Here is a 114604-nt window from a genome sequence, read left to right on the forward strand (position 1 = left end):
CATTTTTTGTATTTTGACTAAAGTTAGTATATGATAATTTTTCAGACTTCTTGTAAGTGTTATAAATTGAGTTCTGGGCCAGATCTTGTTAAACATGTAATGATTGGTCATACTTAATGTATTCAATAACATATTGGGTACAGGTTGATTCTTTGCAGATGAACGTATTCAATAACCGATTGAAGGACATGTAAACTTGACCTTATTTATAAGCAATTACTTCTTGTTTCTTAGTTTAGGTTGCAGATACGAATATTGTGGAGCTTCATTGATTTGTTTTTGCTGAATTTATCTTAACTGTAATGTTTACGGATGTGCTTGTTTCCTGGCTCAAATGTCTGATTTTTTTTGTTCTTAAGCAGCTACAGAGGCGTTTAGAAAATTCAGTTTTATGTCTTTGTTTATTTGAACAAACGATACTAACTCATAATTCCAGTTGATATGGAAAGAACAAGTTATCAGTTCAATAATCTATTTAGATTATACTTTTAAGTATTTCCATGAGAATAGTCCCTGTAATCTTTTTATATGTAATTTGATGCATGAGCATGGACTAATTGTGGAGGGGAAGGTTTGATTAAACCTTAGTGCTACTGGATCATATGTTTGTTATCTGCAGGCAGGGCAAACCATACAAGTTGGTGATTTAATGAGAAGCTTCTGTCAAAACAGTTTATTTCCACAATTTGGGATTCACTAAATAATGCCGTTTACATATGGGGAAGATAGAAAATGCTGTTTAGACTTGGACAAAACATGGTGGTGTTAGGTTGCAGGTAATTCTTTATTCCAGTTGGATAAATTCTACCATTGTTATCCATTTTATAGCATAGCTAACTGAATACAATATGATTTTGTACTCAAACTCTTAAGGATATCATAATCTTGATATCCGAAGTTAATATAAAGTGATTGTAAGTTCTAAGTGCAATATTATTACATTATACATATATATATGTACATATTATATATCACCAATATTGAGTGAGATTCCTTAAATGTTTGACCAGATTCTTTGGATGTGATGACTGGCAGCTTTAATCATATTTCTGAAGAATAGACTGGTGCTCTAAATCCTCTGAAGATTCCAGCTTTACCCTGTAGTCATCAATGGGTAAACCTCTTCTTGTGCATGTAATGTTGACCACTAATCTGATCTGTCATTAGTTTTCTTCTGCCTTTGTATCTTAAGAGGAAGTGGGCTCCACAAACATACTGACCAGACAAAAGTACAATATGAAGTTGTATAACAAAGGGGGAAGATATGAAGAAGAGAAGAAGATAAAAGAAAAATGTATTAAACTCAACTGATCTGATTACATCATAATGCAGGTTCCTATTTGTAGAATCCGCGAAAAAATATACATTAATTGTGAAGTAATCCAAAGGTAAAGACTAACAGAAAAGACATATCAAAACAAGCATAACCACAAGATAACACATAAACATGTAAGTGGATGAGATTTTTGGCAACACATTCGTTCTTTGTTCTTAGAAAGTTTGTAGATTTCTGTTCTTCCATGAGAATAAAATGATTCCCAATTAGGTTGGTTTTGTTGAGTTCTGCCCCATGATGCATGGACACGGACACGGATACGGAGATACGATACGACACGACACGGGGATACGTCAAATTTCTAAAAATGAAGACACGATACGGCAAGGATACGGCAATTAAAAATAATATAAATAAATAAATATATCTAAATATTATAAAATAAGCATTCAAATATACTATTCAAGTTCAAATTTATTTCGATAAACTTCAAACATTTAAAAGATAATCCACTAAACAAATTAGTCTTCAAACTTGAAAAACTAAAAAGAACATCCAAACGACTTAAAAAATAAAAAGAAAGAGTCCCTCATTCTCGAGCTAGCTTTTTCATTTCTGCAAGAGCTTCATCAGTAACCTTATTGCAAGAGACACCTTATTGCAAGAGACGATCCCATTTCCAGACACTTTTAACAAATGAAACTTGACCCTAGAGTAGGATCCTCTGAAAATCTTTTGACAATAGTTGCATTGAAACACACTACCTCCTCTTCCATTTTCCACTCTTTCGAGCTTTTTGACATACTTCCATAGTGTACCATGATCATTTTCAACATTCTCAACTAGGTTGACATTAGCATTCGCATGATTATCAGGATGATTCATTTTCCTAAATTATCAACATGTAAATTGTAAGAATCAAATATATAAACAATAAGAGTCAATCCACTGTATAGACAGAGACTATTACATGAGAAATTTATATTAACTTAAGAGATTAAAAAATACATCATGAAATCCATAAAATATTATAATCTAAATATCATGAAAGCACAATAGTATATTATTTACAATATACAAAATACAAAATAATATTATATACAGAAAGCAAAAGTGGGCACGAGTATTTTGTATATAATATTATTTTGTATAACAGATAAGTGATTACTGATTGCACACCATCTGACCCCATTGATTGATCTTCGAAGATCAAAATAATATATTATACAGAAAGCAAAAGTGGTTTTGGCTTTTTCAATTTTGCATAACAGATACATTGAATTAGTCAATGGCTTAAAGCAGAAATGGGGCTTTTAGCTTCGAATAAAAACAGAGCAGCATGTTTCTTTCAATTTCAGAGGGGTTCTGCAATCAGATTGAGCTTCAAAATTAACAAAGTGAAAACAAAGTCGAAGGGCTCTCACCAGGAGTTGCAGACGGAGACGATGGAGACGATGGAGCAGTTGCAGACGGAGACGATAGAGACGACGGACGGACGGAGCAATTGCAGATGAGTCTGATTTCTGAGGTCCGAAATCGTTTTGGTTTTTAGTTAAACAATCGTTTCAGTTATCTAATTCGAATCAATCACGATTCTGTGCGGATCTATTGGATTTTTTTTCTGATTATCCTCTGATTTTGCTTGAAACGTATCCGAAAAATATGATACGCGTATCTCGACAATATGATACGCGTATCTTGGTAATAAAGAACGTATCCCTTCGTTCCGATACGTATCGGGCGCGTATCTACACGTATTTTGTACGTATCCGTATCCCTGCGTGTCAGATACGGGATACGTTGAGTTTTCCCCGTGTCCATGCATCGTATGAACTCTTCAGTCACTTTAATTGATAAATGACTGGCTTCGTAGGTTTTTATTTTTGTTACTTCAAATGAATGCATCAGTAATTGCCTAAAAATGTCATTGTTGCTAGAAGCATTCGTTGGGCTTTCTTAGGATTTGAAGCTATTGACCTCTTAATTCACTTAGGTTGATAATGTCATTTGGGGTTTTTAGTTATGCTATTTTATATACATGCATCATTGTTCGCTTAAAACGTTTTGGTTTTTGCCACTTTGCTTGCACTCATATTGCTTTTGAGGTCCTTAGTTGTCAGCGTAAGAGACAGAGTCATAGAGTTATTATTTTAACCAATTCTTCTTTTATGAACTTTTCCCTAAAGAAATATGGCAAAAAATTTGTTTAATGTTTTTTTCAATGTTTATATACATTTTGGTAATTTCATCTATAGTACAGGAGTAACAGTCGGGGTTCATGGTGAATCATAGCCATTGATTTATCCACAACTTGTTAATTTTCCATGACACACCTGTACCTTGTGTCTAGGACTATAAATGAAGCCAAGTGCTCAAACATAATGAAGAAATGATGGTTTGAGTTGTCTGTCTGACTGTCCTTGGATTAGCATTGTAGCATACTTTACAGCATAAGAAAATTGAGTTTCCTCTTCGCTGTTTATCTGCTTTGAAATGGTTTATCTTAGAACACAAGTATCATTGTTATGATTTACCATGGAAAATGCGTCTTGAAAGTTTTTTTGCATGCGTTCATTTCACGACTTGCTTTGCACACTAAACCATTAAAGTAAGCTATTTTAATATTTGATACTTTTATAAGATCATCTTGGAAGGAACTTCACAATTTACACATATCATGGGAAGGTTAAATGGACGGTAACGTTCTCAGAAGCCTGCCAATTTAATTGACTGGGAAGTGATTCTAATTCTCTACACATCCCTTTCTCCTCTGCACACCTCTCTATATCTCTGTTCCTTGACGGCAGAAATAAGAGAGGGGTTCAGGTGGAGAAAAGAGGTGTGGGGGATCACTTCCTTTAACTGTTAATCATTATATATTTTCATTTTTTCTCTAATTGATAATCCTTCTCTTTGGATGCTTCAAGAAACAATGTGAAATCTGTGTTTTTTGTTCTTACAAAATGCTAGGGCTCCTTGAGTTAACTGTACCTTTTGCTGACTGGACTCGCTCTACACTTTTGCAGCCTTCTGATTGGCATCAACCTGTGCTTTTGAGATGCGAAAGATGGGAAGAGAGGGATGTAAATAGCATCGGTATTGCAGTAGTTGGTTTCAGGTGGTTTTTGTCAAGTCTCAAAAGGGGAAGCAACCTTAGCATTGTGGACATGGGATGGCACTGCATTTACTTTTGGAGATCCATCCTGGGTTTTGGATACCAGAAGCAGACGCAGTTGGCGACCAGAGTAACTTGAAGCTCAAGGAAAAAGCTTCAAATGGAGAGTGCAGATTGCTTTCTGAGGCTACCATTCGAAGAAAAGATAAGCCTGATTGATCAGCCTCATTTTTAACTGGTAACGTGATTCATCTCATAGCTTTGAAAGTGTTGAAACGATCAGGTCGTCTAGTTTTCAGTTGATTTCAAAGACTGATAGATAATGTGTTGACTTGGCTCTGAATAGGTGTTTAAGAGGAGGAGGTTTTCATGATAGCCTGTTCCGAGGTGATTGTTTCGGATTTATGTGGGCTGCAACTTTGAGCACACTAAAACAGTGATGAAGTGCCCCATCTTAACATGTCACTAGCCTTCGTGCACGTGCGTGCACAAGGTATTTTTGAATCACGGCGTGCTACATGCGATTTATACGTTTTAAATGCATTTATATGCTTGAATTGACAAGGAAAGTCAAATATTTGAAGTAAATAAATAATCTTAGATCATGCTAAAAAAAAAAGGGAACTTTAACGAAAGCACCCGGTACTGTTCACTTTAACGAAAAATCACATTTTTACACTAAAAAGTCAATCCTGGTACTATTCACTTTACCCTTTATTTTGTCCTTATCATTAAGGGGGGTGTATTCAATTAGGATTTTGAGGGATTTTAATTCTTTTAATGAATCTAGGGGTATTCAATCAGGAATTTAAGTGATTCTCTGAAATTCAATGTGTATTCAATCAGGATTTTAAGATAGTTTATGAAAATCCTTAGAAATCCGGGTGTATTCAATTAGAATTTTAAAGAAGTTTATAACATTCCAGGTGTATTCAATTAGAATTTGATTTTAAAGAATTTGAGAAAGTTGAGGAATTAGAGGGAATTGAAGAGATTTCGTAGTGTATTTTGAGCATCCACAAATCTCACCTCTCCCCAAGAGATTTCGAGGGATTTGAATCAAAATTTTACATGGAATCTCTACAAATCAATTAAACTCCATAAAAATCCATTAAAATCTTTCAAATTCTCAATTGAATACACCCTCCTAAAACTCAAAGTTTTCAAGCTTTTTTCATTAGTTTTCCTAAAAAAAAACCTCCTCACAAACCAAACAAAACAACTAAATAAACATAACAAAATTGGGCTTTCAATTTATATCTACATTCTATTGAATTTATATTAAGAATAGAGAAAATAATGTTTAATAAACAACTTATTGAATCATATTATTGCTAGCTCATTGTGAGGCTAAGCCAATTACCCTCTCCTTTAGTGTAAATATTGTTTGTTAAAAAAAAAATCATTTGATAACTAATTTAATCATATTATTATACACGTGCAAAAGACTTTTTTTATAACCGGCATTACACGCTTCTTAAGATGTTTTGAACGTGTTTAAAAATAGAGAAAATAATATTTAATGAACAACTGATTGAATTACATTATTGCTAGTCTATTGTGAGGTTAGAATTAAAAAAAAAATTGTACAAAAGAGAATTAATTATTAAAAAATACTGTTAAAATGATGAAAATACCCTTGCATTATTTGGTGCATTATTTTGGTTGTTTTGGAAATTTTTTGTTTTGGGTGTATGTTTGTCCAAAATTTTTCGATGAAGCTTGTGACCCCAAAAGCGCTTGTTGGCTTCATATATAAAGATTTATCAACACCCAATAATCATCCTTTAGTTGTAACTACCTTTCTTGTATTGCATAAGGGGACAATTTGACTAGGAGCTCGTGTACAAGCGTTTGTTGCACCAGATTATCTCAGACTAGATTATCTTAAGGGATTAAGCTGGATTGGTTTGGCATGGACTAAGTAGTACTAGAATTGAGAAGCGTTTGGTACAGTGCTGGACTAGTTAGGAGTAAATTTTTATTTTATTTTTTATTTTTAATTATGCAAACTTTCACTTTCTTGTCTAAAAACCTAAAATGCACTCTATAAATAAAAATTGTAATGAAAAATCCTTTCTTTTTTCAGAATTTATAAATGTGAAAGACAAAAAAAAAATTGAAAAAAAAAAGAAAAGATATTGTTATTTGTAAAACCTAGACAAACCACCTTGCTCACGTCTACTTTCCTCACCGCCACTCCAACTGCACAAGCCCAATCCAGACAATTTCTCTCTCTCTCTCTCTCTCTCTCTCTCTCTCTCTCTCCAGATCGCGCCCAACTAAGTTGGATTTTCTTCTAAAATTTCTGTTTTCTTTCATTACTACAATTCAATTTCTTCAATTTGTATGAACATATGCACCTTTCCCGCCTTTGAACAACAACTCGAAAAACCCAACCCAGAAATCAATCCGCGACTCGAAAAGCAAAGACCAAACCCAGGTAAGAAGGACAAAAGGGAGAAACAGAGAGAGAGAGAGAGAGAGAGAGGGGACACTATTTCACAAGGAAAAGTTTACCAAAAGTGCGGTGAAGGGAAGAAGGATGGTAATCCTAGCTAATACCGTGTTGCAGCTTCAGATTAGATATCGACCCTTAGTGAGGCGGTTAGTCGGAATGAGTCCGACTTAGTCTCATTAATAGCAATTCTTGCTCATGCTAAACACCGGACAATAATACCACTTAAGCTAGTCCAGTCCAATGAAACCTAACAACAGCAAACAAACACATCCTAAAATCCTTATCGAGAAACCCCTCTAGTCAAATGATTCATAGTTGTCCATTGACGAAACCCCAAAATAAGTTTCCAAGTTTTGCAACCGTGCCAAATCAAAGTTTTAAGTAGGGGTGAAATTTTTTGCCAAATTGCCAAACCATGCCATACCGATTGTGCCAAATTTTTTGTGTCAATCAGTACGGTATTGTACCGTACTGAAATTTTATGGTACAATTTTGGTAATAAATATCATTACCACGATATTACCGTACCGTACTGAAAATATAATATAATATATAATTATGTTAACACATTTATAATATTCCATTGCTTGCTTGATTTGTATAATGAGTATAGGAGGGGTTCTTCTACTACCCTTGGGGCTCTATTGGAAGATGTGGAACTAAATGAAGATTTCATAATTCAAGCTTACGGAGGTGATGAGAACAAAATTGAAATGATGAAGGAGCTTATACAAGAAATGAGGGATCAACGCCTTTTGGAGATATCCAATGAAGTTGATAAGTACTACGCCGCTTCTTATATTAGCATTATTGTTTGTGGCTTTGATCTCTTAAGTTGTTGGAAGTCAAACACAAAAGAGTTCCCAATTCTTTCACAAATAGTCAATGATATCTTTGTAATGCCCTTTACCGTTGCTAGTGAAAATGCATTTAGCCTAAGGATGAGGGTTGTGGACCCTTTTAGGGTATCCTGTACCCCTAAAATGGTAGAGGCACTAGTGTGTACTAGTGATTAGCTTAGGGCGGATGAAGTAAATTTCTATAAGGAACCAACGAAAGATATGCTTTAATTTTACAAGGAAATGGAAGAAGTGAAAACAAGTAAGATATGTTTAATTTTTTTAGTAAATTTGTTATTAAATGGTTTTCAACTTTAATTCTTCTTGCTACTAATATGTTTTCTTTGTTTGTAATGTAGGCTTGACACAAACTCAATCTTCTACAAGTTCAATGCCTCCTTAAAAAACTTCGACATTTCAAACTTGAAATATTGATCAATGGATTTTACTTTTTGAAGTTTAGTTCCAATTTTCATTTGGTTTGAAACTTTAACTTCTATTTGGATTGTAAGCTTAATTTTTCATCATGAATCTTGATGCATCATTTGAATTATTGTGTGTGTGAATTGTGAATGATGAATAATAGATGAATTTATGCTACAATGTATGAAATAAAGGTACCCAAAAAATAAATGCCCTTGAATTGGGTTAAAAAAACAAAAATAGATTTTGTCCCAAAACAAAGTGGCAATTACTTTTGTCATACCATGCCAACCGAACTATTTAGCAATACCAAATTTCGGTATACCAAAAGTTTGGTACGGTAATGATAATAGATTTTGTCAAACCGAAAGTTTGGTACGGTAATTGGTACAAGGATTTCGGTACGGTAACCGTACCGAACCCACCCCTAGTTTTAAGTGGTGTCACAAGGAATTTGTAGCTGAAAGGGTTAAAGACATTTACTTATGCATTTGAGGTATTAAATTCTATTTCCTCCTTTGCAATTATGTGTTGTGTCTCATCAATGGAAAATAAACAAGTTAATCAACATTTAAATAATAATTCAATATCAACAACCACGTCATATGAGTTACAAAATATGGTTTAAATAGATATTTTCAGTATGGTTACACTATCGATATTGGTTTTGATACCAATACCAATACCATACTACATATCTTTAGTTCTATACAAGTGTGATATATTAATGTTTGATACAAAATTAATACAGTAGAATAACAAAAAATTTCACCCTACTGATGAAGAAATTATAGTCTAGTATCGTATTACCACATGGCATTGCCAAATGGTGGTACTCACTAATCAGATACTGCCATGTGAAGGAGTGAGATGGAAACTAAAATGAACAATTAATGTTTTATTAAAAATTTCATTAATTGTCCCTAAATAAAAAACAATTCTTTCACTTTGTCCCCTTCCTTCATCCTTCTCCCTCTGGAGAAATTATATCCCTCCATTACTTCCCTTCTCTGCCACTTCCTCTATCTGCCATATATTCAACTTATTTACCCTTGGCTTAAATATTTACTTTGTTCAAACAAAATCAAAATCTTAAAATAAAAATAATTCCAATTTCGCAGCCATGGTTGCCGACTGTTGGAAATCAGTGGACAAGCTGGTGGAGGAGCGTAGCCTTTGCAGGAAATCAGTAGATGGGATGGGCTTGTCATCCGAATAGACCACATTGGCTTGCTGTCTAAGTGTAGCCTTAGCAAGTCTAGCGAAGGTCTCGGCCATAGCAAGCGAGACGACGATGCAAGCCTCATGAAGGTTAGTGCATCAGAGAGAGGAGAGAGGGGATGGGAAAGAAGGTGAGTCTGAGGTTTAAATTTGAGTAAATTACAAAAAACTATCTCAACTATAAGTCAGAACCACAATCTCATACCTCATACCTCATGTTTTAAACATTACAATGTCATGCCTCAATTTATGATTTCCTCACAATATCAGATATCTGTTAAATTTTTTGTCAAGTTGATTGTTAAACAATGACATATCAAGAATGAGGCCTACTCAACCATTAAAATTAATTTTAAAAAAAACTCTCTCCTCATTTTCTCTCCAGAACGTCGTTCGTCTCCCTTCGTCCTCCCTCACTCCCTCCTTTGTTCCCCTTCTTCCTCGTCCTTCTTAAACACAACCAAATTTCCTTCATCTGAACATGAAACAACACCATGCAACATTCAAGACTTTAAAATTTGCAAACTTCATTAAAAATTCAGAGCACATTACATGCAAATCCAGATCTGCCTTCATTACCATTTCAATATGGCATTAAGGCTTATCAATGACCATTATTCAGAGGGTTATGGGGATTGGCATTAACATATTAATAATGGGTTGATGAATGACCATTATTTAAGAAGAATATGAAGGGAGGTTGGCTACGGCAGCAGCTTATATAATCTCCATTTGATTGTTTTCCAAATGTGGCTCGCTCTTTCATAATTTTAGACTATTCTTTTTCTATTTAGTTTATGGCGAACTAATCTCCCTAGCTAAGGCTAAGGGGGAAACCTATATTACGATTATGTAGTTTTATTATTTCGATTCTATTTCAGAGTTTCAATGTCAATTTTACATTGTGGATTTTCAATGCAATTTCTTATTTATTCTATTTTCGGATTGATGAATGTTGGTTATGATTCATAAGTTTAATCATGTTTTTCTTATAGTTTTGTTTCACATTCATGCTTTTAATGAATTGAATAAATTACTAGACTGGTACAATTTCGACGGAGTAATTTCTTAATATTTTGTTGCCGTAGGTACAAATTATATGTGGGATTATTTCTATAAGAAATTGAATGGGCGTTTTTTTTTTTAATATCTACAATGAAAATCACCTCTCAAGAGGTTTTATATGAGGAAAACTTAATTGCTATATTTTCCGGTTGAGATCACTTGTTGTTGGTATCTCAGTTGAGTTAAAAAATGAATCGAAATAGCGAAATTGCATAGTTGTATGCGGGTGGAACCCTGATGCTTTAGTATTTTTAATTGTTGAACTTTTCTTCTATAAGTTACATCTCATTCGATATTGTTCTTTGTTTCAGTCTTGATAATTCTGCATTCTTGTTCAACGCTCTTTGAGAAATACGATACTCAGACTTTGAATTTATACTGCGACGCGACACCTACACTTGGGTTTAGCAAGCACAACTCTGAGTTGCAAAGAGGTCATCAACGAAAAACCTTCCATGCACGCTAGGAGGAGGCCGATCTCCCTAATTTTTTCACCTTCCCACCTTCCAAAATGGCGCTGTGCAACCCCAGCCATTCCTCGAGGTTCGTCAAATTACGGAGCTCTGCATCCCCATTGAGGGAGTTTTCGACTGGCAAAACTACCCGATCAGCTATCTAGAGCTTGACGGCCTGGAAGGCGACTTCGAGTTGGTCACAGAGGATGGCCTCGCATCTCAAGATGGCCGGCGGCAGCTTCAGATTTGTCAAAGGGAGGGGGTGGGATGATGAGGAGATCGATATATTGGAAGATGGGATGACGAGGTCCGTACGAGAGATATTGGGTTTCGTTGGAGAAGGGAAGGACGCTCGTCGAAGAAGAGAGAGGTTGAGGTGGGGTAGCTGGAGACAAGAAAGACTAGGTTGGTGGTTTCATCGGAGAAGAAAGGGATGAGTTATGGTTTATAAAAAATTAAATTAAATTATTTATATTTATTAATATTTTAATCTAATTGGGTAAGAGAGTGGGCACCTCACCTGCTAAGTTCGCATTGTAATGAATTCATAAGTTAATGAATGATATTGTAATATTTAAAACATAAAGTATGAGATTGTGATGCAATTTACCTTTTGAAATTTATTTTTTATGTTAAAATAAGTTTTTAAGTTCAATTGGATAATAATTGTACATGTGTTTAATTCTGAGTGGAAGTGTTATATGTTGACGTGGTAATACTGTACTATCCAATAATTTCATCTGGTGGTGGAGGTAAGAAACATCAAACTGTAGCTAAGAGATAGAAAGGGAAATGGCACGTGTACATTCATGACCGGCACGGGGATTCCTCAACCACACCTGCTGTAATCTTACGTGGCAACTCATCTCCATGCATAGCACCGTCGCACTCCACGTGCCACTCCCTTCCCCGAAACCACCACCGCCCTCCACTCATAACCACCGCCAACTATTAAACCACTCATTTCTTTGACCTCCCTCCCATTTGGTTTTCAAACAGAGTTTGACAATTTAGAGAAAAACAAGGACCGCTAAGCAATTTCAATATTCACCATCGTCAGTCGTCGCCATGGCCTCATGGGAAGTCTTTGACCTAGTTTCTCACCACCTTGACCCCAAAACCCTAGCCATATCCTCTTGTGTCTGCAAGTCATGGTTCGTTTCCATGTCCTCCGACCACCTTTGGTGGCCCATTTGCACTTCCCATTTCCCTACTCTTTCTACCCTTAAACTCACTAACCCTACCGTCTCCTACAGCCGCCTCTATGTCATCGGTCGATCTGCCGCCAAACGCCGCCAGAAAACCCCCTCGAAACCTCGCCTCTCCCTTGATAGCCTCATCTTCACGATCAACATCTTCAACCCCAACTTATCAAGCAATGTCCTGTCTCTGGAAAAATCTGGAAGCGAACTCGTTATGGATCCCAGCGGGATTTTTAAGTTCCATATTGATGTTAGTGACTACAATGGATTTGAAGCGTGGGAGGATCGGGGAGCAGTGAGAGTGACATGGAATGTCGTGTTGGAAGGGTGGAGGGGTGTTTTTGAGATGATGGACTGTGAAGGGAAAGGGATGGAGGGGTGGTTTTCTGAGGAGCTTCCTTCGCCGGCGGGGTGCTGCTCGAGCGTGGTTACTAGCGGAATTGTGGCGGATTTGAAGTTGGGGTTTTGTGATGGGAGGAGGGTGAAGAAAGTGAGTGTTGGGATGTTGAGTGTTGGAAATTGGAGATATGTGAGTATTGATGATGCTCTAAGATACTTGCAACACTTTCTTCTACCTTGTGTTGTATGAATCAATCTTAATCAACTAGCAAATTGATCTGCTCATGTATGTTTATATGCTCTGTTTTGTGTTGTTTTATTTTTATTTTATTTTTATGAATTTTAGTTACATGATTAGTTTTATTAACGCAAAGGAACGGGTAATTTCTTTATTATTTTTGGAATTAATTAGTGGAATGTGAGTAGAAAATTATAATCTGATGTTTCATGGAATTGTTCGTTAGGCACCGTATAATGTCATTAGTGGATTGTGTGTACTTATGGATTACTAAGTGCATTGATCTTAATTACGTGGAATGCTTCTTTTTTTGTTTTTTTTATTACGTTGATATTACGATGGGGAGATTAATTTGTTGATATATCAAGTTATCAACATTGTACAAAAGGATTTCATTAGGCTCTATATGTTAATAAAGAGTAGGATATGAAGCTAGCTAGGATACGTGGGTGGGACATGAGGGTAGGGGTTGAAAGTAGAATGCGTTTATGACTTGGAATATAAAACATGCGGATGTGGTTTAAGTGAGTCGAATGCGTTAAAAATGCAGAGTATATGAACATTAACGGGAAATTTTATGGAAGAATCATAAGTATTATGTCATTCTAGGAAACTAGATGGGTTGTTCATGAGGGAAAGGATCATCATTTAGGTTCTAAGTTTCGGTATTCAGCTATGAAGCATGGATATGGATACGGATACGCCGATATGACACGACACGGCGATACGGAAAATCTCTGAAAATTAAGATACGATACGCTATGGATGCAACAAATAAAAATGCATATAGCAACAAAACTATACATTTTAAAACATAATTCATCATTCAAATTCAAGTACATTGAGTTGTTAGAGAAGAAAAGTTCGAAATCTAAACCTCTTTATACAGTAGAAGAAGGGAGAGTCGTGTTCATGGTTTTAATCAGAAGGAAGCTCTTTGTATTCATCACATTTCAATTATAGATGTCTCCTATTAATTTTCTCCTCCTCATTACCTTTTTTTGAAAGTGTAAATGTATCCTAAAAGCCGGATACGTGTATTTTAAATGTAGGATACATGTATCTATCATGTCAAATTCATACCCATCAATCAGGATACGTATAGGACGAGTATTCGAGAATATTGGGCAAGTATCGTATTCGATACTAGATCGGATACGGGATACGGAACCAAACAGAAGTATCCATGCATCATAGGTATTCAGACACAATTTTATATTGAGAAACGGTGTGGTATTATCACGGATAAGATTCTGACAAAAATGTAGATATTAAGAGCTCGAGGATAGAGTTATAGTAATCAAGATTTTAATAGGATCATAACTCATCAATGAGATTAGTGTTTATGCGCTTGAAGTTGGGGAGAATTTGTTCAAGATGTCTTTCAGACGGAGATGCTACTCATAAGAGGAGATTTAAATGGACATGGCTCAAGGAGACATGCAACTATAAAGATTTTTATGGGGGCCATAAATTTGAGGAGAGACGAGAGGAAGAAGAAGCTGTTTTGAATTATGATCTCTTTCCAGCTAATATCTTCTTTAAGAAGAGTGAAGAGTATGTGATCACTTGGAAGAATGTATTGGCTTCCTTTTTACATGTTTCTTTCTCTTTTTAAAGAAGGTATTAGCTAAAATGAGTATGTCGTCCTTAAATTCAAAATGGCTTTCTTCTCCTCAAATCTAGGGCTATATAATCCTCTCTACTTGCATGCCTCTTTGCACGCATGGCTATATTCTCTATGAGTAGCTTTTCCTTCTCAAAAATTCTTTTGAACTAATTTTTCAAGATTTTTCTAAAATTTCTTCTTGAGACCTTACACAACTGAACTGGAGATGCTTTCACGCTAGTTTTATTGAGGAGTTCTTGTTCTATTATGATCTAGTTATTTGTGACCCTCTTAATAACTACAACATGTTTTGTTAAATTCTTATCCACAATGATGCCAGTAGTGTTTTCTCGATCTATTCATGTCTAAATATGCAAGCTTAAAACCTAATTTTTGAAATCCTGTCTTAAGACTAAACCACTTACATGGAGGTACGTAATATTTATCCTTCTTCTCATCATAATTTTCATTACTTCCATAGATTTTTCATTTAAGATTCCTTTATTCCACGCTCATAAACATATTGTACTATGTTGAGCATTACACTCATATTATAAACGTTTTCATTAAGATTTTAAAAATGAATAAGATGCTAAGGGCATACAAAATTGTATGACATATAGTGGTATTGAGTTAATGAGTCATACAATGAAGATATTAGCATACTTCAAGGTAAGATACACACATCCTGACAATCATTCCATGTTCATGCCAGAACGCTCGATTATGGAGGCCATCTATATTACGAAGATCGATAGAACGGTATCGAGATATGCAAAAGATTTGCACAATCTTTACAGATTTGAAAAGAAAATGTAGGATATAGTTCAAAAGTGACTACTTGGAGGATTCTAGAGAAAAAAAAGTACAAATAGCATATATCTAAATGGTAAAGGATATGCATGATGGAGGGAGAACTTTAGCAAGAACTCATGAAGGACAAATTGAATGCTTTCCATAACCGTAAGGTTTAATTCTTATGTTTTTGCATTTGTAATGGATGAGTTAACGAGGTATGTTTAAGATGATATAATACCACAATGTAAGTGACCAAATAAAAAATAGAAAAATTAAAAACCACATGCCATTGACTAAGTAATTAATTGACACAATTTAAAAAATAATACCACAAAAAATTTGGAATATGTGCAAATTTGTTTCTTGTAAAAAGAATTCAAAACAAAACCATATATATAAATATTTTAGCATATTATCACAACAACATAAGTGATATGGTGGTTAAGGAGTCAAATGGGAGGGGTTCGAATCCCTCTATGCTCAAAATTGAGACTTTTCAGAAAATTTCAAGTATTTTTGGATTTCATATCGCGATATTTTGACGAAAACTCATTCGATACCCATTAAAATATCAATAACTCAAAAAAAACGTCGCCGATATTTTCGATATTTTGGTCCTTGTTCCACGCTCATAAACATATTGTACTATGTTGAGCATTACACTCGTATTATAAACGTTTTCATTAAGATTTTAAAAATGAATAAGATGCTAAGGGCATACAAAATTGTATGACATATAGTGGTATTAAGTTAATGAGTCATACAATGAAGATATTAGCATACTTCAAGGTAAGATACACACGTCCTAACAATCATTCCATGTTCATGCCAGAACGCACGATTAAGGAGGCCATCTATATTACGAAGATCGATAGAACGGTATCGAGATATGCAAAAGATTTGCACAATCTTTACAGATTTGAAAAGAAAATGTAGGATATAGTTCAAAAGTGACTACTTGGAGGATTCTAGAGAAAAAAAAGAGTACAAATAGCATATATCTAAACGGTAAAGGATATGCATGATGGAGGGAGAACTTTAGCAAGAACTCATGAAGGACAAATTGAATGCTTTCCATAACCGTAAGGTTTAATTCTTATGTTTTTGCATTTGTAATGGATGAGTTGATGAGGTATGTTTAAGATGATACTCTTGGTTTATAAATTTCGCATATGATATAGTGTTGATAGATCAAATGTAGGAGGGTCTTTGACTAAATGAAGGAGGGTTTAAATGAGATAGGGTTAAAGATTGGAGATCAGGAGGAGGAGGGGTCAGTGGATGAAATTGAGGGAAGTTTGAAGAAAGTGAATTGGAAATGGGGGATGAGTTTGGTTTTGATTCAGATGAGTTTGAAGCCAAGTTGTTGGGGAAGAAAGAAAATGATTTGGATTTGGATGGTTTTACTCCGGCAGGGGTTGGGTACGGTAACATCAAAGAGGAGAGTATAGAGAGGATGCAGAATAGAATGCCAAGAGAGGCTCACAAAGAGAAAGAAGAGGTTACAATGTGTGCCCGATGTCATTCACTAAGAAACTATGGGCAGGTGAAGAACCAAGCAGCTGAAAACTTGATGCCTGATTTTGATATAGGTTGATTAAACCTGCTACGAGTGCCAATCCTGATGTGGCTATGGTGGTTGATTGCATTGATTTTGATGGATCGTTCCCTAAACGGGCTGCAAAGTCATTGTTTGCAACATTAAAAGGAACTGAAAATGATCCCAAGCTTAGGAAAGACTGCCAAAGCTTGTTCTTGTGGCCACAAAGGTTGATATCCTCCGGTCACAAGTTTCACCTGCTAGATTGGATAGATGGGTCCGCCATCGTGCTAAGGCTGGAGGGGGACCCAAACTAAGTAGGGTGTATATGGTTGGTTCTCGTAAGGATTTGAACGTCAGGAATTTGTTGTCCTTCCTCAAAGAATTGGCTGGTCCGCGAGGGAATGTATGGGTTATCAGGGCTCAAAATGCGGGCCAGTCCACTCTCATAAATGCACTTGCAAAGAAAGAAGGAGCAAAGGTCACAAAGCTCACGGAAGCTCCAGTTCCTGGGACAACATTAGGAATATGGAAAGTTGGAGGGATTGATAGGAGCATATTTATGCGCCTTAGTTAGCTAGTTCTTATGCATTTTCGTTATGTTTTCTTAGTTTAAGTAGTCTTTTAAGCTAGTTTTATGTGTTTTCAAGTTTTAAGGGCAAAATATACAAAATGATGCATTTTGGAGCCTTTTGGAGCAAAATGGAGCTTGTAATGGATGTCACATACTTGGAGCCAAGGGAATGGACGAAAATGAAGATTTGAAGATTTGAGGAGTCCTAGTTGAAGAAGGATTCCTAGTCACAGTAGGAGTCCTAATTGAAGAAGGATTCCTAGTTGAAGATGGATTCCTAGAAGAATGAAGATTCCTACTCAAACAAGGTTTCCTACTTGAAGTAGGAAAGTTAAACCTAATTGGCCTTGAGTTTCAGCAACAAATAAGTTTTCCAAGTCAAAGAAGGAAAAGGAATCCAAAAAGAAGAATGACTGATCAAGACAAGCTTTCCTATTCCTAATGTGCAAAGGTTTCAGTTACAAAGAGGAGTCCTAAACATTGTAGGACACCTTAATCCTTGTTCTAGAAAGATGTCAAACCAATTTCAGCAAGGAACCTTCCCATGCCGTGCATATCCTTATCTAGAACCTGTTTTCTTGCCTTGCAAGGCTTTCTAGAAGCCTTATCTTACCCTATCCAAACCTGCCGCACCCCCTAGGCCTTTTTCCTTGTGGATTATGATTTCTAAGCCTTTTTCCCTGTGGATTTGGGTTATCCAAGTCCATATCTGATTACCCTAGGGTTTTAGGTGCCTATATATACTCATATCTCAGCCCTAGCCGAACCACCACCCATCATAATACATAAATCACGCCAGAAATCATCCCCACTCTCTGCCGCAGCCTTCCATCACCATTCTCCCTAATTTCTGCCAAAAACAAACCCTTGCCGCCCCTATCATCCACCCTAACCACTCTCATACCATTCCATATCCATTCCCCCATACAAATACCACCCACAACCTGTCCATAATCTCTGTGCTGCAGCAAGGAGGAAGGAGGAATTTCGTGGATGCACCTGTTGCCCAAGTTGGAGTGTCTAGGTGTTCTCTTTCTTTGGATTTCAATGTTTAAACTTATTTATCTTTGCTTTGTGCGTATGAGGAACTAAACCCCCCTTGGCTAGGGGGGATTCGAAACCATGTTTATGCTTGCTATATGATTTGATTACTTCTAATTGCGTTTCATAAGTTGTGGATTCAATTTGCTTATCTATTTGAATTAAACTGATTTGTGTGTGTTGGTTGAGAGTGCACGCTTAATTTTCATGCATAAATCTAATGCTAGGATATAAGGGATTTTCACCTAATCATTATGAACTTATATTCGCAAGTAGTAAAGGTTGTTGATCACAATCATGTTAAGTAAATTCTTGGCATAAGTATCATGCGCTTTCATAGTTACGAGTGCCTCATCAATACTTATGATTTCCATTGAACGTAATGATCTTTGATTGTATCTCTATTATGCGCTTTCATGTAGGGAACTTTTGAGGAATAATTTGGTTGCGATGCGCTTTTTCCATCCAATTCATTGACTTAAGGGAAATCTGAAAGTTAATTTAAGCGTATCTAATTCACTTGGGGTGTTGGGAATTCATGGTTTATTGAGAAGCAATTGGAAATCGTTTTGTATGCAAGTGTGACATGTGTGGAGAAGAACCCCTTAGCTAGCTTTCCATCCATTCACTTTAGCCAAATTCGTTTTAAAATCTGTTCAAGTTACAAAGTTTCTGTTTTGTTTTTAATTTCGTCAAAACCAAATCCCCCTTTATTTTGTTGAGTCATCTTAGTTAGAAATCAATTTAGTTTGTGTTTTTAAGTGTCTTGAGTCAAGTTATAACCTATTTTCGTCCAAATTTGTGTTTGTGTTCAAAACTGCCCAGATTGTGTTTTTAAGGCAGTTTTGAGTGTTTCTAGGCTGTTTTGAGTCTTTTGGTTTGTTTTAGTGTTTTAGAGTTTAGTTTTGCATTCTTTGAGTCTAGTTTAGTGTTTTAAACTTTGTTTTTACGTTTTGAGTCAATTTTCAAGTGATTGAGCAATCCCTCCTAATCCCCGGCCTAGAACGATCCCTACTTACATACTTTGCTACAATTGATAAAAAGAGGGTTTAATTTGTGTGCTTATATATTTCGCATCAGGGATCTTGTCAGCTAAGGCAGTGTTGTTTGACACTCCAGGACTTCTGCATCCATATTTGGTGTCCATGAGACTTGACCTTATTTGTAAGCACTCACTTATTCGGGTTTCTTATTTTAAGTTGCAGATATGAATGGTTTTTGGAGCCTCGTTTGATTTATGTTTGCTCAAATTATCTTAAAATTTAAGTTGGTAGAACATGCTTATTTCTTGGCTCAAATTCCACACAGATGCTTTTTAACAATGCCGTAGATGTCAGGTTCTATCGTTTACTTGTACAAAAGATTCTAGCTTATAATTTCTGTTGGAGGTTATGAGTTCAATAATCTGTTGAGTTTAAAGTGTTTTAACGACAAGAAAGTCCTTGTAATCCATCCATACATGTGTAATTTTTCAATGCATGAGAATGGACTAATGATCAAATCCAAGTGCTGCTGAATCCTGTGTTTGAAATCTGCAGGCAGGGCAAACCATACATGTTGGTGGTTTAGCAAGACTAGATCTTGTTCAAGCTTCTGTTGAAACAATTTATTTGACAGTTTGGGCTTCGCCAAATATTTCTTTACATATGGAGATGATAGAAAATGCTGATGAGACATGGAGGAAATATGGTGGTATTAGGTTGCAGGTAATTCTTTATCCCAGTTGGTTACATTTTTGTCATTATTTTGCATTTTATCGCATAGTTCAATTCGATTTGATTCTGGATACAAATTCTTAATGATATCATAGTCTTGATATCTGCAAGTGTTATCAAATGATTCTTAATGAAATTTTATTTTATGTATGCATTTTGCATATGAACAATATTAAGTGGGATTCATCCTTTAAATTTTGGTCAGCAGTTATAGGACGGAACTAGTCTTTGTGTTCTTGCAAAATGCAGCGGCTCCTTACCTTTTACTGACTGGACTCCGCCTTACACTTTTGCAGCCTCCAATTGGCGCCGATCGTGCTGCTGAGATGAGAAAACGGGAAGAGAGGGAAATCAAGGTGTCTGGAGCAAGCTGGGATGTGAATAGCATCGATATTGCAGTAGCTGGTTTAGGTTGGTTTTCGTTAGGTCTCAAAGGGGAAGCAACCTTGGCATTGTGGACATATGCTTGAGAGAACCCGGATTTTGGCTACCGAAAGCAATATCTGAGGCAATTGGTAACTAGAGTGAAGTTAAAGCTCACAGGAAATAGCTTCAAATGGAGTGCAGATTCCGTGTCCGAGGTCTCCATTTGAAGAGAAGGGAAGCGTGATGTTCTACCTCATTTTCGACCGGCAACATGTTTCACCTCCTTCTCCTTGCTCCGCAAGTCAGCTTGACTTTTCAGAGGGTTTTACGACAGTTTGCTCTGCAAGTCAGCTTGGCTTTTCACAGGGTTTTACAACAGCCCGTTGAGACTAGCATTGCGTTACGTGTGTAGCTTGCAGAATCAAATTCCAACTGAACTGCCCGTGGTGGATCACAGAAAGATTCGGCTACAGAGCTTAATCTTAGAGCGAGATTGTTAAAAATTGTGTTTCGATACACCAGAGGAACTAGAAAACTCTCTCCTTTTTACTTGTTTTGTTGAAATTTTACACTTTTTTTTACAACTTTCTTACCCCCAAGGGTATTTTTAGTAAACCGAACAAAAGCTGCATTAGAATACAGAAATTACAGAAACTACAAATTACTCGGTTTTGCCATCGGCTAAACTACACAAGAGAAGCTAGCTGCTTTCAAGGTTCAACGAGGCTGCTGGATGAAACGGGGGCTGCATTTCGGGCTCACATGCTTTGCTGGCTTCTCAGCATACCTCCTTGGCTCCACAGGGGACTTCGGACGTCTGTCCTCCAGTGACTTCAAATTCTTCAAGACCGCAGCGCCCTTCTCAAACCCTGCTGTTGTTCCAACACAAAATTTGAGTCCAACAATCGAACAGCATATTCAGAAACTGCATAAAAGTTGTTCATCCCAGTTTCCAACAATCTACAATCTTTCAGAGTATCTGTTCTTACCATCTTTACCTTCAGTCTGAGACATCTGAAGGAACTCTTCAAACTGAGCTTCTAGACCGGAGAATTCATCACCAACATCGAGATCAAAGGTCTCCGGAAGCAAATCAGCGACATTGTCAACTTCATTCTGGGTATCATCATAGAATCCATCCTCACCCTGCTGACTGAGCCAGTAGTCGTGGTACCATGTGGAGGTTGTGACCAGTTGCCACCATTCAGGGGAGAAATCCTCCACCTGCCGGAGAGCCGCAGGGATAAAGAGAGGGGCGTTGGGATTCAATCTTGATCCTCCGGAAACCAGGGCCATCTTTGGCTAAGCGCAAGTCAACTACATCGGAAAAACAGTCAATCAGTTACGAAATCTTCTCGTTTTCAGGTTCCACACACGTACATCAGAAAAGAACAAATGCAATAATCCATGGAAGACGTTTTATACGACGCAATTTCATCCAAATCTATGATTTTCAATTGATCAATGAACTCGCAAACTTTCACATTTCAAAGTTCACATGACCAGAATTTAGGATCAACGAAAACAGTAAAACCTAGTCGATTTGAATGAAGACAATTTGGCGGATTTGAAAAAGATTGTGAATTAAAAAGGAAAATATATTCTTTAGAAATAAATACGAAGCTTTTCTTAAAAATAAAAACCAAAAACAAAATCAAAGCCATCAAAACAGCAGATTAAACACATAAATAAATAAATCAGATTTTCTAAATTTTCTCAACAACCAAACAGAACCAGATCTACCAATCAGAAATTAAAAACAAACCAAACCCTCACAGCCAAATCATTCGCTCAATTTTACCTAATCACCTGAACCTTCTAATCTTAAATTTTTTTTCGGACACCAGAACCTGAATTCAAAGAATCAAGATTGCAATTTGGTTCTTTTTCCTCCATTTTCTCCAAGAAGATGTTTACAATATCTTTTTTCTTTACAAATAATCAGATCCATTAATGAACGAAAATAAATTCAATAAATAGAACAAAAATCGAAAGATTTTCAATACCTCTTCGAGGCTTCGAGCGAACGAGAAAATATCTGGGTGCGAAATATCAGCTAACGGGATCGACCAGAGAGCGAGAAATACGTGTGAGTGCGAGATGGAGGAAGGGGGTTTATATAGTGAAGGAAATACGAGCCTAGCTGCTTTGGAGTTACGAACCTGAGGTTCGACCTCATGTTTGCGCTGTACGGACTCCTGGATATTGCGCAGTTATCAGCCGTTGATTTCCTTATCGGTGTCACGCGGTAATAAGCTGTAGTTCATTGACTTTGACTAGTTTGAGATAACACCAATTAAAACCGTGCTACGTTTTCCACACGGGATAATGCAAATATCGCTTTTAAGAGCAACTTCAACGTTGCAAAGATTCTCTAGAACAACTCATTAACAGTAATTGTTTTTAATGAATTGCATTTTACATCTTCATCCTAAATTGAGTAGTCATGGCAATAGGTAATAAAATATTAGTATTTTTTATTTTATAAAATAATACAAAATTATTTTATTTGTAATTTCAGATAAGATTTTTAATCGTTCTCATTGTGACTTTGATTGGTTTGAGAAAACACCAATTAAAACCGTGCCACGTTTCCCACACGGGATAATGCAAATATCGCTTTTAAGAGCAACTTCAACATTGTAAACCCTGGAGCAACTCATTATTGAATAGCATTTAATGAACAGTAATTTCTTTTAATGAACTGCATTTTACATATCCACCACTAAACTGAATAATCATGACAATTGGTAATAAAATATTAGTATTTTTTATTTTATAAATAATACAAAATAATTTTATTTGTAATTTCGAATAAGATTTGTAATCGTTCTCGTTACGCCATGTGTCATTATCCGAAAAGATAATTTTTGGTGATAGATTTCTATAAGATATTTATCAAATGCCGTCTTGCCATGTGTCATTACCTTCTCAGAATCAATGATAATAGATTTCCGATAAGATTTTTAACCAATCACGTCACACCACGTGTCACAGTCTGTTTACAATCTTTAAAGATAGATTTGGATCAGATTTTTAATGAATAACGGTATGTCACGTGGCATTATCTACAACCCTTTTTCCTCCATATAACCCACCATTCATCATAAGAAATCACATACCAAAATCAAAATCTCTATCATTATTCATAGTTTCTGCTTCATTTTTACAATGTCTTCTTCAAGGATATTGTGGGAAATCGATAAGCAAGAGAAAAAAAATTTAAGCAAGGGGAAGAAATGTTCAATCTTCAGGTGGGCGAAAATGAGATGGATGAGGATGAGGATGAGGAGCGTAGAAGAAGAGATGGTGAAACAAGAAGCCAAAAAGCCTTACATTCCCATCGAGTCATCCAAGTTGTGGCTATTGGGCTGGAGGTTTGAGGTTGTTGTTGGGGCTATTGGGTTGCAAAAGTCTCCTGTCCATCGGGCTCTAGTGAACGCTAGAGCTACTCTAATGTGCCCTTTTACTTACTTTTATTGATGAATTTTTTTTTATTTTTAACAAACAATAATATTTACATTAAAGAAAAATGGTGGGTTTAGTCTCATAATGAGCTAACAATAATGTGATTCAAATTCGCATTTGATCATAATCGAACATAAGACCTTTTACTTATAAGTGATGAGGAATACCACTAGACTATAGGAGGGGGAGTTTGACTAACTACAAATTTTTTTAATGTGGTTCAAAGTTTTTTTTACTTATTTTTTAAAGTACAACGATATATTTTATACTAATGGAAAGGGAAGTTCAACTAAGTTATACAATAGGCAACCTATTTTGATATCAAATATGCTATCCACGATATTCAAACCTAAAACTGAGTCTATTCTCCATATTCCCAAGAACTATAAAAAGGCTAAATGTACTTGAGAGCTTCTTATTAGAGCGCGTTGTCATGTGAGAAACTCTTTTGACTTGAACATTCAAGCTTAATGTTTATGATATATTGTTGTACTATAAAAAAATTTCACACCAATTTTTTTCTGTTACTCAATTTTTTCTATTATTCTCTTTGAATTGAATAAGTTATACTAGTTGCAGAGAAAAATATAATTTAGCGAATTGAACAAATCATACTAATATTAACAAACAACGAATGTAGTTCTAGATCATAATGGGCTAATAGTTTTATTATGGTGTCAGGGTAAGTTATTCCTTAGAAATGTCACGAGTCTAATTTACTGGGTTCGAACTTGCTTTCTTAAGTTGGACTTTCAAAAAGTTGCAACTAGTTCAAACTTAAGGATATTGAAGAATTTGGCCTTCAAAAAGTTGCGTTAGCTCTACTGAATGAATTATGACCGAGCTATTTAAATGTTTTGTTAGCTCCGACATGATGAATTGACCATTTTTTATGTGAGAATTGGTTTATCATGTGACTGTATGGGGCCATTCATGAATAGGCGTGATAGAGAATAAACTTCATATCCGAGAGATATAATATAAGATGCAACTTATTAATTGGAAGTTAACTTTTAATATTACCGAGATCATAAAACTCAATACATAATAATAAGTAATTAAGTTGAGACAGTATCAAATTTTCTTCTTAAGCAATTCAACTTGAACTATTCAACTTGAACTTTCAAATTAAGCACAACTGTTTTTATTTAATTTGAACAATAACTTATCCATCCAATTTAATGAAACCACAATGTTTACAATATAACATAATATATATATATATATATATATATATATATATATATATATATATATAAAGCCAACAGCCCAGTGAAGAGTGTTTTTTGGTGTCACAAGCTTCACCAAAAATAATTGAACAGAAATGCCCCTCATACAAAAAACTTCAAAAGCAAACCAAAATAATGCACCAAATAACGCAGGAGGTATTTTCGTCATATAAATATTATTTTTTTTAATAATTAATTATTTTTGTACAGTTTTTTGGTACATTTTTTTTAATTTTTTAATTTTTTTTATAATTAGTACCTTATAATAGGCTAACAATAATGTGATACAATCAGTTGTTTATTAAATATTATTTTCTCTATTTTTAAACACGTTCAAAACATCTTAAGAAGCACGTAGTGCTAGTTATAAAAAGGATCTTTCGCACGTGCATAATAATGTGATTCAATTAGTTGTCAAATTATTGTTTTTCTTTTTTTGAACAAATGATATTATCTACACTAAGGGGAATGAGGTGGGCTTAGCCTCATAATGGACTAGCAATATTGTGATTCAATCAGTTGTTTATTAATTATTATTTTCTCTATTTTCAAACACGTTTAAAACATCTTAAGAGGCTCGTAGTGCAGGTTATAAAAAAAGGTCTTTTACACATGCATAATAATGTGATTCAATTAGTTGTCAAATGATTTTTTTTTTCGAACAAACAATATTATTTACATTAAGAGAAAGGAGATGAGTTTAGACTCACAATGAGCTAGCAATAATAAGATTCATATAGTTGTTTATTAAATATTATTTTTTCTATTTTTAAACATTTTCAAAACATCTTAAGATGCGCGTAGTGGTAATTATAAAAAAGATCTTTCGCACGCGCATAATAATATGATTCGATTAGTTGTCAAATGGTTGTTTTTTTTTCTTTTCGAACAAACGATATTATCTATACTAAGAAGAAGGGGTGGGCTTAACCTCACATTGGATTCGCAATAATGTGATTCAATCAGTTGTTTATTAAATATTATTTTCTCTATTTTTAGACATGTCTAAAACATCTTAAGAGTAGCGTACCGCCAGTGATAAAAAAAAAGTCTTTCACACGCGCATAATAATGTGATTCAATCAGTTATATTATTTTCTCTATTTTTAAACACGTAAGAGGCACGTAGTGCTAATTATAAAAAAGACCTTTTGCACATGATCGTTTTTTGGTTTTTTTTTTTAACAAATGATGTTTTCTACACTACCGGGGGGGGGGGGGTAGGCTTAGCCGCGCGCACATAATAATGTGATTCAATTAGTTGTCACATAATCTTTTTTTTTTTGAACAAACGATGTTCTAGCAATAATGTAATTCAATCAGTTATTTATTAAATATTATTTTCTCTATTCTTAATTTAAATTTAATATAATGTATATGGAAATTAAAAAACCGACTTTATTACGTGGATTTAGCTGCTTTGATTGGTTATGAGATATTTCTTCTAGCATGGTCGAATATTATTTATTTACTTCAAATATTTGACTTTTTTTTTTTCATAAAAAATTTATTGAAACAATTCACACATATAAATACATTTAAAATATGTAAATTAAGTATAGTACACCTCTGATTCAAAAAATGTCTTTTACGTGTGCACGAAAGCTAGAACTGTATAAAATGAAAAGGTATACCTTCTACATGCTTTAGCATGTTCAAAAAATGGATCATTTGCACACTTGGTGCAAGGACAATTATTATTTGAAAGTAAAAGAATAATAAATCACATTTGAATAAAATATATGCCTTGGAATTATATTATTATTAGGGATGGATGTGATGTGATCCCTTTTTTTTATCTTCCTGGCCTGCCGAGGTGATAGTGCGTGCGTGGCAATGGCATAAGACCTTTATCGATAACGACAAAAGAGGTACTTTCTATTTCTCGAGGGTCCATCCTGATGGTTTGCACTATTCAATCACAGTCGTTCCTTCCAACTAAGGCCCACGTCTCATCAGGGCCCATGAGCCATCCGAGATGCATGTAGGATATTTGAACGGTCATGATTGTACACCCTCCAGTCATCACCCAAAGTTCTGGAAACTTGTATTTGTGTCGTAATACACATTAGGATTCGTTAATGACTTTAATTAATACTTCGGAAGGTCGGAAGGTCGGAAGGTCGGGGTGGGACCCCTCCATGTGAGCCTGGTTTAGACTTTCCAACCCAAACACTTACGGAACCATAACAAGTACCTTAGTGGTAAAGACGGAGATTACGATTTTTTAATAAAAAAAATAAGAGATTTTAAGTTTGATGTTCCGAATTAGTAAGTCTGCTTAACTATCGTTATAGACAGGATAAAATTTTTCATAACTTATCCGGACCCATAAGGAATGAAAAGAAATGGATAACTGGTGGAAAGCATCCCTGCATAAAAAAAGAAAAAAAAAGATGTATGCTTATTTAATCAAACGGCTAATATTCAATTGTTTGGAAGAATTGGTGACGTATCTATTCGAGGTGGACCCCGCCGGGGGTTTTGATTTCTCCGCTCCGCATCATGCGCGTATTGGCACATGGGCGGTTGGCCGGCGGTCGGTTGGGTAAAATACTGGATATGATCGGATGAGAGGGATGTGACACATATCCTGCCAAGTGTGGTTCCTGCCAGGCAAAAGGGCATACGTCACAATCATACCCTCCCAATTACGAGAAAATGACTACTAGTTTATACTTGGGAAATTTGAAAAAATAATTAAAATTTATCTTTTATATAAAATTATAGTTGCTTCTTTAAATTTATGATAATTACAATAAAAATTGACATAAAAGTACCGATATACCTTTATGAACTGAAATTATTTATTACTTTTAATTGTTAAAAAAAAGCAATTGATTGAGATCTTGAGGAACGTAGCCTCTTGAATACTACCCTACTCTCAAACCCTTCCATTTCTTACACTCTTATTCTATATATCGTGTGTGTGTGTATATATATATTGAGTAGATATACATATTCAAATGTAGGAAGTCTTTAAGGGAAGAGACCCTTATTTTTTTTTAAAAAAAGGATATCCTATTGACCATTAGATTTGATTTTAATGAAATCCTGTGGTTGAGATTCTGTGGGCTGTAATTTAATCTCAACCATATAATTTCATTAAACCCAAATCTCATGGTTAAGAAGGTGTCCCCATTTTTTTTTGAAAAATGGGGAACCCTTCCTTTAAATGGGCCTGTTCAAATGTAATCAAAGAAGGCGAAAACTGTACGGAAACTAGTAAACTAAAAAGCCTAAAAATTAATCAAGAACTGAACATCTGAAGCAAAATTTGAATCTAAAAACAGAGGAGCAAAAACCCTTTTAAGTTGAAATCTATGTGAGGTTTCTATGCTGAGACTGTACAGTAGTCGAGGTACAGGAATACACCTTGGTTTCGGCAAAGCTGCTGTCTTTGGTCTTGAATCTTGAACCCTACTGTAGCATATATTTCCTGTGATTAGTTTTCTAATGGTGGTTTGCAATCTCTTACATTGTATTGCTTTTGAACCTTTACCTTTTCAGGTGGACGAGATTAATAATTTCGATCGGTTCAACAGTACTTTGGGTCTTATTTGTATCCTCTGTTGAAAGAAACTCGAGCACAGGTGCATTCAAGTGAGACTATTTACAAAGCACCATTTGATGAAATAATTGCTTTTAAGAGTATGGGAAAAATCTATATGATGTCAAGATTGTTACAAGAGAAACAAGTTCAGTGATCAGCGAAAGTTTGGCCGATAGTATTTTCATGGCTCGCGGTCAAAGTAATTAAGAAATATGAAAAATCAAATGGAAATACTGAACAATGGAATATATAAAGTTTTGTAATTAGTTTAGTTAATAAAGGGTATTGTAGTATTTTTATGTCAAGTTTTGGTTAGAATTATAAAAAGTTTTAATTGTTGGTTAAAATTCTATTTAGACTTCAAAATTTGGCTAATTTTCCAAATTTCCCCTTATACTTAGATGGACACTATGTGCGTAATTTTAAAAATAAAAAATTTGAAGTGTTGTGAGATGTGTATAACGACGAATTCGGATCTTCGTCGGATTCTTTTTGTGATGATTTTGAGAATTCGTGAATCGTGTTCATTTATCATATATTGTGCGGTCAGAAATTATTTTAAATATTTTTATTTAAAATTAAATACAAACAGTACTTGATAAAAACTGATCGCATAATGTATGATGAACGGACACGATTCACGGATCCCTAGAATTCTCATCAAAAGATCTTGTTGGTATAACGACTAAAAGTGGCATTGTCTTGAAATACTTTGTTTTTTAATCCATTGTTTGTTAGAAATAATAATACTTAACTACGTGTTAAAGAAATTGACGATATGAGCTGATTTTGTGAAAGATTGAATTGAAGTAAATTAGAAAATGGTTAAACCCTAGGAATTAAGGGGTGTATTCAATTGGGAATTTGAGAGATTTAAATTGATTTATAAATCCATGGATTTTTATGAAGTTTAATTGATTTGTAGAGATTCCATGTAAAATTTTGATTCAATTCCCTTGAAATCTCATGGGGGTGAGATTTGTAGATGCTTAAAATACACTACGAAATCTCTCCAATTTCCTTTAATTCCTCAACTTTTTCAAATTCTTTAAAATCAATTTCTAATTGAATACACTTGAAATGTTATAAACTTATTTAAAATCCTGATTGAATACATATTGAATTTCAAGAGAATCACTTAAAATCCTAATTGAATATACCTTCGATTCATTAAAAGAATTAAATTCTCTCAAAATTCCAATTGAATACATCCCCTAAAGAGAAAGGAGGAAGGGTGAAAAGAGCAGAAATCATCTCAAAATCAAAATTACGCAAGTCCTGTAGCTCTTTGAGAGTGGCTCCACTTGAATAAACATGAACATTTAAAGGAGAAAGTGAAGTGAAAAAACCGCCTGAAGAAAAGAGAAGTGAAACTGGCATATAAAGGGAGAGAAGAATGACAAATAAAAATGGCATAAAGGGAGACAAGAAATGTAATCAGATTACAAATATTATGAAAAAAAACTCGGCAAATAAAGCACTTCTTGCTTCCCTCCTCTCGTTGCTTTTTTTTTTTTCTTTTTAAAGAAATTTAATATTATTAGATTCTCTCAAACTATTACAATAATTTAGGAAAAAGATAGTTTCGATCCTGGATAAATAGATGGAAATCCAATATCTTATCTACTAAGATATTGGACCACATGCTCCTCCTTGCTTCTTCATCTTTCTAATTTTGGCTTCTGCCAAGAGAGACACCATCATTTTCTAGTGGATCTTCAACTTAATTTGGTTCAAAATCAGGTTCATTTGACCCCTCGTAACTCAAACCAAATTCTCCATCTCATCCGTTCATTTCAATCTAATTGTTCTTTGTGCAAAAGAGAAAATTCGATCCTCCATGTACAATTTTACTTGGGTATGGACATGCTTGGGCCTGGGACAGCTAATAGGATTTTTACCATCTACAAAAGTAAAGATAAAAACACTTAAAAATACTTGCAAGAGGACAATGTTGTCGTAATATAGCAGCTCAAGTAAGGTTGTTTTCCATATGGATTGAATGATTTGTATTTAAAACCAACTCTTAATTAATTATTTAAAACATAGTTTGAAAAATATTGATTTTAAAATTTAAAATAATAAAAACGAATTTTGTTGATGCACAAAACCGGAGATCTTGGAACAACGTAAATCCGACCGTGAATCTGCATGAAATGTAAATGACACAAGATGTATCGTGGTTCACCCCAAGGTTTGGGCTACGTCCACACTGAATGTATTATATTTCTCTGAGAAGTGAGGGAAAGAGAGAGCTGTGAGAGTGAGAGCGTTGAGAGGGTGAGAGAAGCTTGGGAATGGCCTCCATGTTGACCCTCCCCCTAATTGTGAGGATGAGGAGTCCTTTTATAGAATAAGGACTCCTCACTTATTACATATTTGCCCCTTCCCTTATTGCATAATTACATTTGAGTCCCCCGAGTATTTATACGAGGTTTAAATACGGAGGCCCTAAATATGGTATAAACAGTAGTCCCCCAAGTCTTCAGTCAAGAGAGTCTTTTGGCTGGAGACTTGAAATTCAGTCCATGTGTGGGCCGAAGTAACTAGATGCTGTCTTGAACTGATGCTCGGTATGAGGCAGTGCTCAATTTGAAATGACGCTCAACTAAAAGTAGCACACGCTGCGAGGCTGCTCGGCTCGTGGCTTATGTTGCCTTGGTTGGCTCGGCTTGTGGCGTTTGAAGGTGAGGGGGTCCCTTTTATAGAATAAGGGCTCGCTCCTCAATGCATGAATGATGGGCTAGAGTTGATGCTCTCTAATGATGGTGAGGGAGTCCCTTTTATAGAATAAGGGCTCGCTCCTCAATACATAAGTGATGGGCTAGAGTTTCCCAAGTATTTTTTATGAGGCCCAGTTGAGGCCTAATATATGGTACATAATGTAGTCCCCCAAGTCTTCGGTCAATAGAGTCTGTTGGCTGGAGACTTCAAATTGAATTCATGTATGGGCCGAAGTGGCGGTTGTTCGGAGACGGTATTTGTATACCCTGCACTGAAGCTTTGTAGGTGAAGCTTTGCAAGTGAAGCTTTGAAGCTAGAGTTCTGTAAATGAAGCTTTCGAAGTTGGAGCTTTTGTAAATGAAGCTTTGGAAGCTGATTGACATAAGTGATGCTCATGAATGTTTATGTTTCATTGACATGAGTGATGCTCATGAATGTTTATGTTGATTGACATGAGTGATGCTCATGAATGTTTATGTATGATTGTCATGAGTGATGCTCATGAATGTTTATGTATGAATGACATGAGTAATGCTCATGTATAATTTGAAGTACTAGGCGTACTTTTGATCACCTGGTTGGTGGCATGAAGGAGAGTACGGGTTGTACATTTCATCACCTGGTTGGTAGCATGAATGGCTAGTTGCCAAATTAGAGTACGGGTTGTACATCTCATCACCTGGTTGGTGGCATGAATGGCTAGTTGCCAAAATTAGAGTACGTGTTGTACATCTCATCACCTGGTTGGTGGCATGAATGGCTAGTTGCCAAAATTAAAGTACGTGTTGTACATCTCATCACCTGGTTGGTGGCAAGAATGGCTAGTTGTCAAATTAGAGTACGGGTTGTACATTTCATCACCTGGTTGGTGGCATGAATGGCTAGTTGCCAAAATTAGAGTACGGGTTGTACATTTCATCACCTGGTTGGTGGTAATAGCGGCGGGTTGCCGAATAATTGTGGAGTACTGGGCGTACTTTTGATGGCCTGATTGAAGCTTTTTTGGGCTTATGGGTCTTCGCCCTCCACAACCTGCCAGCCCATTTATTTTGGGCTTTGTCGTTTTTTTTTTTAATTTTTTTTTTACCCTCTGATGGGGGTTTATACAGATATTTCCGAAAGATACAAAAAAAAAAATTACATCATTCAAAAATAAATAAAGCAGTCGTTGGTGCGTTGCTTTTGCTTTTGTTTTCTGCTTTGCTTTCTCTTTGAAGTGACAACTGCTTGGACACTGATATCCCTGTTGTAATAATTGCAGTGGAGATAATATATATAACAGGTGAGTGCATGGTTGGAGTTCGTGGAAGACCCGTTGGTGGTGCCCGTGCCACTGCTAGTGGATGATTGCCTTTGCCTGTTTTTTTATGATGGTGTCTCTTTCTTTTTCTCTTTTTGCTTTTGCTTTTTCCTTTTATTATTCTGTTGCTGCTCCACTAACTCCCTGTCTGATCGAGAAAAAAGCCGCCGGTTGATTTCAGGATTTGCCGTTGCAAACTACGGCCGAGGTAGTTGAGGGTGAGGACGGTAATCAGGCTTGAATTGCTGGTGGCATATCTCACAAACTGTGTCTCCTTTTTCATTACACCACATTTGTACACATCTTCTGTAGGCATACCTTAAGCTGCCACAACAAGAGCACGACGTCTCCATGTTTGAATCCTGATCTTCATCCTGGCATATCCTGCATTCTGCTAGCTTTCCACGAGGGGAAGAGACATCTTTAAAATCAATTTTTTGAAAAGAGACATCGATTTTTCCATCTTCGAGCGCTGAGCTTCTTGGCGGTCGTCTCAGGCACGGCCTTTCTCTTTGTTATGTTCTTCTCGAACTTCTCCACCTTCACTTGCATAATAATTTTCAGCAAATGTGCTTTTGTAAACGTACAGAGGCAAATCCATAGCGGGTTGACTCAGTGATCGGGTAGAACTCAGTGGTCGACTCAGCTCTTCTCTCCATCCAAGCCCAGATACTCCAGAGCTCTCGTCCCACTGTCAACAGTATGATAGCGAAACCAGGGAGAGACTTGATGAAGTCGAAGCTCTCGACGGTGGGGAGGGGCTCGAGCCAGAGGTGACCACTGTGACCAGAGAACCCGACCTGGAACGAGAGCCCGTTCGCGATTTCCTGAGCTTTCTGCTTGGCCAGTAGGTCTTCCAGTATATTCCTCCCTTTTATGAGTAATAGATTTAATCCTCTTTTGCTCCTGAACTGAAGTCGTCTTAGGAAATGTCTCAGTTTCGATAGGAAACTGTGATTTGTTTCCTTCCGCTTCTTTGGCCATAGGTTCCAGCTGGACTGGTCCTGGATTTGGCGGTGGAGATTTATTAGCAACAGGCAGGGGAGGTCTAAGAATTTTGACTCTCTACTTCTTAACTATCACCCACTTATCTTGCAGATCAGGATCATCATCGGAGTTTGAAGACTCAATTAGACCATCAGTGGAGGTATTATTCTTATGTTGGGCAACCCCAAGCTGCGTTTTCCTTTTCTTTGCCATCATCAGAGAACGAGTAGGAAGCTGGAGGAGGAGGAGGCATGATGGGTCGGTGGATCTCAGAATCTCAGATTAAACGGGTTTGGGTCGGGTGCGCAAACCGGGAGTTGGCGAGTTTTTTTTTTATTTTTTATTTTTTTGGTGGAGGCTGGGCAGTGCTCAGAGCAGAGAGAGAGACAGAGACGTTGGTTGTCAGGGTTTTCTCCTTCTTCCTTTTTCTGAACTGTGGACTCAGACGATTCATCTGTATTATCTGAATGAGCAAGTATTCCCACCGAAACAGCACCAAACCATTTCACATTCTGCAACTCATCAACTCGTCGGATAAGTAACTGTCGGGAACGTGAACCGGGTCATGGAGCGGGTCAAAGCTTGGAGAGTCCGGGTTCGGTGACGAGGAGTGGTAGTGCGCCACCGAGTCATTGTGCCCGACTCGGGTCAGGCCAGGCCAAGGATCAGTGAGCGAAGGGGCGAGCTGAACGCTGCATCACACTTGTGCGGTCTGCTCCTCCATCTTAAAAATCTCTCTCCCTAACCTCGTGTGGGGACTGACGGCGTCGCCGGGGCGTTTCAAAGCCAGGCCAAGGCATAGGCAGATTGAGATCCACCCATTAGTTGTTGTAAGTACGACACTCGTCGGTTTCAGGGTTGTCCTTACATAATGTCTCCAAGGGGTTGGAACTTTCCTCGTTGGCACGTTTGTGGCTGGCGGCAGCGCTCAGCGCCTCCACCTTGTCCCACGTCACTACGCACTCCCCGTTTGCCGGGTCGTCTGAGCACTTCTCTTCGGCGATCTTGATGTTTTCCGCCACTTTTTCCGACAGTTTATCCGGTGCTGCTCTTACTGGCCTTACCAAGGTCATGCGGCGGCCAATGGAAGAGTAGTTTCTCTAGGTGGGGATGTTGAGTGACTGAAATGTCATCAGTGCCTCTGTTGATTTTGACAACACCGCCCTTGGGGTGGAGAAGCTCACTTCGGCGAGTGTAGTGGTGGTTGCCATTTCTCCTTCTCTTCTTCTTTCTGGTTTCGAAGTGGTGAGGTGATAACAAGTATGAGGTTTAATTGGTGTTTTGTGTGGGTGGGTTTCCGAGAGACTGGCCTTGGAGGAAGGCAGATTTGATGGGAATCAGAGAGCCGCTGCTTGTGAGCGACTTTTTCATAAATTCACCAAGTACAACACCAATAAATAAAACCCGGAGAGAGAGATGGAGGGTTTTCTGGAAAAAAATCCAAAAGTGAGGTTTTGGGCTCTTGGGTTGTGCAGATTCATGAAGGAGGTGAAAAATTGAAAGAGAACCGACACAGCTTTTCGTGTCGATTCCCACAGACGGCGCCAAATGTTGATGCACAAAACCGGAGATCTTGGAACAACGTAAATCCGACCGTGAATCTGCATGAAATGTAAATGACACAAGATGTATCGTGGTTCACCCCAAGGTTTGGGCTACGTCCACACTGAATGTATTATATTTCTCTGAGAAGTGAGGGAAAGAGAGAGCTGTGAGAGTGAGAGCGTTGAGAGGGTGAGAGAAGCTTGGGAATGGCCTCCATGTTGACCCTCCCCCTAATTGTGAGGATGAGGAGTCCTTTTATAGAATAAGGACTCCTCACTTATTACATATTTGCCCCTTCCCTTATTGCATAATTACATTTGAGTCCCCCGAGTATTTATACGAGGTTTAAATACGGAGGCCCTAAATATGGTATAAACAAATTTAAATAAAAAACAATTAAATAAATCAACTAGAAACCAATTTAAAGAAAATCAATTTGTAAAAGCCCTAGGGTTCAGCCGTCATCTAAACAATCGTACGTAGTTCTTCCAATTACTTATGAATTATCCATGCATACTTTGCAGGTTAGGTTTTCCTAATATGTATTCTACTTAGAACCTCCAACATAGAACGTATATCTAAAATACAACCCGTCCGGACGTTCGGATCAAATATGAACATGCAAGACTCATTAAGTTTTATGAAAACCCTTTGAAAAAACATGCAACCCTTAAAATGTGGTGTTCTTCCTAAGTGAAATTACAATTATTAATCATAAGAAGCCAGAGCCAATTTCAGGACGTTCCGACCAAAATTGCATCAAATTACCTTTCTAAATGTCCTAATGGTCGCGAATCACTAAGACAATTAGATAGTTTAAAACAGATTAATAATTCAAAACATGCATGCATAATATCATAAGTAAATTGAAAAGAAACTACATATTCTTGGTAAGGCTCGTGGCCTCGCCCTAGCAAAAGAAATTAGTTACGAACAATCATAAAACAAAATATTATTCAGAACATGGAAAGAAAACACCTTGAAAATAAACTTCAATCGTCAAAAGCTCTCTAAGCATTGCATGTGTTCTCCCCTCCTCATTCTTAAAAGCCTAATGGCTAAATATCTTTATTTATACTACTACAAAATAAAACCCTAAAAGGTCTTAGAATAAAACTAGGAAACATAATAAAATAATAAAACAGAAAATAAAAGGTTTCCTATTGGAACTAAAATTCAGACTTATCAGAAAATCAATCTTTTGACCAACCAAATCAACTCCGATTTGGTCCCAAAGGTCTATTTTGAAAGGTTATGTCATCCCCTACAAATCCTCAGAAGGAATCTTTCTCAAAATATGCTATCTTGACCTTCAAAATACCCAAAATATCCATAAACGTCAATCTGGAAAAGCTACGCTCTAGACCTTTATTTCATTACCACTGTCAAACGGCTAGTAGAAAAATATGAAACTTTGATACAATCATCTTGAAAGATTCACTAACATCCTTTAATTGAAATCACTCCAAAATTTGTTTGTTTGATTACTTTTCGCTCAAGATGTAGAAATGGCATGATTTAGTACAAACATCATAAAAAATAAAGAGCTCACAAAAGGGTTATAAACAAAATGTTTAAGTTGTAGAATGCAAATACAACAGTCTAAAAGTTGTTTATTTACATACAAACAAAAAAAATATTACAGACATGTTATTTGTACCATACTTGACCAATCCCGAAACTACTGAGCACTAGTCAACGTTATACCCTCAATGACCCATAAGAGTTTCCCTCCAACCAGGAGGCCAATCACAGCGTGACACGTGTCGACATCAGAAACCAATCATAGCGTGACATGTGTCAACATCAGAATCCAATCACAACACGACACGTGTCAATGTCAAAATGAAACTAGAAACTCTCTTCTATAAATAGAGATCATTATCTCACAATATTTCCTAATGTCATTTGTATTAAATCATTCACTAGTACTCACTAAAGGAGAGCTTGAACCTATGTACTTGTGTAAACCCTTCACAATTAATGAGAACTCCTCTACTCCGTGGACGTAGCCAATTTGGGTGAACCACGTACATCTTGTGTTTGCTTCCATGTCTCTATCCATTTACTTACTTATCCACACTAGTGACCAGAGCAATCTAGCAAAGGTCACAAACTTAATACTTTCTGTTGTACCAAAGTCCTCACTGATTTTGTGCATCAACATTTGGCGCCGTCTGTGGGAATGACACTTATTCTCAATCTCTTCAGCTTTGTTAAGCTGGTTTCCACCATTCGTACACTCTCTTTTGATCAGACATCCATCTCCAACATGGGGAGCGAAGGAAGTCACAACACATAGAATGACACCTCTCTTGCACCTAGTGCGAAGCAACGAAAGAAGGAAGGAAAGAGGGTTGCTCTTCAAGCTAAAGTCGATGAGCTAGAATCTCAAAACAACAAGATAGCAATGAAGAATGAGGTCCTCCAGGAGCAGTATGAGAAGCTCTTTGAGATGCTCCACGAAACTAAGCATACTCAAACATGCGAACTCGTTACCACTGTGGACATCAACCATCATCTGGATGCCTCCCAACAAGGAGGGTCACCTTCCTTCGACATGGGTATCCCTGATGAGGAGCGAGCTAATCATCAAAACATTGATCAACATAAGACTTCTCTCTACCCAGCTGCTTCGACCCGAAGCAGGAGAAGTGAAGGAAGACACCTCATTGCAGAAAGGTTGGAAGGATCGAAAGCCGTTTATCATGACTGTCGAGACTTCCTAAAGCAACGTCGAGAGAATCCCTTCCACATAAGCTCGAAGATCAATAACCCAAGGGTTTCTGAAAGACTCGGTCCCCTCCCACGTCCCAAGCCAGCTACCAATTTGGGGAAGGGGCAACAAGTCATAAAGAAACACGAAGGTATAGGGGACTCAGAGATGTTTCGATAGACATACCTTGAAAGTCAGTACGGTGAGTCCAGGGAAAAATCACATGCTCTTGATCAAACCTTCCTACTTCTAAGAGGAGATGAAGATTTACGAAAGAAAGCTCCAGTGGTACATGACTCCACTCAGGACCCTCTTGTCTTACAGCTTCTTAAGGAAGTAAACAAGTTGAAGGCCGAACGACAAGCTGAGATACCTGATTGGAACCAACCTAGGCCTGTCCCTCTTACAAGGAGGATCCTCGACACCCCTCTCCAAGCAAAGACAAAACAGAAGCTTGGCTTGCAACTCTATACTGAAAAGGAGGACCCGATTGAACACTTTAACCTCTTTGAGTCCACCATGGCATACCGGATGCACACCGACGAAGAGCGATGTCTTCTCTTCCCCTCGACCATCTCTGGCGAAGCTCTAAATTGGTATTGCCATCTTCCACCTGAGACGATAGACTCATTTGAGGAATTGAAGAAACTGTTTGTTTCTCAACACATTTTCCAGACCGATCGCTTGCATTCTGTAAATGACTTGTACACTATTCGCCAGAAGCCGGACGAGTCATTACGAGAGTATGCTGGTCGCTTCAGCCATGAGTATTCTCGCTGCGCTAAGGTAGATGATAAGACCGCCCTCAAGGCCTTTATGGCAGGTCTACATGATTGTTTCTTCAAGTACATGATCAATGCCAACACTTGGAAGACTTACTTTGAGGTGATGGCACATACTTACAATAATGCCTCTGCTGAGGCAAGGACATATCAAGGGAAACCCCCCCACAACCACCTCTTATCAGCAAGTAGGGAATGGAAGCCAGATCTAACCAAATGAGAAGACCTCGACCTTCAAAACAGCAGCAGTGCCTTCCCCTGCCTTACTTAATACTTTGCCAAGTTAACAGACATATCAATCTCAGGGCAAAAGGAAAGATTTCCATCATCACAGTCTCATTTTAGTAAAAGGAGTAAGGGACACTACCGCGATAACCAAGGGTATCACCACGATAATCCCCGACCCCAGACAGTCAACATAGTGGGTCAAGCACGTGTCAGGACAACCACTATCCCAAGGTATGAGGCATACACACCTTTAAACACCACATGCGTGGCCATTTACCCCAGCATAGCACACCTGATACCGAAGCCAAAGCCGAGGCACCTGAATTACAAGTCCACGAAGAACACGGGCACGTTTTGCTGCTACCACGAGTATAACGGCCATGACGTCGAGAAGTGTATCACCTTTCATGATCATATTGAAGCTTTGGCACGTGAAGGAAAAATTGATCAATTCCTCCTTCACCCTCCAAGGGGTAACCGCAATCAACACTAGGTGAATGTGATATATTCCATAAGTGGTGGCACACCCATATCTAAATCTTCCAACAGGGCCATGAAAAATAGTGAACGAGCTTTAAGGTCTGGCCACCCAGTGTTTCACGTGGAAGACATCAGGGAAGGCAAACATCAAAAGCCTAACTAGGATCCAATATGTTTTTACCCTGAGGAAGAAAGAGGTATCATCTACCCTCACAACGACCCATTGATCGTGGAAGCTCACATAGCCAACTTTGAAATACGACGAATCCTGGTAGACACGGGGGCTTCGGTCAATATCATGTTTGCCGAAGCTTTCAGGGCACTTAATGTAGCTGAACACTTGCTCGATCGCTCGATTTCCCCTCTGATAAGCTTTTCCGATGATATCGTGCAACCTTTGGGGAACATACACTTACCTTTCACCATTGGTACAAGCCCTTACACAGCTAACATTACCATTAACTTCTTGGTGGTTGATTGCCCAATGACATACAATGTCATCTTGGGATACACGTGCATCAATGATCTCAAGGCCATGGTATCCACACATATGTTCTTGATGAAATTTCCAACCCCATATGGCAATGGTTACATCAGAGGAGATCAACTCAGTGCACGATCATGTTACAACACTTCAGTCAAGCAACAGCACCTGCCTGTGCCCAAGGAAACCCTTTCTATACATGACCAAGTCATAAAGACCAACCTAGACAAAGCCAACTTGGATCTTCACGGTGGCAACAGTCAAGCCGACGATCCTCGAAATGACTCTTTCACCCAGCAACCACAACCCGCTGAAGAGTTGGAGAAGGTCTCTATCTCAAAAAATTATCCAGATCGCATGTTGAAGATTGGCACCACCTTGTCACCACTCATTCGGTTGGCATTGATCTCTTTATTACAAGAGAACACTGAGGTCTTCGCCTGGTCATACGAGGACATGCCAGATATCTCTCCCGATATCATCTGTCATCGCTTAAGTATTGACCCCAAGACCAAGCCAGTAAGACAAAAGCGAATATCCTATGACGCTGAATGGTACGAGGCAATGAAGGCAGAAGTTGAAAAACTCAAAGGCATAGGCTTCGCCCGCGAAGTCAATTACCCAACGTGGGTAGCAAATGTTGTCCTTATTAAGAAGAATCCGACCAAAGAAAGTCTCTTGCTCCAAAAGGTCTTCTGGAGAATGTGTGTCGATTACACCGACCTAAACAAAGGATGCTCGAAGGATAGGTTTCCTCTTCCTCTCATAGACAAACTTATAGACTCTACAGCAAGGTGTGAACTCCTGAGCTTCATGGATGCTTACTCAGGATACAACCAAATCCTCATGAACCCTCCAGACCAAGAACACACAGCCTTCACTACTGATAGGGGACTATATTGCTATAAAGTCATGTCCTTCGGCCTAAAGAATGCAGGAGCGACTTATCAGAAACTGGTCAATTCAATGTTCATCGAACAGATTGGGAAGAGCATGAAAGTTTACATTGATGATATGTTAGTCAAGAGCAAACATGCTGACCAACACATCACCAACTTATCTGAAACTTTCACCATTCTGAAGAGGTATCGAATGAGGTTGAACCCCAATAAATGTGCCTTCGGTGTAGGCTCTGGCAAATTCTTAGGCTTCATGGTAAGCCAAAGAGGCAGTGAGGTTAATCCCGAGAAGATCAAAGCAATCCTCGACATGAAGGAACCGGTAACTTCAAAAGACATCCAAAGCCTTATTGGCAAGGTGGCAGCCTTAACTAAGTTCATCTCTAAGGCCACAGACATATGTGCTCATTTCTTCAAAGCACTTAAGGGAAGTAAGAAGTACATTACATGGACTGATGAATGTGTTGAGGCATTCAAGAACCTCAAAGACTACATGAGTAAAGCCCCTCTGCTCTCCAAACCTGAGGTTGGTGACACTCTTATTATCTATCTGTCGGTATCGACTTCAGCAGTAAGTTCCGTTCTCATTCGAAAGGATGGTAATGTCGAACGGCCTGTCTACTACGGTAGTAAGGCCTTACAAGATGCGGTGACACGATACTCCAACATTGAGAAATTGGCTTTAGCATTGGTCATGTCTGCTCAAAAACTTCGCCCTTACTTCCAAGCACACTCCATCATCGTGCTTACCAATCATCATCTTCGACAAATACTCCAAAGTCCTGACACTTCCGGGCGAATGATCAAATGTGCGATAGCATTGGGTGAGTTTGACATCTCCTACCAACCAAAGCCAGCTGAGAAGGGCCAAGCAGTGGCAGACTTCATCACCGACTTCACATATCCTGTTGACATTGTTTCTATGCCTAAAGAAGTGGTTTCATTACCCTCGGAAGCTCAGAAAACAGAACCAACAGCCTTAACATGGAGCCTATATGTTGATGGCTCGTCCAACTAACACGGTTGTGGAGTAGGACTAGTCCTTACGACCCTGACAAAGTGGCAATGGAGTATGCTCTTCATTTCAAATTCAAGGCGTCGAACAATGAGGCCGAATATGAAGCCCTCCTAGTAGACTTACGTTTGGCCAAACACCTTGGGGTTAAACGAATTGATATCTTCAGTGACTCCCAATTGGTGGTTAACCAGGTCACCAACAACTTTGACGCTAAGGATAGCTTCATGGCAGCATATCTGGCACAAACACAATTGCTGCTCAAGCATTTCCACTACCAAATCACCCAAATTCCTCGAACAGCAAACAGTCATGTAGATGCTTTGGCTCGCCTCGCCTCAGCGGTGGAAGACAAGATTGAGAGAAAAATTCAGGTCGAATTGTTGGCAGCACCAAGCACCATGGCTGCGGAAGTTGTGCAACTTACAACAGGGGGATAGTTGGATTACCTCGATTTATAGATTCCTTACTTATGGCACCCTTCCAAATGACAAAGTCCAAGCTAAGCAAATTCGATACAAGGCTACCCATTACTTGATCATTAATGACCAAATCTACAAGCGGGGTTTTAACCTACCATACCTAAGATGCCTTACGCCCGCAGAGGCGGAAACTGTCATTCGGTAAATACATGAAGGAGTCTGTGAAGATCATGCTGGATCTCGATCCCTAGCACACAAGACTTTTTGCCAAGGATACTACTGGCCAACACTTCACCAAGATGCCATCAGAATATTCCGCTCATGTGATAAATGTCAACGCTACGCAACTATTCCTCACTCCCCTCCCGAGCCGCTCACTCCTATGATCAGCCCTTAGCCCTTCGCCCAATGGGGACTTGATTTGACTGGCCCAATGCCTGCAGGGAAGGGCAAAGTTCGCTATGCAATCGTTGCAGTTGACTACTTCACAAAGTGGGCCGAAGTAGAACCATTGGCAACCATTACTGAGGTAAAAATAGAAGACTTCGTATGGAAGAACATTCTTTGCAGATTCGGCATTCCCAATGCGATAGTCACTGACAACAGGCGACAGTTCGACAATAATAAGTTCAGTATGTTCTGCTTTAAGTTCAACATCAACTTATGTTTTGCCTCCCCTACTTATCCCAGTCTAATGGACAAGTTGAAGCTATCAACAAAATAATCAAGTGAACTTTGAAAACCAGCTTAGACAAGGCTAAACGTTATTGGCCATAATTTATACCCCAAGTTCTTTGGTCATACCGCACGTCGTATCGGACATCAACAGGAGAAACCCCATTCTCACTTACCTTTGGTACAGAGGAAGTTATCCTAGTTGAGCTTGAGCAAGCAACGTTCCGAGTTTAGAACTACGTGCAAAGCGAAAATGACAAACAATTTACCCTCAACTTAGATCTAGTCAAGGAACACAGAAACCAGGTTCATTTAAGGAATGTCGCCTACAAGCAGCGCATCTCCAACTACTATGACTCAAGGGTCAAACCTCGTTCTTTCAAAGTGGGGGACTGAGTATTGAAAAAAAGATTACTTTGCGACAGAGTCCCGAGTAAAGGAACACTTAGTCCAAACTGGGATGGACCGTTTGAAGTTGTTGGCATCAATCGCCCTAGCTCCTACACGCTTATAAGCTCTGATGGCAAGACGCTTGGCCATCCATGGAACGCTGATCACTTGAAGTACTATTACAAGTAAACTCACATTGTACAAGTGTAGCTTCAGCCGTTCGGCATCCTATGTAACGAAGACTATTTGGCATGAATTCAATAAAGAGGTGATTTAGACAACTCGGTCCTAATCCTCTTACATTCCTAGCAATGAAACACTCGGGTTCAAAGCTTCAACATGAATGTTTCCAACATGAAACAAAGTCTAATTATATGTCAACAAGACTATACAAATAAATGAACAGCTTCACAGTATATTTGTTCAATCATACATTCCAACACATTCATACATAAGCCAACTGTGCTTTGAAAGGGTTCAACATACTTTGTGTCATTCAACACTTGCTACAATGTACCTAGACACCTTGCTCTTGTTCTCACTAACTAGGTGATGAAATGTGAAGAAGGAACTCATCTTCATGCCACCAACCAGGTGATGAAATGTACAACCCGTACTCTCATTCATGCCACCAACCAGGTGATGAAATGTACAACCCGTACTCTAATATCATTTGGCAACTTGCCAATCATGCCACCAACTAGGTGAAGAAGGAACTCATCTTCATGCTACCAACCAGGTGATGAAATGTACAACCCGTACTCTCCTTCATGCCACCAACTAGGTGATGAAATGTACAACTCGTACTCTAATATCATTTGGTAACTTGCCACTCATGCTACCAACTAGGTGAAGAAGGAACTCATCTTCATGCCACCAACCAGGTGATGAAATGTATAACCCGTACTCTCTTTCATGCCACCAACCAGGTGATGAAATGTACAACCCCTACTCTAATATCATTTGGCAACTTGCCACTCATGCCACCAACCAGGTGAAGAAGGAACTCATCTTCATGCCACCAACCAAGTGATGAAATGTACAACCCGTACTCTCCTTCATGCCACCAACCAGGTGATGAAATGTACAACCCGTACTCTAATATCATTTGGCAACTTGCCATTCATGCCACCAACCAGGGGAAGAAGGAACTCATCTTCGTGCCACCAACCAGATGATGAAGGAACTTACATTCGTACCACGAACCAAGTGATGAAAGCAACTCACCATTCATTCCACCTACTAGAAGACGAGTGGTACAACTTGTACATATGAACTTCTAGCATTCATAAATAATAAAAAACCCTCAAGCTTGACAACTCAACTAGGGGAGCACTTATGCCCAACAAGAGTTATAATCACCAACAAAGTCTTATTGCAAGCCAACAACAACTTTAGTGCATGGCATACGAAGATCAAACTATTCAGCCCTCTTGCATCTGCTTCAAACATTTCCCCTCTGTAACAATGCAAACACTACAACTCATAGAAAGCTGCACACACTCTTAATCAAGACAGTGTGAAGCAAAACCAATTTATAGTGCCAAGAAGAGCTTCATCAAAGGAGTTCAACCACAATTCTCAAAAGCTTCACACATTCTTGATCAAGACAGTCTGAAGCAAAACCAATTTATGGTGCCAACAAGAGCTTCATCAATGGAGGGCAACCACAATTCTCAAAAGCTTCACACACTCTTAATTAAGACAGTGTGAAGCAAAACCAATTTATGGTGCCAACAAAAGCTTCATCAAAGGAGTTCAACCATAATTCTCAAAAGTTTCACACACTCTTGATTAAGACAGTGTGAAGCAAAATCAATTTATGGTGACAACAAGAGCTTCATCAATGGAGGGCAACCACAATTCTCAAAAGCTTCACACACTATTGATTAAGACAGTGTGAAGCAAAACCAATTTATGGTGCCAACAAAAGCTTCATCAAAGGAGTTCAACCACAATTCTCAAAAGCTTTACACATTCTTGATCAAGACAGTGTGAACCAATACCAATTTATGGTGTCAACAAAAGCTTCATAAATGGAGGGCAACTACAATTCTCAAACTTTCGAAGCAAATTCAAGACTGTTCAAAGAAAATTCAATTTATATGGTTCATCCAAACCTTCGACTACTACAAAGTGTGGCTTGCATCACAATCTCTTGCTCAATAGTGTAGAAGCAAAATTTGTATATGTTGTCTCTCCCACATTTTCAAATTTCTAGTTTCCCAAAAAAAAAAAGAAAAAAAAAGGGAAATTCAACAAAGTTTCATCAATGGAGGACAAGTACAAATTCTTACAAGTTTCACACTATCTTGATCAAGATAGTGTGAAGCAAAATCAATTCATGGTACCCAACAAAAGCTTCACCAACAAAAGCTTTAACTTCAAAGCTTCACAAACAAAAGCTTCATCAATGGAGGACAACTACAAATTCTCAAAAGCTTCACACTATCTTGATCAAGATAGTGTGAAGCAAAATCAATTCATGGTACCCAACAAAAGCTTTAACTCCAAAGCTTCACCTACAAAAGCTTCACCCACAAAAGCTTCACCCACAAAAGCTTCAAAGCTTTAACTCCAAAGTTTCACCTACAAAAGCTTCAACATGAAAGCTTCACCCACAAAAGCTTCAACACAAAAGCTTCAACACAAAAGCTTTACCCACAAAAGCTTCACCCATAAAACCTTCACCTACAAAAGCTTGACCCACAAAAGCTTGACCCACAAAAGCTTGACCTACAAAAGCTTCACCCATAAAAGCTTCACCCACAAAAGCTTGACCCACAAAAGCTTGACCTACAAAAGCTTGACCCACAAAAGCTTGACCCACAAAAGCTTTACCTACAAAGCTTCAACACAAAAGCTTCACCTACAAAGCTTCAACACAAAAGCTTCACCTACAAAAGCTTCACACTATCTTGATCAAGATAGTGTGAAGCAAAATCAATTCATGGTGCCCAACAAAGCTTCAACCTTAAAGCTTCACCTACAAAGTTTCAACACCAAAGCTTCACCTACAAAGCTTAAAATATATATATATATATATATATATATATATATATTATTTTCGGAAATTCGAAAATTCGAAAATTCGAAAATTAAAAAAAAAATTCAAAAATTCAAAATTTTGAAAAAAAAAAATTGCTTAGGCCTCCTCCTCTTTGAGCCTAACAACTTTCATAACAAATATATATGAAGGAGGAGTTCTGGGCTACCACTTAGAAAGGAAATGCCTCATTAGTCAACTCCCTCGACCGGAGACTTAGGGGACACCTACCATATGCTACTGCACCTTGATACTCAGAAGTCTCATGACCACACAGTGACTTGGATTTTTCCAGTCTCCAACCGAGAAGTTTTCCTCACTCGGGAAATTAAGGGAGCACTACCTCAACATACATGCTTCACTCTTAAAGGTTCAACATACAAGCTTCAACAAAAGAAAAATTCAAAGAACTTAGTGAAGAAGGCCTTGGTGTATTTAACACAATACGTTGAAATGAAGCAAAGTTTGTTTATTGATATCTCCGATAAGTTACAAATATGTACATATACATGAATCAAAATAAACAAACAAGAGGGAGCCTTCATAAAGGTTGCTCATGAGGAGTCTCAGCAGTCGGCAGAGCCCCAGAAAGAGTAGGCACCGGAGGGTGATCATTATGAGCCTCAGTACTGGGCAGAACCCCAGAAAGAGGAGGCACCGAAGGTTGATCATTCGGAGCTTCATTACGCGGTACAGCCCTAGAAGATGAAGGCAATAAATGCCATTGGAACAAACTTATAAACCTCTGATGATGAAGCAAAATCTGACCATCAGATTCCTGCAGCTGGTCAAGCTTCCTCTTCATGTTTGTAGCATAGTCATGTGCGAGCCTGTGCAAATGTTTATTCTTATGCTTGAGCCCTATGATCTCCTGTTTGAGACTTATCACTTTAGCCGCTAATGATTCAACTTGGCGGGTTCGAGCAAATAGGCGTTGAGCCATATTAGACACTGAACCTGCACACTGAACACTGAGAGCTAGAGAATCCTTAACAGCTAACTCATCAGACCGTTTGGAAAGTAGTCTGTTATCTTTGGGAGTGAGAAGGTTTCTAGCCACCACCGCAGCGGTCATATCATTCTTCATCACAGAGTCCTTCACTGTAGATGACTAGTAGGGGATAAGAAGGATGGGCGTCATATGTTGTCTTGAGAAGGCATGGCTACCTCTTCACCAAAGTTCAAGTCAAAACCACGGTTAGATGGGCCATACATTCTCAGAAATGATGAAGGAGAAATGAGGTGCAATAACTCTCTGAAGTAAAGGGAAAATTCCTACAAGCAATAACTCTCTGAATGTACTTCTTGCACATAATTGGTGCCCTTATAAAGGAAAGGGCAACATGGTTGTTGGTTCAAAAATCAAAGAGACACCACTCTCCGGATTCCGAAGAATCACCACTTTCCACACGCAACATCAGCTCATTGGGTACCACAGATAACTTTGCCAAAGATCTCTGAAGAAGTTTAGACACATATATTTTGAAGGTCTAGCTACCCTATTATTACCCACACAAAGGTAAAGGAACAACACCATTGCTTGATAACTAGAAAGTCACAATGTGTGTCAACCCCCGTGCTCCGTGGTAAGGCAGATTGGCAAAAATGCCCAACCTTTACTCACATTTGAGAAAACATTCCCAACAAGATTGCTTGCTCAAAAATCGAAGAGGTACCGCCCTCTGAATCTCGAGAGCCAGACTCCCAACATGATTACTTTCTCAAAAATCGAAGAGACACTGCTCTCCGAATCTCAAGAGTCAGACTCCCAACAGGATTGCTTTCTTAAAAATCGAAGAGGCACCGCTATTCGAATCTCGAGAGCCAGACTCCCAACAGGATTACGTGCTCAAAAATCGAAGAGGCACTGCCCTTCGAATCTCGAGAGCTAGACTCCCAACATGATTACTTTCTCAAAAATCGAAGAGACATTGCTCTCCGAATCTTGAGAGCCAGACTCCCAACAAGATTGCTTTCTCAAAAATCAAAGAGGCACAGTTCTCTGAATCTCAAGAGCCAGATCCCCGACAGGATTGCTTGTTCGAAAACAGAAGAGGCACCGCTCTCCGAACTTCGAGAGCTAGATTTCCTTGGATAAAGCCTATCTGTAATCTTCACACGCAACATCAGCTTTCCAGATACCACAGACCATTTTTTCAAAGTGCTCTGACAAAGTTAAAACACGTGAAGCTTGCAGCTCTCACTACATTGCAATGACCAAGAAGGGTAAATGAATAACACTACTACTTGTTGTTAGGGAGACTTCTATATATGTCGACCTCTATCCTCCATAGCCAGGCAAACATGCAAATAAAAAAAATGCTCAACTTTTCTTCACATCCGAGAGGGCACTATCAGCAAAGTCTCTCGAAATACTCAACTTCTTTTCCTCCCGATAATACCTCTGCAAACAAGCCACACCAAAGCAAGAGTATCTCATATCATCAGGGTTAAAAGCAAGAGTATCCCATATGATGCTTTTTCCCTGTCTTTTCCTTTGGCCTTGTTCTTACCTGCAAGATAAAGAGAAAGAAAGTAATTAGTCAGCACTTGGAATCAAACTTCCAGTCAGGAACTGACTGCTTGGAACCCCTTGCCTGATTACTTACTTGGCATTGCTCTCGAGTACTCATCTTCAACATCTTATGCTTCCAGAGAAGATACCACATCTGCCTGAGGAACATATAGGGTAAGTGAGAACGATACAAGGAAGCATATGGAGACAAGCGTAACAAAACACGTGCTGATACATCCACTACTTTGTCAAAAGCAAAAGTATCCCATATCATCAGGGTCGAACGTACTCTAGATTTGATGGACTTGTTTTGACCCTTAAATTCTTGAGTCGGCCTTATACTCTAGAGGAAACTAGAAAACCCTTTAGCCCAGTTCAAGAATAAGCCTGTGGAAAGTTACTTCTTCAAAAGCAAAAGTATCTCATATCATCTATTCTCCATTTGCTTCTCCTTATCCTTGGTGCTATTTACAACACAAGGAGAATGAGAACAATTAACCGGAAGCCAAAGTCGAACCTCTGATCCAGGTTGCTTGCTTGGAATTCTGGTTGCTTACCTTGTCTGTTACCTCTTTTGGCAAATCTCCTAGCTCGGCGACTTGGGGGACTCCTACTATAGGGTTTGTATCGCACTTGACCAAGCCCGAAACTACAAGTAAGCTTCAAGTAAAATTGATACATTACCTTGTGCATCTTCATCGGTTAAAGATACCACCCCTGGATGAAGGAAAAGTACTTCCAGAGAAGATGCCACATCTACATATGAGACAGATAAGGCAAGTGAAAATGATACCACACTTCGGTACTTAGAAGTTTCGTGATTACTCAATAGCTTGGATCTTGCAAGTCCCCAACCGAGGAGCTTCCCTCACTCGGGAACTCAGGGGAGCACTGTTTGTACCATACTTGACCAATCCCGAAACTACTGAGCACCGGTCAACGTTACACCGTCAATGACCCAGAAGAGTTTCCCTCCAACCAGGAGGCCAATCACAGCGCGACATGTGTCGACATCAGAAGCTAATCATAGCGCGACACGTGTCAACATCAGAAGCCAATCACAACACGACATGTGTCAATGTCAAAATGAAACTAGAAACTCTCTTCTATAAATAGAGATCATTCTCTCACAATATTTCCTAATGTCATTTGTACTAAATCATTCACTAGTACTCACGAAAGGAGAGCTTGAACCTATGTATTTGTGTAAACCCTTCACAATTAATGAGAACTTATCTACTCCGTGGACGTAGCCAATCTGGGTGAACCACGTACATCTTGTGTTTGCTTCCCTGTCCCTATCCATTTACTAACTTATCCACACTAGTGACCAGAGCAATCTAGCGAAGGTCACAAACTTAACACTTTCTGTTGTACCAAAGTCCTCACTGATTTTGTACATCAACACATGTGTTGGATTTTAGCACTTGGAAGCACCCTTCAAGTGCATCCAGCATTCAGATACAAGAAATTGGTAAATGCTAGTCTATGTACAGGCAAAGGATATTATGAAGTTCAGATTAGAAAGATATTTACATGGCAAACAAATAGGATAAATATTGTTTCATACACATTAACAAAAAAGCATCAGCATTTTTTAACGTTGGGATCAACTTTTGCTACTGTACTGTCCATTTTTGAAAAACCAACCTAGAGAAATGAAAGAAATTAAAATGGTCAGATGGCTATTAAATATACGTTGTGTAACATCCCACATCGCTCAGGGGAGTGGATCATGTAAGCCTTATATGTATATTCCTATCTCTACCTAGCAAAAGACCTTTTAGGAGCTCACTAACTTCGGGTTCCATCGGAAGACCGAAGTTAAGCGAGTTCGCCCGAGAGCAATCCCATGATGGGTGACCCACTTGGAAGTTCTTGTGTGAGTTTCCAAAAACAAAACTGTGAGGGCGTGGTCGGGGCCCAAAGCGGACAATATCGTGCTACGGTGGAGTCGAGCCCGGGATGTGGTGGGGGCCTGGGCCGGGATGTGACACGTTGGAATAAGTTTTGCCAAAAAAAAAACCAACATTAAAATATAGTGACCTAGGTTCTTTTTGGAGGAGTGGCGTCCAACTTTCTAGTTGGGGATGACTTCTTCTTAAGCAATTTGATCGGTACTTCATCCAATTCTCTTGGATTTGTGTTTGAAATTTCCTAGACTTCACTATTTTAAATAGGTTTTCAACGTTAAATAGTATGAATATATGGAAATTTGAAATTGATAGTTGTAAAAGCAATTACGGCATAAACCTTTGTTCTCCGACAGTGAAAAAAGCTCTCCTAATCGATTCCCTCTTCTGTTTATATGATTGCTCGGTGGTTTTTGCCGTTGAAGTAGAAGATGAAACAATGGTGGAGGACACTATGATTTCTCTTGACAAAGGCTGCGGAGTCATTGCTTACATAGTCATATCCTCAGTCACATTATGAATGAGCACATCGTTTGAATTAAAAGTATTCCTCCTATTGCCAAATTGCAGGTGAAAAATCTTCTTTTGTCCAATAAGCCTGAGAAACTCGTTTGGTAGTTGTCATTGCTCCACCAGTCGCTAATTCATTACCAGGTCTTTGCAGGGCATGCCAAAAAGTTTCTCGCCACATTTATTGAATTATTAAAGCATTCATTTCATTTGTTTCATCTTCGAGAATGAAATTAACTTTGTACCTACATTTAAAAACTCAACCTGATGAGATTTTTGAGAATCACAGATTACCAGAAATTCATTACGTAAAAAAGTAGAATGAAAATAGATTACACACATGTAGTAATATAACAATCGTATATAACCACATATAAGAAAAAAGAGAGAAAAAGGAAAAAAACAGGAAAAAAAAAAAAGGCCATTGTTCAAATGGTTGGCAATCCAGAATTATAAATTTTGTAAAGTGTGATTATATAAAGCATCAAACTAAATTTGTATATTCCGTACTGGATGTCAATAATCTTCTCTGTATTTATTTGTGCCAATTGGTTAACGACAACAAACTACACGACAACAAGAAAGAGCAAATTTTTTGTTAGCTTCAGTTTAAATATTTAATGTAACATTACCAATGCATTGGAATCTGGTTGGGATGCTTTTGGCAAATGAGTTGGCCAATGGTTAGATTATTGTGCATCTGTTTTACACAGTTTGGGCAAGCACTGTACCACCAATCAAAGCGTATGTGAAAACGCTTAATAGATGCTTTGCACAGAAATGTGTCATCTTGTAATATGTTTTTTTAACACATTTGTAACAGTCAGAACAACTGCATAATTAGTTATGTTGAAAATGTTAAACTTGAATCATGAAATTTTGATACCTTGTGCAACTCCGGATCCAAAAATACCAATTCATCAGTCGTAACCCTTCTAGCAGTTTGCAAAATTGCAGCTTCATTTGCTTCTTTTGAAAGGGGGGAGCACTTTCAAAGGTTCTTTGCAATCAGAAAACCTGTAGGCATCAAAACATTTAATGAGTTTAACAATTTGAAAGAAAAAAAAAACAAACCATTCTTTACAAAAATAACCAACAGAGCGTTTATTTATTTATTTTTTTTAACAATGAGAAATACACTCACATTGACTTATACGCATTCACTTCGGGGATGTCTAGATCAATAAAAAAAGGACGAACTCGTACTATTCAAAACGATCTTATTTGCACATTGGAATGGTAGTGTAGAAAACAAAGAGAAAATATTAATAAAGGTAGCTAATTACATTTTGTGAAAAAAACTACACAATATAGATAATTGATAATACGCAAATACTCAACTGTTTAAAAAGTTTTCACAAAATGGTGGCACAATGAACTTTATGATGTGGTGCATTTCAAACCAACTAACTCATTCCTAACACAATATTCATTGTTTTGTAACCGTTAATGAAAAACCAATCCTGATATCTACTTAACAGACATGGTTCAATAAAAAAGAAAAGAAAGTAAGAAAGCGATTAGCACCAGTCAGTAATGATTGATATATTAAGATACTTGTAAATTAATTGATAAAGAAGAAGGCAAACATATAATGACAAATCTGACCAAAGACAAATAATAAAATTACAGAACGATATAACATTCAAAGAATTTAAATGAAACAACATTTGCACAAATGAAAATAAACAATGCAAAATAAGTTTTTAAGAAAACAAAATACCCAAGTAGAGCTTCATTTCCAGACTTGTGAAAACAACAACAATTGGCAAAGAAAAAGTGTCCGTTGACAAAGAAGAAAACTCTTCTCCAACGTCTGCCCACAACGTGACCATTAGTTGTTCTTTCTTGTTGACAAAGGGAACAACAAATAAATTCATCACTTAACAAATATTGAAAACAAGTGCAGACAACATCCATAGGAAACAAAAAATAACCTTATATTTTCGATATGAACATCACTCTTGTATGTAATCCTCTGATTAATCTGTTTAGGTTTGAGAGGTTGTATAGTGCTAATACGACCAATGCCATTCTATTATTTAAAACATAAATAGAGGCAAATCGTTAAAAGACCATTTTAGAAAACAAATATAAACACACTTTAACCCATACACATGCACATACATATTAATAGTACCTGTGAGAATGTCAACCGTGTTCAAGCGAGGGTACAATGTGTTATAATCCTGCAGAAAAAATCAATGGCGAAGGATATGTGGGAATACAGTCACTAATTTTCGGAATATTGTTTTCGAGCTGAACAAAACCTGGTTTCATGTAGCACTACCATGTATTGTCCCCTAATTCTTATAGTTTGAAAATCAGTTATTTCATAGCATCCACTGACTTCAAATTTGGAAGCCACAACCTTAAAATCAACATTTGATGTACAACCTTTCATCACATGTTGCTTCACATTGTATCAATCAAATTGTTACCATAACGAAACACAATGAATTAGAACAATTAAATTATTTCAGGCAAGACGGAAAGAAAAATCCAAGGCTGTACAAAAATTTGAGAGAAAAAACACCACTCGTTAAACATAAGCGCAGAAGCTGAAGAACTGTGAAAAAAAACAAAGAGAGAAAACAGACGGTCAACGCACACATTTCGCTAACCATAAGTGTAACAATCCGTCCCGATTTTATCGGAACGAAAGGGGTATTTTCGTGAAATTGCACCTTGGGCTAGATATTTTTCTTTTATAATTGTTTTTGGGTCTTAATGGGTGAGCCAAGGGGCACACCCTTGAATTTTGTCCCCCGGGCCCAATTGCTCTTTCTCCCTCACCACTCCCATCTCTTTCTTTCTTTCTTTCTTTCTTTTTCTGTCTCAACTCTCCCTCTCGACTCTAGGTGCTTTCTTCTCATCGGCTACCAACGCCTACACACATACTTACAAACCTACAATGTTAACAACAAAACACCCTCATCACCACCTTTTGACTACGACGACCACCTAGGGGCTAGACAACCATCTCTTCCTCTCTCATTCTCTGTACAGTAGTCCAATCACTGTGCTTGTGACCTCTGGCATGTTTCTTGAATCTCTGACCATGGTAAGCACCCTAGACCTCTTTAGTTGTTGTTATATGTTAGATTGGGTTGTTTTTGAGAAACTTGGAATATTTAAACTCAGCAAATGCTTCTGGGGAAGCATTTCCAATTTTTCGGTGAAGACTTGAGGTTTGCAGGCGTTTTCCGGCCAACTCTCGACCTTCAATGGTACGAATCTTTTCCTTGCTTCATGGGATTCAATTTGGTATATTGGTTTGCATGTTTCGAGGTTGAACGGAGCATGGAAGCTCCAGCTTTCTCCTTCCTTTGAAATCTAGCCAACCCGACCCATCAATTAGACTGGCCCAACTCATTGGGCCATGAACCCAGCCCAATTGTTCAAGCCCAAACCCAGGGCTTTCAGCCCTATCTAAACCTAAACCCATATTTGTAAAACCCTAACCTGGGCCTTGGGCCATGGAACACTGATGCAAATGGGCAAACCCATTTCCTTTGAAACCTAACCCAAAATCCTTTGAAACTAGGCCTTTGGGCCTAGGACCCTTTGGTGCAAACCTACTAGCCCAACCCTGATGGAATATTCTCTGAAATATTCCGTTAGGGAATATTCCTAGAATATTCTTAGTGTTGACTTTTTTGTTGACTTTTACAAAATTTACCGGGACCCTTCTTAAGGTAATTCGACGTCCTGAATCCATTTTTGACGTTCATTTTCCCAAATTAAACCGTTATATTAGAGTTTTATTAATTAGACCCTTTATGTGCTTAAGGGCATTTATTGTGGCATTTTCGTCTTTGTTAGTTGGTGTGGCTCTTCGGCTGCGAAGTATCTGTGAGTGAACCCTTTCTAAATGCATGTTTTAATAGTAGAAATGCATACATGAAAAGGATGATTTAATGATTACATTTTATGAAACATTTTATGAGATATTATGCTTACTGAGAATATTTTGGAATACCATATTTTATCAAACTTATGTTCTTTGTTGTATATATGATGGATGACTATATACTGCTTATGAACATGTTTTTACACTTCTTTATGGTATATATGATGGATGACTATATGTCATGAAGATGCTTTGAGATATATATATATACCTATGTTTGGAAAGACTATGTTCAATGATTTTGTGCGTATTTAGTGGTCATTGTGCTGCCTACGGGCGAGGGATATGGTTGTTGGCTGCGGGTTGGGAGAAATAATCTCTAGCTTCGGGCGCAGAGACATAGTAGCTGACATTGGGCCAGGAGATATAATTATTGGATACTACTATTTAGCACCCTATATAAGAGATATGTTTCATGAGAAGTTTTATGGCATGCTAGAGTTTTTGGAGAACCTATTATTTATTATGCTATGAGTTTTCTTTTAAACTTTGGGGGTTAGTATGTTAATAACTGTTTCAGTATTATATATATCAACTTGGTCCACTCATGTTTATTTTGCGCCCCTTCAAGACTTAGAATCAAGACGTACAATCCCGGAGTCAAGGCATTTCCACAGTTGCATCTTCAAGTCCTCTCGGTGTAGGGACCCACTCATTTGTTCATTCAATTTTATATTATTTCTTTTTAGTGTTCTAGATTAGTTGTATGCTCTGAACACGTTCCTCATTTGCATATTATTTATATTTAAATTTATAAATCTTATTTATTTCTTGTTCTCATACATTCTAATATGGCTTCGTCACATTCGGGTGTCAGCCAACACGTGCCTACCCTGGTGTTTGGGAGATTATCAAGGTTGGGCGTGTCAATTTGGTATCAGAGCGTGCTTTGTCCAAAGCATACTTAGGATCTATTATTAATGTAGTAGTTTGTCTGTCATGACATCATTTGGATGTCACGACTTCCGTATTTGTTGCCTCTCGGCACGGTAGTGCGACCCTCATTCTGCGTGAATAGTCACATCTTATTGAAGAATAAGAAATTCGCGTCGGGATTGTGCCTTATCAATGATGAATTAGTTTGTTAAATGGCTTTCAACGTCAGATCGATACTCTGCAACATGCATCTTCTAGGAATTGCGAGCAATTGGTTGTACATTGAAGCGACATGATTTCAAAATCTCAGTAAGAAGAAGTTTGGTTAAAACCAGTTGAAGATCCAAGATGGCAATGTCATTCTACGACATGTGTTCCCTAGGAATTGCAGATGGAGTCAGATCTACATAGGAATGTTAGGAAACGGAAAGTTAGTTAAGACCAACTGGAGACTTAAGACGATGATGTTACTTTACGACATGCGATCACTAAGAATGGTGGGCAAAGTCACATTTATACGGAAATTATTCAAAACTTTCTAAATACGTGTTAGAGAAAGCGAGTAAGCGCTAGTTGTTAAGAAATTTTGTAAGTGGTAATTGGTCGGATCAAATCAACATTCTCAGAGTCGTTCCCGCTGTGGAAGTTTATATGGATCCTTAGAACAATCCCCAACGATTGTTCTATCGATTACCTTTTTGCTTACTCCAACAACGAAGTCAAGTTCCCTAACCATTGACTGTCAGCTTCATACCAAATCCTTCGAGCGTTGACTTCGTTTAGATTTTATACTTTTCTTGGGAGACTCTTTAGTAGCAGACATTATTCTCATCAATTTCCAAAAAGGGGTTGTGACCATTGGAAGTTGAAATTGCTCACAGAAGTTGTGAAATACGAATTATCCTTAGACTTGTTTTGACCCTCAAATTCTTGAGTGTTCTTTTAGCCTTTTTGACATGGTTTCTCTCTTAATCCGTAAGGATGTCACGAAGGGTCGACTCGGCTGAAATGTGCGCTCAGTTAGTATCGATTCAGACAGGAACGTTAGGAGCATAACCTTTTCACAAGCTTACCAATTATTCGCAAAGAGTTCCACGTGGATGTGGGGTTTGAGCTGTCTTTTAGTAAGAGTATGATAAAGGTTATAGTGCAGGTGGTTAGCGGATTACATCATCAATCACTATCTCCATATAGAAATGAATAGTCACCTCTTATTATTTTGCTACAATTCATAAAAATCATATTGTACTATGGTAGATCTTTTCCAACGATATGATGCCTATGAATTGTAGCAAGATGATGAGATGTGTTCGCCTCAAAGCATCTTTCCATTACTTCACTCTAGGACCTTATTGTTCGTGAGTATGTGGATGTCGAAACATTTTTAGTAGATTTGATTGGTGTGCTCTGGAACAGTACAACACAGCGGTTGAGGCGAGAATCGTACGATCTTTGTACACTCTCACGTTGCGGGGCAAAATGATATTCGGAAGATCGAATTTATGAGATGGAAAATTGTGCACCCACTACTACAATATTAGCTTTAGGTGTCAGACGATCTTGGCGGTTAATAAGTCATTCAAACGGATAAAAGATATCCGACACATAATTTATTTACTGTCGGATTAAAGTTACTTTCTGTCGGAAATATCCGACAGAAATTTCTGGCCGATTTTTCCTGGCGGATTTAACCCTTAGTATTTTTGAATTCTTTTTTTTTATAATATTTTTAACATATTCTGGCGGTTTTTAAGTTAATGGTGGCGATTATAACCGACAGAAATTGACGATTTTATTATTTTATTTTCTGGCGGTTATTATTTTATTATTCTGACGGTTATAACCGACAGAAATTGACTATTATATTATTTAAAATGTTATATTGATTAAAAATAAATAAATAAATAAACAAATGGTTTAAATATTTTTTTTTCACTCACGGTCCCGTTACCTAGTCTCTGAATGTTTTTTTTTTTTTAGATTTTTTACACATGCTATCTTGGAGTATATACAAACATATTTGACTGTTTGATCATTGAAACTAGTTTTGTAGAATGCATATCCTATCAAATTGATAGATTTAACAAACACTTAAGAGTTAATGTTATACTTCCATTAAATATAAAAAATTATCCACTAGTGTAAATATTTTAAATTGAAGATCGAATTTGTTCAATCCATTCTTATAGGGTCGAGGAGTGTAGCTGTAAAAAATCATCAAAATTGGAGCTAAAATAATCGTTAAATTGTGATTTTTCGTTTATAACCGTCGAAAACTTTTGTTTTGTTACCTAATCTCTGAATGTTTGTTTTTTGTGATTTTTTAGGTATGCAATCTCGGAGTATATACAAACATATTTGACTGTTGGATCGTTGAAACTAGTTTCATAGAATGCATATCCTATCAAATTGATAGATTTAACAAACACTTAAGAGTTAATGTTATACTTCCATTAAGTATAAAAAATTATCCACTAGTGTAAATATTTTAAATTGAAGATCGAATTTGTTCAATACATTCTTATAGGGTCGAGGAGTGTAGCTGTAAAAAATCATCAAAATCGAAGGTAAAATAATCGTTAAATTGTGATTTTTCGTTTATAACCGTCGAAAACTTTTGTTCTGTTACCTAATCTCCGAGTGTTTGTTTTTTGTGATTTTTTAGGTATGCGATCTCGGAGTATATACAAACATATTTGATTGTTGGATCGTTGAAACTAGTTTCATAGAATGCATATCCTATCAAATTGATAGATTTAACAAACACTTAAGAGTTAATGTTATACTTCCATTAAATATAAAATATAATTTATCCACTAGTGTAAATATTTTAAATTGAAGATCGAATTCATTCATTGTATTCTTATAGGATCGAGGAGTGTAGCTGCAAAAAAATCATCAAAATCGGAGCTAAAATAGCCGTTAAATTGTGATTTTTCGTTTATAACCATAAAAAACTTTTGTTCCGTTACCTAATCTCTGAATGTTTGTTTTTTACGATTTTTTACGTATGTGATCTTGGAGTGTGTACAAACAAGTTTGACGGTTGGATCGTTGAAAAACGTTTCATAGAATGTGTATCACATCAAAACGGTAGATTAAACCAACATTTAGAGTTAATATTATACTTCTATTATGTATAAAATAAGATTTTGTGGTATCAACTAGTGTAAATATTTTAAATTGAAGATCAAATTCGTTCATTGCATTCTTATAGGGTCGAGGAGTGTAGCTGTAAAAAAAATCATCAAAACTGGAGCTAAAATAACCGTTAAATTGTGATTTTTCGTTTATAACCGTTGAAAACTTTTGTTTTGTTACCTAATCTCTGAACGTTTGTTTTTTGTGATTTTTTACGTAAGTGATCTCGGAGTGTGTACAAACAAGTTTGACGGTTAGATCATTGAAAAAAGTTTCGTACAATGTGTATCACATCAAAACGGTAGATTAAATAAACACTTAAGAGTTAATGTTATACTTCCATTAAGTATAAAATAAGATTTATACACTAGTGTGAATATTTTAAATTGAAGATCGAATTCATTCATTGCATTCTTATCAACAATTAAATTTTAATCTATGGTTTATGGGATTATAGTGTTAAATTTTGGAGTTGACATCTTCACAAAAGTTGTAGATCTTATCATTACGAGCATATATATATATACATATATATATATATATATATTTTATATTTTTCACTTCTACATTAATTAAAAAATTATTAAAAAACTTAATACAATAATAGCAATAGGATTTAATCTAAGTGACCGTGTGTTTTGGAGGGCTGCCAAAATTTTGGCATGGCGCCTTTTATTTTCAGCTTTTCATTTCCAAAATTTTGACATGGCGCCCAAAAACTTGACTCTCTTCAAAGAAAGCGCCATTTCGACTCTCTCCTCTGCAAACCCGAGCCCAATTCCACCTTTTCGACTCTCAGTGCATAAATATGAGAACCAAACCCTAGCCGCCTTCATCACTTCCACAAATCCTAGGCCAGTGCGAATTGCAGAGCCCAGGTCCTCTTTTTTTCAGTCATGCAAGGATAGAGCAGATCATGCATCTCTGATTCCGGAATCTCCACCACCATGGTAAATCTCCGATACCCAACCCACTCTCCCGTCTCTGAATCGAATCATTCGCTGTTAGTTTCTGTCTCTAAAATCTCACTACCTTTTATGGCTTTTTCAGGCTGACATTGAGAATAAGCGGCGGCTGAAGTCTCAAAGAAGAGAACATTCAATAAGTTCAGCTTCACGGGCGTCGGTTTGCTCTTCTCGACATGTCCACTGATGAGTTCATCAAGCTCTTCCTTGCCATAGCTCACAGAAGGTAATAAACACATGTCTCGATTCAATTTCTTGGATTGATTTTTGTTGGATTTGTGAATTGGGTTTGAATTGGATTGGATTGTGTGTTGTCTAAAGATTGGATCTAAGCATGTGTGCTGTGGTGGGTGTGTTGGTGCTGTCGTGACTAAAAGAAGTAGAAAAGAAGGAAAAACATAATGAAATTTGGCTTTTGTTGCAAGGATCTAAGCATGTGTGCTGTGGTGAGTTTGTTTTGGCGTATTAAATTTTTCATCCATTATGATTATCTTATTTGTCTATTGGTAGCATCCTTGTATATCATGGTGATTTTGACTGGGGTAGATGTCTCATTGTAATGATATTCTGCTTTGGATCAATGTTTAGGTGGGATGCAGTTTCAGCTGGCGTTATGCATTCTGGGGAGAGGCATTTGTGATGAAATTATGCAGTGTTTGCAGCTTACCATTTATCCCTTGAAACTTCCTTCCTTGCTGATGAGGGTGCAACTCTGCCCAAGACGACTATGAGACGCATCAGTATATTTTTTTTTATTAATATATTTTCTGTCGGTTTTATCCGACAAGAATGATTTTATTTATTCCTTATTATTATAATTTTTGTCGGTTATAACCGACAGAACTTATGTCGGTTTTAGTCTTTTCTGTCGGTTTTATCCGACACAGAATACTCTAATTTATTGTTTATTAATATATTCTCTGTCGGTTATATCCGACACATTTTCTGTCGGTTTAGAGTATTTTCTGTCGGAAAATTCATTTCCTGACGCAGGCAATTCTGTCGCTTATTATATCCGTCACTGCACCCATTTTCTGTCGGATTTTGCTTAATTTCCGACAGTGTTATACATTTCATGTCGGTTTTTAAACCGACACTGATGAGGACTTTTGTAGTAGTGACCCTTGGGAAATTACTGCATGCTTATCGAGACAACAAATGTGTGGTCGATATCACAAGCGGCCGACTGTTGTATCGATAAGTTATTCGTTGGATTTGTTAAGCAAGTGGGCAGGAAGACTCGTCGGACAGCTGTTACGGTTTTGTGATTGTTGGGGCTCGACCCAAATATAATTTTTCTTGTAGTACGTGACGTTACGTATGTTTGGGCGAGACCCATTTTCATTTTCAGTTTTGGTTTTCAGTACACGTATTTTAACTTACCTTATTATAGTTATATATATTTGTTTTCTAAAGTTACAAATGTTTGGTTGAGTCTTTTCCACTTTCAGTGTTAACTTCTGTTAGTACCATATTATATTAGGCCTCGTTACTTGGGCTTCTAGACATTGAGCTCATGATCTATGTAAAAGGGGAGAAGCCCTTAGTCTATAAAAAGGACTTCTCACCCTCATAATCCTCAGGCCTCACATCCCCAAACAGAGGCTCTCATATTCAGAGCATCCATCTCTCAACTCTCTTCCTTTGTGAACCCAACAGAGGGCAATACCCTTACAAACACAACAACACTTTGCAATCCATACATACAGTTACAAAGAAATACAATCAACATCAGTGTGGACGTAGCCCAAACATTGGGGTGAACCATGATACATCTTGTGTTCTTTACTTTCTTGCAGATTCACGGTCAGATTTACGTTGTTCCAAGACCTCTCCGGTTTTGTGCATCAACAACTTCAATACGAACTTTTCGACACATATATATTTTGACGCTATCGTATTTTACGTACATATTTTTCACCTTACCTCAATATGTGTTTTCGACTTTATATGCATACAAAGTATGTTTTCTACTTTTACACAGATGGGGAAAGAAGGTATGAGCCTGGAGGCACGAAAGATGGAATCATTGCAACCCGATTGCAATGGTGTGGCATTTTCCCTTTTGTGCAACCGCTCTGACTTGATTTCTTCGTTACGTAAATATATATTTTTCTTCTTCCTATTTTCGAGTTTTTCAGTGTAGCAAGTTATTTCAAATTTTGGGATGAAATTTTATTTAGTAGGGTAAATTGTAACAACCAGTCTCGATTTTATCAGAACGAATGGGGTATTTTCATGAAATTGCACATTGGGCTAGATAATTTTCTTTTAAAATTATTTTTGGGACTTAATGGGTGTGCCAAGGGGCCCACCCTTAACTTTTGTCCCTCGGGCCCAATTGCTCTCTCTCCCTCACCTCTCCCATTTCTCTCTCTTTCTTTCTATCTCAGCTCTCCCTCTCGACTCTCGGTGCTTTTTCCACCCCAGCGATCAATGCCCACACATACTTACACACCTACAACGTTAACAACAACACACCCTCATCACCACATTTTGACTACGACGACCAAGTAAGGCTAGATAACCATCTCTTCCTCTCTTATTCTCGGCACAGTAGCACGATCAATGTGTTTGTGACCTCTGGCGTGTTTCTTGAATCTCCGATCGTGGTAAGCACTTTATACCTTTTTAGTTGTTGTTATAGGTTAGATTGGGTCATTTTTTAGAAACTTGGAACATTTGAACGCAAAAAATGCTTCGGGGGGAAGCATTTCCATTTTTCCGACGAAGACCGGAGGTTTGCAGGCATTTTTCGACCAACTCCGACCACCTCTCGACCTTCAATGGTACAAATTTCTTCCTTGCTTCACGGGCTTCAATTTGGTATATTGGTTTGCATGTTTTGGTCATGTTTCGAGGTTGAACATAGCATGAAAGCTCCAACTTTCTCCTTTCTTTGAAATTCGGCCAACCTGACCCATCAATTAGACTTGCCCAACTCATTAGGCCATGAACCCAGCCCAGCTGTTAAAGCCCAAACCTAAGGCTTTCGGCCCTATCTAAACCCAAACCCATATTTGTAAAACCCTAACCCAGGCCTTGGGCCATGGAACACCAGGCTAAATGGGCAAACCCAATTCCTTTGAAACACAACCCTAAATCCTATAAAACCAGGCCTTTGGGCCTATGACCCTTCGACCCAAACCCACCAGCCCAACCTTGATGGAATATTCTCTAGAATATTTCTTCAGGGAATACTCTCTAGAATATTCTTGGAATATTCTTAGTGTTGACTTTTACGAAATTTACCCGAGACCCTTCTTAGGGTAATTCGACGTCCTGAATTTTTTTTTTAACATCTTTTTCCCCAAATTCAACCGTTATATTAGAGTTTTATTAATTGGACCCTTTATGTGCTTAGGGGCATTTATTGTGGCATTTCTACCTTTGTTAGTTTGTGTGGCTCTTCGGCGGCAAAGTATCTATGAGTGGACCCCTTCTAAAATGCATGTTTTAATAGTAAAAATACATACATGAAAAGCATGATTTAATGATTACGTTTTATGAGATATTATGCTTATTGAGAATATTTTAGAATACCATATTTTATCAAACTTATGTTCTTTGTAGTATATATGATGGATGACTATATACTTCTTATGAACATGTTTTTACACTTCTTTATAGTATATATGATGGATGACTATATGCTATGAAGATGCTTTGAGATATAAGTACCTATGTTTGGAAAGACTATGTTCAATGATTTTGTGCATATCTAGTGGTTACCGTGCCGCCTATGGGTGAGGGATATGGTTGTTGGCTGCGGGTTAGGAGAAATAATCTTTGGCTTTGGGCCGAGAGACATAGAGCTGGCATTGGGCTGGGAGAAATAATCTCTGGCTTCAGGCGTAGAGACATTGTTATTGGATACCACTATTTAGCACCCTATATACGAGATATGTTTCATGAGAAGTTTTATGGCATGCTAGGGTTTTCGGAAAACCTACTATTTATTATGCTATGAGTTTTCATTTAAACTTTGGGGGTTAGTATGTTAATAACTGTTTCAATATTATATATATATATATATATATATATATATATATATATATATATGTTTGTTTTGCGCCCCTTCAGGACTTAGAATCAAGGCATACAATCTCGACGTTAAGGCACTCCTGCAGTTGCATCTTCGAGTCCTCTTGGTGTAGGACTCATTCCTTTATTCATTCAATTATATATATTTTAGTGTTCTAGATTAGTTATATGCTCCGAACTCGTTCCTCATTTGCATATTATTTATATTTAAATTTATAAGTCTTATTTATTTCTTGTTCTCATGCATTCTAATATGGCTTCGTCAACTTCGGATGTAGGCTAGTACGTGCCTACCATAGTATTTGGGAGAATATCAAGGTCGGGTGTGTCAATAAGACAACTAATTTTAATCATGTGACATGTTAAAAACTATCCCAACATGAACATTATTTGTTGAGTTAATTGTCATTGTCTGTACTTTTGATTAAACTAATCAAACAATTATTTCTCACTGCTTCATCAACCAATATACAATGCAGTTACTTCAAAACAATTCCTAGAATAGTCGATTTCCAAATTCTGCATATCCGAACTTTGATTTTGTCTACCTTCGTGTATGGTCTTAACTAATCAACATGAGTTGGTCGGATGTTCTCCATTTATCCTATGAAGAAGAAATTGTAACACATTAGAAATTCCCATAAAACCACATAAAGAAAAAATAATAAAAGTTATAAACGATGTGCAATTTACTTATCCATGTTGTGAAAAAAAGAGACAAAGAGTTGAGCAACCATCATTATCTACCAAAATTACAAAAAAGAAGGTATGAACCCAAAATTGATTAAAAAAATGGAAAACTAACCAAAAGCCCATGAAAAGTTTCCTTTTAATCATCAGGACAAATTTTTTTGGTAATACCCAAATTGGGCATAAGAAAGGTGATAAAACAAAACATGCAGCAACCCTTGAAAACTTTTGGACAACAATTGAATGCAAAATGATAAAGTAAGGGCACGAGCTTCAGAATATAAACCATTCATGAGGATTCACATGGCCTTTATTAAAGCAAAAGAAAGAAACGACAAGATCTTGTCAGAATCAGAAACAGTGTCTACAGATTCAGAAACAGTGCCAAAAGGGAAGATAAGGCATACCATTCAATTGTAAAGAATTTTGTATGTTAGCATCCTTATTCAGTGTATATAAGGAGAAATTCCTTTCATTGTAAAGAACACGGAAACAACACAGCAGAGAAACACCATACTCACACTAACCTTCAATCCTTATACACTCAAGCATCCAATACCTTCCTAGCATCCTTTGTAAATATTTCTTTGTAAACACTTCTCTTTGTAAACATTCTATATATCAATAAAAGTTCAAGTGTACATATTCAAGCAACCTCCAAGTCTTAAGTAAGTTTTTTTTTCTTTCTTTAGTGTGTTTGTTTCATTAGACTTTTAGTCCAAAACAGGGAAACACTATTGTAGTTATATTATTAACTTGCTAAACTGACGATCATATTTTGTTCGAGCACTTTGTTATAGTTGAATGCTTGCCATATAAATAACTGGACATTAACCAGGGTACCTCTGAGTTCAGTCGTTAAGGCCTTATACTTATACTGTGAGTGGTCTTTATGCTGAAACATGTTGAGTTCCATGTGCAAGATTCTATGTCTAGTTGATGGTCATCCGATTATTTAACCGGGCCTTGCTGTGCGAATTTGGTATCAGAGCCAAGTTTAGCATTTTAATAGTATAATTATAATAGTAAAGTACCTTGAGGACGGAAATCATTGATACAACTGATATCATATTTGTTTATTGTGTATGAACAACAAATATTATTGTCCTTGTAGATCTTGCCAACTGCAACCACCAAGTATTTATTGTCCCAGACACCCAACTATAACTAGCATAAGGAGAAGATTAGCAAATATATCCAAAAGAATTATCAGTACTTTGAAGAAGCAAAAGTTTTATCTTGGTTATCTTGAACATCCTTCATTTATTCGTAAATATAATAAGTTATAACACAGAAGTGTAGAATAAAGTTTTAGAAGCAAAAAGAGTAACAGATCAAGTTTGAGAGACCTTGAGAGAAGAAAAAGAGTTTCTAAGAAACCAGTTAGTAGTAACTTTAGAGAAAGGTAGACTATAGTTTATGATAGATTATCTTAATTTATAAATTAGAGAAATGTAGACCAAAATAGTTTAGTTTGTTATTTTCCATTGAGAAAGCATAATCATATTTTGCATAGTGAAGAAAATCCACAAGCCAATAGTATTGTAGATCTTATTATTAGTCAAACAGAAAATATAAAATTAGAAAATAATAAGCATAATCATTTGTTAAACCACTTGTTAGAGCATTTTCAGAAAAATTACATAAAAATAATTAGACAAAATTTAGATTATATTACATCTCAGTTAGAAAATAATAATAAAAATATTCAAATGTTTCCTAGCAAAAGAGAGATAAAAGAGCTTGTTGATCTCATAGGTAGTAAGCCAAAGTAAGTAGAACTTAGATCATTAGAAATAGTTGAGCAGCTAAAATTAGAAGTTCAAAAAATTCAATTAGTACAAAAGGAGTTGAGTGAACAAGTAGATAAGTTGCATAATAAAATAGATAAATTATTAGTTTAATGACCAATTCTAGAACTAGCAAAAAATATATCCAAGCTTTGAAAGAAATTAGTAAGTTAGATAAAGAACTAGTAGGTTTAACAGATTTTTCAACACAAGTATCCAGTAGCAATATTCCCATTAGGCAAAATAATTTGATTATTCAATTAGTTTTAAGTTTGGCTGAAAAATTAGATCAAGTTGAAGAACAAATAGCATAAATAAACCAAGTTTTACATAACGCATCTTCATCACTTCCACCATCTTTGCTAGATAAATTAGAAAATTTAACTTTAAGTACAAATAATAATATTAGAAGACCTAAGCTAAATCCTTTTGATAATAGAAAATGGAACTCTTTAGGAAAAAAGGAAAAGAAGTAGTTAGAGCTGAAGATATTTATCCAAATGAAGAAAAAGCACAAGAATTTATTCGAAGAGGTTTTGAGAGAGCACAGAAAAATAAATATAATTTGTATCAATTAGGTTTATTTGAAAACAGAAGTAGAATTGTAAGTAGCATCAGTCAACATGAAGTTAGCTATATCGATAAAGAAGTTACACTTAATTTAATTAGTAAGGAAGCAGTTATGCATTTGAGAAAATTACAGTTTAGTCAGATTCATATAGGAACAATATTAATTGGAATAGCAGGATTAACCAGAGAACAAATAGGCACAAAAGCATTAGTATACATATATGATGATAGATGGGATAATCACCAACAAGCAGCAATAGCAACAATTGAAGTAGACTTAAGTTCAAACTTAGCAGTCATAGGTTGCATTCCAAATTATGTTATGACAATTAATGAATTTAGTAAATATATTAAAGTGAGCATAAGAACAAAAAATTATAATATGAAGGGAGAGTATAAAAATTTGTGTATTAGCTTAATGTATATAGGTAAAGTGTCTGATAGATATAATCATAAGTTTAATTTATAGTTTCAAAATTTTGTTCAAACATTTGGTAGTAAACATGTAAATATGATAGAAGCAAAACCCGTAGATAATAGCTTTTTAGAAGGAACTCAATGGACATTACCTAATTTACAAGTAGTAACAAATAGACAACAAGATAAAGTACAAATTTATGAAACTAGTACAGGTCAAGCAACAATTAGGTTTAGTAATTATAAGCAACTAGAAAAAATAGAAGAGGATGAGAGTGAGATCGAAAATAAGAGTATACATATGACTTTTGATAATTTAGATATTAATTTAGTTGAACAAAATTTTGATCATATTGTAGATAAGCTTATAAAAGATATTGATTATTTAGATGAAGAACAATATTTGGAAAAATATAAGACATATGATTTAGGACTACATAAAACTTCAGACAAAGAGATGAAAAAATTAATCGTAGAAATAGGAGTAGAACATATTTTAGGATCAAAAGAATATAATAATTTATTAGAATTGAAAGCAGAATGTAATCCAGTAGAAGAAAGTAGTACATCAGGAGTAGAAAATCCAGGACACGCAAGTAGAATTAATCAACATTTTTTAGAACAACAAATGAACAATATAATGAAAAATTAAAAGTAGATTACATAGAAGAAAGTATGATAAAACCACCTAGAAAAAATAAGATTCCATATTTGAGAGGGTTAGAATAAATTAATATAGCTGGTAATATATTAAATTTAGATAATGTAGATCCTCAAGATTGGGAAATAACGATTGAGAGATGGGAAAAAGGATGCCTACATGCAACATTAATGTTAAATTTTAGTAATTCACAAAATATGTTAGATTACTTTGAGTATACTTTAGATGGTTTAGTTTTTGATTACTTCCAATCATGGAAAGTCCGAAATCCAGAACACCATCAGGTAGCTAAAACACATTTTAATATTGATGGTTTTGTTACTTCGATTAAACAAGAGTTTTTAGATCATAATAAGTTAGATGGCAGAAGCGAACAAGAACAAAAAAGAGCAATTACAAATTTAGAACAATTACAAATTTGTGATTTACAGTATATAGCTGAGTATACCACAGATTTCTTTAAATATTTAGGAAGAACATGTAGAATTAGTGATATTAATTTATTTGATACTTATATGACAAAAATAAAAGGACCAATAGGTGAAAAGATGGAATGGATGGCAAAATCCAAAGAAGAATGATATTGCAATAGGACCTAAAATTCAACATGTATATGATATACTTAGACAAGAGTGTAGTCAAATAAAAGCTAGGAGACAAATTAGGAAACAATTTTACATGAGTTGTAAAAATATAGATTTACCACAACAGTATGGTTGCCATAAGAAAAATAAGCATAAGAAAAATATACAAAAAGAAATATAAGTCATATAAACCCTACAAACAGCATAAGAATTTCAGTATAAGACATTCAAGAACATATAGGAAGAGAAAATATATTCCAAAACAATTTAGAAAAAGAAGTGGCAAACCTTGGATTAGAAAATATAAAACGCCAAAATATAAGAGTAATTGTAAATGTTATTCATGTAGAGAAACTGGACATATTAGACCTAAATGTCCAAAATTAAGTAAACAGTCGAAAGAAAAAGTACATTTGATGGAGTTGTTTAAGTTAGAAGAAGATGAGGATATTCAGTCAATATACAGTTAAGATGATTTAAGTGATAATGAGAGTATTTATAGTATAAAGAGTATTAACATGATAGATTCAGACTCAGAAGATTTAAGTAGCACAAATAGTGATCTAGAAGAGTATATGTGTGCATTCATAGAAGAACAGCATGAAGAAGAATATAAATACATTAATTTAGGTTGGCCAGAAAAATATCATAAGTATAGTAAATTAGTTGCAAATAAATACTATAATACATATTCAATATTATGTAAAAAGTATTATAGTAATAGGTTACTAGAAGTTAATTTAGCAGAATCACAAGAAAGTATTGAAATATTAGGAAATATTGTTCATAGTATAGAAAAACCAAAAAATAGTTCTTCAATTACCATAAATTGTGAAATAGAATTAGCAAAAGAACATAAAATACAAACAACAGCTATGATGGATACAGGGAGTACAAAGAGTGGCATAAGAGAAAAGTTAGTACCAGAAAAATATAGACAAAAATTAGCAAAACCAGTTAAAATAATACAATTTGATGAGAGACCAGTTTACTTAACACATTGTATAAATAATGAGTTTATCAAAGTAGAAAAACAACAGTTTAATTTACCATTAACATTTGTTTCACCAGTAGGATCATATCCATTCATTTTAGGTTTAAACTTTTTGAAAAGTTTACAAGGTTTTTTATTTATGAACCCTAACATAACATTTTTCAAAAGAGGCATTACAATAACTGCTCAAAATAATACTGTAGAAACATACAAAAGCATAAGTATAGAAGAGTATAGTGGCCAAGATAGTTTTCATTTAGAAAACTCAAAAGAAAATGATGAGCATAATAACGTAGAAGAGTTTGATGAAGACATATTTGAACATGAATACCCGATTTTAGAATAAGGAAACCATATATAAATATTACAATTAAGTAAACCAAGGAGTTTAGAAGAATTATTACAATTAGCAGAACAAACTAGAAATATAGGAGAAGACCCACAGTTACATTGAGTAAAAATAAAATACTAACAAAATTAGATATAATTAACCCAGATTTAAGCATTAAGACGGCTGATATGCTTTGTAGTTTAATAGATAAACAAGAGTTTGAGCAGCAAATAAAAGAGGTGTTAAATTTAAAAGTAATTAGACCCTTTAAGTCTAGACATAGATCATCAGCATTTATTGTGAGAAAACATTCAGAATTAAAGAGAGGTAAGGCTAGAATAGTTTATAATTACAAGAGATTAAATGATAATACATATGAAGATAGTTATAAGTTACAAAATAAGGAGGAGCTTATAAATAAAATTCAAGAGAGTAAATATTTTAGCAAATTTAAAGAAATTATTATTTTTTTCTTGAGTAAGAAGCACAAAGGCTAAATTAAATAGGGTAAATGGTCTATTTCCTTAAAGAATATGATAAAGAGTGTAACATCCCACCCCCGAAATTATTTATTTTCGGCAATAATTATCGGTGATAGGCCCAAAATTTAAACTCTCGTTGATTTAGCTGCCAATATTCACGACTCTTTAATTAAGTTCCTTAATTCCACACGTTCTATAACCTTAATTCTCTTACCAAAGCATAACAATTATATTTATCAATTTACTACCTTTACTGCACTTAAATAAATTTACGATCTAAGAATAATTCTCAACTAAAATAAAATTCTCGATTATTTAAAACTGCATCTAACATCGTTAGATTGCCTACGTACCCTTGAGCGGGATCAAGCCTCTCGTAGTTCACATACACTTCCTAATTCATTAACTTTAACATTTTAGTGACCAACAATCACAAATTCAGTCCAAACATTTTCATCACACCATATGAATATAAAATATGGATTTAGAACATCAAAATTAGCATGAAAAAGGCAGAGTCGGCCCACTGGCCAGGTGCCACCGCGGGTGGCGGTCGGCCGCCCCGACTCGTCGGAAAATTCAACTTTTTAAAAAAAATTCCAAATTTTACAGTCAAGTAGATCTTAATGAGTAGAACAACTTTCATACCTGTGGTCAAACCCAATTTGGCCAGGAAACACCTCAAATTGTCCACAAACCATCGGAACCCTTATTTTTGGGTGCTCTTGATTCGACTCCAAAACCACTCTGGCGCCCTAACCAAATCATGGGCTTTGTTCATGTGTTTAAGGAGAGTGTTTTGGTGGTAGTAATTGGATGGAAACATTTCAAACTTTGGGGAATCCCGAGCAATGGCCGCCGCACCCACCGGTGCATTTTTCCTAATTTCAAGGCCAAATATATTATTTTTGGGGTGTACTAGGAAGAGGGAATGATTGAGTTTGAAGTAAGGATCAATTTGGCACCTTTCCGGTCATCTAAGGTGGCCGGAATCAAAAGATCCGACTGGGTCGGGTCGTAATTATAACTAGGTCGAAGGATTCCCTCATTCTCCCCTCTTTCCTTTCCTCTCCTTTCTCTCTACCCCCATTGGCCATCCCCCCTTGATTCCTTCCCCCTTCTCTCCTTTCTATTCTTTTCTTTCAATCTCAACCGTCCATTTTTGTTTCTTCCTTTCATTTCAGCCACAAGTGTGGCATGTTACATGGCTCCAGATTTTCTGGAGCCTTCTATACATGTTTAAAATTACCAATTTATCCCAAACTTTAAACGTTAATAACTTATTTGTTCTAACTCCGTTTCACGAACGGTTTGTGCCTACGCGTTCGTGAGGTCGGGCTCTATTCAAAAATATAAAGTTTGACCTCGACAGGTTTACATATTTTAAATAATTAAGGTCCAAACTTTAAACCTCGTAACTAGTTTAATTTAAAACTAAACTCAAATAACTTAATATAAATTCTCAAAACTAAGATAAAATCTCAATCATAAAAATACTTAAATTTTAATAATTTTCGAAAACCAAAACTTAGAAGTTCTCAATTAATTTCTTCATAACCATAAATCGATTCATTTCCGATTTTCTCCACATTTCATAATTATGAATATATAATTCATATATTTAAATTTTCAGGGTATTACAAAGAGGGACTGGAGATAGAGCTAATTTATAATTTTTAGCATAAAACGTACTATTTATTACCTATCCTCTATAAAATATACATTAAATAATAATCTCTATTGAAATTGAGTAAGTTATAAACATGATTTTACAAAAGAATAGTTTTATTCACAAACACATTTTTACTTTTGTTGATGCACAAAACCGAAGGTCTTGGAACAACGTAAATCTGACCGTGAATCTGCAAGAAATGTAAATAACACAAGATGTATCATGGTTCACCCCAATGTTTGGGCTACGTTCACACTAATATTGTATTTCTCTGTTTGTGAGAGGATTGAGAGGGAGAGAGTGAGGATCCTCATGGCCTAGGAAATGGCCTCTGAGGGTGAGAGTGAGGCTCTCCTTAGGGGATGAGAGACTTAGGGTTTGTGAGGGTGAGGATGCCCTTTTATAGAATAAGGGCTCCTCCCCTTTTTACATGCTTGCCCCTCCATTTATTACATAATTACATTTGAGTCCCCCAAGTATTTATACGAGGTTTAAATACGGAGACCCTAAGTATGGTATAAACAGTAGTCCCCCAAGTTTTCAGTCAAGAGAGTCTTTTGGTTGGAGACTTGAAATTCAGTCCATGTGTGAGCCGAAGTAACTAGATATTGTCTAGAACTGATGCTCGATATGAGGCGGTGCCCAATCTGAAATGATGCTCAACTAGAAATAGCACATGTTGCGAGGCTGCTATGCTTGTGTTGCCTTGGTTGGCTAGGCTTGTGGCATTGAAGGTGAGGGAACCCCTTTTACAGAATAAGGGCTCGCCCCTCATTACAAAAATGATGGGCTATAGTTGGTGCTCTCTAATGATGGTGAGGGAGTCCCTTTTATAAAATAAGGGCTCGCTCCTCAGTACATGAATAATGGGTTAGGAGTGATGCTCGCGACGAGACGGTTGCTCAGCTAGCGACGATGCTCTCTAATGAAGGTGAGGGAGTCCCTTTTATAAAATAAGGGCTCGCTCCTCAGTACATGAATAATGGGTTAGGAGTGATGCTCGTGGTAAGGCGGTTGCTTAGCTGGCTGCGATACTCTCTAATGAAGGTAAGAGAGTCCCTTTTATAAAATAAGGGCTCGCTTCTCAGTACATGAATAATGGGCTAAGTCCCCCAAGTATTTTTCATGAGGCCCAGTTGAGGCACAATATATGGTACATAATGTAGTCCCCAAAGTCTTCGGTCAATAAAGTCTGTTGGCTGAAGACTTCAAATTGAATCTATGTATGGGCCGAAGAGGTGGTTGTTCGGAACCGGTATTTTGTATACTCTGCACTGAAGCTTTGTAGGTGAAGCTTTGCAAGTGAAGATTTGAAGCTAGAGCTCTGTAAATGAAGCTTTTGAAGCTAGAGCTTTTGTAAATGAAGCTTTTGAAGCTAAAGCTTTGTAAATGAAGCTTTTGAAGTTAGAGCTTTTATAAATGAAGCTTTTGAAGCTAGAGCTCTGTAAATGAAGCTTTTGAAGCTAGAGCTTTCTGTAAATGAAGTTTTTGAAGCTGGAGCTCTGTAAATAAAGCTTTTGAAGCTAATTGACATGAGTGATGCTCATGAATGTTTATGTTGATTGATATGAGTGATGCTCATGGATGTTGACATGAGTGATGCTCATGGATGTTGACATAAGTGATGCTCATGAATGTTTATGTATGATTGATATGAGTAATGCTCATGAATGTTTATGTATGATTGACATGAGTAATGCTCATGTATGTTTATGTATGATTGACATGAGTAATGCATATGTATAATTTGAAGTACTGGGCGTACTTTTGATCACCTGGTTGGTGATAATAGCAGTGGGGTGTCGAATAATTTTTTGTAGTACTGGGCGTACTTTTGGTCACCTGGTTGGTGCTATTTTGGGCTTATGGGCCTTCGCCCTCCACACAACATTCCAGCCCATTTATTTTGGGCTTGACTTTTTTTTTTATTTATTTTTATTACCCTCTGATAGGGTTTATACAGATGTCTCCGAAAGATAAGAAAAATAAATCACATTATACATCTGCCAAGAAAAATAAATCACATCATTCTGGTGGGGTGCTTATTCCTTGCTTTTGCTTTCTCTTTTGCTTTCTCTTTTCCCTTTTGGGAGATGGTAGACAACGCTTCCGTATTGGTTGAGGAAGTGCGCAGGCAATTATCAGCTATCACAGCTGGGTTTCTTGGGTCATCCTCGGGAATATTTCTTTCAACCTTGCCGACAAGATCTGCACCAACATAAGCAGCTTTGGTATATATGCCTCATCATTTTTTTCTTTTTCTGCTGTTTGAACATAAGCTGGTGTACTCCAGATGTAAAAAACCCATTAGAGTGCTTTTCTTTCTTTCCATTTTACCATTCCCCTCTTCTTCAATTCACATCCAAATGCCATTGTTGTTGAGCAGCAGAACAGAGCCTGTCCAAGCCTCTTCGCCTCCTCCCACCATCCCTAAGGAGATTTTAATACACACTTCTAACAAATCTAACTCATAAATTGCAAATCACAAGTGTACCTGGAGCTGGAAAGATTTAGCCAGAACATCTTCTGAAATTGCGGGATTGAATCCAAACACAGCATTAGCAATGGTGTTGACTCCTGGGTTTTGGCTACTCAGAGAAGAGAGTGAAATGGCAATTCCATTCCCCGCATTTTGTTGATAGTGAACTAGTCCAACAGGGAACACAAACACATCACCCTTGTTAAGCACCTTTGAAATGAGCTTGTTGTTGGGGTTTGATGTCACAAAGCCAACATTGAGGCTGCCTTCTAAGACGGTTAAAATCTTAGTGACATGGGGATGAGTATGGGGTGGGATAACATCCCATGGTGCGTAGTCGATACGAGCGAGTGAGATGCCGAGAGTGTTGAGACCTGGGATTTGACCCACATTGACAGGGGTAACTTTTCCACCAACAGGGTTTGAGGTGTTGTCGGGGATGTGAAATCCGCTGAAGAAGAAATGTTCAGCTGTCGCTAGCTTGGAGTCCAACCATGGAAAACCATTTACTCTCATTACTCTTAGCACAAAAAACTTCAAGATCTGCCGGTGAAGGGGTGCGGTGCCTTGGGAGAAGCAGGCTGCGTCTTCTTGTCCGGAGACCAAGGTAAGGCAGAAGCTGCTGCAGAAGTTCTATTGTAAACAGATACGGCTTGGTGAAAGTAAGGCATTGCAGCATTCTTTTCAACCATGACCACATACCTAGTTTTGACCGGAGGAGAAACTGGAAAGGCATCAGGAGAGATTCAATCTACTGGGCTTCAACACCATAGATCCGACAACCCAAATATATGGAAAGGCATTGCTTACAGACCTTTTGGCGTATCAGCGGTAACAGCAGCAGCCAAAACAGCTGCAGCAGTAGCAGTCGCCGTCACAAAAACAGGGGCCCAACGACGAGGTCAGGACCATCTAAGTTGGCGACCTTCATCATTGGATGGACGAGACTTACCTTCACGGATGCTTTGCGCACACTGGACAATGGTTTCTTTTATGATTGTAAGAGGGGAATTTTGAGGAATGTGAGGAGAAGGGTGAGAGTCCCGGAGATTTTTTTTTTTAGAGAGAAAGAGAGTTCTTTTCTCTGAGGACACAGAAACGAATAGAGAGAGAAAGAGAGAGGAGATGACATGATGGCTTGCTGTTTGTGGGGGTTTTCTGGAAAAGATTTGGGTTCTTGGTTTCTGCAGATTCATGGCGTAGGTGAAAAATGAAAGAGAACTGACACAACTTTTCGTATCGATTCCCACAGACGGCGTCAAATGTTGATGCACAAAACCGGAGGTCTTGGAACAACGTAAATCCGACCGTGAATCTGCAAGAAATGTAAATAACACAAGATGTATCGTGGTTCACCCCAATGTTTGGGCTACGTCCATACTGATATTGTATTTCTCTGTTTGTGAGAGGATTGAGAGGGAGATAGTGTGAGGATCCTCATGGCCTAGGAAATGGCCTCTGAGGGTGAGAGTGAGGCTCTCCTTAAGGGATGAGAGGCTTAAGGTTTGTGAGGGTGAAGAGGCCCTTTTATAGAATAAGGGCTCCTCCCATTTTTACATGCTTACCCCTCCATTTATTACATAATTACATTTAAGTCATCCAAGTATTTATACGAGGTCTAAATACGGAGACCCTAAGTATGGTATAAACTTCTAACACAACCTTATTAATTATCTGTCAATGATCATCTCCAACTCATTCGATTCGAACAACCGAAAATTAAGAATGGTATATGAGAAGTAAAAATGAGTGCATAGATAGTACTACTCTTATATAAAACCTCCCTGAGCCCACCTTAGCCTTGTGGGTGGCTACGCCATTGTATACAATATATTTACGTTAAGGAGTGGAGAAATAAATTAAATATCGAACTCGTTATTTTTGAGATTCAAACCTATAACCTCTCAGTTATAAGTGAAGAGAAATATTATCAGACCGTAAAAATATAATAAGAAGCTTGAAATTAAACAAAATATGAAAAAGGACAACTCATGGAGATTTCTGTTTTTTTTACATCAAACTAGTACATGGCCACACAACTTGTGTGTGAAATGTTTTGTTTTTGTTTTTAAAATTGAAGAAGAGAGGAAGAGAGTGAGAGAGAATGTGAGGGTGGGGAGAGATAGAGAAGTTTATTTTTCAATTTTTAATTTAAAAAAAAATAGAGATGTTAAAATCACTTATAATTGTTGCTTAAACAAAAAACTAGCAAACTTTTGTTTTGTGAAATTACATTACTGCCCTTAATTTTTGTTGTTGTGATAGAATACTAAATAATCTTTTTACCCTCTCTTGATTGATAAAGAGGGTTATATTAATATCTATACTAATTAATAAAACCCTCTTTGTCAACCAAAAGAGGGTGAAAAGATAAATTAGTCTTCTATCACAAAAAAAATAATGGGCAATAATGTAATTTCATAGGTCCCAAATTTTACTGTTTTTTATTGAAGCCTCACTTACATGTGATGTTAAAATACCTCCAATATTAAAAAAAAAACCCAAAAACAAAAACCTCCCACTCCCCCCGTTCTCTCTTTCTCCCTCTCTCCTTCTCATTTTCTAAAAAAATGTGTTCATACACACAAAGTGCGTAGGCAAATGCTAGTATAATTTAGATTAATCCGAACTATCCAGAAAGGAACTCAAAATTGGATACAAATGAGAGAGCACAATACCACATAACAAAGGACACGTTATACTTAAGCCTAAATCAGTTTAACAAAACATTTTCTTTATTGAAATAAAACAATGAGTTTAAATTAAGGGGTAAATAATTTAGATCGTAGTATTAAATGATTGACTAAAACAAAGTTATAAGCATTTCAGGGTTATCAAAACACTTGTTAGATAAACACATATCAATGCTTCTTTATGAGGCACTTGAATTTTTAATAGGACTTCAACTTGATTATAATGAAAGTACTTTTACAAGTTTTACTAGAAGCGCTTGTGAATAATTACGAGTGTGTTTGGAAGTGTTTTTGAAATAACAGAAAACGCTTTTGATAGAAATATTTTTGAAACCAATACTTAGTAAAAATGCAAGTAAAACCTAAAAACGGTTTCACGAAAAGTAATTTTAATCATTTTAAAAACACTTCTAAACAATCATTTTTTTTTCTCTAGACAACTATTCTCAAATGAGAAATAAAAACAAAAGAAATTACCACTAATTTTGCTTTGTGTTTTTATTATTTTACCAAAAAAAGTTACCTCTAATTTTGTTTTGTGTTTTTATTATTTTTAGAATCAATATTGAAATACAGCGTCTTGGTCACTTCGTCTGCATCTCCACCCACATCCCTGGGTTGTCTCCTATTCTCCCAGAAATCAGCAACCATACTCACAACGATGATGGGAAGGAGATGTAGGGTTTGGTGGCCAAAGCAACTATCATTGAGGAAACCATCGTCATCATCCTCTAATTTCTTGCTTGGTTGGTTCGTTTCTTCCTCTCCGTCTTCTCTCGACGTCGTCGTCGCTTTCGCGTGCACTGAGCTTGCGCTTTCTGGTATCCAATCAACCCTCCAGGTACATAAACGTCTTCAAATAATCAATGCTAATCAGATTTCGATAATTTGTATCTGCAATTTATGTGGCTCGGTTTCAATCTGCTTCTTTGTTGATTAAATTTTGGGATGCAATGAATTTTTGCTTATTTTGTAGGGTTTGGGAAATTGGTACATTGAAATCATATATTGTTTTCAGGGAATTCTTCGCAACACGAATGGAAGGATGCCTGTGTTGCTTCAGGATAAGTCTATGATGTGTGTATTGGGTCAAATTTTTGAGGACCAAATAGAAGAAGATCAATCTCATTCTTCTTGTGGGTGCCACAAGCTCAGTGGATCAGTAGGACCATGTAGGGAAAATTTCGAGGGAAATGGTTATTGGATTCGGATGTTATGTGATCCTCAAGAACATATTGGAAAGGACATTACTTGGATTCCTAAACTGCATCACGTTCACTGGAATGGGAAGGTCGTGTCTCGATGTGATGTCCACGTATGTAAGTCGTGAATGCTTCAATGGCATGTGTCGGACTTTGTTTAACTGTTATCTTTTATAGTTGATCATCATGTGTATATTTTGGTGATTAATATCCTGTTTTTCATTTGATCAAATTTAGCTAATATTATATGAGACTCCTACCTATGGTGCCCACCATTTCTCATTACATCCTTGGAATTCACTTGAGCAAGTGAGTGCGCCTATGAGAAAACCCAAATGGGTTGATGAACTTCACCAAAAGCAACCACTCCTTGATTTGGTAAGAGTTTTGTAAGAATTCTTTTGTAGATTGGGACTTTTCTTTGTTAATACACTGATACGCTATTTATATTGTTTAAATGCAGGATACAGTCATTCTGGCAATTAATAGCTCCGCTACCGCTGAAATTGTTTTTGAAAAATGCATAGGTCCCAAGACGTCTTTTGTGTGCTTTTCTACTGTTTACATGTATCTATTCACACATTCAGCCTCTCAACTACTTTTCCTTTTTATGCCCGGCATTATCTGCAGTATTTAAATGGCTATTCTGTGGCTTTTCAGGTTTCTGGGCTTCGCATGGCAACTATTCGCCATGTCTGTGGCTTCATTATCCACTTTATTCTATGTCGTTCTTCAGTTTCTCTATAGCCTTCTGAATTATGCATCGGACTCATGTATAAACCTTATATTAGTAAAGGTATTCAGCAGCTCAAGGATAAATATCAGAATCCGTGGTTCTCAGATCTTGTATTGGCCAATCTTTCTTCAATATAATGGAATGAGGTAAGATGAAAATTTTAACTACAAATATGGAATATGTTTTGAATCCTGTGGAGTTGTCTGACTGATAAGTTGGGCATTAAATTCCCTTTCATTTGCATTCTAATTTTGGATAAAATTTATAAATCCAAACATTTATTAGATTTCGCTTCAGTTTGGTTTATAAGAAAATTTTCCTATTTATAAATTTTCTACCCTGCAAGTGTTCAAGGTTTTTTATCTGTACTTTGTAGGCTGAGATTTAGGTTTGTTTAAGACCATGATTGACCCGTTTACCTGATCTCTTCCATCAACTACTTTACTGCGTTGACAATAACCCTTTCATCTTCTCCTGATCTCTTCCATCAACTACTTTACTGCGTTGACAATAACCCTTTCATCTTCTCTTGTGTTACATTTAACCTTTTATATCCAATAGACATTTACTGATGAGTCTTTTTTGTATTGTTCCATCACCATTCTTGTGTTCCGTCACCATTTCTTTCTTTCTGGTAGTTCCATCGCCATGTCTTAAGAAAAGACATGGAGCTAAAGGATGACTTGGCGCAAAACTGAGCGTGGTAGTGTTCTAGGATTCATGTAGCTAACTTCACTTAGTAGGATAAGACTTTGTTGTTGTTGTGGTAGTAGGCTCCTCTTATTTCTTTCCTGAATAAACTGCAATTATTTCATCACCTTATTCTGGATTTGAAAGGTCGCTATCAAGTGTGGAATACGCAGAGAAAGCTGCATTGCATAAGCATTCCATGTGGTCAAGTTTAGCTGTTGATGTGCTTCTGGGAAACTTGTTTGGTTTGGTACTGTTGTATCATGCAGAATCTGCTTGCATATGGATATTAAAATTTTCCAGTGACATTACAAATGAGTTATTGCGCTCAGGCTGTGTGTGGTTGATGGGGGTACCTGCGGGTTTTAAGTTAAACAATGAATTGGCAGAAGTTCTTGGGATGATTTCTTTAACTGCTATCCAGATTTGGTCTACCATTTGGATCTTTTTGGTGTCCCACTTTCTTTATTTCATTAGAGGACTTGCCATATCAGGAATCATTTTTGGGGTGACTATACCTGCTGCTTTGATAATCGACTTGATTGCTCTAGCAACGTTGCATGTGTCTACTCTTCATTGGTTGATATCGCTTTTATATTCAACTCAGATACAGGCATTAGCAGCTCTCTGGCGCCTTTTCAGGTATTATTTTGTGATGTCTTGTTCTTCCTTTTTCAGTTTTTAAAACTTCACACGACACCAGCTGCAGTAACTAAATACAGGATGTTTTTACTTTTTTTGCTTATTGTATACATGCGATAGGGTCATTTTTCTAACCAACCTATTTTCTATCCCTTAAGACATGTCATATGCTTATTCAGAACCTGCTGGTTGGACTTGTAGCTCTTTAATACATAGTTCTTCAGTCAAATTACACTTGTAGTTCCTGCAGTTTGCCCATTTTCCAATTCCCTGTACTTTAAATATGTTTTAATTGAACCCTGGTATTTTGATTACATTTGCAATCCAGGACTAAATGTAGATCAGTCTGGCAACGTGAAAATTATATGATAGGTATGTTTTGAGACATCTACTACATCACCACTCCGTTAATTTATTAGATGCAGTTGTTTTGTCCTCAATTTGCAAATGTAGCAAAGGGATAGGCATGAAATTGAAAATATTTAGAAGCACAGGGATTTATGTGGAAAGCAGGCTAAACTACAGGGAAAGTGTGACTTGACCTGGTTCAGCTATTAGCCAACCTTCCAATAAAGAGGCACTTCTGTTCCTGATTACTGTCATTATGGAACTTTACTCGTTGGTTTAACCTTGGCCTTTTTATTTGTCTAGCTAGTTGCTACTGTGCTTTTATATGGGGATTTGATTGTATGGTAGTATTAGATTTACCATATATGCAGCTGCCATCTGCAATAAGAATGCCCATAATGCTAAAAAATGAAATTGGAAACCCCGTAACAAGTGTGCTTTGAAGCATAATATATGTTTTTATGTATGCAGTCAAATTTTACCACAGTGCATCAGTCCGACAGCATGTTACTTTCAAGTGCATTGCATTTAGGCGCTTTACTCCGTTTGCACTTTATTACGACATATTGACCTAACAACTAGCGTGCACTCAAAACTGCAGTCACTTTATTAATATCACCTCTTGGTTCCTGTAGCAGAGTCATGTTCGTGTAAGCTAAAATGTTAAATCTTTGGATCCACTAACTTCTTGTATGTTTCCCTTTATAATGTTGAGAATATCACGTTTAAGAATGGGACAAATAGAACAAACTCTTGAAATCGAAAACAAATAACCAAGATAAATAGCACCAAGAATTTACGTGGTTCGGCAATATGTGCCTACGTCCACAGGACAGCAACAACAATCTTTCACTATATCAATAATGAGTACAACCAATAATCTTGCCGAATCTCTAGAACTAGGAATTGACGAAAAACCTGAAAGAACAAGAACAAGAAATACACTCTCTCTTTTCTTTTCTCTCGCACACTTATTGTTTTGCTCCTTCAATCAAAACTAGTACAATAGCCCCTTTATATATACATAATAAAGGTCTTCTTCAATAAGGATTACTAATCCTAATTGGAAACTAGTTATAAAACCTACTCCAATTGGGAAAACAATTTAATCCTCTAAGACTATTAATTCCCAATAGACTTAGGGCAACTTATCATGGGCTGGAAAAAACCCAACATATAATATAAGTATGCATAACATCCTGTTTCTAGAAGAGATTGCTGTGCTTTTTATATCTATTTATCTGTTGATATACTCATATATGTATGTAATAATGTCTGTATGTATAAATAATATACAGTGTACGCCCATACAAGACATGCTTGTCTATATTGTATTGTAGTTAATTTTGTTATAATTAATTGACTTAAATTGCTATTTTCTGAGAAAAGCTCCCTTTTTATTGCGCACCTGGCCACAATTCAATTATAAATTTAGAATTTCAATTGTATACTGCTGGTGAAGGTATAAGTAAAATATGTCCTTGATCAATAATTGTTTTGCTGTTTTACTACATCTAGGTGCTCATGTACTTACTGGATGTTTTTCAGGGGCCGAAAGTGGAATCCTCTTCGTCAGAGATTAGATAGCTATGACTACACTGTCAAGCAACACATCGTTGGATCTCTTCTGTTCACACCACTCCTACTTCTATTACCGACAACTTCTGTTTTCTACATCTTTTTTACCATTATGAATACAACTATCAGCCTTATGTGTATACTGATTGAAGTCACTATATCTTTCATTCATGCCACACCATATATCAAAATTTTCCTTTGGTTGGTGAGGCCGAGAAGATTTCCATCTGGGATATGGTTTGAAATTGTATCTGTTTGGAGTGGTGGAATTGATTCTCCTAGGGATATTAATTCACCGTCAGAGAAACTGCAGCCCAGAAAGGGCCTCACCGGAGAAAAATCATCTGTGGTGGTTTCATTTCTTCATAGTAACTTCTTGACTGTAGGTGAGAGCTTGATCTCTGTCTAGTGCATTAGTGATATTTCTGTAGTCTACTGTATCTCAAGTCTGAAAGTTTCACATGTTAATTACTCGGTCTTGGATTTTCTCGTAACTAAATTGATGGAATATATATACCAGGACAAATAGTCATGCCTCACTACAACAAGGTTCTTTCTGGGAAACCTCGGACATTGGTTGCCACTGCAGCTTATGGAGTCCTCACTGGCAGACGGTGAGTTGAAAATTGAATTCAAATTTGATCGTTTTCATGGCTGTTTTAATTTTTAATTTTTAATAAATTGATTCCAGGATTCCATCTTCAATTGGAACTGATCTTCCAACATTTCCGTGGATGCTAATCTCCTACAAAGAGTATTGGCGTCTCTGCCGCGATTCAGTTCTTGTATGCTACAGAGCGTGACATGTAACCAGTCTTGCTGCTGCCAGTTAACACCTAACTGCATTTATTTAACCTAACCTGAAATTTTGTTCTCCCATGTAAACCAATTTTTCTGTTCATCGATTTGTTTAGGACCGTACAGGCAACATATCCGATTCATTTTTGAAGGATTGTAGGATGAAGGGTTTTTTTTGGTAAATGAAAACCAAGTTATTTTTTTAAATTTGTTATAGTTAATTCATCTGTTTCATCTAAAATGTCTGCTCTGTTGCGTAATTGACGTGATTCAAGTCTCAGGCGATCGGAAGTGTGCTGTTGGTTGATTCTGACCTAAGATAATTGATAACAGGTGTGGACGGTTCAACTGGGATGAATTGAGCTATAACACTGCTTGTCTCCTTTCAGTGGGGTCATCACCTGCAGTTGCAAGTCACGGGCCGACGCCCATACCTGGATAATTGATAACAGGTGTTAACGGTTCGGTCGAGAATAAAAATGTGCCGGGGAGAATTTCCATTGCACTAACATCGAGTGACAGAGCTATTGTTGGGCTTAGTTAGGTCACAATTCAGCCGGCAGAGAGCTAACTGAAAAGCAGACAGAAACGTTACGAAATGGTTTTACACTTGGAAGCTTCATGTTCTGCCTAAGTTGCAGATCTCAAGTGAAGACCAGTACTTTCGTAAAGAAGCAAAACCCACACGTTTCAAGGCTATGATTGCTGCATAAAACTGAGTTGATGCCGACCTACATTTATTCTTGTTTTGTTTCCTTGTGCGAAAAGCTTACTATGCTCTAGATCAAAAGATGGCTGGACATGTGGTTAAATCTCCCAATTTTAAGTGTATTTTATTTTTTGAAATTGTGACATGACAAAAATGCCTCTTAAGGTAATTATTGACTTGTTGTTGACTTTCGTGCTTGTGATACATACGAGTGTTCTAAAAATCAGCCTAGGCGGCCGCCTAGGTGTTAGACAGCGATCAGCCACGTCAGCCATCATATTAACATTTGGGATCTCCATTAGATATGCTCTTTTATGTTTTAAAGTCAAAATTTAATGGACTTGTCCACCCAATTTGAAAAGTCCAAAATGAACTCAATGAATCTATATGGACCTTTGGGCATTTCTGAGGTGCAGACCTTAGAAATAGACCTTGCGTGCAGACGGGAATAAGACAGTCTTGATTTGTTGAGCTCACGGTAGAACTCGATTGGTGTGATATAAAGGAATTAAATTATTTTTAATTATTTTCTTCACTAGGTATCTTTTATTTGGAGAGAAAAGGGAGGGGGGGGGGGACTGAGAGTTCGCACGTTTAAGAGGGAAAGAGACACAGAGTGTGAGCTGGGGTGAGGATTGTATTTGAGGTGGATTGAAGTTGCGTTGCGATTGTGACCCAATCATGTTATACCGTTAATTTTTTTTTTCTTCATTAGGCATCTTGTTGCCAGAGAGAAAGGGGTAGGTGGGTAGTTGAGGTAATATTGGTGCGCTGAAGAGGGAAAAAGAGGCTGAGAGGGAGCTGAGCTGAAGAACCGATTTTAGCTGGATTGAAATTGCGTTGTGGCGGTGACCTAGTAATCTTATACCTTTAATTCTTTTGGTTTACTAGATTTTTTTTCTTTTTAATTTTTAATTTTTTTTTTTGTCATTGAGAGAGGGAGAGATTAGGGTTGTCTTCGTCGAGAAAGAGAGGCGGAGAGAGGGAGGTGGTGAAGAGTGTCAAGGTTTGATTTCATGTGAAGTTGTGCTTGTGTTGAAGTTGACAATGGTGGTTCATCCAGAAGCTGTGAAGAAACCAAGATTGTGAAGGTGACTTTTTGAAGAATTTTAGAACCTCTGGTATAATCAATTTCCATTCCATTTCGGTTTGTACAATTCTGGGATTTTACTTAGTCAAAATCGTGAAATTGGATATTAGATACATATGTGCAAAACTTGTGCTGGGTTGTGATAAGTGGTGTAGATTGGTAGTAGGTAGACATAGAAGTGTAATTCGATGGGGATGAGTTAGAAACAGACGAAATTGTGATGGAAAGAGAGGATGTAGATATGGGGGATCAATGTGGTGCAAGGAGGGTTGAATTAGTTTTTTCTAACGGTAGATGATGAGTTGAAATTGAAATTAAAAATGGAGTTTGAGCCATTGGATGAAGGGTATGCTTTTTACAACAATTATGCACTTGTAGCGGGGTTTGAGATTCATGAGTATAGTAGTAAAAAGTCCAGGTACAGTGAAAGTTGGTTATGAAATTGTTTGTTACAAACAAGGCAAGAAGAGGGTGGATGCTAATCCCATACCTAATATGAAAGGTAGGAGGGGAGATGCTAGAACTGAGTGCAAAGGCGAAACTTGCGATGAATAAGGGAATTGGTTGTGAAACATTTGGTGTAATAGTTTTCAATGATTGACAAAAGCACCCTATGTCAAGTGCATCACACTTATTTAGATCACTTCGTTGAGTTTTAGAGGCAATGAGGGTGATGATTGAACAATGTGCATAGGACAATATTCCAATAAGTAAACAAGTGGGTTTATTGGAGGTGCAAAATGGAGGAATTAGAAATATTGGTTGCACCCCCAAGAATATGTATAACGTTGAACAACAACTGCGAACTCATCTAATCAGGCATAATGCGAAAATGTTGAAAGAGCATTTTGAGGATGAGAAAGAGAAAAATGATTCATTTTATTTCAAGATAGAGATTGATGAAGGTGGGACACTTAAGAATTCATTTTGGGCGGATGCTAAGTCATGACGTGTTTATTGCCATTTTGGTGATGTGATTGTGTTTGACACCACTTGCAATACCAATGTGCACGGGATGATGCTTGCTCCTTTGTTAGGAGTTAATAACCACGGTTAAACCATGGTATTGGGTTGTGCATTTTGAAAAATGAAAAAACCACGATCTTTAAGTAGTTGTTTGAAGAAATGCTTAAATCTTAACTGAGTGAGTCGCCAAATGTCATAACTATAGATCAAGATGAAGTTATAGCAAGGGCTAATGTCAGCAAACTACCAACCACCTTTCATCGGTACTGCATATGACATATTATTAATAAGTTCAATGACAAGGGTTGGGTTGAGGACGTTTTCAAGGATTGCATGCTTGCATATGAGATATTGAAAGCAAAGAAGAATTTGAGGCAAGGTGGAAGGTGTTGGTAGAAGAACATGAACTGGTTCATAAAACGTGGCTTAAGAACATTTATAAGTTGCGTGCAAGGTTTCAACATTTTGTAAGCATGCTTTTTAGTCGAAATGTCAAATAGTCAACGTGCCGAGAGTTGTCATTCTTTTTTCAAGCAATATGTGCATATGAAGCACTCTTTGATTGAATTCATCATTCCATTAAATCGAGCTCTTAGACGGCAACGTCAGAAAGAGGTGGTTGGTGACCTTAATGATGAAAACCGTGCCCTTCCATTGCAGCTTTGCACCTCAGTGGAAACTAAATTGGCCAAATTGTACACACGATTTATGTTCGAAAAATTTTAAGTGAGGAATTGAAGAGTTCGACTTATTTCTTGAGGGAGCAGTGGTGGGATGGCAATAAGGCATTGTACAAAGTACTTGAGAGTGCTGCAGGGTGACAAAGATGAAGAGGTTGGTGGTTGATACGATCTCGGGATATGCTAAATGTAGCTGCAAATAGATGAAGTTTTGGGGACTTCCTTGTTGACACATATTTGTCGATTTGAGAATGGAACAAATAGAGTTGTTACCGGAACGTTACATACTGAAAAGGTGGCTTCAAGTCGCCAAATCCGGCATTGTTTTTTACACTGGAGGGAAAGAAGTGGGCAAACACGCCGACAATTCTATCTTGTTCAAAAGAGCTCAGTTTTCAATAAAAGTTTCAGATTTAATTAGCAAGGCGTTGATGCTGGAGGAAGGTACCCAACTTCTATCCCGGGCTTTGAAATCATAGGATATGAAGCTCAACTCTTTAGGTGGTGTTAATAGCGGTGGGCAAACGGGCCTTGTACCTGCGGGTTGGGGGGAGGGTCCATACTGTTCCGAGCGGGTACAAATATTGTAAACTCAAAATGGGGTGGGGTGGATCCCAATATATGAGAAAATGGGCCCCGGGCCCAGACCGATTCAATTGTCCATTATATGAGATTAAATCTTCACCATGTATCTTAAGCATTAGATCACTCTCTCTCCACCGTTTTCATTCTCTCTGAGTCTCTCCACCTTTCTTGATTCCTCAAAGACTCAAATTGAAGTATTGAACTTGTCTCTTGACTCGAATTCGTAACGGCAGTGGCTGCACAGTACTCCTTTCATCCATCCCTCGTCTCTTGGTCTCTCCTCTGTCGACTCTATCCTCAAATTTACCCAACTTGAGACACAACCTTAAGGTCTTTCTCTCTCCCCACTCCGACCACCACCATCATATCTTCTTAAATCCGACCAACACTCTGCTATTCTGTTCGGAGTCTTCAATTTTAATGTATTGATTGTTAGAGATTTAGGATTTAGGATTTTTTAGATATAGGAATTTTGGGGGTGTGGACCTAATAATTTCTAGTTGTCTGATGATGGAATTGACTGATTAGTTTTCTAATTTTGAAGCTTTGCATTTTGTTTTTAAATGAGATTGGAATTATGAGAATTTTCAGATTTAGGGCATTGGGCATTGGTGGGCAAATATTGGGGTGGCTTAATACTGACATGTTTATTGGTATGTGTGTTCATTGTTGCGGTGTTGAGGAAGAACACTTTTTGTGATAAAAAAATTTGGAAATTTTATATGTTTTTAACTGATTGATGAAATTGTGTATCCACAGTATTGCGTTTTTGTGATTTTGATAATTGGAGAATGTGTTAATTGTTGAATTCGATTGTTTGACGAAGCTGTTGATTGAATCCAACTGTTCTGGAAAAAAAAAATGGATTGGACCCGTGGACCAATCCCGATTCGGCCCATTTTAAATGGGTTGAGTTAGGTCCGGTTTCAAAACTCAAATTTCCTATAACCGACCCCGCCTGTCCCGTTGCATTTTTTAACGAATCCAGTCCATCCTTCAAATTTGGGCTCGGCCCGGCCTGTGCCCACCCCTAGGTGGTAACCGTGGTCAGAAAAGAAAACAAACTGAAGAAGGAGGCAGGAGTTCTCAAACCAAGGTGCTTAAGGATCCTATTCAAGTTAAAAGAAAAAGGGCGTAAAAAGTAAGTACGAAAGACAAACGAAGTCAAAATCGGAGACGCAGTAGTAGAATTGTTGGTATTATAAAATTGTTTCATAGTTGGTCCACCTAGCATTCTAACCCAGCAGACCTTGACAACCTTTTTTGGTATTTTTTGTTATATTCGGGTATTATAGAAATATTTCAGCATGTACATACATTTTCATATATATTATAAACAAATAATTTTTTTTTGTTTTTAATTATTGTTTATTTTAATTAAAATAATTACAAAAAAAAATTAAAATGAGTAATTTAATAAAATCATAAATAAAGGAAAACAAATTAAAAAAAAAAAAACCTTTGTTCGACGAAAGACCTTCGTTGCATATGATTAAAAAGGAAGCTTTCATCCCGCAGGGCCTTGGACAACGAAAATTTCATAATTCAAAAATATTAAAATACTTGAAATCCAAATTTTATTGGACAAATTTCGTAGCATCCTTGTTTACTCAATGAAAAAATTTGTCACACTGAGTCTTACCTAACGACTAGTTGTCGCTGTAAACTCAATCTGACAACAAGCTGTCGTACCCTTTAGTTTGGTGCTACGGTACGCTTCGTTCCCCTATCTTTGAGGTGACGAACGCATTATTTGTCAAGGAAAGAGCCTTGCGCGACTGCGTCTGCGAGACAAAGTTTTCGTTGAGCCAATGTTTATGCTACGAAAATTGACTTTATGTGATGAACTTTTGTTCGTAGCGAAAATTGTTTACTGTAATAGTGTTATGCTGTGGTTAATAGTTTTGTAATTATTACCTGCCTTTTTTTACATTGTGAAAAGACTTATCTTCACATGAAATTCTGACTTTGTCACTAAATGCACATCATATAGTGTAACACCTGGCAACATTTTTTTGGTTTTCTTGTGGATTTTTTCCTTGGATGTTGTCTAAGCAACGACAACAATTCATAACTATCATACATGAATGGTTCACGAGATAAAACTAACATAACTGATTTCAACACCGTATAGTGTAACACCTGGCAACAATTTTTTGGTTTTCTTGTGGATTTTTTCCTTGGATGCTGTCTAAGCAACGAAAACAATTCATAACTATCATACATGAATGATTCACGAGATCAAACTAACATAGCTGATTTCAACACATAAACTCTAGTTTCCATATGGTTGATGTAGGCTCTCTCGCTCTCGCTCACACACACACACACACACATTTCCAAGAATTAATTAAAAAACAGAAAGAAAAAGATATAGGGAGGGAGCAAACAAAATTGGTCACGGGCATTGAGTTAAGTTAGACCAAACGAAAGGGCTCTACGGTACTGGCAATGCTTTCCTGTGAGGACAAACAGAGAAGTGGGTATGAGAGGTGAGTGCTTGCATGGTTGTAATATATAATAGTTTTATGTTCTTGCATGTTTCACTCTCTAACGATTCAGTTGATTTCATCAGTTGTATATATGTTGGCCATTAGAAACCGGCCTAACAGTAGCAGGGACATGTGAGGGCACATGTGTGAGGTGGCATCCTATATACCCTATCGCTTTCACAATGCCATCATTCACATGCATGAGAAGAATCACTAAACTTGAGGAAAGCAAAATATATCGATCCATGATATATATCCAAGATCCAATCAGAATAAATGTAGTTATTTTTTTCCTTCAAAAACTTGATATCTTGAAGCGTTTTTCACTAATATTAACATTTGTCATACAGTTCTAATTAATTAAATAAACTTTTGTTCTAGTTTTTTAGGTAACTTATATGGAAAAGAAAACTTGCAATCTGTTGCTTACATGTGGTTCTCAACTTTCATCACATGTCTCGTGGATTCAAAGACAATTTTTTTTTATTTTTTATTTTTTTGGTCTCTTCTCATTTCTTGGACTCATATAGTGTTTGCTAGTTCTCACAATAATTCTCAACTACAAAACTTGAACATGCAATTACCTCGTCTTTGTTCGGGTAATAACTAAAGCGTTTTTCATATTTACCAAAAGAAGGCCTTTTTATATGTAAAGTAATTAATAAACTGTAAGTGGTGAGTTGGTCGTTTCTGTCAGTACGTGGTCTAGACTTTCTGCGTCTTACATGTTGAAAACAACAAAGTTGCATAAAAATAATGTTGATCCCTAGAACTTACTTGCATGCATGGCAATATATATGACACACACACATCCCTTTCTATGCAAAAGGCATACATAGAATTCTCTCTTGTATATAAATAGCCCTATATATATATGACTAACTCCACCCACAGGGCCACAGTTCAGGAAAACATATAATTCTCACTCTTCTCTATCTCTCTAGCTAGTTGCTTCTTGAGTTCAAGAATTTTATTTTTCTGGTACAGCCGGCAATGGCAAGGGCTTTAAATTTTGTGATGTTCTTCCTTGTTATACTGTTCTTTGCCCTAACAGTAGAGAACCATGTAAGCCATCTTTCATCTCTCTCCCTCTAGAGATAAATATGCATCATTGTATATACACACACATATATATACACCTGGTCATGCAAGTGTGGGGTTGTTGTCGGCCCACTGCATTTCAAATTTGAACTCACTTAATATAGTTTAGAGTAGGAATATCGCTTGCATTAAAAAAAAATTATAAATTTGTATAACATGCCTGCTTTCTACTAGCAAGATCTGCAAGTTGTAGTCAGATGAAAATTCTTTCCATGTTGACCATCTTAACCTGCCGTTAGCTCCTTGGCTTGAATTCTAACAGTATACTTGAAACAGAGATAATTTCATTGCAGTAGGATTGTAAAAACAAAGCAGAATGTTTTATTCAGAAAAAAAGAAGGCATGTACATTATTATATGCCGAGACACTCGCAAAGAAATTGGGTGTTAAATTTAAATTGAAAAAAAAAAAAAACTAAAATTATTGAGTGCATGCATGTAGATTATTCCTTTGCTTGAATTCTAACAGTATACTTGAAAATGAAGCAGGCTAATGCCACTGGCACTGAAGCTCCAGCACCGCAGCCCCAAAGCAGTAACAACCATACCATGGTGAAATTTATTTATTTTCAGACTGCAACTTTTTTAAATTATCTGATTTTTCTGCCTCAGTTTTAGATACATTTTTTTTACAGTATTAGATTGTTAATTAAATGAAATCTCAAGTTTATAATTATCTCTTGCTCTTATGCAATTCAGAATGGAATCACTGAAGGCAGCCTTCAACCTCAAGGTAGGGATGCTAATTAAGCATGTATACATTACAATCGTATTAGCAATATTTAAAATATTAAGGAAACTTTACCTAGAGAGACAAAAACACAAATTACATTTTATACAATTTTACTAGTTTTGAATCAGTTTAAGTAGAGATAAAAGCCCAAACCCCAACAAATCTAGCTAAAAAACAAGCAAACCAAAATTTTAAAATCCCAGCTATGCCCCTAATAGACTTGTCCAAAACTACACCATTAATAAAAAACTCCAAATTGATTTTAGATCTGTAAAAACTAATTTATGCAAGATTAGTTTCACAATTCATGCACTTTTGCTAGATCGGTTTCAAAATTTTCTACACTTCCGCAAGATTCATTTCAAATTTTTTGCACTTCTACAAGATTAATTGCAAAATTACTGCACTTATGCAAGATCAGTTTTGATATTCTTACACTTTTGCAAGATCAGTTTCAAAATTCTACAATTCTGAAAGATTAGTTTCAAACTTTTAGCATTTTTGTAAGATCAATTTCAAAATATAGGCATCCAAATTCCAAATCATCAAAATCTCAAAATCAAATACTTTCAGAAAATACTACAATAAAAAAGCCAAAATTAAAAATCCCAATGGTTTTCATATAAGGAAAAAAACACTCATAAATCTAGGCAACAATTTGAAGAAGGGAACAAGGTAAAGACAATTTACAATTAAAATAAAAAGGGTATATGACATTACTTGCCACGTGGGTAGATTTTGTCCCCCTATGCAATAAATAAAAAACTTTATCTCTTTCTAAACTATAGTTTTATAATGTAACTTTACGTGTAATTTCCTAAAAATTAAATGCTTCTTAACCAAAAAAAAAAAAAAGGGAAAATGAAAAAAAAAGGTAGATAAATTTTTTTATTATTTTTATTGAAACTGATTAAGTGAAACATTGTAGAGTGCGGTCCTCGTTGCACCACAAGATGCTCAAACACACAGTACAAGAAACCATGTTTGTTTTTCTGCCAAAAGTGCTGTGCCAAGTGCTTGTGCGTCCCTCCAGGCACATATGGGAACAAGCAATTCTGCCCTTGCTACAACAACTGGAAGACCAAGAGAGGAGGCCCCAAATGTCCTTGAACCAGCCATTCCACACAAAAAATGTCATTCTGTACTCCTTAGTGAAATAAATAACAAAGGACGAAGTTCATGTTGATTTTTTTAGTGTTAATGACAATTATCTTTCAAATTATAATTGCTTATGTCAGCGTTTTAAACTGTGTACTTAAATTTGATTAGACTTAAAATTCTGCATGTTACATCAAATTTGTTGTTTACAGATGTTTATGGAAAATATTCAACTGCTTATTAAATTAAGGTAGTAAAAAGTCCCCCTCTTTCCGTATTTTTGGATGGTAATTTTCCTCCAAACATGGAGAATTGGAGATTCAAAGTTCTATTGCTTATAGCTTCCTTGTTTTTAAATAAAGTGAATTCGAAATTGTCTTTCATTCCAAGGCGTAGCTTGTAATTGTGTACAAACTAAAGAATATTACAAAGAGGATCCTTTGTAGATTCCTCAATCATACAAATCGTAATGTATGTTAGTTATGATGTTAACAGGAAATTGCTAAACCAAATACAAGACTGATCGAAGATGTCCGATATTAGCAAATCCTTCTGCAATCATATTAGCTTCTCAATGTATGTAACATATATATGGTATCGTTAGGAAATTAGATCATTAAGTACCATATATCGTTAATGAGTGAGGAAAGTCGCCAATTTAGAGCTTGCTTTTAACGCCATAGCGTCTACCTGCAAAACAGTAGAATAACCTATTGGACTAGAAATATAAATTGGTTTTGAAAAGCCAGAAGCTGCTTCTCCATTGCTTAACAAAAACTATCGAAATTGGTTTTGACATTTATATAGAACTATAAATTATAGAGTTATGATGACACAAAGATATATAGGATGAACAATCTTATTACAACCATAAATTCACCATATACTTCCATCACATACGGCTTTCATGGACAGCTGCACTGGGGTTTAAGGAAGCAAATGAAAGAAGCATCTCATCCCTTTGAAAGATAGCCATCTCTTGTTCTGCCAGTGTTACCCACGCTTCAATATTTTCACCAAGTTTACTATCAATCAAAACTATAAAGTTTTTAAAGCCCATAGAAGTAGCAACCCAAGTGGGTTTCCCCCACCCAAAATCCATATCATATATTGGAAATTTGCACAAACTTGTACAACGAAAAATATTAACTCCCCTTGAGATGAATTCAACCTCCTTTGTATGATATTCGGAAACCACGGCAAAACCATCTTCGCCTTTAAACCTATTAGCCTTGTCGTTGCAAAAGTCCGTTAAGCCTTTCCTCAACTTGACAACAACCTCATGTAATTTTATATCACTTTCTTCAATAAGCACTGGAAACGCCCAAACGAGATTACCTACAGTATTGGCCGGCAGTGGAGAGACCATTCTTTTGCGCAAGTTCATGGCGTGGAACAACACCGATGGCCTTGATGACGATGTTGATATGGACTGTGCAGCAGCAATAGCACATTTGACCACAACTGCAGATACTAGTTCCACATTTGTAGGGTTGTTAGTAGTAATAGCTGCTTTTGCCTTGAGACTGGCCATCTTTGAGGTGCTGAACACAAAACGCCTAGTGGTGAAATTTTGATGTGGGTCTGGGATGTCCAAGGTGCGTGTGATCAACATCTCTGAAGGCGGCAGCAACGACGATCCAATAAACAAAGGAAGCACTTGACCTAATCTCTGGTCATGACCAATGAATTCTGATTGATCAAGAGCAGTACTGGCTGCCGTCCAACTTTGGACAAAAGTGCACAAGGATGAAGCGTCCGCGATCTTGTGTAAAAGAGAGACTGCAATAGCAATTCCTCCACAGTTAAAGACAGTGAGTTGAACAAGCAGAACAATAACATCTTCCTTTTCAGCACTGGAGGTGGGAATAAAGTGCTGGAATAAGGTGGAATCAGGTTGGGAGAGAAAATTCAAGAGGTGGCAATCCATTCGAGCTTCTACAAAATAAACCCCTTGGTCATTGCACTCAATGGTAGCAGCGTCTTTGAGCCGCCCGGCAAGTGGATAGAAATGAACCAAGGTTTTGGACAACGACTTCTGAAGGTGGCTTGACATTTTCAATGCATGGGGATTGAAGTCACCATAAGTATGATCATAGTTGCTGGTAGACGAGTAGAAGAAGATCATATTGCCATACAAATTAGGGCTATGTCTTTGGTCCAAAAGAGAGAGCTTGAAGTTTTTGTGATGATGAGGAGTTGGGGAGGATGGCCTAATTGTTTTTCTTGAAATGATCTCGACCTTCATTTCTTTCACCATCGCTCGATCATTTGCTGCTTTTTCCAGTTCATCGATTTATATATATTGGCGATTGTAAATGAAATGTAGAGTAATTAGCTCCATCTTAAATTTTTTTTTGAAATGAGACTAAACCTAATCTTTCCTTTTGCACTTGACTTGATTAGAATAGTGTGCTCATTTGAATTCTAATTTTCTTTTTCATAAATCGAATTAGATTAGAACATCGATGAATAAAAACTATCATCAATTTTTCTGACTATAAAATATATTAACCTAATTATGAATTCAATATGAAGCATCCCACACAAAACAATTGTTATTTTATTTTTATGGTCAAGCATAATTTATATATAGGGCCACTATGGAATAAATTTATATATGCAAGTAATCTAGTTGTTACAATTTGTTTAAGAAATGAGATATAATCTCATAATTTAAGCATCCAATGTAGTACTAAGTATTGACCAGTTAATATAGAAATGATATCTAATTAATGAAGACTTGAGTTCACATTGTTGATGTCTATACACGCAAGTAGCCTACTTGTTACATTTTTTAATGGGATAAGATGGATGATGTATTTCATATGAGCCATTAGATTAATTTTATGATATATTAAGTTATCAACTTGAATAATCCTATTACATTGAAACACAATAATTTGTGAAGTAGTTAAATTTAAAAAAAATTATCATGTGAAACTTTCCATCTTCTTCTCCTATCTTCTCTCTCCTCCACATCCCCTTCTTTTATCCATCTCTCTCTCGATTGTTCACTCTCCTTCTCTCCTCTTGAGCTTTTTGTTTTTTCATTTTCTCGCATGAAAAAGGGAGATGTATATATTTCAAAATTTTCACCGTCTTTAGAAAATTTCATATAAAAAAGCGTTCACGCATTCAAGAAAAAGATATCCGAATTTTCGAAGCCACACAATCTCAATTTTGGGGTGCTTTTAACTAAATGGGTTTGAATATTATTGATAAAAGAATGAATGAAATTGGATGTAAAGTTATTAAATTAGAGGGTTTAGATATTTGATTAGGTGACCAGGTTTTGTAGATGGAAGAGATTCGATATATGACGTGAAACATTCTTTTTTCTTCTTATTTTTTTTTAGTTTTTTAGTTTTTATCAATTAATATTTTATTTCTGTGTAACAAAAAATATTTAAGTTGATAGCTTAATATATCGTGAGATTAATCGAAGAACTCATATAAAAAAGGGAAATTGGCACAAATTGGCCATTTTGTTGTTCTTGGGACCAAAATAGGACAAACCTGCCATGTACACTCCATGCTCACCGTGCATAATAGTGAAATGACGAAAATACGCACATAAAAATTGTAAAAACTCACAGATGATGGAGTCATTTGTTTGATTTCGAAGAAAAGGATGTCGAGAGAGAGTTGTGAACTCTGAGTTTTTGGGTTGAGCAAATTATTGAGCTCTAATTTTGAAGAGAGGGAAGTCGAGATAGAGCATAAAAGAGTGAGCTCGTGCGTTTTGGGTTTAGCTTAGAACTCTGAGCCCTGATTTCGAACACATCGTTGTCGAGAGTGAGGTGAGAACAGTGACGTCGGGGTTGGTTAAGCTTAGATTTGTGAGCTATGTGTGTTATTCTTCCATAACCAAACACAACAAAGTCTTCCATCCTTAAAGATAACACGTTTGTACTATATTTTCCATTTTGACTGTTATTTTAGCTTCGACAAACATATTTCGGCACCCCAAGCATTGGCTCGATTTTGGAGGCTAGTAAGGTAGGGTGTTCAATTCCAAGTCCTATATCAATGATTTATGGGATATGTGGGTTGTTTGTAAGATGAACTAATACTTAGAAGGTCAATTAGGGTCTATGTTTCATGTTGGGGCTAGGGTTGTGGAAAAAACTTTATTTTTGACATGCTAGAATACTGGGTATGTTCTAATTTCTGTTTCAAGTATTCAATTGCACAAATTTAGGATATTCATAAAATTTGGGAATTTTGGGAAAAATTTCCTGGTGTGCGTGGCTGTAACTTAATATGACAAGCAGGAATGTTCACTAGTTTTGATGCATGTATGTTATATGTAATTTCAAGTTTGTGCAACATAACATGGGGGAAGTACCTGTAATGGTTTGTTACAGTGGGAGGCGGGTAACATGCGATAATGAAAAGGAGTGCATAGGCGGTGAAGAGAAAGGAGTTGCCGAAAGCTTGGTTATAATGAGCAAACTTGCAGGGAACTTGTTACAATCCCCAAGACCACATGATTCTTCCGATGTCATGCTAATATTTAATTTGTTATGTGACTATTGTAGATTATATTATAATTGTGTATGTGATTGTTGTGGATTATGTATGCCATCGTTGTGGATTATGTTCTAATTTTATATGTGACCATATGATTCTTCTGATGTCATGGTAATTCTTCACATATATTTAACCATCAGTCTAAACTTATATATGTGATCGTTGTGGATTATGTTGTAATTGTATCTAGTATATGAATAACATGCTATTAATGTATCTTATAAATGTCAGAAGCAGCTCCCTGCCCAATCTCCAGTTTTGTGCAGATCATGAATATAGTGTACATATGAGTGCATGTGGTGTGCATAAGTAACAGCGGAAGCTGGAGAAGAAGTTGTTAGCTTTGATGCCATTTTCTTAGATCACGCACTACTTGTGTTTTGTGGTGATGTTTTTCATATTTGATACTTGCTTTTGGTAGTGATGTTTTCGGAACAATGAAGGTCTGTAATATATAACTAACAACTGGCCATTATTCTAGAATTACTGACCTTATAATTCATGTATTTGTACATGGATTTGTAATCAATAGCATATAACTAACAATTGGCCATTATTTCTAGAATTAGTGACCTTATAATTCATGTATTTGGACTATGGATTTGTAATTAATAGCATAAACCCATCTTTAAAATTTATTTGTTATTAATTCATGCATTGGGTTTACATGGACTTGTAATCGATAACAAAAACCTATTTTTAAATGTATTTGTTATTATCCATGAATTTGTATTTACTATCTACTTCATTTGAAGGCAGTGTTAACGCCTTATTGGGTCCATACAAATCTTCCGCTTCTTATTGAAGTATAAACCATCTATTTAAGTTTTCTTGTAGAAATTATGTTTTAATCCAAAACCAGAGTGTGAAGAAAGCTAGAACCACCTCATCGTCCGTATAATCTCTTTTGGACGAGCTTCTTGTCCAAATACTCACGAAGGTTGCTTCACGCTCTTTTAATGACTTGTTTTCAGCAAAGATAAGTTGCAAAAAGTTCAACCAAATCCCCCAAGACGATTGCATATTCGAACACATAGACATTAGCAAATTTGAAAGCTTCAATCTGCTTAATTCATGGAACAGATATGAAAATGTTTCCATGTTCCTGAAACGATGCAGGGATTTCAGCAATTTTTAGGTCCAGTACAGGCTAGGGATGCGATACTACTTCCAAGACAATATAATAGAACCTGAAATTGAGTCTTTAAAGATGGCAATCTCAAAGGGTCATGAAGTAGCAATGTACGTGTATGGCGTGATCTTGGTGTGCTACGGTGGGGATTCGAAGTAGGAAGGCCTCAAGCTTTTTTATTCTCTCAACCATCACAAATTGGGATGGTTGAGCGTAATGGAATGTAGAGAGATGGTTCAACGGTGTTTTTCGACATTTTGGGTGGATAGGGAGGTAAGAGCTAGAATTATAAAAGTTCACAATGAAAATGCTACCCTAAAAGCATGCAACGAATGTGGAAGTCCACATGGTCCTTTCACGTTTTGATCACATTGGGATTTCTTTGACTGTGACAAATTCAGTAGCTGTAATTCGTGCAAATGGCATCATGAAGTAAGTATGTTTTGTGATATATTATATGGTAAAGATAGGTTGAGTAAATTTGTTTATTTTCCTTTACTTTTCTTGTAATAATGTCGTTTGAATTCCAACACAGCCTTTTGAAATTGACCAATTTTTGCATATTGCTCTTTGATTGTCATTGTTTCGGTAAGGCTGATTCCTGATTTCGGTAAGGTTGTTTACACTTTAAGCGAATCCTTGATCTTCATGGGCAATCTAAGGTCTCATCATTACCAACAATGAATGGTAGTCATAGACGGTACCCAAGGTCTTATCATTACCATGTAAGAGCGTGCAAATCAAATTATTAAGAGCTCATCCCAAGATATTTTGGGAACCCAAACGATAGAGGCAAATGATATAGTAAATTTTACAAAACCTTATATCTACTTTGTCTTATCACTAAGATTATGAAGCCAACCAATTCATTTAGCAACAAACCATGGAAGCCAAAAATTGCTAAGCAAGTAGTAGTTTTTAGTTTGGGATTTACACTAAGATGCGGTTGGTGCTTTTTCCAAGATAAAAAACCTTTAAAATTTGGGGGAAGCCTTGTCCCTTTTGGTAGCAAGTGCTCAAGAGAATTCCTAGACCCACAACACTTGGTCCCACTTGTCATTTTTGCCGCAATTTTCCCCTTCCTTGTATAAGCCAAGAGAACAAGTTTTGGCACCACTTTATGGCCCACTTTGCTAGGCACTCATGCATTAGTTCACCATCTTTCAGTTATGCTTAAAATAACATAACAAAATATCAAAAGTTTACTTACTCCAATTTAAAAGCTCTGTATTAAGATAATTAATTAGGAATTTATGGATAAATTTTACATTTCATGAGACATGTGCATGACGTCCATATCATGTGCTTGCAGAGGGCATGAACAAAAGATGCACATGGGTCTGCTAGGGTTAGGTGGGGCGGTTGGGTTGTCAAGATTTTTGAGCCTCGTTCTCCATGCTTTACTATTCAAGCTAGGTTTTAATCATTATTACTCCTCCTTACCAACCTAGCTATCCTAAACTCAATTCTCGGTCTTTGTGGGCAATCATGACTGATGCTATGGTTGGCTTCCTTTTGGATTTTTTTATAATTATTTCGTTTCGTTTTTGTGCATGTATGATTGTTAGCTTCCCCCTAAGCAGGTGTATTTGTTTTGGGTTGCTCTAACCTTGTTCATTGTCTCTAATTCTTTTTATCTCTCTTGCCTTTCTGTCTACTATCTCTTTCCTAACTTTACCTTTATGGCCAATTCAAAAGCTCTTGCTTTAAGCTCATCCCACCCCAAGAGGCTTAGGATTTGTACTGAGCTTCACATTCTAGGTGGGCCAACCCTTCCCTGTTCCACAACTTGTGCATGAACTTAGTGTTATTGAGAAGGCTTTTGATACATTCACCATGTAACGTGGTGTCACCAAGGTGAGTACTTTGTTGTTCATCCTTGAATGTTCAGTCAACACATCAAGGCTAGGATTATGAAGTGGTAGTTTCATCTTCTCTAGAATAATGAAGTCAAGAACACGTTTTATGTGAATCATTATGGTAGGAAGTGGTTTGATGTTGGACTCATAAATGGAGATGATCTTAATTTTGTGATGCAAAATCGGTCGTGGTATATTCGTGGACAAATTTTTCACCTTAAGCGTTGGACCACTGAGTTTAGTGACATGAATACCATCAATAACTTGGTTGTTTGGGCTAGGCTTTCATGTGATTTGGTGCAATACAAGGGGGCTAATATTATCAAGGTCATCAGTCAGCCTATGGGCAATATCTTTTGAGTGAATGATGTCACTCTGCATTTGAATGGGCTCTTAGTCAAGGTTCTTGTTGAGGTTGACCTACGTTTCCCACTTAAGAGGGTCAGGGACAAAGATCACCCTAGTCTTATAAGCTACGAGAAAATTTTTAAGGTCTACTATTATTGTGGGAGGTGTACGTTGGATAATCATGCCTGCCTTAAGTTGGAAGATGATGATGGCTATTTCTTAATTGATAGGGTTTGTTGGAACCAAATGTGTGCATCGTCATGAGTGGTAGTTGAGCACAAACTCAAGCAACCTACAAAACAGTAAACAACCGTGAGTAAGCTTAAGACCAGGGGAGGGGTATGCTGGCCAAGGGCTCTCCCATGGTCAATTTAGTGAATGATTTTAGACTCAAGCAGTGGGCAAGAAAATTCAAGTGTTTAGATTACTTTATCATAGATGGACCCTAGATGGGTGTATTTATATTATGGGGGAGAGAGACCTTTTAGGATAGAATCCTCGTTCTAAGCTGGAAGAATCCTAGAGAATATATAAAAGTAGATATTGCATAATCTTAGGAGTTATGATTACTTGCGGTGCACGTCAATTCCTAGATTGTAGGAACTTCAAGACTTATAGGATCTGATTGTGTCCATATACGGATAAGATCTCGTGTCTTACGGAATGAGCATAGTCATCCACCATAGTTGCTAGGACTCCACCTAATGCCTTGGAGTAGAGTGATGGTGACACCATTACTCTGTTTGGTACAGCTTTGCCTGAAGCTGGTGAGTCCATGACAGGACTTCTGAGGTAACTATATTCGATCAGCCTTATTTTGGTCTTGGAAAAACATGGTCCAACAATTGCCCCTAACTATCTGTTTGAGAGGCAACCCATTCCCCTTGAGGATAGATTGTTATCCAAAGACCAAGCCTTTCGGAGTAACCCTTGGTATCGAGGTGGAAGCGTTTCAGATCCAATCGTGTAGTCTTAGGCATCGTGCCGGAAAGTTCACAATGATGAGATCCTACACTTTGTGGCGTGTTTACTAAAAAGGAGAAATTTTCTCCCATTTGGTTCATTTATTTCAACTACCATATTGAAAGTTCCACAAGAGAGTTGGTTTGAATTCAACGGCTAGATGACTTTGTCTTTCGATGCCTATGTATCCTCATATATCTTTCTTTTTACTTTACCAAAATCTTTCAAATCACCCATTGTAAGAACAGGCTCCAATTTTCTTGTCATACCGATTTCAAAATCCTGTCTTTCCTTGAAGCTCTTCACATGGCGTCCTCAAGCAAGAAATCCAAGTTGGCTAAGGTTTCTCCTTATAACCTTCCTTTGACAAAAGTCCGTAGCTAAGAAGAGGGTGAAGCTTTCGTTGAAGACCATCACGACATTTTAAACGATTGCAATGTTTGGTGGGAAGCTGGTCATAACATCTATGTTGACGTACCAGTGCTGTCTGATCCCAGCGTCTGTGCACCAGAATTCACCCATGGTTTCTAAACTTGCTTCTTCGTTTTCCTTTTTCCATCTTTATGAAAGGCATTTTGTTATGTTACAACATAGCAGTCTACAATCTCTCCCCTACTGCCTTTAGGCTCATCACTTGCTTTGAGTTGCTAAATCAGTGGTATGGGGCTGAATTGGATATCCTTGAGTTCACAATGTTGCACAGCCTCCACATGGGTTTCGACAACCATTACTACTTTACGGCCAGATCTAGCCTTGCTTGGGGGCGTATATTCAGGACATTTCGTGTCATGATAGGGATTGGTACAATTACTCAGGGGGAAATCAATTAAAAAAGGTATGGTTCCATCGAATTGTCCGGTTTTTAGAAAGGAAAAAAAAACTTTTCATAAAAAAAGGTTCTTTTCATTTAATAATAACTTAATTGATATACGATAATTTTCTCCTTTCATACTTTCATACAAAAAGATTAAAATGAGATTTGATAGTTGTTTGGCTGCCGAGAAAATGGGTGAACAAAATGGACAATGGCAGAAACAATTCTATTTTTATAGTTTGTTACACAGCGAGACTAAATATGTACTACATTACATCATGCATGATGACAAGGAAGCAAACTAACTATATATATAGAAGGGGGTAAAAAAAGAAACCCGTAAATAACACAATCCTCAAGTTCATGATCTTGATATGCACAAGCTTCACAAACCCTAAGAGTGTACAGTATTCACTTTTTAAAATTTATTATCATTCATTTAGAAAGGGAAAGTTTCGAACTCACGATGTAGAAGTCAAAACTCAATACCCTAAGGAGGGAGAATTTTGAACTCAGAACATATGAGTGAGATGTAGTACGGGTTTGGTTCAGTTGTAACTAACGCTAAAAAATCGAAATTGAAGCCAAACAGAACAAGATTCATTTTTAAAAGAACAAAGCAATTATTCTTTAGTAAAAACATGAAAACAATCGAATCAAAATCGCATGGTTCATTGCACAAAAATAAACAAATAAATAATTAAATAAAATGAAAAAAAAATCATATGGCTCGGTTTTTCCAGTTGGCTGGTATTTAGCATGCTGAACACTTTGCTCTTAAGTCATCCTGCATGCCTTAAATATATATGTTTGTTTAATTATTTTATATCAAGTCATCGCCATCATGTGTATATCATATAACTAATAACTTGGAATTTGATATACGAATCTCATCGGGAGATTCTATTTTTAAGGTCAACTCATCACAAGTTGTTGAAACCAATTGTCCCACATCGGACAAAGGGAAGGAGAAAGAGTACTTTAAATAGAATTACCCCACTCTAACTAACATCGAGGCCTTTTGTGATAAAACCCCACATCTAAGGATTGTGCAGGTGGTTAAGTGGGGACAGTATCAGTGTTGTTAGAGTGGGCCTTCGGCCCGTCGACCTGAAAATTTCCACATGGTATCAACGCCAGGGGACGGGCCCATATTGCCACGTGATTGGGTGGGTCCCCATTGGCCCCGCGTGATTGTCCACGTAGGTCAAAGATGCCACGTGTTTGGGTGGGTCCCTAATGACCCCGCGCAATTGGGTGAGTCCTAACATGACTCCACGTGGTTGCCGATGTGTGGAATTTCATGTGTGACCCATAAATGGGGTCTCATGTGTGGGGGAGTGTTGAAACCAATTGTCCGCTCATGTGTGGGGGAGTGTTGAAACCAATTGTCCCACATCAGACAGAGGGAAGGAGAAAGAGTACTTTAAATAGAATTACCCCACTCTAACTAACATCGAGGCCTTTCGTGATAAAACCCCACACCTGAGGATTGTGCAGGTGGTTAAGTGGGGACAGTATCGGTATTGTTAGAGCCGGCCATTGGCCCGTCGACCTGAAAATTTCCACACAAGTTATTTCTGGCACACCAAATTAGACAGAATGCAGGTAGCTGTGCTTCCTTATATGCATGTTCTTTTTTATCAGTTATATGCATATATATATTTATTGTTGAACAGTACGTATCTGCATTTTTACTGAAATACCAGCCAACTGGAAAAACCGAGCCATATGATTTTTTTTAAATTTTATTTAATTATTTATTTATTTATTTTTGTGCAATGAACCATGCGATTTTGATTCAATTGTTTTCATGTTTTTACTAAAGAATAATTGATTTGTTCTTTTTAAAATGAATCTTGTTCCGTTTGGCTTCAATTTAGATTTTTTAGCGTTAGTTACAACTGAACCAAACTCGTACTACATCTCATTCATATGTTCTGAGTTCCGATGAGATTCGTATATCAAATTCCAAGTTATTAGTTATATGATATACAGATTCTATTTTGGCACTAATAATAAAACAAACGTGTATACTTCAAGACATGCATGCATGATGGCGATGACTTGATATAAAATAATTAAACAAACATATATATTTAAGGCATGCAGGATGACTTAAGAGCAAAGTGTTCAGCATGCTAGGAGTCCCGTTCTCCTAAATTTTAGCGAGTAAATCGTGAGTACTAACCGTTCAATCTTAATTCAACAATAGTGGAGAAAATACAACAAAAATTACATGACCACCATTATTATATTAAGATCGAACAATAGATGAACATCACTTTTATTTACCTCTGATGTTTGGGAGAACATGATTGGGTATATGCTAGTAGAACTAAAAATTAAGGATGATACTTGCGTTCCCTCTTTAAGGTATGAGCTCATTCCTCCATTTCGAATAATATATCTTTACTATACAAATTTCTTAATCGGAACCGTTCAATTTGTTAATCTCCAATCAAAGATCACCCACGCAAAAAATCATTTCAATCGGAGATCACTTTGTCATTCGAATGTACAGAACAAAGTGACGGTGTACGTGTCAAGTAGCATATTCATGATTTATTTGATATGCTTGGATGATTAAATGATCTCCAATTTGAATTATTTTTTCATATGAGTGATCTTAATAAATTAAACGGTTCCGACCTTTGATTTTATTCGGTTAAAATACGTTATTCACAAATAGGGATATGTACATTCCCATGCGTGGATGCAAGTACTATCCAAAAAGGGATACATTGGATGCGGTCCCTAATCACTAGTGCATATTGATTGAAACCCTATTAGTTTTTAGATTTTGACCAGAGTCCCTTAACTTTGTACACATCAACATATTAGCATTAATCAATTTCCATATCAACTATTTATATTTAAATTGAGCATTATATTAAATATTGTAATATAGACATTCTTTAAAGCAATTTTTTTTGTCTGAACATTTAAAGTAATTAAATAAAATAAATTACCACATTTATTGGATATAAACTCCCATAAGATTTGAAATTTAACGTTTATGGGATTAAACAACAAACTCCACCAATAGAAAACCTTAAACCAATTAAAAATTGGTGATTAAAATGTGGAAAATGTTGCAGTCATATTTAGAATAGGAATGTGATTGTGTAAATCCTAGTGTATCTAGGGATATCTTTGAATATTCCCTTTAGTAGTTAATATCCTATTAGAGTTGTAATCCTAAAAGGGTAAGGATTTAACCTATCCTACTACTATGAATAAAAGCACAATGGGGTGATACAACACACACCTTACAATTAAATCTCTCTCTTCTTTCTCTTATTGCTGCCGACCTCCCCCTCTTTATTCCCTTAGAATAGTTCAGTCAAATAGGCTTACAACATGTTATCCGCACGCTCTTGCTAGATGCTAAGGAGCTGAAGGACCATAGGAGGATGTTCTCTTCTACAAAATTCAAAGGCTTTTATTTGTTTTCTGCCAATCAGGTACGCTTAAAATAAAGTAAGATATTTGAAACGTCCAAGAAGCATGAAAACATTTCCCATGATGCATGAACCTCCTATATTTATATATTCCTTTCGAGATATATATTGTATATGTTTCATATATTTGTCAATATATATATATATATATATATATATATATATATATATATATATATATATGTTTCATGCATTACGCAATTATATATGTTTGAAACCTTAAAGATGTCGGAAAAAAAAATGGGAATTATGCAGCACGGCCGCCACATCATCGTGGCACCATCGCCGACCACTGCAACCAGTCTGCAACCCAGCCACGTGGAGCAAATTATGGAACGGTGTTGCTTGATGCCTTAGACCACACGGCAGCAGCCCTTTGGGCTTTGCTGCATCTACTCGGACACACCAGGCTTTCGGCTTGATAGGGTTACACAGGCTTGAAGCCCCCAACCTAAACCGAGAAGGCTTGTAACTCTTCTTGGCCCTATCTCACACGTCCTTGGCTCAACTCTTGTAGCCCAGAGCTGTGGAGCCTCTATGACCCATACCCAGGCCTACCCTCAGCAGCCCGTTGCTCGCTGGGCTTCGTTCCAACCTTCAGCCCATTCACCTGCAGCTTTTGCTATTGGGCTTGACATGCCTCGACCCAAAAACCTGAAACCCAGCTTCGGCTGGGCTTCCCCACACTAACCCGCAAGCCAACTTTGGGTTGGGTTTGCCCCATGCCTTATTTTTGGCTTAAAACTAGCAGCTTTTGCTGCTGGGCTCACCCAAATCACACAGCCCGAGATCAATAGTCATCATCATGGCCTTATGGCCTATAGCACAGCTGCAGGGTTATCTTCATATTGCAGCCAGCCCACTTTTGGCTGGGCCACGTTATTTTTTCAACCCAATGCTAATTTTTGGCATCCCTGCGTTATAAATCATACCCAAATAATTTTTTAGGGTACTTTGGTTTACGTTAATTAATTCTAAATTAATTATCACTTGGTTTATCACCAACCGAAGCTTATATGACCCATATGTGATTATTTTGCTTCCACGATCGATCCCGTTTGGTCCCGATCTCTTGAATTAATTAAAAGTGACCTGCAGTCCATTAATTTGATAATAAATCCAAAATTATTGACCTGAAGCTCACTTTTGGACATTAACTGTTCAATAATTTATTTTTATACTTTGAACCGTTGACATCATTTCGTAGTCCTGAATTTCTCACACTTGAGTTCCCAAAACAACTCAAATCCACTACACTTAAATTAGCATATTGCATTCTCATTATGTGTTATTGCAGGAACCTATCATTTATGAACTAATCGTTCGTAAAACTAAATTGAACCTATAGTTTCATATTTAGTGCCATTGAAACCCGAAGTTCTCATTCAAAACTCGAAGTTCTCATTCAAAACTTACCACATGAAACCTGTAGCTTTCATACTTAAATTAAACCAATACATGTCTATATAACCCGAATGTTCTACAATGTATGTCTATGGATTACCATATGACTAACCACGTTTTGTTGTAACCTCCGTTTTAGGGACATGTCGAACTTGAACAAGCTTGATTTCACAGCTCTGAAAGTATCTGGAACAAACTACCATGCACCTTCTAGCTTGCTCTGGCCGACCGTTTCGATCACTAAAAAGAGATTTACTTGCCTGAAGCAAGACATGAATAACAGCATCTACGCTTCCAAGACTTTAAGTCCGTGAATGAATACAACTCTGAAGTTTGTAGAATTTGATCATTGCTTAAGTTTTGTAAAGTGGACTTAACAGAATCAAATCTTCTGGAGAAGACCTATTCGACCTTCCATGCCACCGATATTGTCCTTAAGCAACAATATAGGGCATAGAAGTTCACCAATTTTTTGGATTTGATCTCTGTTTTACTTCTCGTTGAAAAGCATAACCAAATTTTGATGAAAAATCATCAAGCTCGACCCACTGGCTCGAATGCCGCGCTTAAAGTGCATGCGACCAATTCTAGCAGCCACAAACGACGAAAAAATCATCGTGGCCGTGGCAATGAGCGGCAAGTCTAACCACGAGCCCAAGGTCAAAAGAACCAAGGCCCACCCAAGGAAGAAAATTTGAGCCAGAAGCGCCAACCCTTACCCCTAAGGCCCCAAACTTCAAGAACAAGGGAAAAGCTATCGTTCAATTAGCTTCCACTAAAATGGACATGTGCTACCATTGTGGATCAAATGATCATTGGTTATGCATATGCAGAGCTACCCCCGAGGCCATTGCCAAGTATCATTCCCGTCGTGAGTCTAACTCTGCCTATATGGAACATCCATGGAGATATTAGATTTTCATGAGGCATTAGCTCCTATGGACGAATGAGTTTTATTCTTCTAGACATATTTTTAGGGTGTTTTTACCCCTAGTAGCCGAACCCACTAGGAGTGGCCAAACCCCCTCTTAATATTTAGGTTTATGGTTTAATTTTTGGACAATGTTTCTAAGTATTTGGAATAATTTGTTTGGCTTTGGTTTGTTTTGAATTATGGATAATTATTTTATGGATATTATTTCTTGAATTGATTAATTGAATGAATGAAATTATATTTATGCATGTGACCAATTCAATCAATTTATTTCTAAGTATGTCTAGTGGGGAAGTTAGCTATCTGGTTGATAATGCTACCATGCACACCATATTGCGTGAGCGACACTATTTTACTAACTTTGTACCTAAGAAAGCACCTCTGACAACTCTCTCAGGCTCATCCAACCTGATTGAAGGATATGGAAAGGCCTGTATCATGTTGTCCAATGGTAATGTCTTAACCATTAAAGAGACTCTCTTTTCTCCACGTTTCGGAAGATCGTTATTGAGTTTTAGAGATATTCGAGATAATTAATATCATATTGAAACCACTGAAGAGAATGAATCTGAATTTCTTTGTATCACTTCTTACGAGTATGGCCAGAAGCGTATTCACGAGAAGTTGGAACGTCTATCGAATGGGTTGTACATAATAACCATTCGCTGCATAGAAGCCCACCATGTGGCCGGCCCTATGCCTGAGTTCCAGAGCATTTTGCTGCTTTGGCATGATCGTATAGGACATCCTGGATGTGACATGACGCATCGTATCCTCAAATCATCACATGGGCATCATTTACCGCCCTACGTTGGATCCTAGCCATGCAAAGCGTGTTCTTTGGGGAAGTTGAATACTCAACCCTTAATTACAAAGATTATTCACAACCCTTCTAAGTTTCTTTAGGGGGATTCAAAGGGATATTTGTGGACATATCCAACCAACATGTGGATCATTTAGATACTTTATGGTGTTGGTTGATGCATTGACACGATGGTCACATGTTTGCTTATTATCCACACGCAATGTTGCATTTGCGAAACTCCTAGCACAAATTATTAATTTTAGGGCTCACCACCCTGATTATCCGATCAAATCTATTCGATTGGATAATGCTGGAGAATTGACATCTAAAACTTTTGATGACTATTGCGTGTCGATTGGTGTTGAAGTTGAACATCCAGTACCCCATGTTCACACCTAGAACGGCCTGGTAGAGGCATTGATTAAGCATTTCCAAATGATTACTCGATTGTTGGTAATACGTACTAAGCTCTCAATCGCTGCTTGGGGCCATACGATATTGCATACAGCCATGTTGATCCACCTAAGGCTTGTTACGACCTAACCATATAGCACCTTTCAGTTGGTTACTAGATACGAGCCTAACGTTATGTTTTGCCATCAATTATTCGCTATTTAAAGCCCTTGACAGGAGATTTCTTTACTGCACATTTTACAGATTGTCACTTTGATGAGACAGTTTTCCCATCGTTAGGGGGAGATAAGCATGCTACGTTCCTAGAGAACGCCACGAATTGTTGTGGTATGCTTCCACTATGTCTCATTTAGATCCCCGCATTGCCCAATTTGAAACTGAGGTGCGACGAATTATAGATTTTCAGAGCATTGCTCAAAGCATGCCGGATACTTTTATTGATCTAGCAAAGGTGACAAGATTACATATACCTGCTGCAAACACACTTGCAAGGATAGACGCACCTCGAGTATGTCGTAATATCACCTGGGAAAGCTGAACCATCCCCAAAGGTGGGGAGGACGCACCTTCCACGTGGCCCGATACATTGGCGGCTAGCCAATCATCTGCTCCGACCATGAAGCATGGCAAATCCCTTGGTTTAAAGCATTCACAACCTCAGAAAAGGAAAACGACACAAACTAGTGACCCTAGTTTGAATCCGACCATCGCTTACTCATTTGTTCCAACGTACGAGGTTATTCTAGATTACGGTGATGTCTTAGATGAAACAACCCGACCTCCCAAGAATCATGAGATTTCCATCCACTACGCAGTATTGGATGAGGTTTGGAATCAGAATGAGATGATCGTCGACGATGTATTTGTGTACACAGTAGCTACTAACATCATGCTTAGCGATGACGTTGAACCACGTTTCGTTGATGAATGCTGACATGGAATGGATTGGTCAAATTGGAAACAAGCAATCCAGGTCGAACTTGATTTGCTTGCGAAACATAAGGTGTTTGGACCTATAGCTCATACTCCATCACATGTGAAGCCCGTACAAGTGGGCTTTCGTAAGGAAGCGTAATGAGAAGAATGAAATAGTGCAATACAAAGCACACCTCATAGCGCAAGGCTTCTCTTAGCGTCCTGGATTGATTACGAAGAGACGTATTCCTCCATAATGGACGTCATAACATTTCACTACCTTATTAGTTTGGTAGTTTTCGAAAAACTAAATATGTAGCTTATGTACGTGGTAACCGCGTATCTGTATGGGGATCTAGATGAAAGTTCCAGAAAAACTTCCACTGGATGGTTCAAATAGTTATAGACCATGGAACACTTTCTTTATTAGATTGAGGATATTACTCTACATATTTAAACAAGTTAGGGTTATATAAACAACAAATTATGCCCATGTGTGTTCATAAAGAAGTCACATTCCAGATTTGCAATCGTTGTAGTTTATGTCGACAACATGAACCTCATTAGAACTCCTGTAGAGCTTAAGGAAATTATCGTTCACTTGAAATTGGAATTTGAGATGAAAGATCTTGGAATAATTCGATATTGTCTTGGCTTGGAGATCGAGCATTGTTTGGATAAAATCCTAGTACATCAATTGAACTACACCCAAAAGGTGTTGCGATGTTTTAATGAGAATAAAGCAAAGCCTTCGAGTACTTCTATGGTCGTTTAGACTCTAGATGCTAAATGAGATCCCTTCTGTCTAAAGGAAGAGGATGAAGAGATTTTGGAGCTTGAAGTTCCATACTTAAGGGCAATTAGGGCTTATTGTACTTGGTTTAATGCACTAGACCCGACATCTCATTCTCTTTTAATCTTTTGGCTAGATACATCAATACGTTAACACGTAGACACTAGATTAGTGTTAAAGAGATCTTCCGCTACCTTAAGGGTATTACGGATCTGAGCTTTTTCTATCCTTACGGATCCTTAAGTGATGCCACACCCTCTTTTCTCTAGTCGATTCTCACATTGTTAGTTATACCGACGTTGTATACTTATCTGATCTGCACAAGGCGTGCTCTTAAATGGGTTATGTCTTTACCATTAGATGCACCACAATCTTTTAGAGGTCGACTAAACAAACCTTAGTTGCCACTTCGTCTAACCATTCTGAAATTCTTGCCTTACACGAAGCAACTCGGGAATACTTTTGGTTGAGAGGAGTTGTGGGCCATATTCGAAGCTTCTGCGATCTTTACCTCATCATTGATGTCTCGACGATGATCTATGAAGACAACGCAACATGCATTAAACAGCTCAAGAAGGGTTACATCTAGGGAGACAACACTAAACACATAGCGCCGAAGTTCTTTTATTTTCACCATCAACAACAGCATCAGAACATTGAAGTCAAACAAATCTGTTCTCAGGACAACCTGGCCGATCTCTTTACCAAGTCATTGCCCAAATCTACTTTTCAGAACCTCATCCAAGGAATTGGTATGTTTAAATTATTTGAGTTGAATTGCTTGTAGTTCTCTTATTTGGAAGTTATGTCTAACTCAAGGGGAGTATCCTGAAGCATACTCACTTGATCTTAATGTACTATTTTTCCTACGATTAGGAACATTTTTCCCACTAGGTTTTTACTACCTTACGAGGTTTTGATGAGACACCCATCCTGAGATGATCATACTCCGTTGAGTTCACTACGTTCGTCCTGTTTGATGTTTGTTATAGACATTATGCATACTTCTCAATTTTCTCCTTAGTTTATGGATTGTCACTTGCCTTAGGTTTTACCAAAGCGAGGTTTTCTGAGTTTTACTACCAATGCATTCTTTCTTTAAATTTGAGACTCGTATTTGCCAGTTGTGCCACTGACTTCATCAACTATTTTACCTTATCTGCTGAAGATCTGATGGGAGTGTTGTAGTCATATTTTGAATAGGAATGTGATTGTGAACATCCTAATGTATCTAGGGATATCTTTTAATATTCCCCCTAGTAGTTAATATCCTATTAGAGTTGTAATCCTAAGAGGGTAATGATTTAACCTATTATACTACTATAAATAAAGGCACAATGGGATGATACAGGATACACCTCACAATTAAATCTCTCTCTTCTCTCTTTTGTTGCTGCCGGCCCCCCTCTCTATTCCCTTAGAATAGTTCAGTCAAATAGGCCTACAACAGAAAATAAGTTATGAAAAGAATTCTTTTTTTATTGAATGTCATGATAATGTTCCCATATACAATTTCAACGTTAAAACCCATATGTGACAACAAAAAAACTAAATTCTTAATGTAAAAAATGATTAAAGGATAGAAAAATGGAAGCAAACCATAAGACCAATTTACTTAAGGGTACATACTACATAAATCTTATAAGGAAAAAGTACCCATGTACAATTATAGTAATTCACAAGAACGTACCCATATACAATTTCAACATTAAAACCCATATGTGACAACAAAAAATGCAATATATAAATTCTTAATGTAAAAAATGATTAAAGGATAGAAAAATGAAAGCAAACCATAAGGCCAAATTACTTAAGGGTACATCCTATATAAATCATATAGGAAAAAGTTATACATATATGGGTACATAAAAATTTAGAAGAAAAAGTTACAATGGTAGTATAAATAAAAGTTGGGTACATGAATTAAGGAGCAAGAGAAGAGAATGCACCCAAAGAAATTAAAATTGCGTTCATAGCAATATAATGTCATTTGTTTCGATTTTGCAATATGATGGTCATGGAGAAAAAATAAGTTTGAAATGTTTTTGGCAAAATTTAAATTTCAAGATACATATTCAATATAATAATGTTGAATATGAATATAAACATAAATTTGAGTGAGAGAATTTTGGGGTTTTCAGTTACAAACGTGATAATGTGGGAGAAATTTAAATTTAAATTTGTTGTAAAAAAATAAAAAGATGACATGAAAGTATTTTAATAGTAAAATGCTGAGGTGTACAAAGTCAAGAAATTTTGATTAAAAACTGAAAACCAATAAAGTTTCATTCTATGAACATTGTTGACTAGGGATTGGATCCTAATTATTCCATCCAAAAATTAAAAAGAAGAGAAAACAAAAGAAGTCTTTGGCATGCTGCATGTAGAATGTTATTCAGTTCCGTCCTCAATGGCATATTCTCATATTTCAACTAGCCATGAGCCAATACCAAACGGCCACCGTGGACTGCACGCCATGGCAGATTGGTATATGCTTCATTCTCTTATTATGTATGCAGGTCAACTATATTAGAAAGTTGGAAACTGTTGAACTTTGAACATAAATTCATTTTGTTTTTTGGATGAATTGAAACAGAAACTCATGTGCAAATATTTTATTTTGGAATTGTGAACGAAACCGTATTTTATTCTCTTTACATCAAACCCCAAACAACCCCCCCAAATTATTTGCACATGTGATCCAGCATTGACCCAACTTACAACAATTTTCACCGCTAAGTTGGATGGCTGCAACATGAATGATATATATGTTGAGTTTTTTTTCTTCCTTACTATTTTCTATTTGAATAATGTACTGATTTAGTTGTTAAATTAATACTCGAGTACTATTAAAAACTGCTATGTTCGGTTCTGTTATTAAATTCAAAGCTATTTTATCGTTAATTTAGTCATGTGATTTTATGTGATACTAATGTTTTGAAAGATGTTATGCGTTTATCGGGCAGTAGACTGAGGCCTAGCGCCTAGGTGAGGCCTAAATGGATTTTAGTAAATTAATTAGATATTATATAAATAAATGTCTGCTTATACTTAAAAAATAGATAATTTCGTTGCAATTATTTATTTTGTGCTCCTATATTTAACCAACCGTTGGTGCTAGGTGATATTTAATTAATTATTTGTTGCAATGAACAGGCTGCAGAGCAAAATATCTTACAAATTATTAGCTTTTACAGTGGAGAAATTTTATATGAACTCATATAACCTATTTCTATACCCAACTTACTTTTTACATCCATATTAAAAATAATTAAACTATCAAAATGTTTTTAAACCCAAATTTACTACTTGAACTA

The 114604-nt window shown here is 36.8% G+C and overlaps 7 protein-coding genes, 2 long non-coding RNA genes and 3 pseudogenes across 19 annotated transcripts in view; 7 read left to right on the forward strand and 5 right to left on the reverse strand.

Moving 5' to 3' along the window:
• Positions 1 to 4895, forward strand: part of LOC126600341 (pentatricopeptide repeat-containing protein At1g63400-like) — a 7851-nt gene extending 2956 nt beyond the window's left edge. For both annotated transcript variants that reach the window (XR_007615426.1, XM_050266924.1), the window contains 3 exons: positions 624 to 776; positions 1011 to 1114; positions 4303 to 4895. The gene's annotated coding sequence lies outside the window, so the exon portion shown is untranslated. The remainder of the gene's footprint in view (positions 1 to 623; positions 777 to 1010; positions 1115 to 4302) is intronic.
• LOC126600342 (uncharacterized) lies at positions 1733 to 3101 on the reverse strand. Its single transcript, XR_007615427.1, has 2 exons — positions 2701 to 3101; positions 1733 to 2165 (listed from the first exon to the last, which is right to left on the reverse strand). It is a non-coding gene; the product is annotated as an uncharacterized LOC126600342 (long non-coding RNA).
• A 6960-nt stretch (positions 4896 to 11855) lies between the features above and the next one.
• LOC126600550 (probable F-box protein At5g04010) lies at positions 11856 to 12923 on the forward strand. The gene has a single exon (XM_050267132.1). It carries the CDS (start codon positions 11924 to 11926, stop codon positions 12644 to 12646), a length of 723 nt encoding a protein of 240 aa, XP_050123089.1. The 5' UTR covers positions 11856 to 11923; the 3' UTR covers positions 12647 to 12923.
• A 3351-nt stretch (positions 12924 to 16274) lies between these two features.
• On the forward strand, positions 16275 to 20429 carry LOC126599002 (GTP-binding protein BRASSINAZOLE INSENSITIVE PALE GREEN 2, chloroplastic-like; annotated as a pseudogene).
• A 376-nt stretch (positions 20430 to 20805) lies between these two features.
• On the reverse strand, positions 20806 to 22442 carry LOC126600012 (protein EARLY RESPONSIVE TO DEHYDRATION 15-like). Of its 4 annotated transcripts, none has more exons than XM_050266509.1 (3): positions 22284 to 22442; positions 21276 to 21594; positions 20806 to 21146 (listed from the first exon to the last, which is right to left on the reverse strand). In XM_050266509.1, the coding sequence occupies exons 2-3, from the start codon at positions 21571 to 21573 to the stop codon at positions 20995 to 20997; spliced, it is 450 nt and encodes a 149-aa protein (XP_050122466.1). In that variant the 5' UTR covers positions 21574 to 21594; positions 22284 to 22442; the 3' UTR covers positions 20806 to 20994. The 4 variants fall into 4 exon arrangements, with proteins under 4 accessions (XP_050122466.1, XP_050122465.1, XP_050122464.1 ...); XM_050266508.1 differs by having other exon boundaries at positions 20806 to 21149; XM_050266507.1 differs by having other exon boundaries at positions 21267 to 21594.
• Positions 22443 to 33192: 10750 nt separating this feature from the next.
• Positions 33193 to 54878, reverse strand: LOC126599003 (uncharacterized; annotated as a pseudogene).
• Positions 54879 to 59851: 4973 nt separating this feature from the next.
• Positions 59852 to 61080, forward strand: LOC126599453 (uncharacterized). Its single transcript, XR_007615145.1, has 4 exons — positions 59852 to 60037; positions 60138 to 60278; positions 60374 to 60498; positions 60641 to 61080. It is a non-coding gene; the product is annotated as an uncharacterized LOC126599453 (long non-coding RNA).
• A 13037-nt stretch (positions 61081 to 74117) lies between these two features.
• Positions 74118 to 75574, reverse strand: LOC126599449 (putative germin-like protein 2-2). Its single transcript, XM_050265832.1, has one exon. The coding sequence runs from the start codon at positions 75280 to 75282 to the stop codon at positions 74770 to 74772; it is 513 nt and encodes a 170-aa protein (XP_050121789.1). The 5' UTR covers positions 75283 to 75574; the 3' UTR covers positions 74118 to 74769.
• A 2454-nt stretch (positions 75575 to 78028) lies between these two features.
• On the forward strand, positions 78029 to 84349 carry LOC126599447 (N-acetylglucosaminyl-phosphatidylinositol biosynthetic protein gpi1-like). 6 transcript variants are annotated; one of them, XR_007615131.1, is made up of 11 exons: positions 78029 to 78300; positions 78436 to 78774; positions 78899 to 79039; positions 79125 to 79228; positions 79322 to 79543; positions 80235 to 80729; positions 82626 to 83041; positions 83176 to 83269; positions 83347 to 83461; positions 83570 to 83631; positions 83787 to 84349. XR_007615131.1 is itself a non-coding variant. In XM_050265825.1 (10 exons), the coding sequence occupies exons 1-9, from the start codon at positions 78121 to 78123 to the stop codon at positions 83456 to 83458; spliced, it is 2103 nt and encodes a 700-aa protein (XP_050121782.1). In that variant the 5' UTR covers positions 78029 to 78120; the 3' UTR covers positions 83459 to 83461; positions 83787 to 84349. The 6 variants fall into 6 exon arrangements, 4 of the variants coding, with proteins under 4 accessions (XP_050121782.1, XP_050121781.1, XP_050121783.1 ...); XM_050265825.1 differs by lacking the exon at positions 83570 to 83631; XR_007615130.1 differs by having other exon boundaries at positions 78030 to 78300; positions 83347 to 83631.
• A 6488-nt stretch (positions 84350 to 90837) lies between these two features.
• LOC126599450 (protein GAST1-like) lies at positions 90838 to 93055 on the forward strand. 2 transcript variants are annotated; one of them, XM_050265833.1, is made up of 4 exons: positions 90838 to 91040; positions 91562 to 91627; positions 91775 to 91808; positions 92737 to 93055. In XM_050265833.1, exons 1-4 carry the CDS (start codon positions 90969 to 90971, stop codon positions 92916 to 92918), a joined length of 354 nt encoding a protein of 117 aa, XP_050121790.1. In that variant the 5' UTR covers positions 90838 to 90968; the 3' UTR covers positions 92919 to 93055. The 2 variants fall into 2 exon arrangements, with proteins under 2 accessions (XP_050121790.1, XP_050121791.1); XM_050265834.1 differs by having other exon boundaries at positions 90846 to 91040; positions 91565 to 91627.
• A 743-nt stretch (positions 93056 to 93798) lies between these two features.
• On the reverse strand, positions 93799 to 95166 carry LOC126599004 (salutaridinol 7-O-acetyltransferase-like). Its single transcript, XM_050265393.1, has one exon. The coding sequence runs from the start codon at positions 95164 to 95166 to the stop codon at positions 93799 to 93801; it is 1368 nt and encodes a 455-aa protein (XP_050121350.1).
• Positions 95167 to 97879: 2713 nt separating this feature from the next.
• Positions 97880 to 99084, forward strand: LOC126599005 (putative F-box protein At1g67623; annotated as a pseudogene).
• The last annotated feature ends 15520 nt before the right edge of the window (positions 99085 to 114604 follow it).

The sequence above is a fragment of the Malus sylvestris genome, chromosome 14 (genome assembly GCF_916048215.2).
Source record: "Malus sylvestris chromosome 14, drMalSylv7.2, whole genome shotgun sequence".
Lineage (NCBI taxonomy): Eukaryota > Viridiplantae > Streptophyta > Magnoliopsida > Rosales > Rosaceae > Malus > Malus sylvestris.

Bases quoted from the DNA above. Each gene is read 5' to 3' on its own strand.
- LOC126599004 (XM_050265393.1), bottom strand. From the start codon at position 95,166: ATGGTGAAAGAAATGAAGGTCGAGATCATTTCAAGAAAAACAATTAGG.
- LOC126599449 (XM_050265832.1), bottom strand. From the start codon at position 75,282: ATGAGAGTAAATGGTTTTCCATGGTTGGACTCCAAGCTAGCGACAGCT.
- LOC126599447 (XM_050265825.1), top strand. From the start codon at position 78,121: ATGATGGGAAGGAGATGTAGGGTTTGGTGGCCAAAGCAACTATCATTG. The intron at 79,040-79,124 runs GTAAGAGTTTTG...GTTTAAATGCAG, and splicing joins AGCAACCACTCCTTGATTTG to GATACAGTCATTCTGGCAAT. The intron at 83,042-83,175 runs GTGAGAGCTTGA...TATATATACCAG, and splicing joins TAGTAACTTCTTGACTGTAG to GACAAATAGTCATGCCTCAC.
- LOC126599450 (XM_050265833.1), top strand. From the start codon at position 90,969: ATGGCAAGGGCTTTAAATTTTGTGATGTTCTTCCTTGTTATACTGTTC. The intron at 91,041-91,561 runs GTAAGCCATCTT...TTGAAAATGAAG, and splicing joins CCCTAACAGTAGAGAACCAT to CAGGCTAATGCCACTGGCAC. The intron at 91,628-91,774 runs GTGAAATTTATT...TATGCAATTCAG, and splicing joins GCAGTAACAACCATACCATG to AATGGAATCACTGAAGGCAG.
- LOC126600012 (XM_050266506.1), bottom strand. From the start codon at position 21,573: ATGGCCCTGGTTTCCGGAGGATCAAGATTGAATCCCAACGCCCCTCTC. The intron at 21,150-21,266 runs GTAAGAACAGAT...TTGGAACAACAG, and splicing joins TCAGACTGAAGGTAAAGATG to CAGGGTTTGAGAAGGGCGCT.
- LOC126600550 (XM_050267132.1), top strand. From the start codon at position 11,924: ATGGCCTCATGGGAAGTCTTTGACCTAGTTTCTCACCACCTTGACCCC.